The following is a 125,250-nucleotide window of genomic DNA, read 5'->3' as shown; positions in this document are numbered from 1 at the left end:
CTCACAGAGATCTGCCTGCCTCTGCCTCCCCAGTGCTGGGATTAAAGGCGTGCGCCACCAACGCCCAGCTTACTCATGGGCATTTGAGAGTCCCCTTGGGGATAGAGTTTAGCTTAGTGGCAGTGGGTATGTCCAGCATGCACAAGGCCCTCAGGTCCAGTTCCTGGCACTGACAATAAAGGCTTCCCATCAGTGTTTGCAAGTCTGTGAACCCCGAGCACACGTCAGTTTTCCTCAGGATACATGGGATTTTCTTCTCTTTGCTGCTTTCAAGGCAAACCGATGGGTAAATTTATACTTGCATTAGCAACATGTGAAGGTGCTCGTCATGTTAGTGACATACGACATGACTGCATTAAGGAAGTACGCACCAGAAGACAGCAAACCACCGCCATTAATGGCAAAACCACAACTACAATCTGAATATAATGATAACAAAACCCCCCAAATACCACACTCTTAACAATTCATAGTGAGAGGAGGGTGCTGTGTAACAGGACCCCCCTGTGTACTGGCTGGTGGGAATCCCGATTCTAGAGATTCACCCCCAAAACTGAAAATGTGTCTACACAAAAAGATGTGTACATAATGACAGTGGCCTAATTCATTTACAAAGACTTGTCTTTGAAAAACATACGTTTTATTGCAGAGTAACTCTGGCAAGGGATGAAAGAGGACAACTCTGGAGGGCAGTTAACAGGTTAGTGAGAGGGCACCCCTCCACACAGCCAGAACTGAGTACACACACAGCCACCTCTCACAATGTAACAAGACAGGGCCCATTTGGGAATAGTGTACTTCTAAAAATCAGATGTGGCTTCCATACTGACTCATCCTTGGAAACCAAGAAAAACTTTAGTAATTTGCTTTTGTCCACGAGAGACCAAAAAGGGTCTCCTGGAGGTCAGTGACGTAGAGAAGAGGAACAAGACAGTTCACAGGGCACCTAACTAACTTTGAGTTTCAATGAGTAGCATGTTTTTTACACAGGGTCTATTTACCTTACGTAATTATTTGTCTGAAATTCAAATTTAACAGAGCATCTCCTGTTTTTACGTCTACTCTGGCAACTTAAAAAATTAATTACATTTATTCATTTTCAATTTATTATGTATGGAGGTCAGAAGTCAGAGAGTAGGTACTCTCTTTCCACCACGTGGGCTCCAGGCATTGAACTCGGGTCATCAGGCTTGGTGGCAAGCACCCATACCTGCCGAGCCGTCTCAGCAGCCCCCTCCTCTGGAGCCTCTTAGCAGACAGCACTCTTAACTCAGATTATCTTGTTGGATGTAATTTAAGAAGAAAGCCAATTACTTATACATACATTCATTTATTATATACATGAAGTTCCTTAAGCTTCACAACAGAGCTTTTCAAAATGAATTTTGCATGATACAGAGTACAAAATGAACATAGCTTCATAATTATGCTAACTACAAATATCAAAATTATACTGTTCTTAATTCTGTTTTAAAAGATGCATAACTGGTCTCTATGAATGAAGAGTATCTTGTGCTTTTCAACATGGAAAATACCATTAGAATTTGGTGGTGGTGGTGGGGGGGAGCAAGCTGAAGAACTGAGTAACAGGGTACATACCTGGAGTTCCCAAGCTCAGAGAATTATTTTGAACTCAAGGCCAGCCTGGAACTACCCATAAGGCCCAGTCTCAGGAGGAGTTAAGTGCTAGAACAAACTGTACTATGCTAAAGCACCAAACATTTATTTGTTGGAAATTTGTTATCAGCTCCAAACTCCATCCCGAGCTGTTCAACCCCATGACAAGTGCTATTAGATGCCATCTTCTTGTGATGGAGTAAAACCATGTCATTTTTACCATGCAGCCACATGGAAATGATGGGGGAGGGAAGGCTAGCCAGGGAGAGACGGGAAAGAATTCACTGGCGTAGGAATATTTTACGTGGCAATTAGGTCATTAAGCAAGTCTACTTTAGTTAATTCCATTGAGTTGCTTTTTCAACATTATCATGTTATAAAAGGAGCCCTAAGATCTTAAGAGTTTTCTATATACAGATCAACGATCTTTTAAAAGCAACTGAGTAATTTTTTCCTTTGATTTGATTTAACCAGTAACTTGGAGTACTCTGTGTTAGACACTGGGCTAGAACTGTGAGGCACACCTCTGACCCAGCAACACTGAGGGAGGAGACTGCCCAGGAGGGAAACACACATGCACAAGGTGAGCCGTGAGGTGAAACAGATTGGAACGCTATCAGGGATAAAAGAGGGTGATGGTCTGTGGGTTCGGAAGTCAACAAAAGCTTCCTGGCAAAGTGGCCGAGACAGCCCTGGACACTCACGGGAGACAGTGGGAAGGGAAAGCGGCGAGAAGCAACGTGAGAGGTGCAAGGCTGGACCAACGCCTGAGTGCCTGACCCACGTCCTGTCTCCGGCCTGGTGTGGCCGCGGCGCGGTTCTACAGCCGCCGTCGTACCTGCTTAGAACACTGCCCTACCTACCTACAGCGTTCTTCCCATCTCCTTGACCTCGTCACCTTCCTCAATGGGCCTCAGTTTAACTGATGTTCTCTCTTCAAAGCCTTCCCAGACCAGTCCAGCCTTCAAACAGTTGGTGACCTGATAACTGTTTATGCCGTGGATGTCAACCACTTTAACTGGGTAAAGGTGTGTTACATTTGTTTCTGCTGCATTGGTTTAACTATGTAAGGATGTGCTGCACTGGTTTCACCTTGCCTGCCTAAGGCAACTGACTGGTCTACTAAAAAGCTGAACAGCCAATAGCTAGGCAGGGAAAAGACAGGTGGAGCTGGCAGGGAGAGAGAAGGAGAGAGAAGAGACCACCCAGACCAGCCAGGCAGCCGCCAGCCAGCAGACACGAGAAGCAGCAGAAGTAAGACACACAGAAGGAAAAGTAAAAAGCCCCAAGGCAAAAGGAAGATACAGAGAAACAGGTTAATTTAAGTTAACAGAGCTAGCCAGAAATGAGCCTAAACTAGGCCAAGCACTCAAAATTAATAATAAGTCTTCAAGTCATGATTGGGAGCTGGTTAGTAGCCCAAAAGAAAAAGCCTGGTACAGAGGCTCAAGGTCATCCTGGGCTATATAATAAGTTCTAGAAATTAAATGGGTTTAGCCAGGTATAATAGTACATGCCTATTATCCTAGCATTTGATAGGTAAAAGCAGGAGCATCAGAAATTCAAAGCCAGCCTCAACTACAGTCAGCTCAAAATCAGCCTGGCCTGCATCTGACCCTGCCTCAAAAAGCCAAAGGAAAAAAAAAAAGTATTTTAATTCAAAAGGGTAATTGTTTGATGTCTACCCTACTTGATCTCACTTATTCCATGAAGATAGGAGCCTTAGTGTCTTGCTCACTCATGTGGCTGAGTCTTGGCATCATGATGTAATATCTGATACACAGCTGAGCGGTGGTGGCGCACACCTTTAATCTCAGCACTCGGGAGACTGAGCCAGGCAGATCTCTGTGAGTTCGAGGCCAGCCTGGTCTACAGAGCAAGACCCAGGACAGGCACCAAAAATACACAGAGAAACCCTGTCTCGAATGAAAAAAAAAAAAAAAATCTGATACACAGAAGATACTCCATAAATTGCTAATGAATCAGTTCTGCTAATAGTTTTTGCATGATGTTAAATATAGCATTGAATGTTTGGTAGGTATGTTAAATTATAGGGCCCATAAGGAAAGTAAATAAGCAAATCAATCATAGGGATTTCTATGATCTAAGCCAATTTTATAGCTGTTTTAATAGTCTTTTAAAATGTGCTTTCTGGGCTGGAGAGATGGCTCAGCAATTATGACTGCTCTTCCATAGGTCTTGAGTTCAATTCCCAGCAACCACATGGTAGCTCACAACCACTCATAATGAGATCTGGTGCCCTCTTCTGGCCTGCAAGTACACACGCAGGCAGAAAAACCGTATACATAATGAATAAATAAATCTTTAAAACAAAAAAATAAAAAATAAATAAAATGTGCTGTCTTAGTAAAAGACTGGAAATTTAATAATAATAAACAGTAAAAGTACACAGAAGAATACTAGCACAGAAAGCTGTATTTTGAATGTCTTGATTTATAGATAGTACATTCTTTTTTTTAATATATCTTTATACTTTTACTTTCTTAGTTACATGCAGTATGCAATAGTCTATTCAAAGCTTAGGCAAACTCAAAATAAGCCCAACATTTGACCTGTAATGCCTAATCAATAACAATTTCACATTTTTTCTAGCCCCCTAATAAGATGGTTTAGATAGTATCTACATATGTATTTAGTGAATATGTAATTTTTGCCTTCTGGAGCTACATCCCAATACTTTAGTACCAAATTTCTATCAGCTAAGAGGGACAATATTCAAACTAGTAAGTTATCTCAGATTCACCAAATTGCTACTCAATGAAATTACTAACATATCTAAAGTTGCTTCCTAGTTCCAATTAGTTTTGAATAACACTTTTTCATTTTTGTAATTAAGTACTACAAGTATTTTAAAAATTGAAGAATGTACTGAAAAGCTTCGTTTCATAGAATTTAATTTTCCAACTATAAGTTACTGGCATTTAGAAAAAAATCACTTAAAAGAAAACTAAAATTGTAAAGCCTATGTTTAAGACACGCCCACTGGGCTCTGTTTTTATTTTACATTGAAATACTTCTGCTTTGCAAAGAAAAGACAGGAAAGTTCATATTACAAGAGTACTTTTTTGTTTTAATTCTCTGAGAAAATGGAAGAAATCTGAATAACAGTTCACAACGTGGAGAAATGAAGCTGAGGAACAGTGATTTCGGTAATGCTCTGCCATCGCGGGTGGGTTGTACCTGTCTGCCGTCACAGTGTGGGGCGCCCAGGCTGGCTATCACCTTACAGCGTACGAAACACAGAAAAGGAGGCTTCGAAACAACCCCTTTTAATGTACAAACATGAATTTAAAAATTGTTTTTAAAAAATCACCTTTTTTACATAATGTATATGCAAAACTGCTTTAAATACATGATTTTGGAAGAATTATTTACAAATGTATCAGCCTGTGAAACAATTCACAGGCAAGGCATACATAGTGGCTTCATGTAATTGTTGCATCTCGACTTTGGGAGATATAAATTTATTCGGCAGTAGAGCAAACATAAAACTGTGAGACAAAGCATCTTAAGGGCAACCAAAAATTTGATCCTCCAAACAGTGTCAATACTAGGACTGCCAAAGTCTCTCCACAAGGACATCTGAGTGATCCAGATGCCCGCTTAGAGCTGTTCTGTTGGAAGGACTCACACAGACTGCCTTCAGCACGTGAGGCTGCGGGAAGCAGCCCCTGCCAAAGGGCAGCTGACAACCATTGCCATCCAAAGAGTGAAGTAACCTAGAATTTTCTTTTTTTCAATTTTATTAATATTTTAAAAAATACATAAAAATACAACCATCCAATGTCTGAATAAATATATTTAACAAGTTGCAAGATAATACCTTATTTTACACAAAAATTTTCAGCTTTAGAAATCTTGTTAAATAACTTCATTGTTGTTATATATTTCATTTTTGTATTTTTGTAACAAAATAAAAACTCTGAAATTACATAGAAAAAAGACAAAATATTTTTGTCAAGGGATAAGATAGTCCACTGAAAACTTATTCACAATTCCACTGTAAACATTAATAAACATTAAAATATTTGCATAATTGTGTGCTCCAAAGTCCTATAAAAAGTGGAAGACTTATTACAACTGCAGTTTTCAGCCAACTACACTTCCTTTCACAACTGATTTTGTCCCATTTACACTTGAAATCTGGGCACACTACTGAACACATACTTTGGCAGTTCTACATAGCAAGTGCTTCCACAAAAAATGAAATTAAAAAACAAACAAACAAACATAAAATAATCCCCCTACTCACCAAGTGTTCATGTTCAAATACAGCTCAGTGAAAGTGCAGCAGTCACTACTCAGCCAGGTAATATTCTGATGTTGATCATGTGCACTTGCTTGTCTATGACTCTAGAACACCTGAAAGCTTTATTATATAAATTCAAATTTGCTAAGTGCCCTTTTTTCTCTATCACAAAAAAAAAAAAAAGGAAAAAATAGAGAGGAAAAATTATGACTAATATGGCAGGTCACCTACCCTTCAATTATTAATAAGCTTATTTTTTGCAACAATAAAAAAGCAGAGGAGGATAGAGCTACAATCCTGGAAAAACATACAGGAGCTACCTAGCCAGCTGAGTGCTTTCTGTGGTTGTATTTCAGGGTTTGGAATTTCTGTCCATGGCAGCAATCTGCTGGAGGGTGGAGAAAACGTTCATCACCTGCACTCTACAGCAAGGACGTTTTGCGGGGGAGATGATGAAGAGGGACTCATTCCAGTGTCGGATGAAGCCGATGACATAGAAGCTCCTGCATGAGACACTGTGGAGTCAACACAGCCAGGTTAGACTAAGGAACGATACACAAAGACACCGAAAACCAAAGCTAAATTAGAAATAAGATTCGTTGTTTGTTTTTTGAGGCCATCTCACATAGCCCAGGCTGGCTCAAACTTGGTCTGTAGCCAAGGAGGACCTTCCATTCTGAGTCTCTAGCCTCTACCTCCCGAGTGCCGGATTACAGGCGTGCCCCACCACACCTGGCTAAAACTAGATCTGTAACATCATTCACTTCAATCACAGGCCAACTGAATGCTATCCAAAAGGGTAACAAGCTGTCAGCAAGTACTCTGTCTGACCCAGTTAAGTGACCCAGCATTTGACCAGTTAAGGGACTTAGTTCAGAAGAGATGCCACAGGCTGGCCGGGGTGAGGACACAGTATCCAGTGTGCTGAGCATGCACAGGACCTGGGTTCCATCCCAGCACTGTGAAACAAAAGGGATGACTAAACGGAACCAGACATCACAAGATGTAAAGAGTGAAGAGCCTGAAGTCTGGTGGGTAGGCGTAGGGTGGGGGATGACCTGGGCACAGAACCCACAGCCTTACTCTTGCTAGCTAAGCACTTTCCACTGAATTACACCACTAGCCCTTCCTCTCATGATTACAAATACTGTAAGGACGTCTAACTATTTACAGTCTTTACCTAAAATGGACCAATTCTAAAGTTTGATCTCTTTCCATTTGCTCCATGCTATTTTCAGTATTAAGAACAGCTGGACTGGTCAAGGCCACATATAACACAGGTCATCCCCAGAAGTTGTCAGAGGGAGTGCAATGCTCTCAACCAGGCTGAACCTATCATGTGTGCAGGTGTGTGTGAGCATGGGCGGGTTTATCTAGACACCTCCTGGAGCCAGCTGGACCCTAGCAGGTGTGCAGGTGTGTGTGAGCACAGGCGGGTTTATCTAGACACCTCCTGGAGCCAGCTGGACCCTAGCAGGTGTGCAGGTGTGTGTACATGGGTGGGTTTATCTAGACACCTCCTGGAGCCAGCTGTTCCACCTATTTCTGTTCGACCTGATCCTGGAGAAGTTGCTTGGCAAACGTGCTCTGCACTGGGCACCCCATGGCCTTTCACCATCACCCTAAGCTCTGCCCTAACTGTTTTCCTGTGGGGAATGGAGGAGGACCCGAGAATGTGCAGTCCTGAGTCAGTGTGTGTTGTTGGGCATGGCCATGTCAAGGGCCACAGTCTCAGACCCATGGGAAAACAGCAAAGTCTTCCCGACAGGGTGAAGCCCAGAGAAATGGCAGAGCCTTCCTCAAGGGCCCGAGCGTAGGTGCCACAGTGTGTGCAGAAGTGTCACCATAGCCTTCCCCCACTCATGTTCACAGCCCCTCCACTGCTTCCCTACAGACTGCGCCCTCGGGGGTTAGCTCCGGTCTCCTTGATCCAGCTGCGTACCATAAGCTGTGCTTCCTCGGTCACCTGTAGTAACCCCACAGCCTTGCCCAGCTGTATGCAATAACCTCTCTGTCCTTACTCTATAGCGTCCCTGGAACCATGCGAGGACGACTCAGCATTTTTCTATGTGGACTCCTTGTCTGCAGGATCCCACACACTCTTTCTTTGTCTGGCTTCCGGCTTAAGAAACAGGATGCTGTCCACCCACTTCTGTGGGTACCTTTTACATGTAAGCTTTTAGCATCTGAAATTGGACCTGTAATCCCAGCACTTGGTAGAGTGAGGAAGAAAATCACCATGCATACTGGCCAGCCTGGGCCAGAGAGTAAGACCCTGCCTCAGAAAACGAACCTCACCTCCCACTGAAAACAAAAAGATCTAAGGACTCACTCTTGCCCGTGGAGTGTAAGTTTTGTGGTGTGACTTTCCATAAAGGCATGTTAACCTTTCTGTCTTCTAACACAGACCTCCCTCTGGGAGTTCCCCAGCATTCTCTGAAGAGCTTTCCCCCATGTTCTCAGTGTTCTTTGTAGAAATCCATCAGTTAGAGTCCTCACCAGACTCTGTTACTTACTCTTCTCTACTCTCATCATCCCACCGGCCTGCCTTCCTGACCACCTACCCCATTTCTTTGAGCCAACATAGCTATATATAGCTTTGTTGAGATGGTGTCTCTATGTAGCCCAGGCTGTTCACCTTCCACTTCTTTGAGTCAGGGTACCTCTATGTAGCCCAGGCTGTTCACCCTCCACTTCTTTGAGTCAGGGTACCTCTATGTAGCCCACGCATGCCTAGTGGAATTTCCTGCCTTCACATCCCAAGTGCTGACGTTGCACGTATACACAAAACATCTGTCTTTTGTACTTTCTGATGGGATTTTTTTTCCAGCACAACACATATCCCTTTTACTATTTTTTGTTATAATCCCCCTGTCATATTTTCATAGATTCTTCTTTATCTCTGAAAACTTTCCATTTCTTGGACATAGGGTCTTATATAGCCCAGGCTAGTCTTGAACTAGCTACTACCTAGCCCAGACTGGCCTTGAACTCTTGATCCTCCTGCTTCCACCTCCCAAGTGCTAGGATTACAATCACAGGTATGATGAGCCTCCATGACCGGCTTTAAATTTTTAGTATATTTTTTGTGCTTTTTAAAAAATAACAGTTTTCTGGGACTTCCCCCCCTCCTATTTCAGCCTCTGTCTTTACACAAAGGATTTCTTCAAATATCTGGTCATGTGGCTTCCAGACACAGGAAAGGGCCATAATAAGCTGACTAGAAGCCATGTCTGAGCTTTGCAGCTTTCAATGTGGTCAAAACACATGTGATTTGCAAGGGTCTTGCTTTTAGGTTCAGAAGCATCCAAATGTTGGTTTCTAGGGTAGACCACTTGTCTAGGCATAGTTAGCTTCTTCAGAAGAATCTTCTGGCAGTTAGTTTCAATGGTCAACTTAATTACATCAAGAAATGCCAGGGAGATTAGTAAAGAACTCTTCTGGGTATGTGTGTAAGAAGGGCTTTCAGAAACAAAGCACTCTGACCTAATCAGTGGAGCAATCCCATGACAGATTCAAAGGATGGTCTTCTTGGACAAGAACCACTGGAGGAAAAAGATCATTGGGGCACCTCCTTGGGACTAAACTTTGTCCTGATTTCTTCTTACGTTCTTTTGGAGAGAGCGATGTGAAAGTAACTAATACAAGGGCCATCTCGATTTGTTCTGCACGAACAACACAGAGACACCCCCTTCCTGTTTTCCCCAGCAGGGGGCATTATCATCCTGGACACTATTCCTCCCTCCAGTCACACTGTGAGTGATCATTTCCCTGTGTTCTGATCTGATTACTAGCGAGGTAGGGCACAAACCTTCATCTCCTTTACTCATATCTTGGCAGAGCTTGGGTAGACTCCTTGTCCAGTGTTTGACTAGCTGGCAACTGTGCATTCTTAAGGTCTGGCACAGACAGCACACTCCTTAGGATTATTTAAAGTAACCTAACGGCCAGACTGGCAATATCACTCAGACGTTAGGATACTGAGATCAAAGTCTGTGTCTAATTTATCTTGGCCCTGCACCCCCTGCAGAGCCCCTGGCACGAGACACATGCTCAGTGTTGCTGAGCTGCATTAGATTGTAGATGTTTATGAATGATTTATGGGTCCAGATAGGTAATGCTGAGGATACCTAAGGCCTATTCATCTTGGTGAACTTCATAGTAACAACTATAGGGGCAGCCAGTAAACATTTGTTGAGCAGAGTATGCCCTCCTGGAAAACTCAACACGCTCAGTAAACCACAGACTGTTTGAAAGAGTTCGCACCCTTTCTAGAGTGTCCCTCTGGTTCATTCAGCTGCAGACACACCCGCTTCCTGCACCAGGAGAAAGCCCTAAACCTAAAAGCAGCATCTACTGCACATGAACTGAGAAAGAGAAACTCATAAAATGATCTGAGTGTATCCTAAAACAAGGGGAGAAACAAACAGCATTACCTTCTCTGTCTTTCTTTTTCAATCTTTTCCTCTTCCTGTCGATGGTTGCAACCTCAGATTTCAAAGACATGTAGTATTTTCTGATTTCCTGCAGTTTTTCTTGGAGAAAAGAGATTCTCTCTGTACTGTTCATATTATCTAATTCATCTAAAAGGAAAGAAAGTTAATCTGAATTTTAAAACAAAATAACTGTAAGACAAAAAGAATGCAATTCTATAAAGAGTCTAACTTGCAAATCAGTAAAAGCTTTAGTTTACTGTGACCTAACACAAGCTCTTTATGGAAGATATGATTAAATTAAATCTACGATTAGGAGTTCTTTAGCCCAATATTCTATATTAAACATGTATCACTCTGGGAGCTGGAGAGATGGCTCAATGGTTAAGAGCTCTGGCTGCTCTTCCAGAGGACCCAGGTTCAATTCCCAGCACCCACCTGACAGCTCAAAACTGTCTGTAACTCCAGTTCCAGGGGATCCAACACCCTCATACAGAGTATATACAGGCAAAACACTAGTGCATATCAAAGAAAGAAAGGAAAGAAAGGAAGAAAGAAAGAAAGAAAGAAAGAAAGACAAGAAACAGAGAGAGAGAGAGAAGAAACAGAAAAGAAATCTAAAAAAATAAAACAAACATGTATCACTCCAATAATCATAAAACATAAAAAAACATTAAAAGAAAGCAATTGACCTGTGATGTAACTAGTATTTTTAAGTGTCAGTGGCAGGTACTTTCTTTTCACTTATTTATATAACTCATATATCATACAAAGTCTGTGTAGCCCAGGTTGCCCTCGAACTTATGATCCTTCTGCTTCACCCTGGTGAGTGCTGGGTTACAGGGGCGAACCACACACTCAGCTCATGTTTGGTTTCTTTTTTTTTTTTTTTTTTTTTTTTTTGGCGCCCTTCCTGGAACTCACTTGGTAGCCCAGGCTGGCCTCGAACTCACAGAGATCGCCTGGCTCTGCCTCCCGAGTGCTGGGATTAAAGGCGTGCACCACCACCGCCTGGCTCATGTTTGGTTTCTTAACTGAAGATTTTGTCATACTTACCAAGTTAGCATTATCCAAATTAAAAAAAAAAAAGAAAAAAGAAAAAGAAAAGCAGATTTATGTACAAGTGATGACTACTGATTTGGAATGGCTACATAATTTGTTAATGATTATTAACACTATTCCAAATCGACATTTCAAGAAATGTTACACTTTACAATATACATTCAGGCTATCTGGGAGATTCTTACTGAGTTGGAAGCTCCACTTATACGTCCTAGGGGATGAATTTGGATGCTTTTCTCTGTGCTTCTCTTTGTCTCCGTCTTTGATGTGAGGTGAGATCCTTGCAGGGGAGCGAGCTAGCTTCTGCGGCTTCGCCAGGCTGAGATGCTTGACTGGCGTGCACTTGCTCGAACTGTCTATGGCAGGGAGGTCCTCACTGTCGCTGCTCTGTCCTGTAATGAGTGCACTCCAGTTACACATGACGGACAGCCTCAAGATCAAACTGCAGCAGCAGAAGCAATAACACTTCTTGGTATCACACAGGTAAACATATATATCAAGAGTTACAACAGAACAAAGGGAAAATAAACTCTTGGGCTCTGGCAGCAGAATCAAGACGACAAAGGAAGGTCATCTTTGGAAAGCGTCACAATAAGACGCACACGCTGTGCCACCGCTGTGGCTCTGCGGCTCACCCACCACCTTCAGAAGTCGACCTGTGGCAAATGTGGCCACCCTGCCAAGGCAAGAGAAAGTATAACTGGAGTGTCCAGGCTAAGAGACGAAACACTACCAGGACTGGATGGATGAGACACCTAAAATTGTCTATTGAAGATTCAGACATGGATTCTGTGAAGGGACAACACCTAAGCCCAAGAGGGCAGTTGTTGCAGCATCCGGTTCATCTTGAGGATTTCAATCCATCATAAAGTAAATACTCTAGTTAAAAAAAAACAAAAAACGGGGAGGGATATATAACCATAGGTAGAAAAAAATGTTTTCAAAGTGGTGTATTATTGAATGCTTACTTTTTTTTTTCACTGTTTGATTTCTACAGGGCCTGTGAAATGGTTCAGTGGGTAAAGACACTTGCTGCCAGTCCTGATGACGGGAGTTGGTGCTCAGGTACAAGATGAAAAGAGAGAACTGGCTCCCACAGGTGCCCTCTGACACACACAGACACACACACACACACACACACACACACACACAGACACACACAGACACAGACACACAGACACACAGACACACACACACACACAGACACACACACACACACACACTGAGAAGAAAGAATGAGCTACAGTTCACAAGAATGATAAAAGATCTATATATTACTAAATGGGAAAGGAGAGTTATAAAACAATATTCTGTAGTTCTGTAGTTCTATGGATGCTGAAATAAAACGTAAAAAACAATCTTAAAAAAAAAAACCACCCAGCTCAACTATGTATGAAGAACACAAACAGATCTTGTAAACGTGTCCAACATTTCTTTTTCTTTTCCTCTTTAACACTTATTTTTTAAAAATGGCCTTGATAGCCCAGAAAGTCAGTAACTAGCCCAAGCTATCCTGGAACTCATGATCCTCCTGCCTCAGCTGCCTGGGTGCTATGATTATAGGCATGGTGGTCTACACTCAATTTCTGATATGTGTTAACAAAACAATTCATTTCCAACTCTGCTTCCCTCCTCACCAATTCATCCTAAGAGATGTTCGGATTTTCCCATAAAAACAAGCTGGAATTTCATTTTACATTTTTTCAAGGCATATACCTTTTACCCCTACCCTGTCTTTACTCTGAAAGCCAAAGATTACACACCCGGTTTCCCAGCTGTCTCCTGTCCTGCATCTGCACCAGCTGTATGTCTTTACCACCCTTAAGAAAAACACTTGATTCCTGTGTGTAGGATGGAGGACATGCTGCATGCACATGCTGTGGGGGACATGTGACAGTCCTACCTTTATGGGTTCTGGGGACAGAACTCAGGGGTCGGGACTGTGTGGCAAATGCTTTACCCACTGAGCCATCTCACCGGCCCCTTACTGGGTCTTAATTATAAGGTTACATTAAGATTATTATTTGTCCTCAAAAGAAGCGTTTGCTTTGGAATGCTCTACTACCAGGTCCCCTGGAATGAAGACCCTTGTGTCAAGTACTCATGTTCTTTTAACTGTTGGATTCCTGTTTCCAGAGTCTAGAGCTGCCTCAACCTTAAGGGAGCGTGGGGACAGAGTAAGCTCTCGTTGGTGGGAGCTTTTTCACATCTCTGCAAATTTCTTGAAAAGGAAAAGTCTTGTCAGCCAGGCTGTGCTGGTGCACGCCTTTAATCCCAGCACTCGGCCAGCAGAAGCAGGCAGATCTCTGAGTTTGAGGCCAGCCTGGTTTATAGAGAGTTCCAGGACAGCCAGGGCTACACAGAGAAACCCTGTCTCTAAAAACAAAAGAGAGAAATGTCTTGTCACTCTGACTTCCTTCCTTCTAACTGTGCCTGGAACTCACTATGGACCAAATTCAACAGGTGAAGACAATCCACACAACCCCACTCCTGTTGATTTCACCTCCTAACTCTACTTTTGTTTTTTTCTTCGTGTGTGTGTGTGTGTGTGTGTGTGTGTGTGTGTGTGTGTGTGTGTACGTGCATATAGGCCAGGTCAACCTTAGGCATTATCCCTCAGGAGATGTCCACATTGTCTTCTGAAACAATCTCTCACTGGGAACTGGGGCTCACAGATTTGACGAGGCTGACTAGCCAGTGAACCCCACGACCTGCCTGTCCCCTTTCCCCAGCCTTGGGATTCAAAGTGTGCAAAAGCACACTTGGCATTTTACACGAGCTCTGTGGATCACACGTGAGTTCTCAGGCTTGCACGCACTTGACAGACTGAGCTACCGCCCTGCTGATTTCTCACTCTGATTCCTTTCCCACAGCAGTCTCATCCTCTTGTGAACACAGACCTCTGTACACAGACTTTCTTCTAAACACCACGTGATATCTATTTTCCTAATCCCGGGTAGCAACAACTCCATATTCCCCCAAACTCTTCCAACACTCTGCTGCTAGGTCCTATGTTCTGTATCTAAGTTAACTAAGTCCTTAGTTCAGTTAGTGATGGCACTAATCACAGTGAATCCTATTAACTTTACTGACTCCATCTCTTGTCACCGCCTTAATCCACAGACTCCCTCTAAAAGGAAAAGCCAATCATGCCCTCCCTTTACTCTTTACAAATTAGAAAACTGTATCTGTGAGTGGGTGTTAAGTGTGGGCACGCATGTGCCATGGCACAGCCGTCCAGGTTAGAGGACAATGCTCACGTGTCACTTGTCTCTGCCCCTGGTGTAGAGGCAGTCAGTCTGTCCTACTCCAGGACAGCTGCCAGAGCTCCTGAGAGTCCTCCTGTCTCCACCTTCCATTACTCGGCAGGAGTCCCGGGATCACACACACGCAGCCAGCATATTTAGCTTTTCCCATGGGTTCTAGGGACTGAACTCGGGAAGCCAGGCTAGTGGTACAGCTGGTACATTTACCTTCTGAGACACCTGTTTAGCCACTTCCTTTTATAAAATCTTTAAACTTTTCCTTGAAATAATTTATAAGCTTATAAAAATTATACAGAAAACCAGAAATGTTTTCCAACCCACTTGAGGGTAGTTGCCTCATTACATATCATCCAAATCCTTCAGCATGAAACATTTCTTACAATCAGAACCATTTTTCATATTAGTTATCTAGCCCTAACTCAACTGGTTTGAAACAACAAACATTTGGTATCTCACATGGTTTCTGAGGATCAGAACCTTGGAGCAGCTTGCCTGGCTGCCCCGCCCCGGGAACACTGGGAGGGTTCACTTTAACTTTAGCCCGGGCTTTGGTCTCGGAAGTCCTGACTGACTCACTGGCATGGCCACTGGTAGAGTTTTGGTTTTCTCCTGGCCCATCGCAGAATGCCTATAGCTCCTCACTGCAGACTTCTCCACAAACACGTGGATATCCTTATAATAGGCAGTGACTCTGTATCAGGGTAAGAAGGAATCTGTGGGGCCTTTTATGATCCATTCTCCAAAGTCACTGTCTCAGTTATTTCTCCTGTTGTTGTGATAAAGCAAAGACCCTGATAAAGGCAGCTTGACAGCTGAAGGGTACAGTCCACCCTGGCAGGGAAGCCACAGCAGTGAGTCCCTGGGGCAGCTGTCACCATGTAGGACTGTCAAGCAGAGAGAAATGAACGCTTGTGCTCAGCTCACTTTCACCTTTTTACAGACTCCAGGATTCCAGCCTCGGGAATGACGCTGCCCACTGTGGGTGAGTCTTCCAACTTCAATTAACCTCATCAAGACAATGTCCCACAGGCATGTCCAGAACTAAATCTAGATAATCTCTCATAGTTGTGCCCAGGTTTGTCTCATGTGATTCTAGATCTTGTCAAGTTGACAGTCAACGTTAACCATCACAGGCACATACCATCACTATGCTTTGTTAGACACTAATCACTAAGTTCATCTCAGTCAAGGGGAGGGAAGTTAGGTTTCACTTCTTAAAGGGAAAGATAAATGAATTTATAGACTTTAATTTTAGGCCAACATATTCCTATACAGCTAGCAACATCAGGAATTCACAGAGATTGTAATTTTCAGACATCCATTTGATGATCCAATTACTCTTTAAATCGAGAAGATCCAGGTGAGAAGCATGTATGCACTTAGTGGCCATGTCCCTGAAGTCTCTTTCAATCCGTAACATTTTCTCTTCTCATTACATTCAGGACCTTATGAGTCTGACTAGTAGAAGCCTGTTACTGTGAGGATATCCTCCAGGCCTGACTAGTAGAAGCCTGTTACTGTGAGGATATCCTCCAGGCCTGACTAGTAGAAGCCTGTTACTGTGCAGGATATCCTCCAGGCCTGACTAGTAGAAGCCTGTTACTGTGAGGATATCCTCCAGGCCTGACTAGTAGAAGCCTGTTACTGTGCAGGATATCCTCCAGGCCTGACTAGTAGAAGCCTGTTACTGTGCAGGATATCCTCCAGGCCTGACTAGTAGAAGCCTGTTACTGTGAGGATATCCTCCAGGCCTGACTAGTAGAAGCCTGTTACTGTGCAGCATATCCTCCAGGCCTGACTAGTAGAAGCCTGTTACTGTGCAGGATATCCTCCAGGCCTGACTAGTAGAAGCCTGTTACTGTGAGGATATCCTCCAGGCCTGACTAGTAGAAGCCTGTTACTGTGCAGGATATCCTCCAGGCCTGACTAGTAGAAGCCTGTTACTGTGCAGGATATCCTCCAGGCCTGACTAGTAGAAGCCTGTTACTGTGCAGGATATCCTCCAGGCCTGACTAGTAGAAGCCTGTTACTGTGCAGGATATCCTCCAGGCCTGACTAGTAGAAGCCTGTTACTGTGCAGGATATCCTCCAGGCCTGACTAGTAGAAGCCTGTTACTGTGCAGCATATCCTCCAGGCCTGACTAGTAGAAGCCTGTTACTGTGCAGGATATCCTCCAGGCCTGACTAGTAGAAGCCTGTTACTGTGCAGGATATCCTCCAGGCCTGACTAGTAGAAGCCTGTTACTGTGCAGGATATCCTCCAGGCCTGACTAGTAGAAGCCTGTTACTGTGCAGCATATCCTCCAGGCCTGACTAGTAGAAGCCTGTTACTGTGCAGGATATCCTCCAGGCCTGACTAGTAGAAGCCTGTTACTGTGCAGGATATCCTCCAGGCCTGACTAGTAGAAGCCTGTTACTGTGCAGGATATCCTCCAGGCCTGACTAGTAGAAGCCTGTTACTGTGCAGCATATCCTCCAGGCTGAGTTTGTTGTGGTCCTGAAGTACTGATTAGATTTACATTATGCATCTTGGATGGGACTATCTCAGATGTTGTTGTTACTCTTTTCTTACTGCATTCTGTCCAGTTGTATGTGATTTTAGTTTGTTCCATTGTTATGTAGCCAAGGCTGGCCTTAAGCTTACAATTTTCCTGCTCTAACCTTCCAAATGCTGGCATTAAAGCATATGCTACTGTGCCCAGCTGGGTGTTCACCTTGATTACACTAAGGTAGTATCTTCTGGATTTATAAACTATAAAATTATGCATATTCCCTTTGTCATTTCTAATCTAGTCTTCTCTCCATCACTCTTTTCCTTAGTCCTGAAGCAGGCAGCTGCAAGCCACTTCTGACTACTAAAAACCTGAAACACAGTTTCACATCCTTGGAGGTGTCTGTTCCTGTACGATCTCACTGTCCTTTTGTTAGGATAGGAGCTGTTTTACCTAAGACGGTGTCTAGCAGCAAACTTGTCAAAATCAATCATACTTATTTTGACTATTTAATTTTACTCATACCGAGTTTGCTTTCCATGTAATCTAATCCATTCATACTGATATATTATTTTCATTTCTTTTGATAAGAATTAACTATTCAGGAGGAAGAGATGGCTCAATGGTTAAGAGTACTTACTACTCTTGCAGAGGACTAGGTTCAGTTCCCAGCACCCACACGGTGGCTCATACCTGTCTGTAACTCCAGTTCCAGAGGATCTGGTGCCTCTTCTTAACTCCGTGGGCACCGAGCAGGTGCATGGTGCATGAACACACATGTAGTAAAACATTCATATACATAAAATAAATATTTCTATACTATTCATAAATCAGCTTTTCTGGCTGACGGAAAACATTATCAGTAGAAATGCAAGTTTTGCACACCACCACAACAAATGGTTATTTTTCTTTTCTTCAAGATCCTGAAATATCTTTCTAATAGTCAATTACTTTCCATGAAATAATTTTAGCTATGCCGGTTCTACGTAAAACTACTAGATATTTTCAGATTACAATGGACGGCTGGTGAGACGACTCAGTGAGGAAGAATTCCTGCCATGCCAGCGTGACGATCAGAGTATGATCCCTGGCACTCACATAAAGATGGAAGGAGAGGACTGACTGCACAAAGCTGTGCTCTGACCTCCACTGCACTTGGGGGCATGTCTATGCGCTCGTATGCATGCACACATGCGCGCATACACACACACCCCAGAAAAATGGAAAAATTACTTTCGGAACATAATAAACTCTCCTCATCCTAGGACTGCCTCAGGCAATGAAGCCACGCCTCTGCCGCGGTACCACCCCAGCCCTGGGACACACCGACCTGTTCCGTTCTTCTCACTCTTGGCTGCCGCACTGGGCCGCTTGGGGGTTCGCTTCTGCTTTTTCGCCATCAACCCACTACTTCCATCGCTTGGCCTCTTCTGACCTGAAATAAAGGAAAAGAAAAACCTTGAAAACAACCCAAAAGCTAGAAACAGGTCCGTGTACGCACCTGTCCACATCATTTCTCTATTTTTAAAAAAGACAACAGTACACGTCTGTCGTATCTAAAACCTGAGTTGTTGATTTAACACGGAAGCAGTCCCCCGGGAAGCCTTACCCTTCTCTCTGCTCTCTCTCTCTGGTACAATTACACTACAGGTACCAGCGGGAGCGCTGGCTTCACACCCGTTGGCTGGTCCCCTCTCACAGAGGCCTTCTTGCGACTCTTCGGCAATACTATCAACTTCAATTGTTACATCGCTCTCGCTCTTTACACTTCGGGACTCGTCTTGACTGAGAGTAAGTGGGGAGGCTACTGAAAAGTTAGGCTGTGCTAGAGGAGGTGGGGCAGGCGGCACGGAAACCAGGCAGTTAGACTCAGAGCTTTCAACTAGCACATCCTCAATACTGGGCTTATCCTTCTCATCCAAATCATCCAAGTCTACCTCATGGCAAACCAAGGTTTCGGGCCCGATCAGAGGCATGCCGTCCTCCTCCTCCTTGAGTGGCGTGGGGACAGGTTCTTCAGCTGGACTGTCCAGTTTCTCACTGGTCACTTCTTGGATGCCCTGGTTCGGCTCCGCTGTCAGGGATGGCATTCCTTCATTTTCTGTCTCAAAGTGCTGCTCCAAACGTGAGCCCTTCCTGCCCTCCGCTCCCACGCCATCGCTGGTCCTCTCTTGGGAGCCGCCAGCTGTCGCTTCGGTCCCATTCTCAAGCCTTAGTTTTTTCTCTGGTGATGAGTGTCCCAGTATTTTCCGTTTCAACTTTTTCTCTTTCTCATATTGGTCCACCTCATCTTCAGTAGAAGAAAAGTTTTTACATTCTAGTGAAGAAAACTCCAGGCTGTGAGTGTCCGCATGAGCTTCTCCGCCTGCTTCTTCCTGGCTGAAGGATGACATCTTTATCATTTCTAAAGAAAGGTCTTTCGTCTTACTTCGCCTTCCCTTCCCTTTAGGGGACTTTTCCACCTGTTTCTTAACTTCTTCCGCTTGTTCCGCTTTGTTTCCAAAAACATGTACTATGTGATCGCTGTCCGTGACCTCTACCTTCAGGGGTTCCAAGGGCTGCATCTGAGTCCTGTCATTTTCTTTTAATAGATGTACAATCTTTGGGTTTTCCTCATCTAGTTTATCATCGTTTACATTTTCACTTTTTTCTAATTCTTCTTTGATATCAGGAGAAAGCTCTTCATTTACCAAGCTCTTCTCCAAAGGGTCTTCTGCTTCACTATCAGATGAACAGGAGTCTGTAAGGAGACAGTACATTGTACAGATAGTTAAATTAAACACCAATATAATAATTAAAATCTTACTAAGTATGAACAAGATCCTTTATAGACTTCTGAATCTCTATATAGAAATTTCGTATATAAAATAAATCATAGCATTTGTGTGTGCTGAAATGTAAGGAGAAAGACTAAATGAAAACGTGATGACAGAGGGCATGGTGGTGTAGGCATTTAATCCCAGTGCTCAAGAGGCAGAGGCAGGCAGATCTCTGAGTTAAGGGCCAGCCTGGTCTACAGAACAAGTTCCGGGACAACCAGAGATACACGGAAAAACCCTGTCTCAAAAACAAACAAACAAAAAACAGAACAAAACAAACAAAAACTCCTCCCAAAAAACCAACAAACAAAAAAAGGGAAGAAAGGACAAGGAAGCCAGCTCAGCTGGTAAAATGTGCTGTGTGAGCATGACCTCAGTTCAAGCCCCAGAATCCACACAAAAAAGCTGAGCCTGGCTCTCCCGTGTAATTCCAGGTCTGGGAGGCAGAGACAGGGCTCTCCCAACGGCCAGACAACACAGCTCAATCACTGAGCCCCAGAGCAATGAGAGACCATGTCTCAAAAAAACCAAGTCAGGGCTAGAAGGAAGGCTCTGAGGATAAAAGTGCCTGCCACCAAGACCGATGATCTGAGTTCAATCCTGAGGACCACACGGTGGCAGGAGAGGACCAGTTCTAACCTCCAAATGTGCCTGTCTCCCCCAAATCAACACACACATGTGCTAACACGGTAACGAAGTTAACAGCTCCTAAGGAAGCTGCTCAAGATTGTCCCCTGGAATGTGAACACATGTGCGTGTGCTCCCTCCACAAACATGTGTGCATGTGTGCACATACAAACAATAAAAACACACTGTAGAAACACAATGCACAGCACGCTACCAAGTCAGTTCTGTATGAAGAGGTCTTCAGTAGCCATCACACTTAGGTACAGCACCATTTGAAAAAACAAAGAGCTGAGTGTGGTGGCACACACCTTTAATCCCAGCACTGGACGCACAGACAGGCAAATCCCTGAGGCCAGCCTGGGCTACAGAGCGAGTTCCAGGACAACCAAAACTACACAGAGAAACCCTGTCTCAAAACAACAAAAAAGAAAGAGAGAGAGAAAGAGAGAGAGAAAGAGAGAGAGAGAGAGAGAGAGAGAGAGAGAATGAACTATATTACGACAATGCTATGCTGGACAGTGGTGGCGCACGCCTTTAATCCCAGCACTCGGGAGGCAGAGGCAGGTGGATCTCTGTGAGTTCTAGGCCAGCCTGGTCTACAAAGTGAGATCCAGGACAGCCAGGGCTACCCAGAGAAACCCTGTCAAAAAAACAAACAAAAGACAAAAAAAAAAAAAAAAAAAAAAAAAAAGCAAAACAAAACAATAAAAAGATACAAGCTAGTATGTTAAATGAGTTGACCTGACGTAATACAAAAGCTTACCACTTTGTACCCTAAGAAGGAAATACGACATTCCACCTAAAATTATTCTGGAAAGAAGAGATGTTTAAAACGAGCAATGTGAATTCCCCAAACTTCAAATGTTCTTATTAACACACAAGAAAGTACAGGCAAGCCACCTGCTTGCAAGGCAAAATTACTCATTTTATATCAGAAAAATTTTCAAATAATAAGGCAGCATTCTAGAATTGTATAAAATTATATAATGTAAAAATTTATGAACTTACAACACTTACACCCTCCCAAAAGAATTTTAAAAAGGGAAACCCTGAATGTGTTCATCTTTTTAAAAGACAAGGTTCTTAGTGTGTAGCCCTGGCCTGCCTCAATATAGAGAGACCAGGCCGCTCTCGAACTCACAGAGAACTACCTGTGTCTGCCTCCCAAGTACCAGGATTAAAGGTGTGTGCCACTATACTTGACAAAGTTTTATGTTTTCTGCTTGTTGGTTTTTCTTTTTTAGGATTCACTTTTATTTTATGAATAGGAATGTTTGCATGTATGTACTATGTTCATGCCTGGTACCTGTGGAGGCCAAAAGAGGGTGTTGGATACCCGGGAGCAGGAGTTACAGGCTTTACGAACAGTACGTGGGTGTTGAGAACTGAACCCCAGTCTTCTGTAATAGCAGCAAGTGCTCTTAACTACTGAGCCATCTCTCCACGCCCCTGATTATGAAAACAGGTGTATAAATTTTTTGTGGTTTTAGTAAAAGTAAAACGTAGCATTCCATTTTCTCGTGTCCAAACACTCTTCAGTTCTGCAGTTCAGTGTCAATGACATTGGTTGTGTAGGCCGGTTGTGTAGGCCGTACGTACACTGCACCAGGAAATGCCTCCTGAGGAATGCAAGCTCACAGGGCCCAGAAACCTTGCCTTTGTGAATCATGCTAACCAGCCAGCAGGGGGCAGGGAAGAGAAAAGACACGCTTTCAGGGCCAGCACATGGCAGCTAATGGTGAACCTGACCTTCAGGAGAGTATTTCTCTCCGAGGAGGGTAATTTCAGAATATCACCATTTCAAATCTCTTAAATTGCATAGATAAAATAAATAAGGACAGAAAAGTGAAGGGCACAGTAAAATGTGCTCACCTATGCTCATCACAAGTACTCCTACAGACTTAGTTTCTGCTCTCAGGTCTCCGCTCTGCTAACAGGCTGCAGGTCACAAACTACAGGAGACACGGGTGCATCATGGTTTGATGCTGAGCACAGCACACACGAGGACTCAAGGATGGTTTAACTTCCCTACGATTAAACTAGTTGTGTCTAAAATCCTTATGACAGACTGGTATCCATGGTTAATATCAGTAGAGTTTAAATTAAAATATACAACAAAATAAGTATTAGCTGTCAATTAAATTGTGTAGTTTTAATCATGTTAGGTTAAAATCAAGATAACCTGCTATGATTCTCACCAAGTGGCCGTTTTATTTATCATGGGCAACATAGCTATGTTTTGGTCAATCTGGCTGTGTATAATTGTGGTTCCATGACCTCGGGACTGCCCTTAGTTTGGTAAGCATCCTTTCTGACATTTGTACAACGATGAGACCCTCTTACAATGAGTCCCCACTGTTAAGTGACGCAGATGAATATATAGTGTTTTCAAAGTTAAGTCTTCAGAACTCCAGCCCCTCAGTCTCACCAGGCAGGGGGGAGCTGCCACGGGCATTTCTGGTACCTGATTTTCCTTCACTGTTGGACGTCTTAGATAAACTGTACGGCATGTTTGGCGAAAAGGTAGATTTTAAAGGAGGTCTTCCCCGTTTTGACTTCTGTCTCTCTTCATCCCTCTTTTCGTCCTTTTCACTGTCTTCTTTATTCTGGGCAACAACAACAAAATGCATGAGAAGGGCCAAGACCTTCAAAAATGAACATTCTAATTCTCCAAGAAAAACTATTAACTCCAAAATAAAAGGTCAGTTACTTTAAATGTCAACTCCTACTATGTGCTTATAGAGAAATCCAGAACAGTTTTCTATCCGATTCACATGAGTACAACCACTCCCCCTGGTTCCTCATTTCCTGCTGAGGGAATGAAAGGCATCAGAAACAGTCAGAACACTAGGCAGATCTCCACAGCAGGAACTGTGGCTGGAAGGTGTGGGCAAGTGTACCGTGGGCCAGCAGACCGCTTTGACATGGTGGAGGTAAGAGGAGAACAGTGGATTTCCAGAGTAATGGGGTCCTCTGTGTAGCTCTAATGATGAGAACAGCACTGCACATCTGTCCAAACCTTCTGAAGGCACAAAGACCCAGAGCTGTCTGACACCTCGGCTGTACACACCACCCCAATGTAAACTGTGGCCTTTACCAACTAGAACAAATGGTCTCCTCTGGTGAGGGTAGGGGCCGACAGTGCGGAAGACCATACCTACCTAGGGCAAAGAGCACACTGGAAATCCTGTACCTTCTCATTCTTGCTATGAATGTAAAACTACTCTACAACAGTATCTTACAGAAAAGATACACCTTCAATAATCCCTCTATCGTAAGTGATATGAATGTATGAACATACCTTAACTTTCTTCTTCTGTTTTTTCTTTGGTCCACCTTTGTCCAAGGGCCAGATTATCCTGTCAGCCTTTACCCATTCATCATATCTTAAAGAAAAAGGTTTAGCTTTCACAATGATATCCTATTTGAAATATATTCACACACACACACACACACACACACACACACACACACACACACACACACACACCCTAGCCACTAGTGAAAGAGCCATAATTAAAGAGAAAAAAACCAAACCCGGTGGTGGCACATGCCTGGGATCCCAGCACTTGGGAGGCAGAGGCAAGTAGGTCTCTGTGAGTTCGAGAGCAGCCTGGTCTACAAAGGGAGTTCCAGGACATTACACAGAGAACCCCTGTCTTGAAAAATTAAAGAGAGAAGGGGCTGGAGAGATGGCTCAGACGTTAAGAGCACTGGCTGCTCTTGCAGAGGTCCTGAGTTCAATTCCCAGCCACCACATGGAGGCTCACAACCATCTATAATTTGATCTGGTGCCCTCTTCTGGCATGTAGGCAGAACATTGTGTACATAATAAATAAATTTAAAAAAAAAATTAAAGAGAGAGAGAGAGAGAGAGAGAGAGAGAGAGAGAGAGAGATTCTCAGAATTAAGAGATTCAGAGGTCTGGGTTAGCAAACTCTTGATTCTAAACTATCCGAACTGCTTTGTTTCCCAAAACTCTCACAACTTGAACTTATCAGCAGCTTTTTGTACTAGAATTCATTCTGTGGATAATATAAAGATGTCAATCTGCACACAATCAGCTCCCAATCGTTTATCAAGTCCCTTTCTTGTCCTCCCCAGAGGCCAAGTATCTGTTATTCCTAATAAAACTTTATTATGAAATACGTCACTATTAAGACTGAAGTTAGAGATATGTGTATTTAATTTAATTTCCTTTATCTACATTTGTTTTCTTTAGCCCAAGATGAAGACTCATATCCCTTGACCCTTCTTCAAAACACTGTCAACACTTGAATTTCAACATAATCTTTCCCATTACTAGGAAGAGATAAATAGATTAAATTATTCAGAACTAAAAACACTTCTTGCATTACACAAATGCAGTTATTTATAGTATTCAGTAACATTGTAAACTAGTTGCCATGGAGACATGCAAAGCACATGGCCCAAGTATGTACAGGTTTTAGCTGCCCTGGTACCATGATGCCTATACTATAGCCGAAAAACCATTTCCTAGTAGATTACCAGACATCTAAAACTTTTGGAACAGAGATGGCTATTAAAATCTTATTTATAAACTTTTTTTTTTAATTGGTTTTTCAAGAAAGGGTTTCTCTATGTAGTCCTGGCTGTCCTGGAACTCACTCTGTAGTCCAGGCTGGCTTCGAACTCATAGAGATCTGCCTGACTCTGCCTTCTGAGTGCTGGGAGTAAATGTGTGTGCCACCACTGCCCTGCCTATAAATATTTCTGAATTTGGTCATTTCCTGGGGTCCTACTAAAATACCAGGCATTATAAAACATTCAGAGAATAGATGGAACAAGGCCTTGCTTCTAGGTCTGATATAAAAACAGAGATACTGTATAATTGAGCACAGCCTAGTAAATACAGTGAAAAAGATATATACCCAACCTAGGGCTAAAAAGAAGAAAATATCTTGCTCATAAGTTTCCCAGAACACATCGGACCAAACAAAGCCCAGGCTCTGTGCTGTCTGGAGGAACTCGGTGTGGCCCACCCTGGCCTGGTCGGAGCGGTGTGTCGGGTAGGTACTTCTAGCAGCTACATTAGGCTCCTCTCACACTTGCAGATTCTCCCATGTTAGAAACATGACTAAATTATCGAGAAACTATAAGGATTCTTTGAAAGCCAGAATTATACTAGCTCTCAGGAAGATTTATGGACAGCCAAAGACGCATGAGTCATCAGTGGGTGACTAATGAGGACAATGACAGAACCTGAGCACATGACAAAAGACTACTGGTTAGAGTCAGAAAGGAAAGCCTTAAGAAAACGAGAAGGGTGACAGGAAAGAGATAGTCTAGCACAACAGGGCTGCACACAGGGTGGACGGCTGTGAACAAACTTGAATCTGAGGAGAAATGTGATCAAACATGCTGCTGCCGCTGCCCGAGTTGGGAAGTCGTCCCTCTCCGAATTTATAAGACACAGAGACTCTGCCTCGTTATTAAGACCCTGTAAGGTTGTGCTCACAGCTGACACGGAGCACTCACTATGTGCTAGGCACCGTTCTATGCACTTTATGTGCTAGTTAACATGGGTATTATAATTCTACAACTTATTTATACAGTAAGAACCCTGAATTCCCCAATCTGGAGAGGAGGGAACTGAGTCAGAACAGAGCACACACCCAGTGTGTAGCAAAGGTGTGTGGCAATGTGTCAACCCAGAGCAGTCTGCATCCACACAGACACACACTTTCCAAAGGCTTAAGAGAAAAGCAGAACTTGGAATAGCTGGGCCTCAGGGCTGCTTTAGCTGCTCTGACTCTCGAGGCCAGACTGAGCTGTCTTCCCTTGAACGGGACCAATTTCACAGACCATCACACCAGACAAGTCGGCTCCACGCCCATGGACGATCAAAACAAATCAGACAACTCCCTACTCGTGTCTGAACACAGAAAAAACAGGGAACATTGTCCAAGCCACAAAAATGACAAAATATCCCCTCTCCCTAACTAATGAGTCACTTCCGCTTCTGTACCAATCACAGGATTAACTTGGATCTAGCCCTCCCTCTTTCTAGGTAAGATTTACTAAGAGAACCAATCACAGACCTACATCAGCTTCCTGACTGTGTGCACACACAAAGATTTTCTTAAACCGATCACACAACAAACGCTCAAATCTAAGTCCTACCCAGTACAGATTTAATTACTTAGCCAACTCAAAATTCTCACAGTGCCTGACACTGCTTGACTTCTCACAAAGGAAACAAAGATGTGCATGGCCACGAGGTGTGGGCCTCACCCCAGATTCTGGACTACCGCCAGCTCCTGAGGGGGGCCCCAAGCTGTCACAGACTTAGCCATTACCCTGGGACAGTGATGCCCCATGGCTTCCCCTCAAGTGTTCTGCCACCCTATATAACAAAAGGAATAAACTCAGTTGTCCCAATGGCAGAATGTTCTGCTGGTCTCTGGTGGAAGGCACTGACAGTTTATAAAACAGTGCAAAAATCAAAATCCTCAACAATGTGGAACCAAAGTGTGCCTTACAAACACACTCCAGAGTTTCCTACAACACTGCTCCTTTTTAAACACTTAAAAGAACATGCTTCATTGCTCACCTGACATTCCATCCATAATAATGCACCAAGTATAAAACCTCCCCGTCATCGATCTCGGTGCCTTTGATGCTGGCTTCATAAATTTTCTGAGTCTTTCCTCGGCCATACTTCACTTTGACTTTGGTTCCGGTCAGGCAGGGTTCTGTGTCGTCTCCCTCTTCATCCTCTTCCGAGTCACATTTGCTTTCGGTTTCTTCCCTGCAGCGAATTACAACATTGATAATGCTACTAAGCACTTCGGGGAGAACCAAACACAAGTGAAAGAGAATCCAGCATGGAGGGGCTGTACAACCTACGTTCCCTTAGGAACATGTCAGTGGAGGAGGAGGAGGAGAAGGAGGAGGAGAAGGAGGAGGAGAAGGAGAAGATTTCATGGACTACTTACTAAGGAATTTATTATGTAGAGGTGCACTGTACAAAGGTAAACCCATACTTCTTAAAGGCCAATCAATAATCACAATTAATGATGATGCAGTCAATAAATCACTTTAAACAAACAAACAAACAAATTAAAACCATATGCCCTGGAATGGCCTTTGGGATTCATACTCAAGTGCCACCTTACTTGTGAGAATGTTCTAAAGCTATTTTGTAACTTCTTGCAACTAACTGTCCTAAATCTCCTTTAGCAGTACTGTGTCCTCACTTCAGAGTGGTTCTTAGCAAGACCCACTGTTTGGTGTGTAAAATAACGCACAAGGGCTGCCTCCCTTAGCAACCCTGCCTCTTAAACTGGTCCAGGTTTGACATGAGGCTCCTTGTTGAAATTATAGGAAAGTGATGGAGGAACAAAGCTTTCTAGGTTTTGTTGGTTTCCAGTTCCATTTCTAACTCCTTCACCAGCAGCTTTTCTTTGTTTTAATAACTACACAGAGGGAATTCATATGAGAAGTCCGACAGTATTTGGAAACTGTAACCATAAAGTGTATTGCCTATTAACCTGGCAAGGATTCAGAAGACATGCATGAGGTGTTCTAAGAATGTCAAAAGCTCCAGGAGCAGTCTTAAGGTCTCGTGTACAGGGCGTCACTGCAGTGGCCCCTCAGCACACGACTGAAGCCTTGATAACTCGTTTGCATCGGGGATATCTGCTCTCCAGGAACATTTCTCATGAATATCCTGAAGAAATCATTCCAAAACACATATAGACATCTCCAGGATTCCTGATACAGACTAAGAATATGCCCCGTTTGTTATCTGTACACTCAACTTTTATTTAATAAAATAGAATATTATCCTTCACATTGAAGATTGAATTCTGTGTTCTAAAATATTTGCTCCATTTATGTATCAAGTATTTTAGCCATATATTTATTTATATAGACTCATTATTATAATTAGACCCTACTTTTTAAGTAGCTCACCTTTGTTTAGTGTTTTAAATATTTAAATGCTGTACTCATTATTCTCAGCTCCCAATTATTTTCTGCTACTTTTTAAATCCTAATTCTACTTTATTTACAACTTTGTAGAACTAAACTACTTCACAGACAACCGCATTAGCTCATGTGTCTATTTACCAAGCATCAAGTCCCTCTCCTGGTCACCACTTACTACTTTCCCTGACACTCATTCTCTCAATGGTTTATTCGAAAACGGTGTTAGCTACCATTCGGACACAGCAGGCCGCTTTTCCCACATCTGGCTTAAGATCTCAAACTTCTAGAAGATTTAGCATTATGTAATAAAATAACTGAAAAAAAACTGGAGAAGAGCTTCTGTTTTCAAGTAAGTGCGTTATGCTGTTGTTCTAAAACTTCCTTTTTATTACTATCTAAAAAATGAGTAAATCCATTTGATCCCATGACAAAACGGCCCACGACACGGCCCAGTGAGACATCACTTTGATCTAGCTCAACTGCCTAATTTTGGGCTTTTTAAGTCGCTTCAATCCATGCAAGTCTAATACATGGAAAACAAAATACAGTTTTCACTCAACAGCAAACAGAATGAATGTTAAAAAGGTGGACTTATTATGAGATGTGGGGCAAGAATGTCTTTACAAACTGGAATCGGGGTGCATGCCACTTACTCTAGGACAATTGAGAGAGACAAATGTCTTCCATAAAGCTAACACACAGAACCATCTGCTAGTACTGTGCACCCATGTGTCTGTTAGCTTTCCCACGTTGTACCTTTTTTAAAATGGAAATTTTGCTGTCGCTGTTTCCTCTTGTCCACTTCCTCCATTTTTCTCCAGCTCCCTTCCTTCCCTGCTGTCAACTGCAGGACCTTTCTTTTGACTGGGTGGCGCAGCCTTCTTTGAGGCCACTGTTTAGGGCACAAGTGCTATTAAAATGGTGCGACCAGTATATTCTCCAATTCCGAAAGGCGACACACATCATCTTCACAATGTGTCTCACCTTCATCAGACAAGAGGAACGGAAGTCCCAATAAGAAGACATTCCCTCACACCTGAATCTCTAAGCAGGAACAGAGTGCTGCTGGACCCCAGACAGGTGCCTCTGGAGAACAGACATAAGACAATGTACCTCTCTTGGCTTTTCTCTTCCTCTTCCTCTGAGTCTTTCTCAGAATCCTCTTGCTTTTTAAGTTTCCTCTCTTTGGGCTTTGGTGTGGTTTTTCTCCCCAGCAGCAGCTCATTGTCCTTTTTCTCGGCTGTTTCATAGTCCTCATCGACATCCTTATTTTCTGTATCGTTTTTGATGAATTTTTCTTCGATTTTCTCTTCTTCTATTTCTTTTTTAATAGAATTTGCATCTCGAACAATTTTCCTCCGCCCCTAATAGAGGGGATAAAAGCTTTTAGAGAGCTAACACTACAAAGGAAGAAAAGGCAGAGAAAGACATCTTTGCAGCTTTCTCTGAAGCCTCTACAGCAGTGACTCTGCTGCATCCTGGCTTGGGAGCAGAAGCTGAACAACAATTAACTCATAGGTATTATTCCTTTGGAAGTAAAAGAGGCCGGGTGGTGGTGGCGCACGCCTTTAACCCCAGCACTCGGGAGGCAGAGCCAGGCGGATCTCTGTGAGTTCGAGGCCAGCCTGGGCTACCAAGTGAGTTCCAGGAAAAGGCACAAAGCTACACAGAGAAACCCTGTCTCGAAAAAAACAAAAACAAAAACAAAAACAAACAAACAAAAAAAAGATGACTCACTATGAATCTCTTAATTATGTCCAACACTACCATGATCCCTGGACACATTATTATGTATATTCATAAGGAAACTCTTTTCTCCTAGGCCCTGGAGTGCAGCTCAGTGGGAACTCTACAATACCTGCTAACCATGGTTAAGAAATGTGAGATGAATTAGCTACACGCTAAGGACAGAATTTCCTACTAGTTCTGCTGTGCTGGTGAGATGGGCCAGAGAATAAAGGCACACACTTGCCACCAAGCCTGATGACATGAGTTCAGGACCTACGTGGACTCACATGGTGCAAGGAGAGAGCAACTCCCACAAATTATCCTCTGACCTTCACATATGTATGTACGTACACACACACACACACACACACACACACACACACACACACGCACACACAGAGTAAATGTTTTTAAATAAAACGTTTAAGTTACTAATGATAATCTTCATAAACCCACCCTCTAACTTATGACCTCTTTGAAAGTTCTGTGATCTCCAATCTCATTGCTTATTAAAATAAAAATCAAATAGCAATATATTTTCTTACAATAAAAATCAAATATCAGTATATATATGTGTTATTATGTTTTAAGGACCTAATGGCACCAATGTCTAAAAAGTGAGATTGTGGACTGGAGAGATGGCTCAGTGGTTAAGAGCACTGGCTGCTCTTCCAGAGGGCCTGAGTTCGGTTCCCAGCACTCTTATCAAGTGCTCACTGCTGCTTAGAACTCCAGCTCCAGGAGATCCATCTTCAGGACTTTGAGGGTATCCACACACAAGTGAAACATATACATACATATAAAAACGAACGAACAAACGAACTAAAGAGGGAGATTTCTTTGAGTGAGGACCCCGAGCATTCACGGGGTCCCAGGAGGCACTTGTCCTGTCTCCTGCAGCCTCTACCAAACCTCCAGCATGCCAACTGACTATGAAACTCATGAGCCTCTTCAAGACCTTCTAAATTTTCCTGCAAGTCAGCCTACTATGACAGCGGAACACAGGAGGGATTTAAAAAAAAAAAAAAAGAAAAAAATAAAGAAGGAGCTGGGGAGGTGGCTCAGCATGTAGGAGTGTTCACTGTGCAAGCCTGAGGACCTGGGTTCAAATCCCTTGCACCCACCTCAAAAAAAAAAAAAAAAAAAAAAAAAAGCCACACATGCACCAATAACCCCAGTGTTGGGGTGGGGGAAGGGCCAGACAGCGGGTCACTAGGGTTGCTGGCCACAGCCTACTTCCGGGTAGTGAGAGGACAAGTTTCAAGGGACCGCGGCAGAGAGGGGCACACTCCCACACCCCAAAACAAACACTGAACAGTTGAATAAGGTAAAGTATAGTTCACCCCGGTAATCTTGAAAAATGGATGCTGGAGGATCAGAAGTTCAAAGTTATCCACAGCTATACAGTGAGTTGAGTCTAGCCTGAGCTATTATGAGTCCCTCTCTAAAATTAAAATAAATAACAAAACTTTAAAATAAAGAACTTAGATTTACATATTTCATGAAATTCACTAAAAGATTTCACTTATTAGATGACAGAATGGTCAGTTTAAAAGCAGGATTTCTGGATGCTGGAGAGATGGCTCAGTGGTTAAGAGCACTGATTCTCTCGCATGGTGGCTCACAACCACCTGTAACTCCAGTTCCAGGGGGTCTGGTGCCCTTTCCTGGCCTCTGAGGGCTCCAGGCATGCATGTGACACACAGACATACATGTAGGTAAGCACTAATACACACAAAATAAAAATGAACAAACCTTTTTAAAAAGAGAGAAAAACAGTGCCTCTCCTCCGCAAAAAAAAAAAAAAAAAAAAAAAAAATTCTGAACAACTACAAGACAAGGTAACTTCACTTTTCCCTTCCATTAAATATGGCTTCAACAACAAATAAGATACATTAAGAACTGAAAACCAGGCATGATGGTGCACGCTTTGAATCCCAGCTCTTGGGAGGCAGAAGTAAGCAGATCTCTGTGAGTTTGAGGACAGCACGGTCCAGGACAGTGAGAGATACATAACAGAGAGAGCCTGTCTCAAAAAACAAAAACAAAAAAAGGAACCAAAATTTGAGCATATGGCAGCCCATAAAATGATAAATCATGCTATGTAGCTACCACTGGGCATGGATCAGAATAGTGAATGGTAATCCTTTATAAATCTTTAGTCAATGGAGAGAAATACAGGGGGCAGTGTGTGTGTGTGACAGAGAGAGAGAGAGAGAGAGAGAGAGAGAGAGAGAGAGAGAGAGAGAGAGAGAGAGAGAGAGAGAATGTGTGTGTATGAGAGAGTGTGAGTGTGTGTGTGTGTGTGTGTGTGTGTGTGTGAAAGAGAGAGAAGATAAAATCAACATGTGCACAAATCAAGCCGTACAGTGTGCACACAGATTTACAGTTGTGGCACAGGAATTATCAAGAGGCAATTCACTCAACTAGTTAATGAGCACTTCCTATGTGCTGTGCTTCTTTTTCTAGAAGCCTGGGGTCTCGTTAATGAGCAAAATCAACACTCATCCTTGCCTTCAAGGAATGCAGCTCTGGTACAGAGGGAGGAAAAGAGAGAAAACCAACCCAGACATTCCAGACAAGAGTGAGAAAGGAGGAAGGCAGCAATGATAAAGACAGTGCAGGTTTCCCTGACATGACATTTTAGCAAGAAACTTAAGGAGAGAGAGGACATGGGACTGAGCCAGAAGACAGAGACCCGAGCAGACTGAATTCTGTAGGTGTGTGTTGCTTTCGTCCATCTGGTTAGGTGGTTTCGTGCTGTGGCTCAGGCTGGCCTGGACCACACTGTGCAGCCCAGGTCGAACACATGACAAGCCCCTTGCCTCGGGATCCTGAGTGCTGAGGCATGAGGCACCCACCATGCCTGGTGAGGAGGAGCTTTCCAAGTAGAGGAAGTAAAACGTGTTGTCCGGGAAAGGTCGCTACGATAACCTTGTTACAACCTTACTAAATACTGCAACAGAAACTAGGAGGACTATACAAACGTGTGTGTGTGTGTGTGTGTGTGTGTGTGTGTGTGTGTGTGTGTGTGTATGTGTGTGTGTGTATGTGTGTGTGTATGTGTGTGTGTGTGTGTGTATGTGTGTGTGTATGTGTGTGTGTGTATGTGTGTGTGTATGTGTGTGTATGTGTGTGTGTGTGTATGTGTGTGTGTGTCCGTGTCCACAGTAAAACTTTCAAACTAATGCATGAAGCAGATGACACTAAACACTCACTCTTGGAGACTTCGGGTCTGTGTCTTCTCTGTCGCTGTCGCTGTTGGAATCGGTATTCTCCTCGGGCTCACTCTTCACGTCCATTAAAGGCATTTCCTGGTCCACTTTTAGAGCCTCTTCCATTGAGTCTTCCAAGTCTTTTGTTTCCACTTTTACTTTTGGTTCATGGTGGTGAATAGTTCGGAACTGAATATTTGCAGAACGGCAGTACTCCTCAAAACCGTAGAGATATCTAAACACACACAAGGCTCATCTTAAGAAATCTTAGTCTTTGCATTGATCATGAATATAAGGTGCACAAAGAGCAAAACCCAAGGCTTTAAAAAGCACTCTTTGTATGTTAGTAATCTCTGAATGCTGTGGGATGTATGGCAAATGTGTTGCTAATTAATCAATAAAACACTGATTGGCCGTTGGCTAGGCAGGAAGTATAGGCGGGGCAAGGAGGAGAATAAAGCTGGGAAGTGGAAGGCTGAGTCAGAGAGACACTGCCAGCCACCACGATGAGAAACAGCTTGTGAAGATGCCGGTAAGCCACGAGCCACATGGCAAGGTATAGATTTATAGAAATGGATTAATTTAAGCTGTAAGAACAGTTAGCAAGAAGCCTGCCACGGCCATACAGTTTGTAAGCAATATAAGTCTCTGTGTTTACTTGGTCGGGTCTGAGAGGCTGTGGGACTGGCAGGTGAAAGAGATTTGCCCTGACTGTGGGCCAGGCAGGAAAACTCTAGCTACATCTGAATGCCTTTGATACACAGGTACCAAAAACTAAAACATTGTCCTGAGAACCTGACACTGTTACAATTTAACAGAGCCATCTCGGAACACTGCTCTAGAACAGAGGTTCTCAACCTGTGGGTCATGACTCCTTTAAGGGTTGAATGACCCTTTCACAGGGGTCACCTAAGATCACCAGAAAACATAGATATTTACATTACGAATCATATATGAAGTAGCCACAAAAATAATTTTATGGCCGGGGGCCACCACATGAGGAACTGTATTAAAGGGCTGCAGCATTAGGAAGATTGAGAACTGCTGCTCTAGAACATGTATGTAACGAAAACTATAGCCTATGAGCTGGAACTGCAGATGATGAGCACCCCACATCCCTGACTTTAAAGAGGAAATCAGCATCGCATGGGAAATAGAATACCTTTCACTCACAAGTGTCCCCCAGTCCACACGTGAACATTTGCGTTCTTTGTTTGGAGTGCTAATGCCTTAAAAGGAGGCTGTTCCCTGCAGATGTTTGTTTTATTTTTCATTTTTTTTTTTCAAGACAGGGTTTCTGTGTGTAGCCCTGGCTGTCCTGGAACCCTCTGTAGACCAGGCTGGCCTTGAGCTCAGAGATCCACCTGCCTCTGCCTCCCAAGTGCTAGTTAGGATTAAAGGTCTGTACCACCACACCCGGCTGACATTTATTCCTTAATGAAGCCAGACTACTTACTTTCTATAAGCAGTTTTTACATTGTAGGACGCAGCTGAGTTCAAAATTGGAATGCCAAGGTCCATATAAATCTGCTTCCACACAGCACCACTATCAATCTGGAAAGTTAAGGTTTTGTTAACAATTGTCAAAGGAAAAAATCATTACACTAGCATTCTGTGTCCTTTAAAAAATGCATACATCAATGCAACATCAAACGATCAAACTCCTCATCACACAAACACATATTTCCCAAGCAATGTTATACTTACATTGTCACATCCCCCCTGATGATAGACCAGTCTAAAGAGCTTGAAGAGATTGAGATCTTTATAGCCCAAAACAGGTGGTTTGTTGATTGGAGTACCTTTTTTAATGTCAGAGGGAAAAATAAAGCATTTAGTCAAACAAAAAATACTAATTTGAAAGTAAAGATAGTGACTTCTAGTTTGGCAAAATCCATTAATTGGAGGTATACATTTAAAGGTCCTTAAATCACACGGGACAATCTCCTCTGTGTTCTTGATACACTTGTGTGGGCTCTCTGTATTTCAGAAGCCGCACACTTCTATTATCAATCAAGTTACCTCTCTACCAAGGAATGGCTAACCAAGTTAAAAACTGAGACTGCTACATGTGGCTGCCATTGCTGGTTCACTACAGCTGAAGCAAAGGAAGCAGGAAGGTTATGGCTCCACTCTGGCTCTTAAACACATGGAAAGCTGTGTGCGGGTCTCTGCAGGATTACTTCTCAAAGCCCCAGAATGGCTAGGGCCAAATTACCTGCGGATTTTCTAGGACTAAAATGTCAGAGTGTGATGATTTATAATGGTTCTATTTCTTCTATTGCTACGGAAATCCTGTCCCACTCAGAAAGAGACCGTGGTCTATTATCTTCAGCTTGTGGAGACCAAGGATCAGGTGGATTTACTTGCCTGAGTACAGCATTACCACTGTAATAAATGACTACACAGAGTAACGTTATGATTGGTCACTTTCTACTTCTATTTTAATCTTTTCATAAATACAAGGGAGACCAAATTTAATTATGTAAATACTGATTTCCTATGTTTTTATTGCAAACATTTAACTACCATCAGGTATAACTGATTGATTGTGGGCTTTCAGTGGGATACAAGGCATTCCTAAGACAGCAGAAACAATGCCTATACCTCAAACACAGAGCCATAAAAATGACATACCTCTGTCTTCCATAAACTTATAAAGCTGTTGGAGGAAGTTGTCCCTCTCTTCAGGGTCAAGTTCTTCCTCAGGCTGTAAAGGCAAGCACAGTGAACAGAAAGAGATACAATGTTATCTTGGTGTCCAGGAACCCCTGGGAGTCACATTTTAATGCTTTGGCTTTTTTGCTGTTGCCGGGCTCAAACTCTAGGCCTCCCAAATGGTAGGAAAAGTGCTCCACCACTGAGTCTGTTCTCTACCCTTAAGTCACATTCTGATAACAAAGACCTGCTTCAACTGTAGACCAGGCTATCCCTTTCATCCCATCTTCCACTCTGACCCTGCCTTGAGTATCATCAAAAGACTAATAAGAGTCAAGAGGAAAATACTCCAGAATGCAGCAAGACGACTATTTTTACTTCATTTGACGTTATTTGGGGAAAAAAAAAACAAAAAACAAACAAACAAACAAAAAATGATTATCATATGGTCCATACAAATACATTGGGAGATAAGCACAATAATGACAAAAAATTTTTTGTTTGTTTTTCTTTTTGTTTTTCAAGACAGGGATTCCCTGTGTAGCTTTGGAGCCTGTCCTGGAACTCACTCTGTAGACCAGGCTGGCCTCGAACTCACAGAGATCCGCCTGGCTCTGCCTCCCCTGGGTTAAAGGCATGCGACACCACCGCCCCAGCTCAAAAATGATTTTATATAAAACAGTATCTATTTAAGTGTTCCTATTTACTAATTATATAAGTCTAATAGTATTTTCCTATAGTAGTATTATAGATTAAATAAAATATCCTTGGGCTGTCAAGAAGGCTCAGGAGGTAGAGGCACTACCACCATGCTTGACCACTGGACCTCAATCCCTGTGTCCCACATGGAGGAAAGAATGAGTCCATTGCACGTGTCACAGGGCGCGCGCGCACACACACACACACACACACACACACATACACACACATAAGTAAGTGTTCCAAAAGTAAAACATCTGTTGATAGATTACCCATCAGCAAATATTTACAGTTTTTCTGGTTTTGTTTTGACACCGTGGCCCAGGCAGGGCAAGCTAACCTCGACTCTTCCTGAACCTCCCACATCACCTCCCACATGCTGAGACTGTAAGAATACATCACATCTGATTACAGACATCACTGAAAAGTCAGCAGTACTATGGAGAAATTAATAAAACACTAATGTTTCTTCCATATAAAGGATCATGACTTTAGAGGATGACTTTACTGTGTTCTAAGAGAATAATTCAGACTATTTGCATTTTAAAAATGATGTTCAGATAAAAGCAATGTTCAAGCAATAAATATCGATTGTTCAGTGCCTAGACAGCAGCGGGCACTTTAAAATCGTGTTAGCCTTTAAGAATTTTAATAGCTAATACTAGAGCCAGGATCAATGAACATGTAGTCGATTAAAATATATAATAAAATCTAGGAGGCAGGAAGAGCTCTGTGATTCCAAGGCCAACCTGGTCTACATAGTGAGTGCTACCACAGCCAGAGCTACATAGTAAGACCCTGCCTTGATAACAAATAAACGAACAAATAAACAAAAAGTTGTTCTTCAATACAAAGAAACAAAATCAACCCACTGACTATAAATGGGGCACAAATAAGGTTCTAGCAAGCTACGCTAAATTTTTCATGATTGAGTATAATTTTTACAGATTAAAAAGTGATAGCTTAAAGGCATCGAGTTAGTGAATAATAAAGAGTATTTTAGACTCTGTGAGGAACCATGTCACAAAACTTAAGTACAGTTTTAAGATACAGAAACAAAATCAATAAAAAATTCAATTTACATATACCTACTTTTTTGAAAGGAAATTTCCACCAAAAAATAAATCATCTCCTAAGGAATGCCTCACCATCATTTTAAGGAGCTGTGTTACATACACTAGAAGATGCCTCCCTGTCCTAAAAGCTGCCTCTGTCTGGGATTCAGATCTGCTACTGGGTTGCTGTCGCTGTCCACGCGTCCGTCTCACCCTGCAGGCACCTCTTTCCTGACTGGGAGCCAGGCGGCTGCATTGTTCAAGGACGTAGGTGTGGGAAAGAGCAGGAAGAAGGAGGAAGGGAGAGGACTCTCTGAACTATCAGCCTCCCTCCCTTCGTGATATCAAGCACTGGAAGAGTAACTACACACTCAGTCAAAACACCAGCTCAAGGAAGAGGATTTTAAGGATACAGACAATACATGTATACGATTATAATGCTAAGAAATGTCTAATGTTATGGGCACCCTATATTCTACTTAGTATTACAAGTAGCTGTTTGTCTACACTATCAGATTTTGACTTTTCTGACAAGAGGCATTATGTCTTTAAGTTCCAGTATTTCTTAACCATTAAAGCATAACTCAGGAGTTGTACAAAAGCACTGTGGATGAAAATCAGAGCACATGGCACCTTCTATTTTTGCTGCTTTGATTTTGGAAAGTGATGTAGACAGGCAGAAGAGGCCAACACCACATAATGTGTAAGTGCAGAGTGCGGGAACAGGGATGGAATGACCAGTTCTGCTGGGGTGGAGCTGCTGTCTAACACTGAAGAAAGCCTTTCAGTGTGGCTGGTAGTCCCCGTACAGCAAGCAGCAGGAGATGGGTCTGAGGGACGCTGTGATCAGAAAAGGACAATGTGATAAAGAACTGAACTTGCCCGGAGCACACGCCTGTAATCTCAGCATCTGGGAACAGAGGCAGGAGGATCCAGGACAGCCAGGGCTACACAGAGAACCATAGGAGATATGAAGTTTCCAAAGAATTAGGTGCGTGTTTTACAGTTCTCAGCCATGAATGGGACTGACACATTGAAGAGGAAGAGGAAGCCATCACAGCAGTCCACAAGGAAGAGGAGGAGGATGCTGTAAATCTTGCCTTCGGTGAAGGAGAAGGGGAAAGAGAGAGTTAAGGGTGAGAGGTTCTGTTGGTTGCTTTCTTTTGTCTTTCGTTCTTATCCATGCTGGCTGTGCTCAGGAGGCCTGTGAGCTTTGGGGCGTGGTTACTGTATTCACGGCGTTCATCTCTGATGACTGCATGTAGTTAGACAGTCACTGTGTGATGAAAAGACATTTTTGCAACTGAGTTGAGAAGACTTTCCTTCTGTGATTCACACTGGCTGCTAACAACCAACGCTCAGCAACAACGCCATGAAAGCAGGGAAGGGGAAGGATGGCTCCAGATGTCTTCAGACACAGGTGACTGGCAAGACCGCTCCCCTGTACCTTCCTCACACACCTCTGGGAATGAATGCTCATTCAGAAATGGCATAGATTCTAGTGACAAATGGATTTTTTCCACTTTATGGGAAGATAAATACAATTTGTTACTTTTTTTTTTTTTTTGAGTGTTTTCTTCTGCAATCTAGGCTAGCCTGGAAACAGCAGCAATCCTCCTGTCCAAGTGCTGAGATTACAGGCATGTGCTACAAATGAAGTAACACACCTCATGTTTGCTGTTAAGGTTCCTGGCTAGAAAATCTACTCTACTGACTGTAAATCAGGAATTATTCAAACTGTCAAAATACACATGGAGGCTGGCCTGGAACTTGTAGCTGTCCTCCTGCCTCTGCCCCTGACTAGAGTGCTGCAATTACAAGTGAGCATCACCACTAGTTTAATTTCACTGTATTTACCCTGTGACAGTCAGCAGTGAGAAGAGAAACAGGAACACAAGGCCAGCATTTAACTCAGACGCCCAAGGCTGCAACTGGAGCTTCCGAGCAGCATCTGAGCGGCAGCAGGGAGACATGGGAAGGTGAAAATAAGAACGTGAACAGGAGTCAACCCGTGAACGCCAGACTTCCAAAGGACAGTGATGAAAAGCCATAAAGCAGCAAAACTGACACCAAAATCTAGTGTTCATCTGATAGGGGCTGAAAGCTATTAAAGGTTTCCAGTGGGCCGATTACAAACAAGTATTGTTAGAGAAGAACTCTTTGACAAGGTCCAGAAAATCTCAAATTGGTCAAAGGAAAAAGTTATTTAAAAACCACAAGAGTATGAGAGAGATTACTTAGAGTATACTGTCTAAGAAGAGACATTTTGAAGAAAAGAGAAGTCGTGTCAAAGACTGTTCTAATTAACCTTCAAACAACAGTCCGACACCTTGTTTCAAACAGTAATTTCGCAAGATTTTATATAATCCACACTTCTTCATTTATTCAGAAACTAGGTGATGAGGGTTTAATATGGGCCAGACTCTCAGTGCTGCCTGTCTGGGTCCCCTGGGGAGGAAGGGTGGAAAACAAAGTCCCTGGCATGCCTTGGGTTCATTTACAGCATAGGAAAGAAGAGACCCAAACCCTGAAGGGCTTGTGGAACCTCAGCCTAAGTGTTCTCCTAAGAAAAAATTAGAAAACAGAGAAGGTACTGCTAGTGTCTAAGTTCCCTCCATAATCTCTCTCTCTCTCTCTCTCTCTCTCTCTCTCTCTCTCTCTCTCTGAAATATACATACATATAACTGGTAAGAGGGTTATGCCGCTTTCATTTAAAAACCAACAAGTCAGCCGGGCGGTGGTGGCACACTCCTTTAATCCCAGCACTCAGGAGGCAGAGCCAGGCGGATCTCTGTGAGTTCGAGGCCAGCCTGGGCTACCAAGTGAGTTCCAGGAAAGGCGCAAAGCTACACAGAGAAACCCTGTCTCGAAAAACCAAAAAAAAAAACCAAAACAAACAAACAAAAAAAACCCAACAAGTCTGTAAAATAAGCAGGACATTATTCGGGTTAGTCATCTTCACTTGTTCAAATACAGAGTTGCCTATTTTAACAAAGATAAGAAAAGATGCATCTTCCTGGTGGCTGATGTTTTGATATAACAGATCACAACACCTCAGTGAAACAGTTACGAAAGACTTCAATTTAAAAAGAAAGTCCTTAAAATTTTTAAATGGTTAGAGAGAGAGTTCAGCAGTTAAGAGCACTTGCTGCTCTTGCAGGAAAAGGATTTGGTTCCCAGTACCCACAGTGTTTCGCAATCATCTGTAACTCCCGTCCAGGGGATCTGATGCCTTATTTTGACTTCTGTGGACACCAAGCACGCGCATAGTGTACAAACATACATTCAAACAAAACTCATACACATAAAATAAAATAAAAAAAATCTAAAAAAAAAAATGTAAGAAGAAAAAGCGTGGCACAGTGGGTGACCTGCGCCGCCGCAGTCTTGGGCACTCTGAGGCAGGAGACCTGCGTGAGCACAGGGGCAGCCTGGGTACATGGCAACACCCATCTCCCAAAAACGAGAGAGGGAGATGGAAAGGGAGGGAGGGAGGGAGGGAGAGTGTAAAATCTTGATCTTCGATGGACAGAGTTTCAAGTACAAAAGCTGACAGCTGAGCGCGAACCGGTGGGCTAGAGCTGTAATCCCAGCACTTGGGAGGTACAGGGAGGAGGAGGAGGAGCAGCAGTTCAAGGTCATCGGCAGCTACAGAGCAAGTCTGAAGACATCCCAGGTTCCAGAGCTCCTGCCTTAAATCAGAGGTGAGATGGCTCAGTCGGGAAGGGTGGCTGCTACTAAGCCTTAAGCAAAAGTAGCAGGACCCACATGGTAGGAGAGAATCCACTTCTAAAAGTTGTCCTCTAGCCTTGAGACAGACCCTATGGCATATACCTGCCTCCTCCACCCAAATAAATGTACGCATACACAAATAAGTCAATACAAAACAAGAAAAATAAGTTTACAAAATTAAGTGGGCAATATTTGTGTAAGGTCCAAGAGCTCTGACAACAGTGAATTACCTGTATAAATAGACCTGGAATAAATGTGACATTAAGTAATGCTTAGCACACTGCTTTGAAAGAGAGATGGCATTACATAACATGCTTTAGAAATATTTCAATTCAAAAAGGTAAAAACCACAACCTCTTTTGTGCCCTAAAATTATTTTATTCCCCAAGGGATCACATGTAGTTTCTGTTTTTAAAAAACTGACTTCAGATCTAGTGCAGAGACGGGCATGGAGGAGGGTAAGTGTGAACACACCAGCAGGGAGGTGCCACCGCATTAGTCTAGGGGAAGACAGTGGCTGGCAGAGTATTTACTGAAAGAAGTGGGCAGACTAAGGAACTACTCAAGTTGGTAGAAGACAAAGGATTTGTGTGCCTAAATGGATTGGGTGGGGAGGACCAAGAAAAGAATCCAGATGCCGTCCGTGTATTCCGTGTATCTAGCTTTGGCAACTGGGTATGGTGCTTCTACTAAAATAAATTAGGAATGGCCGGGGAAGGAGAAAAGAAGGTAAGTGAGGCTGTGTGCATAGTGAGTTTGAATACTTCCAAATAAAAAGAAATTCCCATGAACAGTTTAATCTAAGAGTCTGTCGCTAAGAGACAGCTGAGATGTGCATATAGATTCAGAGTTATTCTATCATTTGGTTGGGAAGTAACCCAGAAACCAAATGTCACATCATGAGAGCTGAATGCTGCTAAGGAGTAAGATGAGCTAGGACACACTTCTGCTTGGCTGAAGGTTTCTGGTGACTGTCAGCAAAGTTGCTCTGGCTGTGATGACACAGTCATGAGGAGTCAGGGACGCCGCGTGTAACCGAGCAGCCTGGCTGGAGGGCAAGCATGGGCAGCAGGTGGGGGACGCCAGGACCAGAAGTACAAACAGAATGGGAAGGGTTCGAGGAGCAAAGACTTCCTGATCCAGGGCAGAACCCCAGGGACCCGGCTCTCAGACATGCCACACTGGCGACTGGGCCCAAGGGCGGCCCGCTGTGGGCTCTAAAGCTACTCCCGTGTAGTGTATAAGGCTTAAAGGAAAAGGCTGCTCCCATTGGAACTTAGGAGTTTCTTTCCAGGGGTGGAGACACGGTGACATTCAAAGAAGATGACCTGATCCCAGACACCGAACTGACCCGCGATAGTTGGAGACCCAAGGCCACCTGATCCTAAAATTTACAGGCGTACCATCCCTCACTGTTACACACATGTAGAGCACTTCCAGGGGCCCAAAGGATGTGATACAGTCACAGTAAGACACTGTTTCACAACTTAACAACGTCTCCTTAAAACAACGATATGACTCGTAAACTACTGCCGTTAACGGTTTTCCATTTGAAATGGTGCATACGGTGTATGTAACCATCAGGATACGATATTGGGGCTATAAGTTTTTCATATCACTCAAACCTCTTAGATGACACAGATATAAAGTATCATTACATAAAAAGTGTTAAAAAAAAATAGAGCTGTATGAGAGGGCTGGAGAGATGGCGCCACCATTAAGAGCACTGGCTGTTCGTCTGGAGGACCCAGGTTCAACTCCCAGCACCCACACAGTGATTCACAACCATCTGTAATTCCAGTTCCAGGGGATCTGACACCCTCTTCTGGCCTCCATAGGCACCAGGCATGAAAGCAGTGCATAGACACACATGCAGATATAATACCTATACACAGTAATTATTTTGAAAATGTAGCTGTATTTGTGTGAACAAATGTATAAACCTCATCGGTCTCATTAGGTGAATTAGTGTGGTTCAAGCTTTAAGCTAAAACAGTGAAGATTCTTCAAAACTCATTAAGACTTTTCAAAAGAGATTTATTTATTTATTTTATGTGTATGCGTGTTTTGCCTGCAGGTACACAAGTGTATCATATGCATGCAGTACCTGAGGAGACCAAAAGGTGGCACTGGATCCCCTGGAGCTGGAGTTAGAGGTGGTTGTAAACTGCCATGTGGGTGCTAAGTACCAAACAGAGGGCCTTCATGATCAGCAGTGCTCTGGACCCCTGAGCCATCTCTCCAGCCTACAGTTAGGACATTTTTTATTTCCTTGTTTAGTAGTCTAAATTTAAGCAAGTTGTTATATTTGAATGTAAGTGAGTATCTAAGTTATTCATTGAAGGTTGGTGTTTCAGATTTACTTAAAGCTTAGTTTAATTGAAGTTATTTGATATAGCTATAATATTTTTTATTACATTTAAGAACCTTTAGCTTTTACTGACAGTTTTCCTGAGTTATCAGGTATTTACTGTGGATCTATATACAAAGTGATTTTGAACAATCATCAGCAAATGTCTTTAATCTACTCGGTCATAGATTGGCACAGGTGACATTTGATTTAAATACCAAAAAATTAATATTCATATTTCTAGGAATTAAAAAACTCAAGCACTTATGACTTTTACAATAATGGAAAATTATCTTGGGTACCAAATGTAATGGTAACTCCTAGAAAATTCTCAAGATTGGAGAAATGCGTGTATCAATACATTAGACTAAAAAGAGCAGTTCTTATAAAAACTTCACTCCGTTTAATTTTCATTGCTAAACATGAAATCTGAAACACAAAGCCATTAAATCAATGATGATTTAAGCTAAAACTAGTTAAATTCCTCTTGATAATTAATCTTCTAACTTCTTACCTTTAGAAAATTCTCCTATATTTATCCAATATAATCATAAGTCAAGAAAAGTGAATAACAGTTATCATTATTTATATTACTCTGGACTTTCCAATAAATTTCCAAGCTCAAAAAAATTTAGCAATGTCTTTTCTAATATAAAATTTTCTTAAAATTTTTTCTCTTAACAAAGACATTTAAATAACACCCACAAGATAATCTCTAGGTTTTCTCCAGCATAACTGTCTATTTGTTGCAGTTACCAATACAGACAGGAACTACTTTCTGTCAGATTCTCTTCCCAAGCACAGTATGAGACATACTGCTTATTCTCAAATCCTGCAGTAGCATATGAGCAGGAAATAAAGTATTAAATAAAAAAGCTACTGCTCCATTATACAGCTGTAGACTCTCAAATCTTCCTGCTCCCACTTATGTTTCAACATCTGACATGCGATGGGTAAACAGAGGCTACTGCTCATTCTCACTGCAGAGGTGGCCAACACTTGTAGGATTCTGCTGCAGACGCTTGCCTGCTAGTCTACACTGGGTGACAATCTACTGTGCAGTTTAACGGCTTACAAAACGTTACAAAGGATCTTTGGATTCTTGTAAAGCATCGTCCAGTCCTCCTAAGAAGTACACTATGGATACATCTTAGGTAGAATCATGATCTGTAATGCAATACAACAGCTTAGCCTCACTGGTGTGGGAAAGGCCCAGAATGACTAAGCCAGGTAGGCCCTGGCTTATCAGATTATCCACTATACACCATACTCATGTTTCTCCCTTTGCTATGTATAGTTTAAAGCATTTCTTAGGTGATCAGTATATTAAATGTTTTACAATTATTCTTCAAGACAAGTTAGAATGATTCAGCAACTAAATCTCACTCAAAAGCAAGAGCAAGGAAAATGCAGCTCATTTTTTCCCCTATAACAACCTAAATCTCACTCAAGAAAACCCACCAAGGTGGCCAGAGAACTAGTTTACAACAAGTATGTATCAATAAAGCAAATGCTATGAAAATGAGCATCTGAAAAATAATTTAAAAGAAACTGTAAGAATCATGCCTGCATTTTGTGATTTTTTTTTTGCTGTTATTTTTTAGACTAAAGCAACCATGCTCATAAATTTTAGCAAGTTCATAAGTAACATATAGTAAAAAGATACTATTTTTCTAAGTGTCCTTATCTTTTAATTTTTCTTTACTATTACATTCAAATAATAGCCTCTGCTCTATTCATTTTTACTAACATTTATCACTCCCAGCTTGAATGAAACATTACAATATTATAAAATTAATCACTGTAACATGAGCACTATTTACTATTTTATAGGTACCCTCTGCAACTTCTTACAAAGCTCTTTTTAGCCTCTTTGTTTAAAATTTCAAGGTATTTTTGAAGGGTAGGTAAAATGCATTCTGGAAGGAACACCTATTAAAAGTATTAGCAAAAATAAAGAGACTAACCCTTTTTCGGCATTTGGCAATATGAGATCCTAATTGATGTTAAATAAAAATCCAGAAGCTAAACCACAAACTGTTAACAGTTCACACCCTGAAAATGTGGCCTATTTACCCTGAAACACACAACCTAAACCTAAATTCAGATAAAATACAGCTACCACATCCAATATTCAGTCTTTAAATCCTGGATTTTACAAATGTCTCCTGACTGTCATTCCTAAAGCTATCTTATGGTTGAGAAAAATACCCTTTACCCTCTAATCCTCTAAAAATAGATTCCTCCTGTCTTTTTTTACAAGAAACAATTACGCTTGGTTATAAGCTCCACCACATCAGCCACATAATCAACACCTAAATTTTTAACCTAATCCCATTTTTGGCAATCCAAACAATAACTAAATATTTAAAAAAAAAAAAAAAATCTTACCTATGTGCTGCATTTCCTTTCAAATGCAAAATGGTTAGCTTCCACTTCTACTTAGTCAGTGCAGGGTCTGGACATGCCAGGCTGATTGGCAAATCTCTGCTGTCCCTCTTAGGGCACAGCGTCCGCAGGGTTATACAGCACTACTTACATTCTCCTCCACATAAAAATCAGACATTACATGAAAGGGAAAGAAAGGCAGCCCATTTCAAAGCGGCTGGCAAACCTCCATTGGCAACCTGCCAAGCCTCTGCTAAACCTTCCTGTCTTTCTGAGCATGCTCACTTAAAACCAACAGCATGTTACTATGGCAACTCTGTAGGCAGCCTGGAAGTATGAACCGCCATTCTGATTCCAGAGTGTAAAAAGCCAAATGCTGTAGGGGAGTCAAAGGAGAGAGCTAGCATGTACTCTTCCTCACACACAAGTCCACTCCCGGCATTCCAGAAGTGCACATTTGTGCATTTCAACAAACAAAAGCAGCCCACATTTCCAGGGCTAATTTTTTTCATGCTCAAATAGATCTTCTTTTTCAGTAAACTCATGCTCTTTGTTTTGCCTCTCAACAACCCAAATCACACTAGAATATTTATCCCAGTTAACAAAACACTGGTGAATAAACAGACAAACACCATGTGAGCAACCATGGTAACTCATGGATGATTTCTATAATCAGCCTATGAACAACACAGCAACATTACAAAGAAAACCACTCCTGATAAAAATACAACCTAAATCTCTTCTATGATTTGCCAAGACTCCAGAAGAATTTTTCTTTAGGTGTAATTAAGATTTCCTAGAAGGTTTCCAAGTTAGGAGAATCGAGCCCTGGGTTCAAATCCCTCAGCTCCGGTTTAGCTGTACCAGCTCTGGACAGCACCTTTCTGACTCTCTCAGCACCCTGAGAGCGGGGTGACAATCACTTCACACACTGACAGTGAACACACAGAAACACCTAGCGCCCCGCCCCCATACCCCTAATCTTGTTGATTGTCCCTAAAAAGCACTTTTTGGTAACTTCACCCTAAGAACCGGTGCGGATTCCTACACTGCACTATGAGCTGAACAGCCACAACACTCCTCAACCAAATTAAGCTAAGAAAAGTTTCAAACAAAAACCAACAACAGAAAATCTAGACGGAGAACAAACACATGGAGGTACTATTTTCACTAGAAAGCAAAAAAAAAAAAAAGTCTCCACGTTGCATGGAATCGAACCTACCGGTTCTTCTTCCTCCTTTTTGGGCTCTTCCTTCTTCTCCTCTTCATTCTCCTCAGCTGGGCAGTCTTCATCATCACTGCTGGATGACTCGAGGATTTCACTTATATCCATTTTCCAATTATCAGGAACGATTCTAGCTTTTAAGAAGACACTTGCTCTCCGGAGCCCTGAAAGGAAACATGGACTTCAGCTGTTCCCACAGGATGAAGAGCATGGAATTAAGGGAGATGCATGGCATTCAGGGTCAGAAAGCTCAGTCCATACCCAGCCATCGTTCACAAAATAGTACAGGGCATCTGAGTGTGTCAGGAGTTACAAGATTATGTAGCCTTTCTGACAGTCCGCTGGAATTTTTGTTTATTTATTGTTGTGACACAGGGTCTCAACCATCACTGTGTAGCCCAATCTAGCCCGGATCTTGTGCCCCACAGGCCTCTACCTCCCAAGTGAAACCATGTCTGGCAGAGATTAGAAACAGTCTTTTAGAAAAAAGATTTCTAGTTATTTTATGTGAGTGTTCTACCTGTAGATATCCACTGGCATTAAATCCCCTGGAACTGATTACAGATGACTGTGAACTGCCATGTGGGTGCCGGGAACCAAACCTGGGTCCTCTGCAAGAGTAGTAAGCGCTCTTAACCACTGAGCCATCTCTCCAGCCCCACTATTAGATAATAATGGTCAGCCAGGTGGGCAAGTGCACGATTTTAACCCCAGCCCTCGGGAGGCAAAGGTAGGTGGAGCTCTGTGAGTTCAAGGACACTGGTCTAAATAGTGAGTTCCAGGACAACCAGGGCTATGTAGAAAGACACTCTCCCGTACCCTTCAAAAAGAAGAAATATTGCTAGGTGGTGGTGACACACAGCTTTAATCCCAGCACTCAGGCAGAGGCAGGGAGCTCTCTGTGAGTTCAAGGCCAGCATGGTCTACAGAGTGAGTTCAAGGACAGCCAAGGCCACACAGAGAAATCATGACTCAAAAACCAAAAAAGAAATATTACTGACCACACATGCAAAGTTAAATTTGTAAAATTTACAAACCGAGTATTTTATCGAGACATGACAAAAATGCCATTAAGTAAGGGTGTGTTCAACACATTATCTGTGAGGTTCACACTCAGGAACCACGCAACCCAGCATCAAGAGAAGGAAGAAGCCCAACGACTCATTGTTTTAAGTTAATGATTTTGTACTGGACCACATGAGTCCACGGACCACAGGCTGGACAAAGAATTCCAAAGAGTTAATGTGGTAATAACAGAGACTAGTCAGTACTGTTCCATATGTGAGTCTCCGGACACAGTCACAGCATGAAATGATACGCTGACTCAGCTTCTTTTACCTGGCTTAGCACAGAGCTCAGATTCTGGTAGACTGAGAATGTCTAGTTCCTTAATGTCCTTTCTTGCTATAGAGTAACTATGAAAAAGAACAAAGCGGGGAGAACTACTTATTAAGTAAAAAACACCATTTAAACAGTCCACATTAATACATACATAAGACCTCAAGAATCAAAATTATTTTGTAAATAGTGTTTTAAAAGTTGTAGGCTATGAATATCCCAATCCTTAATAAAGTATTGGAGATAATATAAACAAAGCTAGTATTTTTTAAGTTTTATGACCTCAAAGTACTCTTATTTGAGAGCAACAAATTCACAATAGTTCCGAATATACAACCTTCCTATAGACAACAGTTTCTATGAACATAGTTATTTCAGTTAACACCTATTTTGTTCAGTATTTCCTAATTTTTGTTAATTTGTTAAAATATTCTTATGATTGTTATATATTATATATTTTTCACAGAGAATAACAAATATATACTTAATTTTACTGTTTTAGTTGAAAAAACCATGAAATTAAGGGAAAGTTTCTAAAAGTCTGTTTCTTAAAATAAAACATGGAAGTAATTATTCTACTAATAAAATGTCTATTAAGAAGTTTCATAATTCATAATATGAAATAGCACATGATAAAAATCCAGAATTTTTCAATTAAAAAACTATACACACTTTATTAACAAATAAATGTCTTTAATATACTGTTCTCACTTATTGTTTAATTTTTATATAAAATGTATCAGCTAAAAGTACCCTATATAAAAACTTAAACCCTATATAAAAACTTAAATAACTTCTCAATTCCATCTGGAGTGACTCGCCTTTACAGTGGGTGGCCAATCACCATGTCCCATTCCCATGAATCATTACCGGGTGTTTCATTACTCACAATTTAGAATCAATAAATGATCGAACTAAACACTGATCCTTTTTCACTGTGACATCATCATTGCAGCTGGGAGAGATGACCTGGAATACAAATTCAGAATCTACTGACTCCCCTTGCTCAGAAAAAAAACAAAGACAAAAAAACCACATTTATTTACTTATTTACTAAAAAAAAAAAAAAATTTTTTTGAAGTTCTAAGTAATTAAACCCAAAGCCTTTCGTATGTTAGAGAAACACCCAATCACTGAGTTATATCCCTAACTTAGACTATGTTTAACCTTTCTACTATGCCTATTCATTTGTGTGCAGGGCAGGGAGAGTTCAAGTATGCTATGGCGCTCATGTAGGTTAATGTACAACTTGTAAGACGTGGTTCTCTCCTTTCACCACATGGGTCTCCAAGGGAGCCAACTCACGCTGTCAGAGTTAGTGGCAAGCATCTTTAGCTACTGAGCCAACTCGCCAGTATGTGATTTTAAAAATAACCTAGGGGACAGGGGGACTGGAGAGAAAGCTCAGCAGTTGAGAGGACCCAGAAGACCCAGGTTCTGTTCCCAGCACCCACATGATGGCCACACTTGTCTGTCACTTGAGTTCAGGGAATCTGACACCCTCTTCTGGCCTCCACGGGTACCACCACCCTGAGGTACACAGACATACATGCAGGCAAAACACCCCATACATAAAGAAATAGAATTTAAAATATTAATAAAAAAAAAGATTTCATTAGCTTTCTAGATACTTAACATAGTCATTAGATAAAATAAAATAAATAACAAAATATAAATTAAAATATTATTGCTTTAAAAATTCTTAGCTAAATGAAAATTTTTTATTACGTTTACTTACTTGTGTGGGAGGGCACACATGTGTCACAGCATTCTGTGAGGGTTAGTACTTGTTATAATACTTTCTTTCCTTCCCCCATGGGGGTCCTGGGGATCAAGATCAGGCTACAGGCTTGGTGTGAGCTCCTTACCTTGGAAGGATCTCCTGGCCCAAGACTATTTTGTATCCAAAGCAGTAACATTTATGGATAGGTGAGCTGTTCTCTATTTTTTTTTCAGATACAGACTTCTACAGCCCACCCAGGCTGGCCTCAATATACAATGTAGCAAGGATGACTGACCCCGGAACTCCTCCCTCTTTACCAATGGCAGACTGCAGGTGGGAGGTACCATGGCTGGCATGAATGTGTGATCTGCACTAGTTTTGTTTGTTTTTTTTTTAATTGGTGGAAGTGGTAAGGATTTTTGTTTCTTTTGAAACAGGGTTTCGCTATGTAGCCTGGAAATTGCTATGTAGATCAGACTGGCCTCAAGCTCACACACAGAGCTCTGCCTGTCTCCATCTCCCGAGTTATTTTTAATTGTGTGTGCACAGGCATGCACTCAGAGACCAGTGGTGTCGGACCCCGGTGGATGCTGGGAGCCTCCCCATGTGGTGTTCTGCATTTGGGTCCTCTGCAAGAGCAGTATATGCTCTTAATCACTGAAGCATCTCATCTCTCTCGAGGGTCAGTTTAAAAAATATACCTGAAGCTGGGTGGTGGTGGCAGCGCACGCCTTTAATTCCAACATTCGGGAGGCACAGCCAGGAGGATCTCTATGAGTTCGAGGCCAGCCTGGTCTACAGAGTGAGATTCAGGACAGGCACCAAAACTATACAGAAAAACCCTGTCTGGAAAAGCCAAAAAGAACTGAATATGCATCTATTTTAAAATCCGTCTATTAAAAATCATGCAAAATCTTCTTTATCAGGGTATGAACAGTTTTCAATTCGTCATTAAAGAAAGACCTAACAAAAGCTTTTTTAAATCTAGCTTTTGAAAGTAAACAAACACCTTACGAGTGTCATTAGTAAATAATTTCTGTGCTAGGATTACAGGCATGGTCACACCTTAACACCAGATAGAAATGCATGCCCAGTAGGTGCTAGTAACTGCCAGACTAGTAGAGTGGTTGTGCTTATCCTCAAGAGTCAGCAGTGTGATGGAGGGTCAACCTAACACACACACATATGCACGCATGTGTGCACACTTGTGAGCGTGCACACGCACACATCTCACAATGGGAGGATGGTGCAGTGGTACACCAGGTTCAGCACACTAGTGAAGGACAGAGTTGGCCCCAGCAGGCCAGAACAGGAGGAGCAGCAAAGCCTCGGAGGACGAATAAACAACCCTAAGCCTCATTCCATCGCCTGTGAACTAACGGCTTCTATAGTGACTCCTGTCACTTCCGGTCTGTCTAACCACGGGGCAAGCAAACTCTTATGAACATCCCCAAACGTGCAGCGCTAATGCCGTTCTTATCTCCTGCTGTTCCGGGGACCAGGTGAAGACCCTTCTGTCTCAGGGGTCAGTTATATTTACGGTTGTAGTCTCGTCTCCCCAGCTCTCACTTGACAGTCAGTCAAAGAGGACCCTCTGGGAGATAAATACCACTAAGAGGTCTTCTTCCTCTCATAAAATATCCTCTATTGTTCAAAGACTATCATTTCTAAAACTTAAAAAAAATCTAAGTGCATCTTTCCTCTCTATTATGTCCTTATTCTAGTTTATGTCCCAGTACTAAAAAAATTACTATATACCTTCTCTTTGGTTGTTTTTGGGTTTTTTTTTTTTTTTTTTTTTTTTTTTTGAGACAGGTTTCTCTGTGTAGCCCTGGTTGTCCTGGAACTCACTCTGTAGACCAGGCTGGCCTTGAACTCACAGAGATCCACCTCCTCTGCCTCCTGAGTGCTGGGATTAAAGGTGTGCAACATCACCGCTAGACAAGCTCTAGTTATACCAAGTTAGCGTCCAGCTGCTAGGCCGGAGCAAACGTCTTGTTGGACTCCTGAGTTCTGGGATTACGGCCGTGCAGCACCACGTGCAGAATGGAAATTGTGTGAGGTTATCACTGATTTGAAATGATTTCTCCTCATAACTTGGATCTAGATATGTAGTCTGAATGTAGTAAAGATTAAGAGGCTAGGTATGGTGGCTCATACCATAGTCTACAACTTTAGAGACTGGAACAGGGGGATAGCTATGAATTTGGGGCCAGCCTGGGCTACACAGTAAGTTCCTGGCCAGCTTAACCTACAGAGTGAGACAAACAATAAAAAGGGTTAGGGATCAACCTAGAAGCACTGAAGATGTAAAACGGTAAAGGGACAGAATGAAGAACACATCAGAGGAAACACACCTGAGAGATGTCAATAAATGATAACCGAGAATGGGTAATCAAAGACAATGGCCAGTTTCTGTAGACCTGACTTTTAATTTCTAAACACATAACAAAATCTTCATTAAATTTGTAATATTTCCAATATATGTCCAATAAGTTTTTCAAAGCCATTTTCAACAAGAAACACAGCTGACTAATTTGCAATGACACTTCACTTACCAAAGCAGGGTACCACTCAGTCCTCTCGGCCGTGGGCGCCACCCGGACAACCTTTCCTAGTAACTCATCGCTGAGACGCCGCTTGTCTTCCTCTTCCTCCTCACTGCTCTCCTCCTCCTTTTCGTCTTCAGTGCTGAGAGTCAGAACAACCTGGTCGTTACGCTGACACAGCCATCACCGGTCCCATCAGTGCGGACTGCTGCATGCTCAGCCTGGCTCCCAAGGCCGCCTCGCCATTCTAACCGGGGCTGAGGAGATGGGCACTCTCTGGCCTCACACAAGGAACTGAGCGACCTGAGTAACTCCTGAGTTCACGTCACTGAATACCTGGACTCAGGTTCCCCGCCAGGACAGAGAAGCCTAACTATATCACCAATGCACTTTTGGGTTTTTTTGTTTGTTTGTTTTTGTCAAGACAGGATTTCTTTATGTAGTCCTGGCTGTCCCAGAACTCGCTCTGTAGACCAGGCTGGCCTTGAACTCACAGAGATCCACCTGCCTCTGCCTCCCAAGTGCTGAGATTAAAGGCAAGAGCCACCAACTCCCTGCTTACCAAATGCACTTTTAAAACAGATTACCTTTCTGTTTTTTAATGCCAGAGGCCAAATAATGTAAGTTTAATTTTCTAGTGGGTTTTGAAAATAGTCATTTACTCTTAAGTGTCCATAATATTCATTAATTATAAGTCTATACTTTTAAATAAAAATGAGTGTGCACTCTCATTTAAAATCTTGATGACTATACACTGACATCTGTCATTGACTATGGTATACCATGCTGTTAACTATTAAAAGATCTGGAGGTATTCGGTTCCTTGTCTTTTTGTATTTTCCTTTCTTCCTCTCTCAGATTCATTGCCTAGGAACCACCACGTCTCCCTTTCTGCAGTGACTAATTTTCCTGTTAGTTCTAATGCCTCTACTTGCTTTTGAGTGTCCTGTGCTAAAATATCAGTTTACTCGACTTATTAAAAATTATAATTACTAAAGACTACAGTGCTATTTTAGGAATAAAAGTATCACAGAACATTAATGATTTATTAAATCACTATCGTATGCTGAGCACTTGCTACACTATGAAAAAACGTACATAGCACTATATAATCCTCTCCCAACTAGCGGACATTATCAACCCCATAGTCCTCAGCTATGAACTAGCACCAGGATTTTGTAGCATTTGTTTGTGTGTGTGAGGACTAGAATTAGATAATGTAAACATGGTCACTGTAATAAGGAGACACAACCACTAAGTGGCTGGACTGAGATTTCCAGTCAGGGGCCTCAAAGATCTCTGGCTGCTTTTTGGTTTGTCACGTGTATGCCTGACTTGGCCTTTTTTACATCTTTGTTATATATGCTTCCGTCAGGAATGCACAAAGCCAGTACCTGGATCTGGGTTCCTAAATATTTCTTTCCTATCGAAAGGAACAAAGGCAAACGTCAAGGTTTGAGGCTGGAAATAAAGATCATGAACTCATGACACTGCACAGTGCCAGGAAATGGCCATGTACTCAAGAAGTGGAGACATGTATAAAAAGGATGCAAACCAGCCTGGAGAGGTGCCCACTGGCTGGATCTGGAATAACTTGAATAGCAAAATAAAAAATTTTAAACAATGAATCACAACCCATTAAGTAAAATTATAATCTATGAATACATACTGATAAGGAAGATTTTCTTTAAAAAAGTTTATTTTTACATTTAACCATTCAGTGTGTGTGTGTGTGTGTGTGTGTATGTGTGTGTGTGCATGTGTGTGTGTGTGTGTGTATGTATGTGTGCATGTGTGTGTGTACTTGCTTGCTTGCACATGTGCTACAGCACATACATGGAGGTCCAAAGACAACTCCCACTGAGTTGGTCCTCTTCTCCCATCCTGTGACATTCAGGGATCAAACTCAGATAGTCAGACCCGGTCCCAAGTGCCTTCAGCCCTGAGCCACCCTACTGGCCCAGGAAAATGGTAACTAAATGTAACTAAAAATGAGGCAGGAACCAAACAATTACAAAATCACCATGTTGCTATCATAACGGTACTGCTATACCAAAGGAGCCTCAGTGAGTGATAAAGCCACTGAAGGAATGACGGCTGGAGAAAGAGCAGCCTATCTACTAGCAAAGCAGCTCCACATAGATTATTATTTAATTATCCAGGCAGAAAAGGGAACTAAGAGAACTCTAGGTTCAGAAGTTAGGCAGGAACCACATTTAACTCGGTGATCAAAGGTAATGTCACCGGTTATGGGACAAATGACAGTATGTATTTATGATGTACTTACACTGAGAAGAACACTTAATACTGTCAAAAATGTATAATCTTACACTATAAATAAAAAACACATGAAACCTCTGCATTGAAGACCAGTCTACAAAACAACTTGCCTGGCCGGGCAATGGTAGCACACACCTTTTATCCCAGCACTCAGGAGGCCAAGGCCGACAGATCTCAGTGAGTTCCAGGACAGCCAGGGCTACACAGAGAAACCCTGTCTCCATAAACAAAACAAAACAAAAAAAACCCCAAAACTAAAAGAAACCAATAAGCCCACACAACTTGCCTGTACTCTTAAATGACAGTATTATGAAAACCAACCAACAAAAAGCTAACCAATGTTTCCAGATTAAAGGGAACTCACAAACCAAATCACAGAAATGAAGCACATGAACGTGACCTTGGTTTGGATCCTGAAAGGATGCTCTGAAGGCATCTAGGAGGACAGATGGACCTTGAAAAGCTGACAGCAGGAGGTAAAATTCTCCTTAAGGTAAACTTTGTAAGCCAGGTAGTGCAGGCATGCAGGCCCAGTACTTTAGACCAGGAGGCAAGATGATCCTGAATTTGGCTGTGGGTTACACATTGTACACATGTGAAATTGAATTTTCTGATTATGATATCAGTATTTTACTTAAAGGCAAAGGATTGTTATGCTCTCTGCTTCCTTTCACATTGCTCAGTAAAATAAAATTATAAAACTCGTCAGGCGGTGATGGCGCACGCCTTTAACCCAGCTCTCAGGAGGCAGAGGCAGGAGCAGCTGTCAGTTCAAGGACAGCCTGGTCTATAGCCAGGGCCACACAAAAAAATTACAAAACTGAAAACTAATTATAATAAGTATAACAAAGAGATGGAAAGAGAAGACAACAGGCCAGAAATATTAAAAACTGGGTAATCTAGTCAAAGGACACAAAGAACCCCTTTGTGTTATTATTTTAAGTTCAAAATTGTTTTTAAATAAAAAGATAAAAACTACAAATAATTACTTAGTAATGGAAACTCATACCAGTTAATGATGTTGTCAAACAAGTTGAAAGAGTCTTTTGGAAAATGGAGTTTTGGTAATGTCTGGGCAAAGGAAAGGGAGTAATTAAGAACAAAGCCTACCCTGGGTACAATGTCCTCCTTACAATATGCTATGGAAATGTTACCCAACAGAACATGGCCATTCTGGGAAAGTCAACTGTGGAAGGCTTTAACGCATCAATACATGAACCAAACGTGAAAAACTCACATAGGAAGTGAGGACCTCCTCCCTCTGTTCGTCTTCTTGGCAATGACTGGTGTTCCAAAATGCTCTGGGTTTGTTAAAGGCAGCTGGTCAAGCGTCTGCAGAAGAGACAGATGAATTCAATTCCCACTTCACGTCCCCATCAGCCGCTGCAGCTCACAAATCAACCCTACCACCTTACCTCACTCTCGGCAAAATGTCTCTCCCCTTTCAGGCAAAGAGAGGTGCGCCTCAGAGTTCTCTCGTCACCATCATCAAATACTGCAACAAGAAAAGGTGTCTGAGAACTTGTGCACGTCAGTTCAATTAAAAACTAATTAGGTGTAAACAATGCCATTACTGCTATTTCAGAGCTGAATACTCATTATCTATCTCTTAGCTATTTTTCAAAACTTTCTAAAATGCATACACCACAGATGTCATTTTATACATGTCAAACAATCACAGGTTAGGTGGCTGTCCCCATAAGTCAACTAATTAAGTATCCCCACTTGCTCCGCTGCAGAATCACCCTCCTTTTTAAAAAAATAATTTATTTAAATTTATCTTATGTGCATTGGTGTGAAGGTGTCAGATCCCCTAGAACTGGAGTTACAGACAGTTTGAACTGCCATATGGGTGCTGGGAATTGAACCCAGGTCCTCTGGAAGAGCAGCCAGTGTTCTTAACCGCTGAGCCACCTCTCTAGCCCTAGGATCACCCTCTTAACATGGTCTCAGTCAGAGAACAAATGTAAAATTACCTTCAACCCTAGACTGAATAAAACCAGGTCTCTAAAAAACAAAGCGGCAGGAATTTTTCTGCACAGTTCTCAATGGAATACCTCTACTTTCCACAAATGTCTGATTTCTTCTTCTTTTTTTTCCCCCTTTTTTCACATTTTTTGAAACAGGGTCTCTCTACATAGCCCTGGCTGTCCTGGAACTCACTATGTCCTGGAACTCAGTATGTAAACCAGGCTGTCCTAGAACTCACTATGTAGACCAGGCTGGCCTTGAACTCACAGAGATCCTCCTTGTTCTTCCTCTGTGTCTGATTTCTGATAATGGTGATAGATTATGTTATTTCTACTTACTTGCCTAATAAATAACTTCTTATACTAGAAGTCCTGGCTGCCCAAATCTAAAATTTCCATAATGCAAATTTTTTCTTTTACTAGAAAAAGCTATAAGTAATTAAAAAGGAAATATCAAAAAGATATTATTGTCCAAAATATGTGTGTCAAAATTACAATATACGGGCTGCCACAGTGATAGAATGCTTACGCAGTAGGCACAAGACCCTGAGTTTGATCCCCAGTGTGTGAGGGGGTATGGGTAAGGGTTATGTATGCAGCACTATCAAGCATAACAAAGGAACCACTATTCTTTGAAAAATTCCAATCCCTGGCCTCACAAACCAAACTTAGTATCATTCTGCATGTATTTGTGTCAATATACAAATTTTAAAGAATATTTAAAAGAATAAATATTTTAAAGAATAAAATATTCTATATTAGCCAGGCGGTGGTGGCACACACCTTTGATCCCAGCACTCAAGAGGCAGAGCCAAGTGGATCTCTGTGAGTTCGAGGCCAGCCTGGTCTACAGAGCGAGATCCAGGACAGGCACCAAAGCTACACAGAGAAACCCTGTCTCGAAAAACCAAAAAAGAAAAAAAGAAAGAAAAAAAAATTCTACATTTTAAAGAATAAAATCAAGCCAGGATGGTGGAGCACACCTTTAATTCCAGCACTCAGGAGGCAGAGGCAGGCGGATCTCTGTGAGTCTCAAGTCAGCTTGATCTACTTAGGAAGTTCCAGGACGACCAGTTACAGAGTGAAACCTGTCTTTCAACACACACACACACTCCAGTTTTCCTTCCTGCCTCTAATGGCAATGGACACACATCTGAATGAAGTATGAGGAGGTGAAGTGAAACTATACCAGTATGGGATGTGGGGATTAGGATCACTGGCTGCTCTTACGGTGGACCCAGGTTCAGTTCTCAGCACCCACATGGTGGCTGACTCAGGTCCAGGAGATCCATTGCCTTCAGATTACCACAGGTCCAGACATGTACATGGTGCACACACATACATGTAGACAAGACACTAGTGCACATAAAATAAATCTAAGAAAAAAATTTAAAGACCAATTGGCACTGTCAAATTTATATAAGAAAATATGCTCCACAGGGTTTTATTATTATCAGTGGAAACTCTAGAATGTTCCAATGCGGGAACCTCAACAATGTTTTCTGTAATTCTTGTTTTATAAATATCACTTTGAAATAAAATTGTAATTTTGATGAGAAAAAATATATTTTGTTTCAACATCCATTATTATAGGTAGAAATACTGTTAAAAATTTTTTTCTTTCTTTTTAGGTTTTTCAAGACAGGGTTTCTCTGTGTAGCTCTGGCTGTCCTGGAACTTGCTCTGTAGACTAGGCTGTCCTCAAACTCACAGAGATCCATCGGCTTCTGTCTGCCTGGGATTAAAGGCATTTTCCAGCCACGACACCTGGAGGGATTTCTTACTTTTAATTTTTAAAAACTTTTATGTATTTTCTGTGTATAGGTGTTTTCCCTGCATGGGTATGTCTGTCCACTGCATTTATGCCTGGTGCCCATGGAAGCCATGGGACTGGGCTGACAAACAGTTGTGAGCTGCCATGTGGGTGCTGGAACTCAAACCCCTGTCCTCTGGAAGAACAGCCAGTGAGTGCTCTTAACCACAGAGCACCTCTCTAGCCTCAAAATGGATTTCTTGAAAGGGGACTGTGGTATAAATAGCTACTTTGTCATCTTACACAAGAACCTTCTAGTAAACAAAGAGAAACAGTTTAAGATTTTAATTCAGCACTCATGAGATAGAGGCAGGCTGAGCTTCCTGAGTACAAGATCAGATCAGCCTGGTCTACACAGTACATTCTAGGCCAGCCAGGGCTACATAATGAGAGCCTGTCTTAATTCAAACTATACAAATGTAGATATTTGAGTACTTTTTACACTTGTTAGTAAATTTTGCACTTTTTCTGAAAGCCACGGAGACACAATATCACAGTGGGTTTACCAATCCTGACATCTCCATTATCAAAACCACAAGAGACGCTCCAGTTATCACAGTGACATGAAAGCCAAGTATGAGTTAGTCCCAGCACTTGGGAAGCCGAGGAAAAGACTGCCCCGACTTCCAGGCCAGCCTGGGCTACACAGCAAGAATGTCTCAAACAACAACACATGAAATAAACTGTTCCCTCTAAATAGCTGCTTTTTAGCTCTGACTTACAGTATAGCATATCAAGTGAAAACTACGAAGATGTATGTAATCATTTCTCAATCATTTGATACTGCTAAAAACATCATTTGTATAGATAATTCGTTGAACATCTTATCACAGCCCAAAATTACTAAATCTGATTATTATACAAAAATAAATACTAAAGCTTATTTACAGAAAAATGGCAAAGCTGAGACTTAAGGCAATATTAATCATTCTTTTTTTTTCCAAGACAGGGTAGTTTTGATGCCTGTCCTGGATCTCGCTCTGTAGACCAGGCTGGCCTCAAACTCACAGAGATCCGCCTGGCTCTGCCTCTCGAGTGCTGGGATTAAAGGTGTGCATCACCATCGCCCAGCAATATTAATAATTCTAAATAGACAAAATGATGTAAACACAAACAGGTATAAGCCCTAGACCCAATCTTCTAGAATTCAAAGAAACAGATAATCAATGGGAATGTAATATGATATGCTACTAAGCATAGAAGACCTGTCTACCTGTTAGCATAAAACTGATTGATACTGTAAGATAATAAAATATCTAAAGTAAGTCATCTACCCAAAGATATTATAATTGACCATCATTTACTAAACTTCAACCACATCCTAATCCACAAAACAGCATTTGAATGCTTGAAGTCGCAATTTTCTCTTATAGGTAAATTTAGAATAAGAAGGTTAAGTAATGAGCTACAATCTAATTAACCAAAGACACAGTTGGTAGGTATGAGGAAGAAGTAAAGAAAGAATGTGCACCACCCTAGGTGGCCTATTACACACTAGGTTATTGCTCCTAGGCTTGTTATAAGGAAGGAGGAGGAAGTCAAAGGTTTAGAAAAATCAAATTATTGGTATATATGTATACAGCAGTTATGACGGAACAAAGTATTTCACATATTGAAATAAAAACTGTAAATATGCCTATGTTAGGTAGAACCAATTGTCCTTTAAATATCATTTACTTTTACTTACTTAGCTGACAAATAAACTATGAACATTTACAGCATACAACACGTTTTGAAATACGTGTGTACACGTTAACATGTTAGCACATGTATCACCTCACATTTTTTTGTGGTGAGAACATTTCAAATCTATCTCGGTGCTGGTACTCACTAGCCAACGCCTCTTTAATTGGCCCCCTCCTCAGCCCTTCTGTTTTACTCTGGCACAGACTCTCGCCATGGAGCCCAAGCTCGCCTGACTTGCAACCCTCCTATCTCTGCCTGGAGTGCTAGGATTACACAGCTCACCACATCCCATTCAGCTTACCAGAAATCCGTACCATTTGACAAACACCCCCAGTCCCTCAGCCCTCCTTCCCCTGTTCCCTTCATTCTGCTTTCTGTGAGTCTGACCCTTTCAGAGTCTACATATAAAGGAGATGGTGGAGCATTTGATTGTCTGTGTTGAGTTTATTTCTGTTAGCACAATGTCCCCAGGTTCATCTATGCAGCTGCAAGTAGAAGACTTTCTAGTCTTATTAAGACTGAGCAGTAGTCCATGGCAACAGACCACATTCCATCTAGTCACCCAGTGATGGACACTTAGGTAATTCCATACCATCACTGGGCAGGGGGGTCACAGTGAACATGGGAATACAAAAGTTCTCTGATGGACTGGTTTCATGTTTCCTTAGATATAAAAGCAGAAATGGGATTTCTGGATGCATAGTAGGTCTGTCTATTTTGCAGTCACGTGCTGTCGGTAGCATCCCAAGAACTCAGATGGCGGAGGCAGAAGGATTGTGAGTTAGAGCCAGCCTGGGTCACATAGAGACCTTGTCTTGAAAACCCAAAGTTCAAGTTTTAGCTTTTTGAGGACCCTCCATACTGTTTTCCATAGCGGTTTTACTGATTTATACTCTTACCAACAGGAAAGAAAGGCTCCCTTTGCTCCACGTTCTTAGCCGTATGTCTTGTCTTTATGCTAACAGCTATTCTAGTAAGTATGAGACGGTATCTCATGATGGTTCTGAATTCCTTCACGATCAATATGCAGTCACGCATCCTTGGCAGTGGGAGTCTATCCCGAGAAAGACACGGCTAGGTGATTGCAGGACTGTGAGATCATCACAACCCTAGATGGCGGAGCGCCACACCTAGGTGACGCCACACCTAGGTGAACAACGTATATGTCACTGCCCTCAGGCTACACACCAAGCATACTACTGTACTGTACTGTACTGTAGGTCTCAACAACATGATCATAACTATCTAGTAACTGAAACATTTAGACACAGAACATGAACAGCAAACACACAGTTCAAATGATAAAATAGGGACTAGAGAGACGGCTTAGTGTGTAAGAGCACTGGCTGCTCCTCTAAAGGACTTGGGTTTGAGTCTTAGTACCCACATGGGCTTACAATCTTAACTCCAATCCCAAGGGATCTGACACCCTCTTCTGGCCTCCTTGGACATCAGGCACACGCAGTACACAGACAGTCAGGCAAAATACCCACATACGTAAGCTTTAAATGGTGACCCGTAAAGGCCACTTACTGTAAAAGAAACATACAGAACTAAAGTCAGGTAGAAAAGAGTGAGTGTGAAGGGCTGGAATACCACTCCACACCACCACTCTTCATAAATACAGTACGATGGACATTATGTTGTTCTGCAATAATAAATGTTAGATTACCCTAAGTTTATTTATCAAGCTATCTTTAAACTTGTTTTTAAGACAGATCTAGCAATCACTACGAAGACCAGGCTGGCCTCAAACTTAAAAGGGATCCGCCTGCCTCTGCCTCCCAAATGTTGGAATTAAAGGCATGTACTACCACGCCTGGCATCTTTTAACTTGTTTCATGTAATAATACTCAGCTTAAAACACAAACCTGTTTGTACAACTATACAAAATTACTTTTTTCCTTCCTGTATTTATTCTAGTCTATAAGCTCACGTTTCTCTTAAAGCTCTGTTGCTAAAAGCTCAGATTCAAACACATAGTCGTCTAGGCCAACACAGAACTAGGATCACCAACAGCACTGTCTTCTAACTCTACATCTGGTCCCACGGAAGGTGTTCAGGGACAATAACATGCAAAGTGGGATCATCTCCTACGATAACTTGGAAGAGTGTCTGAAGGGCTTGTCTCAGGCTGAACTCTGACATATGAATAATAAACAAGCCACAGACACCAGGGGCTGGAGAGACGGCTCAGCAGGTAAGAGGCACCAGCTATTCCTGCAGAGGACCCAGGTTCAGTTCCCAGCATCCATGGAGTTCACAATCATCTATAACTCCAGCTTCCAGGGGATCTGATACTCTGTCCTGGCCCCTATGGGCACCTGCATGTACAAGATGCATACAAACTCACAAACATACACACATAAAAATAAAAATTTTAAAAATGCATTCAGTATAACTAAAATGTCATTTAGAGCAGTAGTTCTTAACCTTCCTAGTGCTTTGACCCTACCCTATAAGACAGTTCTTCATGTTGTGGTGACCCCCTCCCAACAATAAAATTATTTTTGTTGCTACTTCATAACTGTAATTTTGCTACTGTATGAGGGCTGGAGAGATGGCTCAGAGGTTAAGAGCACTGACTGCTCTTCCAGAGGTCCTGAGTTCAATTCCCAGCAACCACATGGTGGCTCACAACCATCTGTAATGAGATCTGGTGCCCTTTTCTGGCCTGCAGTCATACATGCTATATCATGCTGTATACATAATAAATAAATAAATCTTAAAAAAAAAATCTCAATGATTGTAATTTAGTAGATCAGGTAGGTAATGAAGGGCAGGCAAGGTTGCTCAGAGATTTAAATCAACTGTCACCAAGCTGATATGAGTGGGATTACTGGGGATCCACATGGTAAGAAAGAACTGAGTTTTAAAAGTTGTCCTTTGACTTCCACATGCGCACTGTGACATGTACATGCCCACATGTGTTGTGGAATATTAGTTGAAGATGTGTTACATTTGTTTATGTTGAGGAATATTTGTTTAATGATGAAAAATGTGTTGGATTCTTTTATGCTGCATTTGTTTAACTCTGTGAAGCTGTGTTACTGTGCCTGTCTAAAACACCTGATGGTCTAATAAAGAGCTAAATGGCTAATAACAAGGCAGGAGAAAGGATAGGTGGGGCTGGTAGGCAGAGAGAGTAAGTAGAAGGAGAAAAAGAGGAGGAGGAGGAGGAGGAGGGAAAAAAAGGAGGAGAGAGGTCACCAGGGGCTAATCACTCAGCTACACAGCAGATATGGAGTAAGAAGTAAACAAAGGTATATAGAATAGAGAAAGGTAAAAGCCCAGAGGCAAAAAAAGTAGACGAGATAATTTAAGTTAAGAAAAGCTGACTAGAAACAAGCCAAGCTAAGGCCGGGCATCCATAAGTAAGAGTAAGTCTTCATGTGATTATTTGGGAGCTGGGTGGCGGGCACCCCACAAAGCAAAGAGTAAAAAAATCCAACAACACACATAGCTGGCACACATTCTAAATAAATAAATGAATAAACAAACTGAAATTAGTAATGTCTTGAAGCTTGTTCTCCAGAACTGCTTTAAACTTATCACTTAAAGACTCTAAATATGCCACCAGAACTCTTAGACCTGATAAATACCTCAGCATAGCAGCCAGATACCAAATCAAAACACGGAAGTCATTGGCTTTTCTGTATACCAATAATGAACTGAGAATGAGATCAGGAAAAATCTGACTAAAACAGCATGCAACACCAAAGAAGCCTAACCAAAGAGGTGGGAGACCTCTACAATGAAAGTCTCAGAACGCTGACAGAAGAGACTGAAGGTAAGGAGAAGGTATGAAGACCTCCCAAACTCATGGATTGGCAGAAGGTTGTAAACATGCCTTTACTGTTGAAAGTAACTATCCACACAATCCCCCATCAAAATTACAGTAATACTTGGGGCTAGAGAAGTGGCTCAGAGATTAAGAGCACTGACTGTTCTTCCAGAGGACCCAGGTTCAATTCCCAGCAACCATATGGCAGCTCACAACTGTTTGTAATTCCAAGACCTGATACCCTCACACAGACATACATGCAGGCAAATACACCAATACACATAAAATAAAAATAATAAATTGTTTTTTTTAACTACTATAGTATTCTGCACAGAACCATGAAAAGAACTCTGAAATTGATATGGAAGCACAAAAGACCTCAAATATCCAAAACAATCTTAAGCAAAAAGAACAATGCCAGAGGCATGTGTCACAGTACCTGACCCCAGACTGTACTCCAGAGCCAGGGTGATAAAACCAGACATGAGCAGGAAAAGACAGGTAGATGAGAGGATGAGAACAGAGGACCCAGAAATAACTCCACAGACAATGAATTTTTGACAAACGTGTCAAACCTTGAAAAAAAGACACCTTCTTCAACAAATGGTGCTCATAGAACTTCATATCCCCACATCAAAGAATAAAAATGGGCTCTCGGGCGGTGGTGGCACACGCCTTTAATCCCAGCACTCGGGAGGCAGAGGCAGGAGGATCTCTGTGAGTTCCAGGCCAGCCTGGTCTATAAAGTGAGTTCCAGGAAAGGCACAAAACTACACAGAGAAACCCTGTCTCAAAAAACCAAAAAAAAAAAAAAAAAAAAAAAAAAAGAAAAGAAAAATGGACTCCTCATCTTTCACTGTACACAGAAATCAATATAAGCCTGGAAGTTGGAAAGTGCTAGAGGAAGATCCAGGCAAAACACTTCAATTCACAGGTCCAGAACTCCAACAGGACAGGAGATAAGCCCAAGAACTATCAGGATGCTTTACATAAAATTAAGCTTCTACACAGCCAAGGATACAACTACTACAGTGAAGACAGCCTAGAAATGAAAGCAAGTCTCTGTCAACTATATACCAGACAGGAGATTAATATCTAGAATATATAAAGAACTGCAAAAATTAAACTAAAACAAAAAACAACGAATGAGCTAATGAACTGAGTAGAATGTTCTGAAAAAAAACTACGAACAGCCAAGAAATATTTGGAAAAGTTTTCAATATCCTTAGCCCTCAGGGAAATGTGGATTAAATCTGCTTTGCGACTATCTCACCCCAGTCAGAATGGCTGTCATCAAAAACAAACTGGAACCAATTCTGACAAGCACACAGGGAAAGAAGAACACTTAGACACTGGGAGAAGAGCAAACTAGTTCAGCCACGAAAGAGAACTACCAAATGATCCAGCTGTACCACTCTTGGACCTGAAGGGATTTAAGCCAACATACCAGACAGACACTTGACACATCCATCTTCACTGCTGAACAATCGCTTACGCCAGGAAATCAGACAGCCCAGGTGTACAAAAATGTGGTCCACAGACAACAGAATTTCATACAGTCATAAAGAAAACTGAAATTATGACATCCACAGGTAAATGAATGGAATTAGAAGTCATTGTGTTAAGGGAAATAAGCCAGACTCAGAAAGACAAATACTGTAATTTTTCTCTTCTATATGAAAGAAACCTACACTCCAAATGTGTGTGTGTGTGTGTGTGTGTGTGTGTGTGTGTGTGATGAAACTATAAAGGGAACCATGAGAGGGGAAGAGGGAACTTAAAGAAAGGCAGGAAGAGATGGTAATGGACTCCGGATGATGAGGAAGCAGAAGAAAACGATCTGAGGGAAGGAAGAGAATCTCACACTTCATCTTCCCAAGTACTACACATGAGCTATCATACCTGGTGAGAAATATTTCTAATGTTCCCCAGAAACAAACAAACAAAACCCCAAGATTGCTGCTACTGGGGATGCTGAGGCACAAGGACTGTTTGAGGCCAGCTTGCCCTACACAATTGAGACTCTGGTTTTAAAACAAAACACCCCATGAGCTGAGATTACATATAGTTCAATATTAGAAAGCAATGTGCTATCAGACTAAACAACAAACAAAACAAAAACAAAAACAAAAAATTCCTTCATATACAGAATCCCCCAGCAGAGAGGTAATATTGGGGTTCAAACCCAGGGCTTGTTAAGCATCTGCTCTCCACTGAGCCACATCCAGCCCCATATTCTCTTTCAAACTTGTTATTCAGCTACGACAAAAGAGAACTGTCTATATTACATTAAAGATTTACTCTCATTGATTATGATGGTAACTTCTTCACATCATGACTGATCCTAACCCCTATGTGGGCCACACCAGAAAGCCTGGGTCCTCTTCTGTTTCACTTTCAATAGTTCTATGTAACTTCAGATATCTTTGGAGGTCAAACGAGGTCAAAGACTATATGAGCCAGTGTGTGTGTGTGTGTGTGTGTGTGTGTGTGTGTGTGTGCATACACACATGAGTATTTTGAAGGGTTAGTTTTCTTCTACTACTACTACTACTGACAATCATCCCAATTCAGTCGTCAGGCTTTTATGGACCACTTCTGCCCATGGAGCCATCACACTGTCTCATATACTTTATTTTCTATACATGTACTATGTGCATCAGAATCATCCAGTGTGTTAACAAAAAAAAAAAAAAGGCTGGCATCGCCATCCCTAGACCTACTGAATTTAAGAGGGTAGGGGTCCTCATTTTATATTCTTTAGGTAAGAACCAGTTGTTCTTACATATACTTAGACATGCTTTTGTATCTCAATCAAGTTAGCTTTTAAGTGGTTTGAGTGTAAGTCACAAATGTATACTTTCATCTCTAATCATCCAGCCTCTGAATACTGGGAACAAAGGTATTAGCCACCACTCCATTTTAGCCACATTTCTTTTTAAGCCAACACAAGTTTACACATAGACAGGTAAGAATGAACTCACATTAACAGTCTATAGGTCGTTCCTGAAAGCGCCTAAGACAAGAATCCACTGTATAGATCCTCAAACCTGAAGCTACAAGCACCTAGGCTTGAATCTAGTCTGGCAGAGCTTGTTCCGTCTTTATGTTCTGCTGTAACATCTACATTATCCTTAGTGCAACAAGTGGCAGTAACTCCTGTACAATCCTAACTGCAATTACAGAAATCACATTAAAACACTGTCTTATGAAAAGAAAAAAAAAAATTGGACTTTCTTGAAGACAAAATGTCCAAGTAAGCCACAACAGAAGTACTCTTAGATAAAAGATAAAAATGGCCAAGTTATCTGAACGATACTTGCTTTTGTCCCAACTGAATGTCACTACAATTTTAGCTAGCTATATGCAGTAAGTTCACAGGAAAGAATTCATGTTCTCTGCCAACACACACATCAGTGTATTTATAAGGTAGAGGTATACACGCCTCCAATCAAAGCCATGTGTAAAGTTACTACTTACCCACGGTATACCAACTAGCATCTGTCAACTTGCTGATAATAGCTTCCTGGAAGGATCCATCAGATGTCCTTGTTTCAACAATAGCTCCGACCTAAAACATGAAACTCAAATTGTCTTAAAGATTTAAACACACAGACCGAACCATTCCCATTAACTACATGAGTAGGAAACTTTTGATAAATGCACAAGCTGGAATAAGGGAGAATTCTCAGTTGGGATGCTCATATCTTCATTATGTACTCTGAGCCCCAAAGTTCTTCAGCGTAAGTAAGGGACTTGATGCTTGTATTTTACAAACTGAAAAGATAATTTGCAGAGTCTAGGATTCAAATCCTGACTAAAAATCTTACCTCAGTGTTTGTTCACTACATTGTATTATCTCCAATAAGCTTAGCTGTAACAAATGTCAAACCATAAGACAACAAAAAATACTTTGTTTTCTTTCACCAAAATATTGAGTATGGAATTCAGTACTTATATTTATATAACTATATTTAGAAACCTTTTAGATAAAGGTAGAGAGAGGTAAAGAGAGGTAGAGAGGTAGAGAGAGAGAGAGAGAGAGAGAGAGAGAGAGAAATGTACCAGTTAGCTTTCTTCCAATTTCCAAACCATTGTGTATCAGATATGAACCAAAGAGGTACTTGGACATAACAAAGGTTTACTACATAAACAAATGGTCAGAAACGGATGGAAAACACAACATAGCTATTCATTAAATTGAATAATAAAACAAATACGCCAGGCAGTGGTGGCGCATGCATTTAATCCCAGCACTTGGGAGGCAGAGCCAGGCAGATCTCTGAGTTCAGGGCCAGCCTGGTCTACAGAGTGAGTTCCAGGAAAGGTGCAAAGCTACACAGAGAAACCCTGTCTCGAAAAACCAAAAAAATAAAATAAAATAAAATAATAATAATAATATAGTTTATCTGATAAGTCAGAAGAAAAGTTTATGATATTTGGCACGACGTTGCAGGCATCATCTTAAATACTGCAACAATGTAAAAAAATAACAAGGAATATTTTCAAGCTGAGTAGGCAGCACACAACCACAGGTAGATCTCTGTAAGTTCAAGTCCAGCCTGGTCTACATACTGAGCACCAGGCTAGCCAGGGCTAAATAGTGAGACGCTGTCTCAAAACAAACAACAAGCAAGCAAGCTATATATACATATGCATGTATATATTCAGTCCATGAACTCAAACCTGCAAAAGGCAAGTGAAGCCAGGCGGTGGTGGTGCATACCTTTAATCCCAGCACTTGGGAGGCAGAGCCAGGCGGATCTCTATGCGTTCGAGGCCAGCCTGGTCTACAGATTCAGGACAGGCACCAAAACTACACAGAGAAACCCTATCTTGAAAAACAAAAACAAAAACAAAAACAAAAAGGCAAGTGAAAGCACATCCTAAAATATGTATGAAACCACTCTGTCCGCCAAGCACAGTGGTGTACAACTGTAATCCCAGCATTTAGGAGGCAGAGGTCTGTGCTACAGAGTGTTAGGGCAGCCTGGGCTCCGAGACCATCTGAAAAACCAAACCAGAAACAAAACAAAACAAAACAAAATAAAGAAATAAATTATCCAGCAACGTTTGATGTTCTTTAAAGATACAATCATTGCAATATCTGAATTTACACTATAGTATCATTTGTATTTTGTTTTCTGATTCAACGTTTCTATAAAAGCGTAAGTGTGTATGTACAAATGAAAAGTCTGATCGATTATGGCATTTGCCTGTGGTTCACTAGTTTCGATTCCGAACTGTTGGACATACGTACTCGTAAAGGCCCTTTTACTTGGTCATCTTGCACCAACTGTGTTGTGTTATCCTGTTTCAGCAATACCTGGAAAACAAAACAATCTGCAAGTTACTTTTTAAGCAATGCCTCTGTAGTAACACTGCAGATGCCTCCTTAATACCCTGTAGTTACCTCTGGCCTAACAGTTATTACAGTGTCTTGTATTTATGTTTATTTCCTTTCTCATTAACTATGAGCTCCTTGAGGGCTGGAGCCCTTGTTCATTACTATTCCCCTTGTAGTTAGCAAGTCAGTGCATATTATAGCCATTTAATAACTGCTTGCCAAATGAACAAACCATAGATTTATAATCCCGTGATACTATAAAAATGTAAAACTGCTTCTAGTGCATTTTACCAAGTCATAAAAGGTTTTGATTGTCACAAAATATTTTTAAAACCCTTCAATTTTTATTGCCTACTTAAAAACAGAGCTCTCATAGTCCTTAAGCCTTATGAGGCTGGGCCTGGTGTTGCATGCCTTTAATTACAGTACTTGGGAGGCAGAGAGAGGCAGGCAGATCTCTGTGAATTTGAAGCTAGCCTTGTCTACATAGCGAGTTCTGGGACAGCCAAAGTTACACAGAAAGACCATGTCTCAAAAAACAAACAAACAAACAAACAAACAAACCTCTTACGATATTAGAAGGGATTCAGTTATGAACAAGCATCCCTTTCCAATGTTCTTGGCTCTTCATGTCTACCAAATGTACAGGGAAACGTCACAGCAGAGCAATTCCCCAAGTAATTCAAATTCTGGGTAGCAAGTGTGTTATGTGTTGTCCTAAACAACCACTGTATTATTTTAGATCAACAACTGGGAGCCACAATAATTTTTTTAAAGGTTAAAACTGTCAAAGATTCTCAAATATTCAGTGGTGCAATTTTATAGTTTACACAGTAAAAAGCTGTATGAAATGAAGAAGAAACGAAGGTCAAATGGCATCCTAACAATTAAGTATCCCTAGCAGATCTACAGCTGGGCCTGTGACTGCATGAGTCACATTCCCTGCGACCAAGGACTCCTAAATCGTAATCGTATTTGAAAAGTTAGGCTTGGTAAAACTACTCTTAGAGGTTTTCACTAAGGAGCTGTAAAATATAGTCCTGAGAATCTCCATCTTGAGCAAGTCCCTATAAGAGGAGCTAATGCTCCTGATCTGGGAACCACAATTGGAGAATCAATGTTCTAGCTAATTCATTTGTTCATTCATTCATTCACTCACACATTTAACAGACTCCGAGTGGCCACAAGATATGAAGCACTACTGTAAGAATCAAGAGTAGAAACTCTAAAATGTCTTCTCCTTCCCATGGTATTTAACTCTGGTAAGAAAACAGATATGGAACTGAATAAGGCATATAACAAGCTATAATACATGATACAATAATAGTAAAAATAATGCTATGACAGTTACAACAAAATATGGAAGCCAATAGAAAATATTTGGGGGCTGGAGAGATGGCTCAGAGGTTATCAGCACCAGCTGCTCTTCCAGGGGTCCTGAGTTCAACTCCCAGCAACCATATGGTGGCTTACAACCATCTTCTAATAATGAAATTTGGTGTCCTCCTCTAGCACGCAGTCAAACACTGTATACATAGTAAATAAATCAATCTTTAAAAAAGAAAATACTTGGAATGTTAGCAAGGACTTCCTTCAATAATATTTTATGATTCTATACTGTTAAAAAACATTTATATACACAAAGCTATTCTTGTATTTCCATTAGAAGGGTGTTCAAATCAACAGACTTAAGATGTGGCTCAGGTGGTAAAGGTATCTTGGCATGAGTAAGGCTGTGAGTTCTAGTCTTAGCATCATAAAAACCAGGCGTGGTAGCTTATGCCTCTAATTCTTTAGGGTGGAAGCAAGAAGATCAAGTTCAAAGTCATTCTCAGATACTTAGAGCATTTGAAGTCATTTGGGGCTACATGAGACCCCATCTCAAAAAATAGAAAAAAAAAGGAACTATAGATTGGAAAATTTTCTACAGAAAAACAAACTATGTTAACCGATTTCTGAAAAGTTGTAGATATTTATCCACCTGTCCTTTTCTGTATTTCCTTCTATATTCCATACAGAAATACACTAACTTTCTTTGTCTGGTCTTAAAAATGAAACTCTTGGCCAGGTATAGTAGAGGCCAAGGCAAGATGATCACCAGAAACTGTCTGAAAAAGCCACAGACAGACACACAGCCACACAGCCACACAGCCACACACACACACACACACACACACACACACACACACCCTCAACTCCCGGAATCATTTTTAGTGTAATCTTGAAAACATAATCTGACTGCATTGTTCCTTCTAATCACTGAAACTGCCACTATCTGATGCAGAAAAGGGAGCGACCAAATAATAACAGCACGAGCACATTTCCACCGACAGGACCAAGCCACGTCACACAAGCATCACACCTTGGTGTTTGGATATTCTGGAATCATTTCTCAGGTTGAGTTCTTTATTTTTCAATTCTTAATATACCTTATAAGTTTAGTAAACAATGGTGATTGCTCATAGCACTGATTCACTAGAAAGACCGATAAAGCACAATCTCTTCAATGTCCTCAAAGAGACTGCTGCATGACAGGAGTGACCCTGGTTACTGCCTAGCTTTCTGTCACGTGCAGCCCACCAAATAAACCTGTTTGTGTTCTGCGGGACAAACAGCCTCAGAAGCCCCGTGGTCTGACAGTCTGCAGCACCTTACCTTGACTTTCACCAGCCTCTTCACAGTCTTGATCTTCGCCTCACAGAAGGCCCCTCGGTACTTGGCACTGACGTCAGTTCCCACTGTCAGGTAGGCAGGCTCGTCCGCCGCCTGAGGAAAGAAGGTGAACGCTGCACATCACTGCTGTTCTCCCCGACCCCAACCTCCAACCTCATCAGAAGGGGCTACATTTCAAGTCATCGGAACATTAAAATTACTGGCCTAATAGCAGTGATAATATGGGAAATACTCCTAAAGCAAACACCTTATTAACACTACTTCATTTTATAACTCATTTCCTGATGCTGTAAAATGTTTTAAACTTGCCACTGGAAACTAACAGTAGGAAAAAATGATTTTTTTTTTCAGATACAACAAGTTTAAGAAATTCTACAATTTAATATATAGGAAACAGAAAGATAAGAAAAAACAGCAAGAATGCATTTATATTAAAAGTCTCATAAATTTTATTAATTTTGGGCCTCCAGGTAATTCTGTTTCCTAGTTTAAAACGAAATATTGCTATAAAATTAATATTAACAAATACATAATTAAACATTTAATGAGACAGCTTTATAAAGGCAACATCTTTTGCTTGCTTTGGGCTTTTGAGACAAGGTGCAGGCTGTCTCAGTCTCCTAAACTCTAGGACAGGCCAGGGCTACCACGCCTGGCTGAGGCAGTCTCTTTTGATACAGTGTATCTCTACAAACAAGAGAGCAAGCAAACTCGTTGAGAAAATGCATTGGCCGGAGGTTGCATCTGAAAGGCTTAAGTCTATTCAACTGATGAAAGCAATTATAAACTGATCGCTAAAGACTATAGCCATATCTAGTCTGCAACATTAATCTTCTCGGTATACTTAAAAGGAAATTTTATTAAGAAATGCCCACTTACAAAAAAACTGGTCATGATCAGAATTATACACTGAAATATGTGAGGAATTTCCACTTACAATTCATATTAATCTTGACAGTAAGAGATGATTGCTATCTCAGGCTGTCATTTTACCTATTTCAAAAGCTGTATGCATTCATACAATTCAATTCAACACTACAAGTGCAAAGATCTCAATGTATACTTTAGCTAAATATTTTTAAGAAACAATTTTTCATTTTCTGAAGTAATATTAAAGGAGGTTCCGCCACTCCAAAATAAGAGAACAAGAGAAAGTTTGAGAATTTCATTAAGAAATAAACTTAAACAGAGTCAGGTATGTGGTGCATGACTGTCAACACAGCACTTGAGGAGAGGCAGGAGGATCTTGAGTTCCTGGCCAATCCGAGCTACAGGATACTGTCGCGAATAACCAAAACAAACACTACATATTTACTATGTTATATACATATACACGCACATACCAAAACAGTCAGTGCAACATAGATCGTGTACTTTGAAACGTCAGTCCACTTAGAAAGAATAGAAACTGAAGAGGAATACTTTTTGGCAAGTAAGTATCTGATCAGAAATACATAGAATCCTAATGCTAGGAAAGCTTCCTTTCCCTTTAAAAGGCAGACATTGACGTTTGTAAGACTAGGAAGCTTCAAAAAAACTATACACGGAATGCATGCTTGAAGGTATATACTATGAAGCCTGAACTAATCAACCTAAACACTGCCATCACCTTAGTTTACTTGATCCCAAGAAGAAATACCCAGAACTATCTCCCTTACTCAAGCTACGCGTCATTTCTGTTAGAAAATGGCACTGGCAGTGGAAAGGGGGAAGTGTGTTTGCTTGTTTTTTTAAAGAAAACAAGAGCAAAACAAAAAGCCTCCAAAAAACCAAGGCAGGTCAAAAGCTTTACTAGCTTTACTTCTAGAAGGTACTGCCAACACAGGAAGTGTTTGAAAATCGAAAGGCTGCACCGACCTTTCCAAAGTGCTAACTGCTAAAGAGAGAACTGAACTGCCTGCATTTTTTACACACACACACACACACACACACACACACACACACACACACAAACACATAACCCATTCACACGTCATTTTCCTGAAAGTGCTGCTTAGTAGAGAAATCAATTTGGAGTAACAAAAAAAGCTGCCATTCCACGACAGCCACTTCGCGACTGGCATCGTCCAGGGCACCAGGCTGGGCAGAGTTGGCTCCGCTTACCTTCATCTTGACTGGTGACCTGTGGGGTTCCAGCTTCCACGAGTTCTCTCCCCGGGCGCTGGAGCCAAACCAGGGGAAAGAGAGGCAGAGGATCAGTCCAAGGCGGGGTGCGACCGGGAAAGAAAGTAAACAAATGCGGGTGGGGAGGGGCTGAGCACGGCGGCCCCGGAGCAGACCCCCGTCGGGCGACCAGAGCGCAGCGGGCAGTGAGCAGAACCCCAGGCGCGCCAAAGGGCAGCGCGTCCCGCCCCTGCACCACCGGACAGCCCACCGCGCCCCCGCCTCGCCGGCTACTGGGAGCCCTGCGCCCCGGCCTCGCGGGTCCGCGCCCCGCCGGGCCCCGACTCTAGCGCGCGCCCCGCCTCCGCCGCTCGGCCCCCCTTGGCCCGCCCCGGCCCGGCCCGCGGCGGCGGCGGCGGCGGCGGCAACGGAGTGTCACGGCGCCATTGCTCTCCTGCCTCCGCTCTGCACCATGTCAGGAAGGAGAAGCGCTCCTTCACCCGGGGGGCAGAGGCGGCGGCCTGCGGCGGCGGCCGGGCGCGGGGGGACCCGGCGGGGGAGGCGCGGGGCGGGGAGGCGGCCGGACAGGGTGTGGGAGGGGAGCGAGCCGCACCGCCGCAGCGGCCGCCTCCTCCCGCGCCCGCCTCAACTTTTTGTAGAGCCCGGAGAGGCGCGGGTCCCCGCCGAGGACACGCAGCGGAGTTGGGGGCCGGCTCCCCCCCGGCAGCCCGCTCCTCCTGAGCAAACTTAGCGGCGCGGTCAGCCCCACAGCCATTTTCCCGGGGAGGCGACCGAGGCGGTCGTGCCCGCAGTTGCCGCCTCGGCTCCCGATCCCGATCGCTGCCCGGCACCCCCGGGCACGGCCCGCTCTGCATCCCCCTCCCCGCCTGCGGAGCTCCCAACTGCACCGGGACCCCATCGTCGCAGCAGCTGCTCCCGCCGCTTCGCCCATTCAGCGGCCCCCGCTGCCCCGCTGCCTACCCACCTACTGCGGGTGCAGCGCGCTGTCAGCTCTCCAGTCTGCCGCCTTACTGACCGCCGTGGGCCCCCGTCCGGGAAGCACCGCTCCCGGCCGCAGCGGCAGTTCCTGCGCCGGGTTCCCCACTCGCCCCGATTTACTGCCACAATCCACCAAATAACAAGCTGTTGAGCAGACTCGCTTCTACACGAACTCCTATTGGCTGCTCATGACGCCGAACAGCTTCGGATTGGAGCTCGCTGTCTGCCTTTCTCATTGGATGTAGCCGTGAAACTTCCATGATTGGTGCGGAAAACAGCAGGTAGGACATCGCCCACTTCTGATTGGCTGGGTCCGGAAACTCACGTTATTGGAGGACAGGGGCTTGAGTAAGAGAGCCCAGAAATGTGATTGGAAGAGGAGACTCCGGATGTGCTTGACTGAGCACTGATTGGAGAACGGAGGGGTCAGGAAGAGCAGTTCCGCACGAGGATTGGGCGGCGGCGTGTCCCATGGAAACGGAATCCAGAACTGCAGCCAGGGTTTTGCACGGGGGCGGAGCCGGGTCTTCCCCGGGCGCCTGCGCCTAACCGGTTTCCCGGCGCCATTTTGTCCCGGCAGCAGCGGCCACGGCGCTATCCCATTTTCTGCGTCTGGGGGGCGAGGACGCGGACTCTCTCCGGTAGGTGTGCTTCTGTGCGGCGCCGGCTTACCATCCGCTCCCAGACCACGCCTGGCGAAGGGTGGCGGAGCCGCGAAGTCGTCCGAGAGGTCCGCGGGAGGCTGCCGGTGTCCGGTGGCCTCGGGGGTGGCGCAGCTCCGGGAGCACCGGAAGCCAGGGCAGTCATGGGAGCAGCTGTCCGGCGGCGGAGCGGGGACGGGGGCGGGGGGTGGAGGGAGGGGGCGAGGCCGGGGGGGCACACGTGTAGTTTTCTCGGGCGATCCTTGGCGCCCCTCTTCTCCGGGGGGCGACATTGACTGACGTCGTCCCGCGGAACAGCCTCGCCTCCCTCCGAAATGCGTTTCGGGGACTGACATGCCGGCTTTTTTAGACACCGGGGGCCCCAAGGGCAGCCTCCTCGGTTCAGACGGAGGAGGTGTGGTTTCTAGAAACGTACTGCGGGGGTTGAGGGGAAGGTGTTTCCTCCCACGGTGAAACTATGAGGAAGCGTGGAAGCTCTGGCTTTCGGAATGCTGAGGAATGTACCTGCCGGGACGGACGCTGCAGCCACTATGACCTTAGACAAGCGCCTCTTGTCACTGCATGAGGCGTATGCCATAGTTTCTGTTCAAAGAAAGTAGTAGTGATGCCGGAAGGACCGAAGTGTTCTTAGATGAGAGGATGCTCCCGACCGGACAGACGTGGATTTATTCGTCAGCACCTTGTCTTGTTAAGTGAGACAAAAACTCTTTAACCATTGGATTGCTACTGATAGCTTGTACACTAAATTAAGGTGGGAAATACTCACCACACTAAATTTGCCCAGTAGAGGACATCTTAACGAAAGCCAAATCAACTTTTTATTTGTAACTTATTTTTCTCAAATGTATCATTAAGGTTGTGAAGTGTGTTTTGGTAGTTTTCCCAAGTGCCCTAGTGGTAACTGTGTTTCAAATCTTACTGCTTGTTTTCGGTGATGTTCAAAGCTAGAAAATAGTTGAGGGAGTAAATGATTCATTGAGGATTTTTGTCTTTCTAGAATGGTGCTGAAGACAAGACAGCCCAGTGACAACTCAATCGCAGGTGAGTGTATATTGAACTCTTGTGAATTGTGGAAGGAGGGTGTGCAGAGGTTTTCTGTAGACTCCAACTAAATACTAGAATGTGAGTGGTTATTGAAAGGTTTTGTTCAAGCTTTCAAGTGAGTCGGTTTAATTAGCTTCCTGATGTTAAACCAGAGTGAAATCCACAGCTAAAGCCACCCTCGGTATTTGCCTTCACCTATTCTTGGTGGTTTCCTTTGGACTTTGGTTTTTTGAGACAGGATTTCGGTAGTCCAAGCTGGTCTGGACCTTGCCGTGACCTTGAAGTAGCCAAGGATGACCTTCACCTGATCTCAAGGTGCCACTGTGCCTGGTTTTTATTTCTGGACTTTTAAACACTCAATGTTTTAAGTCAGAATCTGAATATTTTCGTGATTTCGACCTCCCACTCTGATTTAAAAGTCTCTTAAAAAGGTCCTATGAGTGAGAGTTTAGGAGTGAAGGTTTTTTTGTTTTCTGTTGTAGTCATTTTGTTTTTTTAAGAAAAGTACACTTCTGATCGTCCCTGGTGGTAATCATTCACACATAATTTTACTATCCAGTATTAAATATAAATAATTTACACCAGTGTGCCTTTGAAAATCAGTGAAAAATAAAATAAAAATCTCTAGCAGTCTTTCCTACAAAATTATGTTTATTCTGTACACATAGGACTTGGAATGTCTTTTAAAATGATTTTATTTTTAAGGATACAGTTGTGTTCATTTTGTTACTAGTTTTTTACTAAGGAAAAACGTAGGATCCTCAGAAGTAGTTTGCCTATAAAACACATTCCGTGGATACCTGGGATAGATGAATCATGATTTACATTTTTGGTTGTGCTGTGATTGAATGCAGGCCCTTGGGCAGCATGGCAGCCAGGTGACCTCCAGTGAACTGTTCAGGCGACATGATATCCTTAATTTGTCATAGTTTTCCTGATTTTTTTTTTGTAATAGCTGTAATAGCCACGATAAGCCTTGAGTTTCAGAAAATGTTATACTTGAAAACTAATATCAATGGCTAAAATTTCGAGGCTTTTTAGTTTTCTTTAACAGCTCTGGCTCTTCTTTGGTATAGATTTTCAGAAATGAGACTACAAAAGTTTTCTGCAACTTTTTGTTTATTCAACTACAGTTACTTTTCCCTCTCCCCGCTTAGACCATGTTTCTCTTTGTTGCCTGTGCTATCCCAGAACTCCTAGACCCAGAGTTCTTTCCTGAAAGCCTCAGCTTCCCGGCTAGCTAGGTCTGCAAGTGTTCTCCCTACCGCACCTGACAGAAGTGGCATCATCTTCAAGCTACACAGACAGTAAACTGGAAATTTTTTCTTGGACTTTAAGAATAATTCTCAAAAGTTTTTATTTTTTTATTTCAGAGTACATGAGGTATTTCTACATTGAAACATTTTCCACACAGAAAATGGCATCTAGGGTATACTAAGAACAGGTTGTTTCCTTAGAGTCTTCTTCCTAAAGTTCCCTCGGGGCTTTAGTAGTCTTACAGGACCCTTAACATACTTCTCACCCCACTTTCTTGACAATCAGTTGGCTGTTTGCTAAAGGCAAAGCTGTTTTGAATCACTCTTGATCATTTTACACCTAGTACATGTGTATATAAACATGAATTGTGTGTATATTTGTAAATAAAATATATAGAACAGTAAGATAATACACTACAGCTAACAGTAATTCTTTTCTAAAAATGTTGTAACATCCTGTCTTGATCTTCAAATTTTTAGTATTACAATTGAACCGAGTTTTGATTGTTAATTGTTAATATGGATTGAGGGCTGGGAAAATGGCTTAGTGGATAGAAGTCACGCTGCACGAGCATGAGGATCTTAGTTCAGATCCCCAGTGTGCACACACAGAGGTGTGTGTTGGGCATGCCTGTAACTCCATTGCTCAGTGAATAGAGGCAGGAAGATAGATCCCTGAGGCCTGGATGGCCAGCCAGTGGAGCCAGTTGTGAGCTTATAGTTTTAGTAAGGAAAAATAGTAGAAAGTGAACAGGAAGACACCCGACATCATCAGCCTTTTGGCCTCGGTACCTCAGGAGCTCGGATTCCTCCACTGCACGCACAATATGAAGATTGAAAAAACCCATTAAGGATATATCAGCTGGGCCTGGTAATGCAAGCCTGTAGTTCCAGCACTTTGGAGAGTGGGGCCATGAGGCCATTCAGGGCTACCTAATGAGATCTTGTCTCAGAAACAAAAAAAAAAGAATGTATCAACATACTTACCCCTAGACCTTTTACTGGATTATTGTGTCAGGTGTAAATGAAAGAATGAACTAGCTTTTACAGATTCCAGTGAGAATGTAATTAGCTGCCATATGTGGTATTTCTTACTGAAATATTAGGTCAGGACATTTTAATGCTTTTTTCCCCATTTTTTATACATTTATTTCAGGGTATGGTGTGCACATGGCACCATCTGGGTGGAGGTCAGAGGACAGCTTTGGGAGAATTGGTTCTCTCCATCTCCCATGTAGGTTCCAACACTCAATCTCAAGTCACCAGGCTTAGCAGCACTCTTCCGCTTCTGTGTTCCAATGTCTGGATTCTTTTTTTTTTTTTTTTTTTTTTCTTTGAGATAGGCTTTCACTTTTACCTGAAGCCAGACTCCAAATTCTGGGGCTCAGGACCTTCTGCTTCAGTGTCCAGAGTAGTGGGAACTACTTCCTGTGCATACCCCGTGATTCCTTGCTTCTACTTTGTATTTATTAGTACGTGATGTTTTTATCACAGAACATGGTGTGTGTGTGCTTGGCTTCATCCTTTTACTATTCATAAAAGCCTGATGTAGGAAGTTCGTATTGGTGAAGGCAGTTCAGAGGCAAAATCATTTTTAAAATAACAGTGTGTTCTGGTCTAAGGTGAAACATGCTCATAATGGACTCTTTGTCTTTCAGAATAACACTGGCTTTTGTGGGGATAACCGAGGTGCTCTGGCTCTGGAAGACCTAGGATCTGCTACTTGTTTTAAAAGCCTGGTTCTGGTTTGTAATTTTACTTCATCCTTAAGTGAACGATGGCCGTGTTATATGTGTATGCATGTGTGTACTTGTGTAACCCTTTGGAAAACAGTTTATTTGTAGAAGCATTGGGATATGTTGAGAAATAGAATGGATTCAGCTGGGTTGACTATAGTTGCTCCCCCAAAAGATTGAGTTTGGGGGGGATTACATAATTCTAATCAGACTTTTTATTTTGGGCACCAGGGATGTTGATCTTGCTTGTAAGTGTGTTACCTGCCATACACAGGGCTCTAAGCTCAAAAGCCAGAACGGGTGCTGTTGTTATTATTTTTAAGGCATACTTTCATACATGGATGATCTTCTGCCGTGTTGAACTTCGTTGTTGGTTTTATGACCACATGAACGGTGGTTTTCATTCACAAGTAATTAAACTAGAATGACAGCACATTTCAGCATAGGGATTACAGCAGACCTGGATTACTTAATGACATTCCTCCAAAGACCTTTGCCTAGGGAGTGTAGTGTGAATAAAATAAATAACATGATTAAACATGCAAAGTTAATCTAAATACTTCAAAAGACTTAAACAATTTGGGCTTTTTGTTTTGTTCTTGTTTTTTGAGACATTGTTTGTCTGTTTAGCGCTGACTGTCCCGGAACTCCCTCTGTAGACCAGGTTAGCCTCAAACTAGGAGATCTTCCTGCTGCTGCCTCCCGAGTGCTGGGATGAATGGCGGTGCGGTATCGTGCCCAGCTGGTTATTTTTGAAGATTTAAATAGTGGTTCCTGGTGAAAGGTCAGTGAAGGTTCCGTATTGTAGAACCATTCCTTCTGCAAGCAGAACCCAGGGCTAGTAAATGGAAAGTTGTGAGCAAGAGTTCTTGAGAAAAGCTGTTTCAGATAGTAAAACAATTGGGAAAGGATGCCTGGCAAAAGACGAGGGCAGAAGAGTTAGGTCTGTGTTGGCAGAGGTTCTAGAACCAGCTGCACGCCAGAACCCTGTGGAGCATTTGCCCTCTCAGGTTTCAGAGGACTTGGAGACTGGGGAATGAACATCAATTAAAGATGATTTTTAGTTTTTGTTGTTGCCTCTTGAGATAGGGTCAAATCTTGGATGGCCTGAAACTCACTATTGTAGACTAAGCTGGCCACAAATTCACAGAAATCCTCCTGCCTCTGCCTCCTAAATGCTGGGATTAAAGGCATTGGCCATCACACTCACCTTAAGATTCGTTTTTTTCAAGACAGGGTTTCTCTGTGTAGCCTTAGCTTTCCTGGAACTCACTCTGTAGACCAGGCTAGCCTTGAACTCAAGAGATTGCCTACCTCTGCCTCCCAAGTGCCAGGATCAAAGGCATGTGTGACCACTGCCCAACAAGATATTTTTATTTGGTTTGTTTCTTAGTTTTCTAAGCCATACACTTCCTTTTTTTGAACCTTAACTAGTCTGCTTTTGTCTGTTTGGTTTTTTGTTTGTTTTTGAGACAGGCTCCCATCTTAAAGCCGGGAATGGCATGTTGCCTTAGTCTCCCTAGGGCCCAATGCTGGAGTTACAAGTGTGCACCATTGTGCCTGGTGTCTTTATTACTTTCTTTTTAATGTTTGTACTCATCTACTCCCACTGATCTCCACTGGCACTTGGATGTGTTCTATTGTCTGTCCCCATGTCCAGGGTTTTTCCTCTCCCGTCCAGTAAGTCTCTTGGCTTTGCTTACAAGTGTATGGGCACCCTATCAGTGACTACACACTCCTGAAGAAAACATTTCTCCCTCTATCAAGCAAGCTGTGTAACTACTCAGGGAGGAGTGAGGCCCCACGAGACCCTCTCCCTTCCTAACAAGATGTTAGCAGGCCCAATCCTGTTCAGATCTTGAGTGGAGGTAATCATGAGTACCATGAGTTCAAGGGTGCAATAGTCAGGTCAGGGTTGTGTACCTCTTGGCTTCCTCTGGCTCTTACATTCTTTCTGCCTCTTCTGTGATGTCCCCTGAGCCTTGAAGTGGGTTATATAAATGTCCTATTTAGAGCTGAGCACTCAGCAGTCACATACTCTCAGCACTTGGTAGCAGACCTTCCCGTAGACCTTGGAGGAACAAGGAGACCACCATGAGCTCCAGGCTCTGCCAGAATGCTTATGTGTGACCTTGTACATTACCCACGCAGCCCTTGCTTCCACTGCATTCTAGCACTTCCAGAATCCCCCCCCTGTGGTTAAAATAGCCAAGGAAATTCTATGTTGCCATGTATGGGAGGCAGAGAAACAAAAATCATGTCAAAGGCTGTAAACAGTTCAGTCTAGTCTGTGCTACCATAAATAAACTGTTTTCCTCCAGAAGCCTTGGTGTCCCGTCTCTTTGTTCTTGATGGTTCTGTCTGGGATTTGGTGATGGTGATTTCGCCTGCCTTTTCGCCAGGGCAGAGACCCCTGAAGCACATCAGAACCTACTAAGTCCTGGGAGCCAGAAGAGGGGCCTGACCACTTCCTGGAACCCCAGGACTAGCCCAAGTAGTTGATACGGGTTGGACTTCTACAGTGGCTCAAGGTAGCATGGAGAGCTGGAAATGTATGAGTATCTTTAAATGTCAGACAAGGGACTTGACCACACAGGCCAAAGCAGTAGTTGAGTCCGCTCTGGTTCCTGGTGATCCTCAGCCCAGGGTGCCCTTACTGGGTTCCCGATACTGAGATTTCTAGCTCTGACCCACTAAGACTAAAGAACATGAAATGTCCCCAAGGAGGTGTGGCTAGTAATGGACGGAGCAGAAGCTCATCCTCGTTCCCTCCCTGCCCTTGGGTGTTGAGAGTTGTCACAGGGATTCAGTACCCATTCCCTGTCTGCTAGATATATGCACTTCTTCCCTGCCCACAGTGGCTGCAAGCCTGATTAGAGGAAAATTGTAAAAAGCATGCTAGCAGAGATTTTTACAACAGCTCAAAATGTGGACCAGAACCTGAGAAGCCCGTTGGGGAGAATTGTGCCCCTTATCAACACGCCGTCCGTCACCACCTCTGCCATATGCTGCAGCTCCATCTCCATCTGAGGCCGTATAGTCCCCTGAGGCTACTAAGTCTAACGGAAACCACCCCAGAGCTGCCGTTCTTAACTTCATAGACTCAGGTTTGAAAGCACCAGGAGTCCAACCAATACTACTACTCTCTGCAAAGACCTTCCAGGTACTTAGCCTGTTGTGAGGAAAATCAACCAGGAGCCTTTAAAGAGATCCAACAGGCCCTTACTAAATAAAGTGCCCAGCTTGGACTCCCAGACAGTGTAGCCTTTCATTCTGTATGTGCTTGAACACACTGGTGCCACAGCAGCCTTCTTAACTTCGATGCTGGGGTCCTGACAGCTAGACTCTTGTCTTTCAGGCCTGGCCACCATACCTTCAAGCAGTCACAGCACTTATACTGCTGGTGTCAGAGGCTACCAAACTTGACTGTGCCCCAGGATTTAACCTGGGTGCTCAGGAGGGAATGACTTCAGTGAATAGAAGGGTCAGTATTAGCTCACCACCGCCAGGATGATGATCAGATGCCAGAGAAGGCCTTCACTTGGAGGTGTTAGGTGATGATGATCAGATGCCAGGGAAGGCCTTCACTTGGAGGTGTTAGAAAACTTAAACCCCTCAAGTTTGCTGCCTGTTGGGCCAGATCAACCAGATCAGGACTGTTGAGGTCATGGACGAGGTGTTTGCCAGCTAGCCAGGCCTAATAGACCAGCCTCGTTTTGTTTCGTTTTGTTAAAGATTTACTTATTTGTTATGTGTAGATAGGTGCTCTATCTGCATGCATGTCTTTAAGCCAGAAGAGGGCATCAGATCCTACTAGAGATGGTTGTGAACCACCTGTGTGGTTGCTGGGAATTGAACTCAGGACCTCTGGAAGAGCAGTGCTCTTAAGCACTGAGCCATCTCTCTAGCCCAATCAGCCTTTTTTTAAAGAGACCAGTGTAGACTTTCATTGATGGCAGAAACTTTGTCAAGGAAGGTGAACCCTTTGCTGGTTATTCTGTAGTGACACTTAATTCTACCACTGTGGCTAAACCTGCCCAAGGGGACTTGAGCACAGAGGGCAGTCCTTAGCCCTCTCGCAGGCTACTGGGATAAGCATCAACATACATACAGACTGTGCCTCCTTCTAACTCTGTACACAGGGCCCAATGTAATGAAAGGGGCCTGATAGTTCTGGAGGAAAAAAAAATACCATGTGCCAGGGAAATCATAGAACTTTTAGAGGCTGTACCAATCCTGAAAAGATTGGCCATTCTGCACTATTAGGAATACCAGAAGGTTCTGCAGTTTACCAGGAAATTATAAAGTGGTCCAGGAGGCAAAGTTGGTAGCTTCCCAAGGAATAAAAGTCAAATGTCTCATCTTGGGTAGGCTTGGGACTGTACAGCTGACAATGGAATGGCAAGTTCCCGTGGACTACATTGGACATGAGAGGACAGCTTACGGAGTGCTTCACCCAAATTGGTTGGGGTTTTGTGTGCTGGGTTCCTTTCAACTAGGTCATTCTGCTGCTGCCCCTTGCTAGAGAGGTGAACAGTAAGGAATACAGGCACATGAGGACTGGGAACACGAAGCAACAATCTTTACAGATTAGGACTTGGAAGGTTAATTAGTGGGCCCCAGAACGTATCGTTCAGTATTATGGCCTGGCCACAAGGATGGATGGAAGGGATCTTGGGACTATCATACTCCCATTACATGTTAAATCACATCATCGGATTACAGGAAGTTTTTGAGATTATAACCAATGAAATTGCAAGGGTTCTTGTTTTAGCCAGACAGCAAACAAAAATGCAGTGCCATTTACCAAAATTATGCTTGGCTTTAGACTATTTACTCACCTCTGAGGGAGTTGTTCATGGAACATTCAACCTAAGCTACTACTGCTTAGAAATAGATGGTGAAGGAAAAGTCATTGAAGGGATGAGAGATGGAATGAGGAAAGTTGCTTATATCCCACACAGATTTGCATGCACTTGAAATCCTCCACTGGGGAAGTGGAAAGAGGTGCTGAGGTTCAGTAGCCAGCCATTCCAGCGGAATTGGTGAGCTCCAGGCCAGTGCAGAACCTTGTCTGAAAGGAAGTGGCTGATATTCCTAAGGGTAACACTTCAGTTTCAAACCTCTGACCTCCACATGCACCCCCATGTGATCCTACACACCCCACCTATGCATTTAAAACGACAAAAACACACCACCGGTAAATCACCTAAAAATGAAACCACTTGAAGGATGAAGTCATACTCAAGAACAGTCAGGGAGAACACTCAAGACTGTCCACATGATGTTAGGAATTTTTATTAGACTTCCTTGGTTTTTAAAAGTTACTATACTATGTTTAATTAGCTCTCAAAGGGATTTTTTGATGATAGCTGATATTTTGCAGATCTTTATTACTGCTAGCAAATTGTGAGAAAAATTTGGTGAAGACTTAAGGTTTTTTTGTAATTTATGTGTCTTGATAAATTACTGAACTCAGAATCTCTCTGTGTACTGGTTAGTTTTTATTATCAGCTTGACACAACCTAGAGTCTCCTACAACCTAGAATAAACTTAGAGTCGCCTAGGAAGAAAAAAACCTTAACTCCAAAAGAACTGCCTCCATCAGGATGGCCTGTGGGCATGCCTGTGAGATTTTTCTGATTGGTAATTGCCGTCGATGGGCCCAGTCCACTGTAGGCATTACCATCTCGGCAGTATTTTTAAAAAGCCATCTAGTTATAAACCAGTGAGCCAGCGTTCCTCCCTGGTTTCTGCTTCATTTCCTGTTTGAATCCTGCCTGACTTTCTTTAGTGATGGACTATGTCTTGGAAGTAGAAACTGAAATAACTGCTTTTGCATGGTGTTTATCACAGAAACAGAAAGCAAACTAGGACACCACCTAAATTTTTTAATTTTCTTTTTTTTTTTTTTTTTAATCTTAGTGCCATAATGCTTCTAGGCATGAAACCAGGAACTGAATGGGACTTTCTCTTAGGAGGCTATTTGCTTGGTCCCTGGGTGCTGTGAAATTGGTCAGGGTTTGGAAAATTGAGACTGCCAGGAATGGAGCAGTAAGTTAAAACATCAGGTTTATAGTTGGAATTCATATATCTAAAGAGGCAAGTTATAAACTTAGATGAGAAACCCCCAGAATTGGGGCCAGTGAGATGGCTCAGGAGGTAACATTTGATGACATTTGATCCTAGTCTGGCCCACATGGTGGGAAGAAGGAACAGACTTCTGTTGGTTGTCCTCTCACCTGACATGCGCACACACAACACACACACACACACACACACACACACACACACACACACACACACAAGTAAATCTGTTGATACTTAATTCCCAGAATTTTCACAATGATTCCACAAGACAGTGTCTTGACTATGCATCCTAATACAGAGAGCTTGGACTTGAAAAACACGTTCCATGTTCTAGTCATAAGCTTATACTCTTTGGCTGTGACCTCAGATACATCACAGAATTAAATTTTACTTCAAGAGCGTTTCATAGGCTTAGTATTTACAGCTATTTTAAGGTTCTAGTCCAGCACTGTATTTTTCAGATAGGAATTTATAAGTATGCTTCTTATGTCCATCCATCCCTAAAAAATTTAAGAACCCTTGAGAATCAGAATTCTAGACTCCGACAGTAATTTTAGCAATTGTGAAGTTGCTGGTGGTGTTTACTACAGAGGAACAAATTCTCAGGTGTTTTATTTCACACCTACCTTGGTTTTATCAAGGGAGGGAGGGAGATTGGCAGTGTGTGGGGTAGAGCCATTACCACTTATGCATAGGAAAGTGTCTGAGTCAGATGTTCTGATTCTTATTAGCTAGCACTAGAGACGTCCAAGCGAGGGTAAAACAAGAGTGTATTGGAAGGCAGAAGTGGGCAGATCTCTGCGAGTTTGAGGCCAGCCTGGTCTACATACTGAGTTCCAGGCAGGCCAGGGCTCTGTAGAGAGATGCTGATTTGAAAGACAAACCCAAGAAATTACTTCCTCCATACATTCCAGTCAGCTTCTTTATTTATATTTATTTATTTTTATTGAATGCTCACCAGGGATTGTATTGCTATGCCATTGATTTATTTTGTTACTATTTTGGTTTTGGTTTTTCGAGATAGGGTTTCTCTGTGTTGTCCTGGCTGTCCTGGAACTTCTTCTGTAGAGCAGGCTGGCCTCTGCCTCCCAAGTGCTGGGATTAAAGGTGTACACTACCACTACGCAGTTATGCTGTTTCAAGTTTATAGCTTAAAAATTGAAATACAAATCAGTTGCACCTAGAAAGGCCTTTGTTTATACAGCAGTAGGAAAAGAAGTCACAAGAGTTAGTCTCTTTGTTAGTTTGTAGTATGTTTGATAATATGTTACTGAATCAGCAGTGCTAACAGCTACTTAGGATTTATAGTTATCTCAGATACTTTAATAATCACCAAGAAAAAAAATCCCCAATTTCCCTCAAACCAAATATAGTTAACTTTTTAAAAAGCTTTACTTTCTATGATATTATAAGGTGCTTCCAGTGTCTGTATGCTTTTGATTGCTCTTGGTATTGTATTGGTGAGAGGGTGCAGGGAGAGGATTTTATGTAATGAAGCAGTCTTCCTGTTTTTTACTTCTTCATGTGTCATGATACTGAAACCAACTTTGCTGGTTTTCTCCCAAGTTTGAAGTTCTGCATTTTATCACAGTCGGAAAGAACGAGAGACTGTTCCCAGTGAATACTTCAGCCACAAATTTTGCTTCTCTTTGCCACTGTGTACTTCCTGTTTGGTCAATTTCCATTTAGGGAAAAGAATGGATTTTAGGGTAAGCTAGCTTGAGCTTCACATTTAAAACTTGTCAAGCTCCCTTGGAAGCCATCCAAATAGCTGGGGGATGGAGGAGAACAGCACTTTATATCTACAACATCAAGTTGTTTCAGAAGCTTCATTTGGCTTTATCAGGAGACCACCAGCAGGGTCTGTCCTCAGTTTCCAGTGTACAGCTCGCCAGCCCTTTAGGCTTTCCACGTTAAAGGTATTAGAGTTTGTGAACGAATTACTGTTTCCTGTGAAGGATCTGTGTTGTTTCTAGACTTCCATAAACTTGTAAGAAATGCATTCAGCTGCATTTGCTCCACTCACAGCAGGTGCAAGTCAAAGTTCCTAGGTTAATTAGAATGCAGATGGCTACATTTTCCATCTGGGATATCTTTTGACTGTGAGTCTCAGGCAAGCCATCGTGAGTTCATTTGCAACTGACACAGTGAGCTGCAAACCAGTTATCTGTCACTCTTTAACCCTGAGGTCGCCTAGCAAGCTATTTGTTAATAGACTGTAGCAGAGCCTATTTTTGCTGCGAACCAAACCCTACTTACCTTGCTGTCCCGAGACCTGCAAGGCCATTCTACAGTGGTGGACCCAAGCTCCTTAAAAAAGTTTCTTAGATCAACTTACACTGGTCTGCTTTATGTCAAAACTTTTTCTCCTTGGCCTATCAATAAAAAAAGTACTTTACTCCCTACCCATTAATGAACAGTAATGTGATTTCCTCCTCACAGTTCTCTGGCCTCCTGCACACCTTCATGTTGAGATGGTTCCTAACTCCCTTGGAGGCCTAGGTTGAATCAAAGTAGTTGAACTATTTTGCTATTTTCTAGATCCTTCTCCCTTTCTTCTAGTTACTTATATGCTCTTACTTGTGAAATATATTTCTCATAAAATTACATAAAGGTGGTTTTCCTGAATATCGACCGTCCCCTACTGTTTTAGCAAGTTTTGCTTTTTCTGGTAACATCTGTGGCCCTTTTCTAATGGGATTCTGAGCTCCTCTGTAATGTAGTCATCCCACCACTAAAGAGGCTGAAGCAGGAGTACCCCTACTTCCTGGAACACTGCTTCAGCAGCATCGATGAAAAGGCCAATCACATATGCTAATGATTTAATGAGGACTCTGTAAGTTGTTATCTGAGCTCTTCTCGCTCCTCCTAGTACCTTTTTTTTTTTAATTTTTATTTATTATGTATACAGTGTTCTGCCTACACATATGCCTATAGGCCAGAAGAGGGCACCAGATCTCATTACAGATGGTTGTGATCCACCATGTGGTTGCTGGGAATTGAACTCAGGACCTCTGGAAGAACAGCCAGTGCTCTTAACCCCTGAGCCATCTCTCCAGCCCTCCTCCTAGTACTTAAGCCTGTACTAAAATACTTTCTATTAAACCCAAACTCATCAGACAGAAAGAGAGATCAGTGATTCTCAAATATTAGTGTGTGTTCAAAAGAATTATATCAAGTATTTATTCAAAATAAAGATTGCCAAGGCCTGTAACTGGTGAATTCAGGTCTTGAAGTTAGTGGACTCAGAACCAGTTTGGAAAGCATACATTCCTATCATCTCTGTTTTGTCTTTGTGTTTGTGTGTGCGCACGCGCGCACATGCTAACACCTTTAGGAGCCTGTCAGCACTGGGAGGGTACCCTCTCCCAAAGAAAGATCATTTAGTCTCCTTTGTTTCAGTATCATCTCAGAAGGCTTTTGTCATTCATCATTTGAATGCTCTGTGTTTACTCTGAATTCACTCACTGGAACGCTCATCCAACAAGTGTCCAGGAAACTCCTAGATTCCTTTCGTGTTTGTTAGAATTTATGTCCTCCAGTTCTCAAAGCACACATTTGTCCTTGACAGTAACACACATCTTTGTGATAGTCCTCGGTAGTGGTTATCTATGTTACCTGCTATTTTCCCTGAGCAAAGACGGGGTAAGTTTTAAAATTTAGTTGGCAGTGGTGTATACACTGTAGACTTCCAAATATTCTCTTAAAATTTTTACTGTTTTTTTTTTTTTAACTATTTTACTATTGATGGTCAAAAATGTTGTACCTACTAAGGATATAACATTACTATCCTAGACATTTAGTAATTTATTATATGTGAGTGTTTTGCCTGCATGTGTATCTCTGCATGCCTGGTACCCAAGAAAGCCAGAAGAGGGCATTGGATCCCTTGGAGCTGGGTTTACAGGTGGTTGGGAACCATCCGAGGTAGGTGTTGGGAACTGAACTCTAGTCCTCTGCAAAAGTAGCGCACTCTGAACTGCTAAGCCATCTCTAGTTCCCATATCTACTCTTTAAGAAAAATGTTCTGTGTGAGCCAGAAAGATACACGTAGTAATTTACCCTTGAAGGGGTGAGATGACCAAGAAAAGAACACTACTTTCACAAGGTTTTTATGTTTAAATACATGAAATACAAGAAACACACAGGTGCCTATTGTATACAGCACTTAGTTCAAGTTGAATAAACAGTGGGTACAAACAGAATCAAAGACAGTAAAATCGCTTGGGTTATGAGACGCTATGTTTGATTTTCTCTCTAACTTTTAAAACTAGCCTAGTAGGGAGCAGGATGGCGACTAGTGGTCTCACTGGTATAAGGCTTCTCCGAGTATTTTATAAAGGTAAAAATTAGTCTATTTTTTCTGTCTTTTGAGCTTTTCAGTTCTTAGGCAAGTGAAGCTGAATTAGAGGCAGATTTTTATTTTTAAATCTAGCCACATGTGGTGGCATACCACATGTCTTTTTTTTGGAGACAGGGTTTCTCTGTGTAACTGCTCTGGCTATCCTTGAACTCAGAGGTCCGCCTGCCTTTGCCTCCTGACTGCTGGGAATAAAGGCGTGCACCACCACTGCCCAGCTACAGCACACTTTTAATCCTGGTACTCCACTCCAAAGGCAAAGGCAAGCATCTCTGGTAAGTTCAAGGCCAGCAGGGAAGCATAGCGAGAACTTCTCCAAAACAAAGAGAAGAAAGCTACATCCTGTCTACCTTTGTATAAAGTATAAATAAGGTTTACTAATTTAAAGAACAGATTATCCACTGTACCTAGGATTACAATACAATGGATCCCAGGTGAAACACAGGCTGGTGATGCCCAAGTACCTAGTTGATTTGAAAGAACACTAACTTTCATTTCCTTAATTCCTTAAGTCTTTTAAGTCTAGCTTATTGTGGTGTGGTAAAATACGGCAAAACCTTGATGAACTCCCCAGACTTATCCTTTGACTAAATAATGAAGATACAGGATATTTCCAACACTCTGTAAAAGTGACTTAGCTTGCTTTTGTCATTCCATCCCAAGAATCACTTATTTGTGATTCTAGTTTTGCTTTCTGTGAAATCATGAAATCGCACTGCAATGATGTATATGAATCATGCCGCTTGAGAGCCTGCATATGTATACACCTGGAGGTCAGAGGACAACTGTCAGGAATCTGCTGTCCCCTCCAAGGGTTTCAGGGACCAAAATCAGACTGTCAGGTTTGCACAGCAAACCTTTACCATCTGGCTGGCCCTGCATTCAATTTGTAGGAGCACTGAGTTATGTGCTCTGTTACACTGTGAGAAAACTGCCAAATTATTCCTTTAACGTTCCTGTTAATCATGCATCATTGCCAATGCTAAGTATGCTCAGTTGTATTGAAAAAAAAATTTTTTTTTTTAAAAGAGGTATCACGTTAACTCAGTTCCTTACCAAGAAATTCCATAGTGGAATTACAAGTGTGTGGTGACCATGCCTTGCCGGATTTCAACAAACAACCCACTCTCTGTTGAACGAACAGGTGCTCCAGCTGACTAGTTACAACAGGGAAAGACATTTAATTCATAAAGGTGTAAAGAAAGACACACTCGAAGGGCGTTTAGTGGAAAGAAACCTTGGTGCTTTTGAGATCTTCTGATGTCTTCCTCTTGAGGAATGGCCTGAGCATGGGGAACACAGTATGCATACAGTGGAGTTTTGCCAGAGTGAGAAATGCGGGTCAGCTCTGGACTGCATCTCAAAAGATAAGTACAAACGTATTACACATTCTGGCTTTTCTTCTGGTATCTTAACCAGAATTGTGATATGTGTTTTATTTTATACAATCGTTTTTTAAAAAATGTAATTTTGCCACTTATCTTACAAAGAAAACTGATTCAGAGATGTTGATGGTCTAAACTTCATTTTGATTTTTAGGTCCTTTTAAGAACAACAGAAACAGGGCCAGGTGTGGTGGAGATGGAGGCAGGTGGATCTCTGAGAGTTTGAGGCCAAGCCTGGTCTACACTATTCATGTAGAATAGTGAGTTCAAGGATGACCAGAACTTAGGTAGAGAGACTGAACCTGTCTACAAAAAAAAAAAAAAAAAAAAAAAAAAACCACCAAGAAGCAAACCGAATGAACTCTTTAACAGATAAGTAATATAAATATATTTTATTATATGTTAAAATTTAAGCCCAAATTTGTTATTTTTTGTTATTTCAGGTGCCAATATTAAGGTGATTTCTGACTTATTTATCGGAAAATAAATGCTGTTTGTATTCATGTGAAATTAGAATGTGCCATCTTTCCCACAAAAGGCTGGTTAATCCTCAGTAGCAGTTACAGAATGTCCCTACATTAAATCTAGACTTTCTGTACTATATTGGAAAAGTTATGATTTGCTTTCGTAACAGCTGTAGTAGATACATCTGCTGATCTTAAAATTGATCTAATATGGTATTTATAGTAGCTTATAATTAGTTAATATAAAGGTTTGTTTAGAACCACTTCAGATGGTTATTCGTTGTACTTAGTGAATTTAAGAAGTTATAGCAACAACACAGCAAAACTCATGTGTCAGTAGTGTGGTGGCACACATCTTTAACCCCAGCACTCAGGAGGCAGAGGCAGGCGGATCTCTGAGTTCAAGGCAAGCCTGGTCTGCAGAGGGAGTTTCAGGACAGGACAGCTGGCTACACAAACCCTGCCTCAAAAAACGAAAAAGAACACACAGACTAGACATATTTTATATACTGACTTAGATATAGTCAGTTTCTCTATCTGAAAATAGATCCAAAGCCAACCAACACTTCTGTCAATTTGGGCTAAATGCATTGATTGTAAAATGTAGCACATAGAAGTTATGATGATGAAATACTTTTTAAACTGTTTTGAGTTGATTGCATAGTAGTTAAGATATTCAGATAAAATGATGTGACATTTAATCCACATATGTGTTCTAAGTCCAACAATACCACATATCTCAACTCAATGAACAGATTAGTTTCTTTGAAAAGCCAGCCCAGGAGTTGATCTGGGCACTGTTAGCCTAAACTGGTACTCCTAGCCTGAATTCACATTCTTTCTACTCTAGTTATGACACTTGCTGTTTTCATCACAATATTATACAGTGCACTGCTAGCTAGGAATCAGCCCCACTGCTACATGGTCTTACTAACAGTGTGGAAGGATTGGGTTCTGGTTCAAGCAACTGTTGGGATGATTGACTAGAAACTGTTAATCCATAAAGTCCACTCTTTATCACTATAAAGAAAAGAAAAAGCAAAAATGTTTACCGTAATTATAAACATAGCTTTTATCTACTAAACTGAATTTTTTTAAATACAAAAACCACAGTAGAATAGGATCATTCTAGTTAAAGAGAGCTAAAGAGATGGCTCAGTGGTTAAGAGAACTTGTAGATTTAGTGCCCAGCACCTATAAAGTGGTTCACAGCCATCCAGTACTCCAGTTCAGGAAATTTAGAGCCCTATTCTGACCTCCATTGGCACCAGGCACAGACATGGTTCATATACATACACATATACAAAAACACAATTCAAAATCAATCTAAAACTTTAAATTCTAGATAAGACAGAATGTATTTTTTTTTTTATTGTTTTGAGACATGGTTTCTTGGTATAACTATGGCTATCTTACAGCTTGATTTGTAAACCCGTCTGCCACCACATACTAAGAATACGAATACGCACGCACGCACGAGCATGCACAAAAATGTGTATTTTTATTTTATGTTTATTGGTGCTTTGCCTGTGTGTATGTCTGTGTGATGTGTCAGAAACCCTGGAACTGGAGTTACAAGTGGGAGCTGCCATGTGGTTGCTGGGAATTGAACCCAGCCCTCTAGAATTGCTCTTTAACCTCTGAGCCATCTCCCGAGCCCCACTACTAACAATTTTTAATCAAATATGAATCTACATTTTAATAGAAAGCAGATATCCTCAATTACCCAACAACATTTATAAGACAAAAATTTAATGAAAATTGGTCAGTGGGTATATATGATCCATGGTGCTAGTCATATGAAACTGTCACAGAAATGTTAAACAGAAGAGATAGTGAAGAAAATGTTACATATTGTCATCATCTGATTCATCTTCTTCCTTCAAAGATTCCTGTTAAAAGAAAAAAAGTATTTTAAGTTTTTCATCTTGTTGCATTCTGTGGAACCCTCATATTAAACTTTTGTGACTACAAACTGTTACTTATACTTTAAAAATACTACCTTAACGAGCTAGAGAGATGGCTCAGTGGTTAAGAGCACTGGCTGCTCTTCCAAAGGACCTGGGTTCAATTCCCAGCAACCACCTGGCAGCTCACTACTGTCTGTAACTCCAGTTCCAGGGAATCTTGACACCCTCACACAAACATACTGCATGCAGACCAAATACCATATTCATATAAAATAAAAATAAAATTAAAAAAAAAAAAACTATCTTAAAGATAACCCAGTGATAAGTCTATTGTCCTGTGATAATTCAATATAAAAACATTAAACATTCAGGGGTGGGAGGACCTTAGAATTTTGTTTTGTTTTTGTTTTTAGAGACAGGGTTTCTCTATGTAGCCCTGCCTGACCTGGAACTTGATTTGTAGGCCAGGCTGGCCTTTTACTCAGAGATCCTCCTGCCTCTGCCTCCCATGCACCACCACACTTGGCCCATATTGGAATTCTCAAGCAGAGAATTTTTTTTTTAAATTAGGACAACTCTATCCCCCCAGAAGTAACCTAAAAATCTGTTATCCTTAGTTCACACATCAACCAAGTTACCTTATGACTCAGTCCATGGGACTATTTACAAGAGTGTTTTTGCTGTTGCTTACCTTGGCATATTTCTCTGCTTCCTCTCTTATATCTTTTGGAACAATTTCATGTCTTCCTTTAGTTACTGTAAAGTCAAGCAATATATTAAAAATGAGGATTGTGATTTGTAATACCATTCACTCTGCCTAATCTACAAATAGGTAGGGTTCATTTTTTGTTGTTTCCTCCCCCAATACTCAATGTTCCCAAGTTGAGCTTACTTGAAAATAAGTTTGACTTATAAATCTTGACAAGGACATAAAACATCATGTAGATGTTTCAATGAGAACTATTCACAACATCAGTTATTGCATTGAACTGTTTCATTAACTCATCTTAAAGTACAAATGAATTCTAGAATACATAAATGTCCAGATGTAACTTACATTCACCAACCCAGCTGAGCTCTAGTTCAAAAGCTTTATCCTTAACTTCATCATGTACTATATAAATTCTACAAGAGAAAAGAAATGAACATTAACACAAGTTCTGTGAACAGAGTATAATCTAGACATTTCATGCCTGGTGTTATTTATAAAATGATACACTCTCCAGTCTAGTTTGAAAATGAGAAAAGACAAATTAGGGGCTGGCAAGACAGCTCAGTACTAAGAGCACTTGGGTTTGGTTCTCAGCACCCACATGATATAGACTTACAACCATCTATAACTCTTTCCAGGGTATCCAACACTCTCTCTGGCCTCTTGGGTACTACATACGTATACACATGGTGCATGTAAGCAAAATACTTACAGAAAATAAAACTATTCTTTTCTTAAAATGGCAAATCTCTACAGATATTGACATACTTCTATTACTCAAATTCAGTTTATTTTGATAGTGTTTTAAAGCTTCAAATAAAAAAAAGACATCTCAGAAAGAAAACAGGCTCAAGTTGGAAAGGTCATCATGAACTGTGTGCTTTTTTCAAGATACCCATTTTTTTTTCTATTAAATACTTCAAAAACTAACCAATAATTTAAGCCCCCTCTCCCACTAAAACTTGTTTTTTAAGTTGTAAACACATTACAAACTTACAATAAGGCACATAACCAGTTACGACAGTAGTAGAAACAGCTGAGTATCAACTGACAGCAATACCTTATCTATACCTATAGTCCTGGAGGCTAAGGCAGGAGGATCCTGGGGGATGCCGACTTCAAATTAACAACCCCGCCCCAACACACAGAAACTAAAAATACCCAAAACAAAGCTTTCCTTCTCCTTAAACTTACTTTGGAGGCTCTGGGAAAGCCTTGCTATAATAGGAGAGGACCTTAGCTACACTAGGAGACGATGGCTTCCTGAGAGGGAGCAAACTGCTACCTACCAATTATAGAAAATATGAAAGGTGCCAAGGGCTGACTTCCACCAGGAACTTCAAAGACTGCGTCAGTGAAAGAACTGGATTGTGTGAGATTCACACTAGGGTAAGAACTTACTTCCACTTTCTAATGTAAGACAGTTCTTAACTGACAAAAGGAGAATGCCTTGCCATGAACACCTGCAAATAAAGAGGTATGGACTAAAGGGCTCACTGTCAGTCACTGTGACACCTCAGCTCTCATGACAATTTCTTCCCCTTTTCAATTCTATTTTGGGGAGGAGGTTGCAAGGGCAGAGGATGAATATGAAGAGATGGGATCAGGATGCATAATGTGAATTCCACAAAGAATCAATAAAAAGTTTAAAAAAAAAGAGAATTTTGTTTGCTACCATTCCTGCTTCACAGTGGAAGGTGAATGAGTTGGGGGGTGAGTTTTGGCAAGAACAGGAACAGCAGCAAACAAAATCCCTTTGTAAGACATTATAAGCACCATCTTTTTTTATTATGCTAGAACCCAGAGTTTTCCTTCTATTATAAAATACAAAAACTGAAAAACACTACTGCATAAAGAACCAACTCAGTACATTTGTTCATAGAGTTTGCCTGAAAAGATATCTACAAGATGTTTTAATAGAAAAGCCTGCATTCTTTAATCTAAATTTTTTTTGAAGGAGAAGGCTTTTTGAGACAGGGTTTCTCTGTGTAACCCTGGCTATCTTAGAACTCTCACTGTAGACCAGGCTGGCCTCACACTCAGAGATCCACTTGGCCCTGCCTCCTGAGTGAGTAGGCAACACCACGCCCTGCAAATTAATTTATCTTTTTGAATTACTACCCACCAGGTGTTCTGACTTTATTGCTTAGTATTTCAAAACTTGTTAAGCTGAACTCACTCTATACCTGTAATGTAAATCCTGTTTTCTTACAAAAGTTTTTTTTATAGAACTTATATGATAAATATGATAAACCTGAAAAGATTCTAAGAGCAGCTGGTATTAATAAGCCAGCTTCTTAAATCACATGCAGAGATAACTATGAACCTACAAAAGAAAGTTAGTGAAGCCACGTGTGTGGCTCCATGTCAGAACATGTATTCAGTATGTGAGACACATGTTCTATTCTAGCAACACACAAACCTACAGTGTTTAAGCACTGTTTTATTTTTTAAAAATGTAGACTTATTTACTTTATGTGTATGAAGGTTTCGTCTATGTGTATGTATGTGTGCTTTGTTAACTGTGGAGGTCAGAAGAGGGCCAATCCCAAGCCTCTTCTAACTGGAATTATATATGGTTACCATGTGGGTGCTGGGAATCAAACCCAAGTCCCATGCAAGAACAAGTGTTCTTAACTGCCAAGCCATTTCTCCAGTACCTGTAAGCATTCAAAAGTAGAATTTCTAAATGTCTACTATGTCCTTTTCCTATCTTTGAATCCTACTGCATATATACAGGTTTCTTTGTCACAAACTATATTTCTCAATCCCATTTATTACTTTTTAAAATATACCAAAGCATTTCATTAAAATGCCTTTAAAAAAATATGATCTCCAGGGGCTGGAGAGATGACTCAGCAGCACTGGCTGCTCTTCCAGAGGACCATCTCACACTTTTGAACTTTGACAAAGCTCCACCCCCTAATGCTTACACCATGATCCCAGAAACACAGCTGCTAAAATAAATCAAGGCCTTGAGACTCTGTCCCTACCTCAACTTTCAGAGCCAACAAGCAGACAGTACAGGCTACCACTCCCCGGGAGGAGTGCCCAGGGTGGCAGGTCTCCTATGCCCCTTAAATTAGCCAAGTTCTTCCTCCCAGAGCACATTGGCTGGGGATGTATTAAAGATGCATGAACTAGAATGGGGTCTGTGGACTGCACAGTCATCTTCAATTCCTGTACACCCCCAGGAGCCTGGAGGAGGTGGGCTAGTTGGAAGAAGTAACAACAAAACAATAGCTCTGACAGGGTAGGGAGGCCCTCCAGGGTTGGTACACATAAGAGACCCTGGCACTCCTACGTTTCGTGCCTGGAATGCCAGATGGGCAGCAGTGGCCCAGCTGTTACACTGCCTGTGCAGAGACATGCCCAGACAAACACTAGGAGACTGGAGGGTTGGAGGTGGGTATCCTAAGGGTGGTCCACGTCAGACACATTTGGTCAGGAAGGCTGCCTCCCAGATGGAACAGCAAGGGTCTCTGGTTTGTCATAAACTTTATTTCTCGACCCCATTCATTACTTAAAGATGTGACTTTCCAGGCACAGTGGCACATGCTTTTAATCCCAGGAGAGGTAGAAGCTGGTGGATTCTCTTTTGATTTCGAGGGCACCCAGGGCTATGTTGTAAAACTTTCGTTTCTAAATAAAGATGTAACTTGAATATATGCAGGCTAGGGGTTTACCTTAGTAGTACAGCACATTCTTAGCATGATAAAGGCCTGAGTTCAGTTCCCAGTACATTTTCAAACATAAGAGCTACTTAAGAATTAACATATATAGAGATGAGGTCAAGTAGGGTTTTGGGTTGTTGTGTGGGTGGCAGATCAAGTTTCAAACACTTACATCTTTGCAACTTCTTTAACTACATCACGGCAAGTCATTTCTTTCATCTACAAGAAAAGCACACTAATTAATTCTGTATAAAACCAGGAATAGTGATGCACACCTTTATCTTGGGAGAGAGACAGGCAGATCTCTGAGAATTCGAGGCCAGCCTGGTCAATATAGCAAGCTCCAGGACAGCCAGGGGTACACATAGACCTTGTCTCCAAAAACAAAGAGAGAGAAAGGAAGAAATGTGTAAACTATTTGCTTAACTATTTTCATGACTTAGTATTAATTACCAGTTGCTCTTTTTCTTTAGAGTTGGACAATAGCTTAATTCAATTAATTATATAGGTGGTTATGAACGGACAGGTGGCTGTTGAGAACTGGTTGGTCCTCTACAAGAGCAGTAAGTGCCCTTGACCACTGAGCCATCTCTACAGCTCCAGGGACAAGTTCTAAGATACCAAAAATGAGCCAGGTGGTGGTGGTGGTGCACAGCTTTAATCTCAGCACTCAAGAGGCAGAGGTAGGAAGATCTCTGAGTTCAAGCCAACCTGATCTACAGAGTGAGCTCCATGACAGCCAGGGCTGTAACACAGAGAAACCCTGTCCCGAAAAACAAGATTTAATTAAGCAGGTTATTAAAGGAATTTTATTTTATATATAACATAAATATATTGAAAGGATTGTATTTCCTTTGATTTCACGGAAGATCAAAGTAGAGGAAAAGCAGGAAGAAGGAAAAACGGTGAAGTGAGAAACCAAAGGCAGGCTGAGGCGGCTCAATGGTAATGGCATACACCACCAACCCTGGGACTGGCAATAGCACACCATGGGACATGGGCTCATAAATAGGAACACACCAAGTTAAACAATGCCATTAACAAATAAACACATGGAAACAAAAGCTTCTGTACCAACCAGGGCTACAACAATTAACTCAAAAAGACAAAGTTGTTTACACTGGAAATCACTCATTGTTCCTTCAGTAAACAATTGGGAATCCGGAGAAAAATCTAGGCGAGTGTCCAGCTGAGGAGTCTGAATACTGTAAGCATTAGAACTGGCTATGGCTAGTGTGATGGCATCCACGTGTGATCACAGCACTGGAGAGGCTGAGGTACACGGGTATAGAGTTGGTCTGCAGTAACAGGTATACAAAAGTGCTTGGGCAAACCAGTTTCCATTTTTCAGATACTAGGGTGATGAAATATTCTAGTACAGTGGTTTGAGCTGTCAGGCAGCTAACCACCACCACCTGCAATTCCAGCTCCAGGGAGGTGACACTTCCTTCTGCCTCAGTAGGCACAAGTGTACATTCCCGTACATACAATTAAAAGTAAAATTTTTGAAGCTTCACATAACCAAAGCAGACAACAGCCAGAGTATTTGGTAATGTAAAGAAAATGCTCTATACTAACAGCTGAACATAGTTCAGTTAGCAAAAAGTGGGTAGTTTTAATGTGAGACAAGGTCTCAGTGTATGGCCCAGCCTGGCCTCTGAACATGCAGCACTCCTGCAATCGTCTCGAGTCCCAGGTTACAGGGGTGTACCACTAAGCCACATGTGAAGGGGTAGTTTTAAACTTCATGCTTTCTTTAGGCACAAAGTAGGGAAAAGCACTTGAGCAGACACTAATACTTTTAAGATAAAAGCTAAGTCCAAAGACAAGATGTAGGAGGAAAATACAAAACAAAAAATCTTTTCTTATTGCAGTTGACCTAAGAATGGACTTTAAGGATGTATGTAGCAATATATATAAAGTAGTTTTGGGGGCTGGAAAGATGGTTCAAAGGTTAAGAGCACTTGATGCTCTTGCAGAGGGACCCAGGTTCAGTTCCAAACACCCACATGGTGGCTTACAACCATCTCTAACCCAAGTTCCAGGGAACCTGATGCTTTCCTCAGGCCTCCTTGGGTATAGACACACATGCACTACACAGACATGCACACAGGCACAACCCTCAAACACAAGAAATAAATCTTGAAAAAGTTTTAATTTTTTCCTTCTTGAGTCTTTACAGAAGCAATCAAAATCATGCAGGGATACATGATACAAGTCATAGATAATGTGTTTCCAGGTTTCCTATTTAATTAGTTAACTTCACAAAGACTCTAAAATCAAGTGGCATGATATTGTTGGACTAAGAGGTTTGTAAATCCCACTTCTAGTAAAACCCAGCATTCAATATACTTTACCTGAAGCTTTTCTATTTCGGTCTTTGCAGCTTGCCTGGCTTTGCCAATGGCACAGCCCCAATAACCCTATGTAAAAGGAGGGAAAGAAGAAAAAAGCCAATTAGGATACATGATTTGATATCATTAACAGTTACTACTTAGTGGTGGTACACACCTTTAATTCTAGCACTTGGGTCTTTGATTAGGAGACCAGCCAAGACTACATGGTGAGGCCCTTGTCTCCAAAAAACAAAACAAGTAAAAGAAATATCCAAATACATTCACATGAATGTCAAGGAGCTTGAAATATCAAACCTAATTCTAGAAGAATCTAGGTTGGGGCTGGAGAGACGGCTCAGTGTTTTAAGAGGACTTGCTGCTCTTGCAGAGGACCACGTTCAATTCTCAGCAGCCATGATTGTTTACAAACATCCTTAACTCCAGTTCCAGAGGGAGTCTCTGCCCTCTCCTGACCTTTGCAGGTCCTAAGCACACACAAGATACACATACATGCCAGCAAAACAGGCAAAAAATAAAATGAATAAATCTAATTTAAAAATTTGGGTTGGTTCCCCCCATGCTAGATTTCCCACCCAAAGCCTTGAAACTGCAGGCGACTACTCTACCCCAGCAGTTATCCTGCCCTATATCCAGTCTTAAGACACAGTACAGTGATGGGACAAGTACATACACACTCACAATACTATTTTTCACCAGGTAGTTCTCATCAAGAGCATCCTGAAAGCCAGTCACAAACTCTATGTCATATGTTCATTAATATAAAAAAACAGCACTTTCCTTAAATGAATTTTGGGTATTTATTCTTAAAATGCTGTGGAATGAAGCCAAGGCCTCACACATGGTAGGCAAGCATTCAACTATTATGCTACACCCAGGTGTTTCTTTTACTCTGAGACTTTGAGTCTTTGGTAAGCTGTCAAGATCCTTTTGAGAAGGCTCACGCTGGCCTTGAATTTGGAATTCTCCTTCTTCACCTCCACGTATCTGGGAATGCTGGTCACCACCACTACGCCCAGCACTAACTGAGTCTAAACAGTATTTTACGTAATGCACATGAGATAAATGATAAAGAAATGCCATTTAACGACAAGAGAATTTTAAATCACTTAACATGTACTCACGTATGAAACACCAGATGGATCAATCATGTAGAGCTGTGCACCGTCATTCGCACTGTAAGACCCTAACATGAAACTGCATGAGAACGAACAGTTTACAACATGCTTCTCAATACCATATATATTATTATCTATAGAGATGAAACTGTAAATAGATTTTCTTTGATAAAGTGCTAAGAAACAGATAACTTAGAGTTAAGTTCTTTGGTAAGACGGCTTCAATAAAAACTAGTACTAAACTACAGTATTTAAAATCCATGTGATTTGTTTAGTCAACCTTTCTTATGGAGCTTTTTATTCTGCAATATCAGAATGTAGCAAAAGGAGTAAGGACAGGTACAGACAAAACAACTCCAGGGCCTGAGCAAAGTTCCTGCACATTCACAGTTAAGGGGATAATGTGTGGTGAAAAGCACCCTTCATTTTATCCCCGGTGGTCCACTAGTCATTCCTCTGCAATGGTCAGAAATGGCTCAATATTTTTATATGCTCAACAAATTAAAATTAGGTTGTTAAGTGATCATGAATTACCAATTTTCTGAAACTATTTCCTTTAGAGAAATCAGCCTTAAGTTTGCCTATCTATCACATCCTGTGTAACATCCTAAGAGCCAACCATCCCGATCTGTGCCCAGCTTTTCCCCATCCAAACTGATGCAATTCCTCTTTCAGAATAGAAATCTGATCATCATTTAAAAACTCACCATGTCCTCTCCTGAAACCCTTTATTTTGGAGCTCTTATACACTGGCCTCACTGCACATCTGTAGTATCATTTCTACTACCTTTTTACTACCTCTGCACTCCCCAAAATGCCCATGTTTCACACCAGCACATAAGACAATCTTCACCCACTACCCCAGTATTTCGTGTATGTTTCCTTGTCACCTCTCTGGAACAGACCACTCCTTAATTGCTGCTCCACTATATTCAGTACCAATGCTGAGATCCTGTCATTTCATCTCTAAGGGCTATTTCATCAATGCGACATCTATGTCCCCACATTAATGACTAATTCATGGTATATGCTCAAGAAACCACTATTCCTAGAAAGGAGCTGACAAACATGGAACTCAGTTACAATGAAAGGCATTCTATACAGTCAAAAGAGAGGTTTCATAAGCAATTTGAATGAAACCCACAACAAATGCTCTACTGGGGTCTAACATTGCTAATGAATAAAACTCAGGTTTTCAACAGATCTCTCATTTCTGTATTGAAACATGGCCGATAGGCAACTTAAAGGCAAGATTACAGCTATATTAATAAGACATTGGCTTGTGCTAAAGCATAGCCAACTAGGTTTTGTTCTCTTAATTAAGACAGTCTCTTGTATTCCAGGTTGGTCTTAACTATGTAGCTAACAATAAATTCTGACCTTCCCCCTTACCTGCCAAGCACTGAGATTACAGACTACACTACCATGACTGTAGTCATGAGTTGTCAGAAACCAGACAGAAGGCTTTGCGGGTGATACACAAGTACTCTGAGTTACACCTCCAACCAATAAACTAAATGTCTTCATTTTAAATACTGTTACAACAGTTCTTCCAAGCCCCTATTACAAATGTTAACACCTATTCCATTTCTTGCTACAAGTGAATCCTCTTTCTCCAGCAAACACTTCATCTTAACAACAGAAACTGTGGCTATTCTAAATTATGAAATGTAATTTTGTATGGAATCACTGCTGACTGCTATTAAAAACAACAACAACAAAACGCACAGCCAGGTGGTGGCGCATGCCTTTAATCCCAGTACTTGGGGGAGGGGGGCACAAGAAGGTCTCTGTGAGTTCGAGGCCAGGCTGGTCTACGGGGGAGTTTTTAAAAAAAATTTTAAGAACGCCACTTAGAACCATTTTACTTATTAACTATTTAAACAGTTGTACCCCATGTCAAGATAGAATATACTGAGTATCAGGGACTTAATGGCAGAGAATTTATTATGATTAGATTAAAATCATAATGACAAGTTTTCTCATCACTTCAGGACTATGATTCCTTTCACTATTCCAACATTTTTAGGATTTTTTTAGAGACAGGCTCTCTAGATAGCAAGCCTTGAAGTCACTATGTAGCCTAAGCTGACCCTGAACTTGAAGGTCTTGCCTCAGCCTCTGAGGACTGGGATCACAAACATGTACAGTCACATCCAGCTTATAAGTATACTTTTAATGGTGCCTACTACTTTACGGCGAGAATTTGTCCTTCTGTGGGGCTAATCTGGGGGACTAGGAAGGTGTCTCAGTGAGCAGAGTACTTGCTGCCCAAGCATGATGACCTGAGTTTGATCCCCAGCATCCACAGAGAAGTGTGGTGGTGCATGTCTGTAACCCCAGCACACTGGTGGAACAGATATTAATAAAAGTCTAATTTGTGGAGAAAAAGAACTACTGTATAAATACGACTTAAAGGTCTCACAAAATTCCATACCTGCAGCCAAAAGGTCTAACAGCACTGTAGAGTGTATAAGCGTGTACGTACATGGCCACTCTGTCTGCAAGATGCTGTAATTATGGGGGGAAAAGACCTTATTAATACATTTCCATTACTGTTCAAAAGGTTCCTCGACGTATCATCAACTTACTTTGAGAGGAATGTTGTAGCCAAAGTTAGATCTAAAGTTGGACGCTTCCTCTCTTGCTATGTCTGCTAAGGAACGAGCATCAGCCAACAGACCTGCGACTGCCTGGAGAAAAAAATACCAATTTAATAGACATTCTTGTAGCAAACCAAAAGGCAAATCATCTACTATTGGCTTATCTAATAGTTTTTTTTTTTTTTTTTTTTTTTTTTTTAAATGAATATCATTTAAATACTATCTTTGCTTAAAGGTCTTCAAAGGGCATTCTGATGTTTTAATGTAAGATCATAGCTAATTTACAACTCAAATGTCCAATGTTCAGAAGAAACATTTCTATCAGAGTTCACTTTCCCAAATCACCACTTCATTGTAAAGAATAAAAAACAAAAACATTGCCTTTAATCCCAGCACTTGGGAGGCAGAGGCAGGTGGATCTTTGTGAGTTCGAGGCCAGCCTGGTCTACAGAGCGAGATCCAGGAAAGGCGCAAAGCTACACAGAGAAACCCTGTCTCGGGGGGGGGGGGGGGGGAAAAAAAAAAAAAAAAAAAAAGATCTTGGTCAAGGTTGGTTTTTATTTTAAAGCTGTACATTCAAAAAGTTATTTAAGCTTTTGTCTAAAAGCCCCAAAGGCTAATAACCAAAATTTTGCAGCCAACTGGCTAGCAAACTGCAAGGAGAAACTAAAATACAACATACCATTATCTTACAAGGTTGATGGCTTAAAACTACAGGGGCAGATGAATCTCTAAGTTTGAGGCCAGCCTGATCTACAGATGGAGTTCCAAGCTGGCCAAGGCTACAGAAAGAAACCCTGACTTGAAAACCCAAATAAATAAGTACAAACAAACAATCCAAAAAAACTACAGTTCCTGCCAATTCGTTAAGACATGTTGAGGCACTGAAGTCAATACCTAAGTAGCAGTGCAGAAAATTTCAAATTTGAAGAGACATAGTTAAACGTCACACTAGAGTATCTTATTCAAATAAGCCTGTTCAAACAAAAAAGCCTCTCTGCTTTCGTGAAAAGTTTTTGTGACGTCTAATAATTATCAAGTCACTATGAAGATGACAATTGCAGAGAGAGGAAATTTAGCCTTAACTTTCTCTGTCTCTTTCAGTACCTAGCAGTTTGCAGGTTTCTGTGTAGCTTAGGCAGGCCTTGAACTTGGGATGCTCATGCCTCAACCTCTTTAGTAACTGGAATTACAGGCCCCAGGCCCAACCAAATTTCTAATAATGCCATCAGCCTGATGACTTTATGTAACAAATAGGATAAATTTGGAAATTCTAGAATAAAATGTTTTTCAGCACTAAAGGGCCTACTGAAAGGAGAACTACTTAAGCACCCGCTTCTAGCTTTCTTTTAACCTGACAGGTTTCCTCAGAACATCACAAACACTAGCAATAATAAATCTGTCAAGGAGAGAAAATGGTGGGAAAAATCCTTCAGAAGGAAAGAAAAAGCTTAAGGCTTACGGGCTACTATCAATTCTTTTCTAGGTGTAGCATCATGTCTCTTTTAGAAATAAAGCCACCACTGAATACTACTGTGTAGCAGGCTCTGGAGTAACAATGAAACTCAAGTTTGAATCCAATTTTTTCTTTAGTAGGTGAGCACCTGTTAGCTCATCTGTAAAAGTGAGATGGTCAGGATTTGTGGTGGTATTGTGTTCCCCAAAATATTGTGCACCCTAATAAACTTATCTGGGGTCAGAGACAGAACAGCCACTAGATACAAAGGCTAGAAAATGGTGGCACTCACACCTTTAATCCTAGCACTCCAGAGGTAGAAATCCCTCTGGATCTCTGTGAGTTCAAGGCCACACTGGAAACGGCCAGGCATGGTGACACACGCCTTTAATCCCAGAAAGCGAGCCTTTAATCCCAGGGAGTGGTGGTAGAAAGCAGAAAGGTATATAAGGCGTGAGGACCAGAAACTAGAAGCATTTGGCTGGTTAAGCTTTCAGGCTTCTAGCAGCACAGTTCAGCTGAGACCCATTCTGGATGAGGACTCAGAGGCCTCCAGTCTGAGGAAACAAGACCGGCTGAGGATCCGGCAAGGTGAGGTAGTTGTGGCTTGTTCTGGTTCTCTGATCTTCCAGTTCACCCCAATACCTGACTCGGGTTTGATTTTATTAATAAGACTCTCTAAGATTCATCCTACAAGGATTAAATAATATAAATTATGTGACGAGCCCATACCCTAACACCTACCACACAGGTTGTTCTCTTCCCATTCAGGTAGCATAGTTACGACTACTTAGTTAAGCTGGGTGATGGTGGTGCACACCTTTAATCCCAGCACTTGGGAGGCAGAGGTAGATGGATCTCTGTGAGTTGGAGGCCAGCCTGGTCTACAGAGCAAATTCCAGGGCAGGCAGAGCTACACAGATAAACACTGGAAGACTAGTTCATTATGATTTTATTTATGAAAGTTCTTATGGAATGAAGCCTATCATCTACATATGACTTCAGCACCTACCTGTAATGTATTTATGGCTTGGCTTACACTCAGATGGTTTAGCTATCAAACTATGATCTAAGAGATGCCTAAGGAGCTATTAATGTCCTTCTCCTTGCACTTTACATAATTTCCTCTTTCTATACCTTACTATAAAGTGTTCTGATAACATTTAGTAATAATCCCCAAATAGATAAGAAAGGCTTAACATTTTTTGCCTCTCACATATTTATCTCCCTGGTGATCTATGCTGTTAAGATCTCATTTCTGCATACTCTGAATCATGTTCTCTCTCTCTCATCCTTAAGGCAACTTGAGTTTTCTTGTCACCAGTAAGGTTATAAAATTATTTCCTTTGTTTTAGATATTGAATGATCAAACCCAATAATAAATTTATTATCTCTTAAAAACAGAATTTAATGTACTTTGATTACATAAAAGAAATTAGTGAAAACAGGATGAACATTTTAAAGTGTGATCTTACCATTCCAACATGTCGATCAACATTAAAAAGTCGTTTATTGGAGCCTTCTTCATAAAGTTTAGAAAGGACTAATTTTTCTACCCCAAACACAACACCATCTTTACATCTGATCCCAATAGCTGTACTGAAACAAAAAGAAATTTTTCTTAGCTGAAATAGAAGAAATTTATATATAAAAATCAATAAATAAAAAGAAAATCAAAGGGCTGGATATAGTTCAGATGATAGAGCCATGGCCTAGCTTGTGAAAAGCCCTGGATTCAATCCCCAGCATCATATTTAAAACAAACAAAAAAAGCCGGGAGGTGGTGGCGCATGCCTTTAATCCCAGCACTCAGGAGGCAGAGGCAGGCGGATCTTTGTGAGTTCGAGGCCAGCCTGGTTTACAGAGCGAGATCCAGGAAAGGCGCAAAGCTACACAGAGAAACCCTGTCTCGAAAAACCAAAAAAAAAAAAAAAAAAAAAAAGTGTGCATATACTTGCAATCCCAGTACTTGGGAGATGGAGGAGGCAAGAGGATCCAAAGTTCAAGTTTATGATGTTTTTATTTATGGTAAGTTTATAGAGAGAGAGCACTTAGAGTTTGAGGCCAGCCTGGGCACAAGAGACCTTGTCTCAAAGCTAACTTTGGGCTGGGATGACAGTTTAATTAGTAGAGTCTTTGCCTACCAGGAATGAAGCCCTTGGTTCAATCCCCAGCAGCACACAGAAGCCAGGCACAATGGTGCACACCTGCTATCCCAGCACTAGTAAATAGAAAGGTCAGAATTTCAAGGTCATTCTCTGCTACACAGTGAGGTGAAGGACACCCTAAGACACAAAGGACCCTATCTTAACAATACACAAATAAACTGTAATATTTAAAACACAGAAAACTTTTAAACGTGTATTTTTTGTTAAACATGGCAGCACCTGATTGTATTTATTTTCTGTGTGTGCCTGCATGTGTGTGCGCTCCTGTTCATATGCACAGAGGTCAGAGGACAACCAAGGGAGTATTCTCCTGCCTCCATGTCAATCTCAGGGATCAAATTCAGGGCTGGTATTCTCCTGCCTCCATGTCAATCTCAGGGATCAAATTCAGGGCTGGTGGCAGGTGCCTTTGTCCACAGATAGACTCATCTTATTGGCCCACTTTAAAATGTTTAAAACTATCACCAGGCGGTGGTGGCGTACACCTTTAATCCCAGCACTCGGGAGGCAGAAGCAAGCGGATCTCTCTGAGTTCAAGGCCAACCTGGCCTACAGAGCGAGATCCAGGACAGCCTGAACTATTACACAGAGAAATCTATCTCGAAAAAGAAAAAAAAAAAAAAAAAAAAAAAAAAACCCACCAAAACAAACCCTGCCCCCAAAAAACTAGAGGCTAGGTGTAGTAGCACCCTGTCTCAAACAACAACAAAAAGACAATCCTACTGTGTAGCTCTTGGCTGGTCTAGAACTCACCATAACCTGCCTCTGCCTCTCAAGTGCTGGGATTAAAGATATGTGCCATGTCACACCAGGCTCAGTAAGCCCTGTCTTTAAAAAAAAAAAAAAAAAAAAAAGTGCATAACATACACAAAAAAGACACACTACATACAAACTAAAAGCAATGACTAAACTATTTTTCTTCTCACATTTCTTCCAATTATTCTGCAGTAAGTGTGTACTGCTTCTACTAAATATGTAAGTCAATAAAATATATGTCCTGTTACAACTCAGATCCTCTTTTTAGTTTTTTGAGACAGGGTTCTTTGTGTAGCCCTGGCTGTCCTTGAATTCAGAGATCCTCCTGCCTCTGCCTCAGGACTAAAGGCATGCACCACTACCTCCTGGCACAACTCAGATCTTAACCTCAAGTAAAATATAAAAATATTTATAAATTTAAAAAAATTTATAAAAATATAAAAATACAGGATAAACTGTATGATGTTCTTTCCAGATTAAAGTATGTTACTTACTTTATTTCCCTCTCTTTTAGTGGTGGGGAGGGTACAGGAGATCCAGCCAGGCTCTGCACATATGCTAGGCAGACACTCTACCACTGCACCACAGCCCTGGTCCTCTTTGTTTTTTCATTAACACTGTTATTAATGCTAACATGTAACTGTATTATTGTTTTACAAAACTTACAACTTATTCTTTGAGTGCTAGGCACTGCACTCTGCTCACACACACACTAAGCATGCAGCACGAAGGCAAATCTCCAGCCCTGTAGGGATCTGTCCTGCTTGTCTTTGTTTTGTGTGTGGTGCCAGGGATCAAACCCAGGGCCTTGTGCATGCTAGGCAAGCACAGTACCAGTAAGCTACACTCTGGGCCCTAAGTTTTGGGGTTTTCTGGGGGGTAGGGGAGGTGTTTTGTTTTTTTAATCTGTTTTATGAGACATGTGTTCTGTGTAGCCCTGGGTGTTTTGTGACTCCCTCTGTAGACCAGGCTGGCTCAAACTCAGAGATCCACCTGCCTCTGCCTCCTTTAAATCTAGCTGGTTGAATCTGAATGTGCAGAACTTATGTGTAAAGTGAGCTAACTATATTTACAACTATAAGCCATTTTAGGAAATATTAAATAATATTAGTACTAGTAAATAGGTCAGCAGTTTATCATTAGATATTTGTTGTTACATCCAATAAATTTTCCTGTCAATTTGTGCTTTTTTCTTTGTGTGGTGCTGAGAGTGGAACCCAAGAACCATACGTGGTAGGCAGTACTCTACCACTGAACTACATTACCAACTAGCAGGCCCCATACACTGGCTAATTTATTCAAGAACTTTGACAAACAGTATTATCATCCCTATTTTACAAATGAAGACGCTGAGGCAAAAAGACTGTATGCCCATCATTAGCAGTTAATGCACCAATGGTCAAACTCAGGTGTTAAGACCTCTCTTCTGTGGGTCACTGCCCTTGGGTTTCTGCCAGCTCCTGTCTGCCCAAGTGTCTAGTTAACACTCCCTCAAAGTGTACAGCAGCAAAGTGTACACCTTTAAACCCAGCAGTTGGGAGGCAGATGCAGATTAATAAATCTCCTTAGGTTACCCTGGCCAAGGTTCCAGACCAGCCAGCACTACATGGTGAGACTGTTTTTTAAAAAATAAAGGGTTTGGAGAGCTGGCTCAGTGGTTAAAAATACTGGCTTCTCTTGCAGAGAACCCAGGTTCAATTCCCAGCACCCACATGGCAGCTCACAACTGTCTTTAACTCCAGGTCCAGGAGATCCAAAATCCTCAACACAGACACACACGCAGGCCAAACACCAATGCACATGGAATAAAAATAAAGCAAAAAAAAAAAAAAAAAATTTTTTTTTCCAAAACGATAAAAAAGCAGGTGAGAGGAGGGAGGACAGGAGAATCTGTGGTTGATATGTAAAACCAATAGAAATCTCTTAATAAAAAGAAAAGAATTAAAAAAGATAAAAAAGCTAACAAGCTGGCTCAGTGGGTAAAAGTGTGCTATGCAAATTTGATTGCATGTTTGAACCCTGGAGCCTAAGTAAAGGAAGAAGATCTGTACAAGAAAGAACTCTGGAGAGGACTAAGAAGTTAAGATCACGCTGAGTGCGGTGGTGGCACATGCCTTTAATCCCAGCACTCAGGAGGCAGAGACAGGCCAGCATGGTCTGCAAATTGAGTTCTAGGACAGCTAGGGCTGTTACAAAGAAAAACCCTGTCTCAAAAAACAAAAATAAATTAGTCAAAATAAAATAAAGAAGTTGAGATTACTTCAAGTTATTATATTTGTTTGTGCTAAAGCAATATACAAAGCCTAGTTATCAAAACATACAAGGTACAGGATAATTCGTGGTTAAAACATTGACTTCAGCAGCAGAAGAGGGCTTCTTACCTACTGTTTTCCACAGCCTTCATAGCATACTCAACTTGAAAGACTCTTCCATCAGGAGAAAACGTGGAGGCTGACAGGTCATACTAACAACAAAGGAGGAGCAACAGTAAGTTTACAGCACATGTCTCTGCCAGCAACAGTCAGCAGACACTTGTTCTTTCTCAACACCAGCAATGTGTCATATCCTAAAGGAGAATGCTTTGAAAAGAAAGAAGCGTTCAGCTGTTGCTCAGGGAAAACTACACACCTTAGATTTCTCCTACTGAAAAGTAATGGGTCCAAGGAACAAGAGAGACGGCTCAGATGTTGCAGAGGACAGGGTTAGGTTCCCAGAACTCACATGGTGGTTGAGAACCATCTGTAACTCCAGTTCCAGGGGTCCAAAGCCCTCCTCTGACCTCCACTGGGCATGTACAGGTGTGCGCGCACACACGCGCGCGCACACACACATATACAAGCAGACAAAACACTCACACACATAAAACACTCAGTGACAAGGGAAGAGTCATCTATGACATGAGGGAGAATTTCCCTGGCACGTGACTTCAAGCCTTAAAGTGGAGATAAGCCTAGCCTGAGTCAAGGAATGTGTCCTGAAAAGGGGAGGAAGGAGCAGTGGTGAGAAATCCAAAACCTGAAGGAGAGTCAAACTAAGTTGGGGAGGTAGTTTCCACTTTATCCTTGATGGATGAGGTGTTGATGTGAGGAGGTGGGATGACCTAATCCACACTGTTGGTTTGTTTTACATTTATCTACAGTGCACATGCCATGGGGACAACTTTCCAGTCAGTTTTCTCTTCCTACCATGTGGGATCTGGGAATATAGAGCTCAGCATTTCAGGGACTGAACTCAGGTGTTAAGTCTTGGTGGCAAGCACCTTTACCCAGTGAGGCATTTCACAGGCCCAAATTCAAGCATTTAAAGAAATCATTCTGGCTGGAGACACCCAGCAGTTAAGAACACTTGCTGCTCTCCCAAAGGACTTGGGTTCAATTCTCAGCACACACACAATGGCTCACAACCATCTGTAGCTTCAGTTCCAGAAGACCTGACACCCTCCCTGGCTTCGGACAGACAACAGGCACACGTGTGGTGCAACATGCATACACATAAAACTAAACCGACAACACGCCGGCCTTGGGCTGAAACAAATTTAGAGCCAAGAGGTGTTGAGTGTGGAGCTCAGACATTCCAAACAATAGTGGCTCTGCTATACAAGAGAGAAGGAAATCTTTTGAGGACACAATTAAACATAAACAACAAACAAGCACTGTGGAGCTGGGATGGAGCTCACCTAGCATGCACAAAGTCTGGGTTTAGTCCCTTGGCATGTGAGTGCACATATGGGCACACACACACACACACACACACACACACACACACACACACACACACGGTGGGGGGCACACCTTAATAACAGTTCTCAGTGTAAAATAAAAAAGCAATCAAAGACAAATGATTTTCATTTGACCATGAGAACTGGACCATTCACTGAGCTGAAGGCTACAGCTGACTGTCCAAAAAGAGAATTCGTAATTCTACCTTCATAATCATTTCTTGCTTCGTGTCTAAATAATAAGGGTGGATCACCAGCACTCAAGGCTGACAGAGGAAGCTGCAGAGATCTAGCCGAGTCTTCATAGTATGGCCCTGTCTCAAACCCCTCCCACAATAGCTTTTTTTTTTTCTTTAAAAAAAAAAAGAGTATGGTTAGGATTTGGAACTCAGTGGCTTGCCTCTCGAGGCCCTAGGTTGGCCCTTCCATCTGCCCAGCGATACGGGTTAAAAAACAAAGCCAAATGGATAGAAATGACCAACAAATACTGGTATTTACAACTCTTGGGAGAAGTACGGCCGGGAAACAAGTCCTCAACAGGGAAACTTCCTAAGGCTCAGGGTTATTATTAGTTTCATGCTAAAATATTCCACATGGTTCTATCAGTTGACTATTGATGGGAAATAACAACACAACTGCACAGCGAATTTGCTGTGAGATATATTACTGAGCACTAATTCCAAAAAAAAAGTATTACATGACATTAGTGCCTCGTAACCAATTAAATCATTCCAAACATCAGCAAGTGGATTTAATTCTGAGCATCACAACCTTTGTTTTGTTTTTTTGTTTTTGAGACAGGGTCTCTTTATGTTGTCCTGAAATTCATTATGTAGACCGGGTTGGCCTCGAACTCACAGAGATCCTCCTGTCTCTGCCTCCCAAGGGCTGGGATTATAAAGGTGTGCACCACCCCACCAGGCGAGCATCAAAATCTTGGAGGAAACAAGGATAACCAAGAAACACAGTATTCATTACCTTTACTGCATACAATCAATAGATATTCGTTAAGTAGTTTATATATGGAGACAAAGGAAAGGTGGAGTAAATCTCTGCACACGGGGTGTATTTAGCCGCCAACAAATTAGGTCCAACTTGCAAATCCTCAAGACTCTACAAAAACCTGGGGCACTGAGGTTTGTTCGGGAAAAGCAGAACGGAGGAGAAAGGCAAAGAACTCATGACTCGAGCCTTCTTCGAGGCTCTGTCGCGACAGGTTTCCAGGGACTGTCCAGCGACAGTGACGGGGAGCCAGAGGAGGCCCGTGAGTCAGCAGCCCCGCAGCACCTGCCCAGGCGGGCCACACGACGCGCTCGAGGCTCAACCCGGGGCACTGCAAGCAGCGAGGGCTCGCAGGGGCTTCCCGAGGGTCGAACCCGGGCCCGAAGGACCACACCAGGGCAGGCCACCCGAGCCTTCACTTTCGGTTTCCACAAGCAGCGGAACAAAGTGACTCAGCAAGCCGGGTTGTGGCTGCGCGGAGGCGGCCGCAGCGGGCCCGAAACGCCGCCGGAGCCGGGGTCACGGAGACCAGGGCCCGGGCCGCGGGTCCCCAGGCCTCGGGCAGCGCCCGGGGTCCAGCGGCCCGGCGCCCAGCACGGCCTGCAACGCCGACCTGGAGAGGACGGCGCGGAGAGACTCACCCCGGTCCCAATGGAGCTCATGGTGCCGACCCCGGAGGCCGCCGAGCGCTGCCAGGCCTCAAGTGCCGCTCCTACGCCGCTCGCTGGGCCGCCGAGTAACGGGCTCGCCCATTGGCTGCGCGCTCCACCAATAGCCTGTCCTCTTGCGGGCGTCCCGAGGGCGGGGGAGCAGGGGGCGCGCGTGCGCAGAAGCCGTGGAGGCGGTTCCCGGGGGAAGCTGGAGGAGCTGTAACTCGTTGTTACTGGACGCGCTAAGGTCTGGTCCCTAATGGTCCGGACGAGCTAGGCTTGGGCACCTGTCCTCAGGAGTCCGGTTACACAGACGAGAGCACTCGAAAGCCGGGAAGGAGATTTATTCCAATGTGGCCACTTGAGAAACAAAAAGGCCCAGTGACCCCACCGCCGCCACCACCGTCCGGCTCGTGGAATCTTATTAAAGGGGGGCGCGCACGTGTTTCTTTAGAATATCTTCATCCCTGCCAGGAAGATTACAAAACTACATTCGAAAAGGCTAAAGAGCCGGGTGATGGTGTCCTAAGCCTTTAATCCCAGCACTCGGGAGGCAGAGGCAGGCGGATCTCTGTGAGTTCGAGGTCAGCCTGGGCTACAGAGTGAGATCCAGGACAGGCACCAAAACTACACAGAGAAACCCTGTCTCGAAAAAGAAAAAGGGCTAAAGAGCCTTGGGAACTCCAAGTGCCAGGCTCCTTCTAGGTACTGTCAGCTCTATCTTAAGAATTAAGGGGTAGAGGGGCAACAGATAAATCAGAGAAGTGGACAGTGGGGCCTGACTTTGTAGTGGTTGGATTTTTAAATCCGTTTGTAATAAAATGGAAGAAGCATGTTTTAAAATCCTGGAGACTTTTATTTTATATAGCCAGGAAACATTTTCCAGCATGGTGATTGATGCAAGTCTATAATCCTGATACACAGAAGGCTGCGACAAGAGGATCTGCAGTCCATGGCCGGCTTGGAATACAAGAGCCCCTGTCTAAAATCAAAACAAAAAATCACCACCACTACCACCACCACCAACAACAACAACAAAAAGCACATTTAAAAAAAAAGAAAAGAAAAGAATGCACTACCAGTCCGCTTTTGTTGAAGTAGTCTCAGGTATCTGAGGCTGGCCGAATATGACCTTGAACTCCTGATCCTTTCTGCCACTGCCCGAAGCTGGAATCCCAGCCCTGTCCATCACTCTAAGCCTCCTCGGTAGTGCTTTTCATAGGGAAAAAGAAGACAGCCCAACAGTACACACTGCTTTCAGCCGAGTTTCAGTCTCCTGAAGTGTGGACAGTGTTGCTGAGTTGTTGTTAAGTTTCCATGGCATTAACGTCTTTTTGTTTTGTTTTGTTTTTTGTTTGTTTGTTTTTCGAGAGAGGGTTTCTCAGTGTAGCCACCACGGCCGGAGTTTTTTATTTTGTTTTGTTTTCCGAGACAGGGTTTCTCTGTGTAGCCCTGGCTGTCCTGGAACTCGCTCTGTAGACCAGGCTGGCCTTGAACTCCAGAGATTCGCCTGGCTCTGTCTCCCAAGTGCTGGGATGAAAAGCGTGGGCCACTACCACCCAGCTTTTGGTGGTTTTTTATTTATTTTCGTGTGTGTATGTGGGGGGAGGGTTGTTTTGCATTAACATCTTTTTGAAAAGTATTTGTTTTTCGCCAGGCGGTGGTGGTGCACGCCTTTAATCCCCGCACTCGGGAGGCAGAGGCAGGTGGATCTCTGTGAGTTCGAGGCCAGCCTGGGCTTCCAAGTGAGTTCCAGGAAAGGCGCAAAGCTACACAGAGAAACCCTGTCTCGAAAAACCGAAAAAGAAAAAAAAAAGTATTTGTTTTTATTATTTTTAATTACGTGTATGGGGTGGGAATGGGGGTTGAGAGCGGAGAAGGGCTTTGGAGCGTGAGTTACAAGTGATTATGAGCCACTCTACTTAGGTGCTGGGAACAAAACTCGGTTTCTTTGGTTTAATTTTTTAAATTATCTCCTTTCTGTGTGAGAGATAAATGGAAGGATAAAGGCAGGCACAAGTGGAAAGCTGTTGTAGCTTTGTGGACAATTAGTGCTGAAGAGTCCTTTGAACTAGAGTAGTAGCAATAGACATGAAATGCTTGAAAAGACTTCAGGTATGTAGAGTGTGTTGGATAACTGGACGCAGAAAGTAAGGAGACCGAGGAAATCCAGTTGTTCTTCTGGCTAACAAAACATTGTGAATAACAGCTCGGCTTTGTTCTAATTCTGATTAAAGCGTTCTAATTGCAGTTTAGTGTGGTGGCATGGGTCTATAATCTCAGAATTTGGGAGGCTGAGGCATGAAGATCTCTTTGAATTTCAGGCCAGCCTAGACTATAGAACAAAATTTTGTCTAAAAAAAAAAAAAGGGTAAAAATCAACAACGATAAAAAAGCATTCTAGTTCCAGTTCTTTCATGAAGGATCCTAATTTAGAACACAGTGGATCAATAAAGTGTTTAAGGAAAGCAAAACGGGCCAACCTAGTCTACATAGCCAGAACTGCTTAGTAAGACCCTACTTAAAAAAAAAAAAAAAAAAAAAAAAGGGACAAGCCCCAGGCAGTGGTAGGCAGTGGTAGAGCATACCCTTAATCCCAGCACTGGGGAGGCAGAGGTAGGCAGATCTGTGAGTTTGTTTGAGGTTAGCCTAGTCTGCAGAGTGAGTTCCAGGAGAGCCAGGCTGTTACACAGAGAAAGTCTGGAAAAGGCTATATTCACAGGAGGGTTCCCCTTGAAGATAAACTGTAAGTAAGTACTACAGATTTCAAGTATGTGGCTAAACTTTCCCATCACTCACTTCTTTTGTGCAATACATGGTATTTGAGTGCCTAATGCATTGGTAACTGAGAATCTGGGGCTTCTTCCTGCTAACTAACCCGCTTGAAAGCCTGTTTGTTGATTAACCTTGTATCTTAGAGAAAGTCGATGATCTGAAATCTTAGGTCCTTGAGTGTTTACCTGATTCCTAACAAGAATTAAATGGATTTGTAAGTTATTTGAAATTACTTCTAGAAGTACTACATATGGAATTGGTAAGCATTTTTTGTTATAGGGTAATGAACTTTTGAGGCTGAGTACCTAACAGTACTTTGTAAATAGTAGATATTTAATATGATTTTAACAAATCACAATAATGATGGTTTTTATAATAATCACTAACATTTATCAAAATAGTTAATGTTATATGTCATATAAATTATCATTAAAGTAGTAATTTTTCTTTTGAAACAGGGTCTCAATGTGCAACCCTGGCTGGCCTGAAATTTACATTTAGACCAAGCTGGTTTTTAACCATCAGTAACTGAAAATTTATGCGTTCTGGTGCCCTCTCCTGGTGTGCAGATGTAAATGCAGACAAAATACCCATATAAATACATAAATTACATCTTTGGGAAAACTAAATCTTTTAAGGCACATCTTATTTTTTAAATTAACCCATGAACCTTGTCCTGTATATTATTTGTGTGTTTTATGGATAGAGTAATAGGGATTGTTAGTCCCACATTTATGATATCTTAAAAAAGAAAGAAAGACTATTTGGGCACTCCTTAATTTAAGTTTACCCACTTTTGTTTTTGTTGTTTTGTTTTTCAATTAGGCTTTAACTTGAATTCCGAGAAATAGGATTAGCCACTAGCCCCATACAGACACACTCATCACAGAAATGTGCACATTCCTTGCCTAGAGAAATTCACCAGTAGCTCAGAATGTGTGTACGTCCATAGATGGCTATTTCATCATCTTGGAGTGTCATAATGAGATTAGGAACGTCTTCTCATTTACTCTTAGAATTTAACAGCTTCCCTTCTCCTCTCTTCTATTCCGTTTTTTTGCTGTTTGGTTGTTTTGTCTTTTTTTTATCCTTTTTTTTTTTTCCTCTGCGAGAATTTGCACTCTTACCTTTAAGAGTATAATTCTTTAAAAAAAAAGTATAATTATTTCATATTAGTTTATTATCAATCTATTGGTTATATTTTCTTTTTAGAAACACAATAGTGAATAACTAAAAAGCAAATGTAGCTGTACACTTCTCAAAGGGCAGAAAAACAGAGCCAATGTGTATCTGCCCGGCTAGCTCAGTCGGTAGAGCATGGGACTCTTAATCCCAGGGTCGTGGGTTCGAGCCCCACGTTGGGCGGCAGTCTCCTTTTGTCTGACGGAGGAGCTCAATTTACTCTCAAAGATTCGCGTGTCATTAGAGAACACTTTTAACTAGGCTGGATTCCTAAACACGGCTAATTAAAATGTTTTTAATATTCATCGTCTCTGCGGCAATACCGTTCTCAAACTGCGCTTGCGCACTCAAAAGCCCAGGTTCACGCCCACGGCTGGGGTCTAAACCAGAAGCAGAAACTTAAGACATTTTTAAGACTGCTTTTTCTGTGTTAGCTTTCAGCTACCAGCAGCAGGAAACTTCTTTTTTCCTAATAAAACTGTGAGCCCTGATTTTGTCTTTTTTTTTTTTTTTTTTTTCAAAACACAAGCGATCTGGTGTCAAAACAGACGTAGTGCGGCAGGGCACGGAAAGAACTAACTTCCTGATTTGCAGCGGTTCCCCAGTCACTCCGGCTCTCCTCCCGTCAACGCAGGGCTTCCTCGGGGGATACGGGAGGGAGATTCCCCCCCCCCCCCCCCCGCCCAGCGCTGTCTTCCCCGCGGTCCGATGTGCACCGGCAGCCAGCGCGCAGCGTTTCTGGGGAAGTGCGGGACCTTCAGCGCTGCCCTCAGAGACTCACCCGGGGAACTGACGTGAGCATGGCAGCCCGATGTGTGAGAGAAGCCTAAGTAGCTTCTCCCCTGCCCGAGGACAGCGTGGGCTCCCGAGAAAGGCGCCCCGGGCCCTGGAGACTCCTGGGCAAGCCAGGTCCCCCCCCTCCCCACCGTCCCTCGGAGAACTCTGTGTAGACCAGGCTAGCCTCGCACTCACAGAAGTGCCCCTGTGTCTGTGCCCCACGCGTCCCGGCCCCGGGTGCGGCGGCACACCCCGTAATCCCAGCCCAAGGGAGGCTGAGTGAGGCACAAGGCTCGCTCGCTCGCTCCAAGTTGGAAGTCAGCCTGGGCTGAGACTCAAAAAAGAAAGTGGGTGGGGTAGTTTGCGATGTTGACCTTGTTTCTACGACGGGCAGCCGAAAGGCGGGACAAAACTACGGTTGATAAACAGGCAGTTGGCAAGAAAGGGGTATTTGGTGCCTTGGGATGGACAGTGACCAGCTTGCTCTGTAAGAAAGGGGCAAAAGAGTTCAGACCGTTCATGCTCTGGGGCTTGATCTCTCACCACTTTCCGGTGCCGGGTCTACGTTTTCCTTTTCCCGGCCAACTCTAGCCAGGCTTCCACGTCCTTCTCCTGCTCCTCACCAGTCATCAAACTGCTCGTTAAAATGCCATCATCGCCACTTCACCAAACCCAACAGTTAATTGCCGTGCCTAATCCATTGGCCTATCAGAAACACTACAAACTTGGTCACTTCATCCTGGCTCCACCTCCCGCCAACTTCCAGCACTCCAGACCCCTCCTTAGTCCTTCTTTTCTGTCCTATCTCCTAACTTGCGAGTGCCCCAGGGATGAGTTCACTTTCTTGCTATATTGGCACAGCCCCACTTCTGTAAATTCTGGTAGAGTACGTCCCGGGCCCCTCAGAGCACGCAGGTGGGTTCTGCGGAAGACACTTTTTATATAGCCTTGTTGGGCTGCTGTGTACAGTATTCGTAATAAACTGGGCACTATTTCTGACCAGGTTTAAACCAAACAGCAAATGCCCAGCCCACCGGCCTGCTCCTGACTGTCTCCCCATACTCCCTGGGTGGGCTCAAGCTTATAGCTTTTTATTTAACATTCCTCACTTGATATTGATAAGCCAGTTCTCCTTCTTAAATATGGAAGAAAAAAATCGAGACAGGGTCTCACGGTGTCACCCTGGCTGGCCTGGAATGCGGTACTTGGATCAGTCCTTGAACTCACAGACCCGCCTGTCTCTGTCTCCTGAGCTGCTGGGATAGAGGTGTGCTGCGCCACGCCTGGCAGGAAATTATTTTGCGAGTTAGGGTTTCTCTGTATAGCTCAGGCTTGCTTGTGGCAATCCTCATGCCTCAGTCTCCCAGGGGCCTGAATTACAACTCCGAATGTCAAACCTGAATAGCCATTTGGATATCTGGCTAGCCTCAGACTCACTGTGTTGCCCAGGCTGGCCTCAAACTCATGATCCTCCTGCCTCAGCTTCCCTATTGCTGGAGTTATACATGTACTATTACGTCCAGCTGAAACTTGTGTGCAGACTTGTTTCTCTGGCAGTTTTCCCGATCTGTGGTAATTCTACTCTTCTAGTTATGTGGGCCCACAACCTTGGCGCCATCATTGATAAGTCTCTCCAACTCCATAATGAAAGAGCCCTTCAGTAACTCAGGCAGGCCCTTCTGCACTACCTCCCCACACCCCATCCCTGACTGAGGCCATGGCCACGGGGAGGGGGAGATCCCCGCAGAGCATGGCAGCTGCCTTGATTCTGGAGTGTCAGCACCTGTGCCTTTGATGGTCCCTTTGTGAAGCGTTACTTTTTGTGTTCCCTACCTTCTGTTTAAAGCATGTAAATCTTACCTGAATGCTTCTTTGAAGGTTCAAAGCCTATGCAAAATTTGGTTGTAATCCCAGCACTCAGGAGGCAGAGCCAGGCGAATCTCTGTGAGTTCGAGACCAGCCTGGTCTACAGAGTGAGTTCCAGGAAAGGTTCAAAAGCTACACAGAGAAACCCTGTCTCGGGGGAAGGAAAAACAAACAAACAAGCAAAAAACCCTTGGTTGTGGAAGGACTCAGAAAAGTGTCCTGTGACTGGGGATTGCTTTGGCATTTGTCTCTTTAGGGAGCTTCAGGTAAGAGGTTTTGTTATGTGGAAATTGACTTGCTAAAGTGTAAATTGTATTACAATAAAAAGCCTTTTGCAAAGTTACAGTCAGTCAGTTCATCAGAAGCTTACTCCTCTGTGGCGCAAAGGCTAAATATTATCCTAGAGTGACCCTGTCTCTTCCACGGACCTGTGTGAAACTGAGCACTACAGCCATGTGACTAACCTTGGCTAATAAGACACTGGAAAGCATGATACATTATCAGTGAGTACTTACACTGTGGAGCTTGGAAGACACAAAATGAGTAGGTAGTCTGAGTTCTCTAAACCTACCATACACCCCTGGGGAAGCTATGTGAGTTAGACCATGTGGGGGAGAGAGAAGTCATGAAGGTCATTGGGCATCCACATTTACAACCAGCCCCATATCTTCCACTTCAGAACATGAAGTAAACAGTGACTATTCTCAGCTAGATATGGGTAAATAGAACTTCTAAGTTTATCTGAATTTCTAACTCGCAGAATCACAAGCAAATAAAATTCTGACTTAAACCATGAGGTTTGGGCCAGGAAGTGATGGAGCACACCTTTAATCCCAGCACTCAGCAGACACTAAATGTTAAGACTTCAACTTGTCTTTTGGGGGACAGAATTCAGCCTAAGAGTAGTCAATCCTTAACCTGTCACTCAGAATTTGCTACTTTATAGTAGTTATATAAAGCCCTAGCACAATCATATTTTGTTTTATATATTAAATGATGAAAATTTTGATTCTTTTAAAAATTAATAATCCAGCCGGGCGGCAGTGATGAATGCCTTTAATCCCAGCACTCGGGAGGCAGAGCCAGGCGGATCTCTGTGAGTTTGAGGCCAGCCTGGTCTACAGAGCGAGATCCAGGACAGGCACCAAAACTACACAGAGAAATCCTGTCTCGACAAACCAAAAAAATAAATAAATAAATAAAAAATACAAACCCAACAAGACAAAGTCAGTACGCAAGCAGAATGAAGGGTTTTTTGGGTATGGGGGCAGTGCTAGAATCTCACTATACAACCTAAGTTGGTCTTGAACTCCTCGGCTCAGGTGATCCTACCTCTGGAGGATCAGGTGTGTGTCAGCATGTACAAATGAGGTTTTAAAAAATATTTCCTGCAAAAAGAGATGTTAGTGAAATAGAGAATTCATGTAATTGAGTATTAATGGTATACCCACTTCTGACAATCCTTAGAATGCTTGAAGGTAAAGACATGGGAGCCTTGTCCTTATGGCGCTGACATTCCAGATGACAAGATCACAGTGTCTGTTACAGATAATGTGCTCAGGGACAGACATCAGCTTTAGGACACAGCATATTAGGAAACTGTGATCAAGCTGAGGCTCCAGTTTCATTACAAGCTGAACATGAAATTCAGATTAACTACTCCTTCAATTGTAATTATGGAGGTCTTATCTTAATGTCACCCTGGGCTTCAGCCTTGAGTGTTTAGTACAGAAGTCAGCTGACATGGCCTTTTTTTTAAAATTTATAAATGCTCGGCCAGTAGCTCAGGCTTATTATTAACTAGCTCTTACACTTAAATCAACCCATAATTTTTATCTATGCTTTGTCATGTAGTTCGTGGCTTGTTACCTCATTTTCTACATGTCTTGCTTCCTCAGTGGCTGGCTGGCAACTGACATGGCCTGTTCTTTAGGTTAAAGTCCTACATGGTTTTCCTCTAGGGTCAAAAATTAATTCCAGCACTTGGGAAGCAGAGGCAAGTAGATCTGAGTTTGAGGCCAGCCTGGTCTACAGAGCAAGTTCCAGGACAGGCAGGGCTGTTACACAGAGAAATCCTGTTTTGAAAATCCAAAAAAACAAACAAACAAACAAAAAATGAATGAATTCATTAGTTGGAAAAACAAAAACAACCCTGTGCTAAAATATAAAGCACAAAAGCAAAGATTAGTATCATTATGGCTATGTGAAGCATTTACCTATATTCTTCTAGTATTAATAAAAACTTGGGAGTCATATTGGGGTAAAAACCTGATAGATATGTGGGGCATTTACCCACCAACCCTACAGTTCCCCAGAGTTTTCTTCAGTGCGAGCAGCAGGAAATATTAGAAGGATTTAGATTGTGGAGATAAATAGATAGCAAATAAAGGATAGCCTCCAGAGGGCCTAGAACCTATTCCAACGGGCCCAACTGTCTCTGCCCCAGGGTATTTATAGAGACATCAAGGGGTGGAGCAAAAGACCTCCCCCCAGCACAGCCAAGTGCAGACCATTTCAGACACCTGCACTCATGCCCATGGTCCTAATCATCCTCTCTATTCGGACCTGCTGGGTAAGCCACATGAACCTGAAAACCGGCTCTCAGAGGTCCCCCTTTCTTAATATATAAAAAATAACTCGTTATTAATGGCTTACAGCAATCTCCATAGCTGTTATACCTCCCAGTATGGGAGTAGAGGATGATAAAGATGGCATTTCTCTTTTGGATTAGGTCCAAGGTAACTACAGCAGTCTTTAGCTGCATCAAGCCCTCTCTAAACCAAAAACTCTTAATGCAATAGCAAACTAAGAGTTCCTTAGCTTCAACATTATCATTAACAGGTTAATATAAATATTGCTATGCATAGTCACAATTCTCCCAATCTTACAACTCAAAGCAAACTCTTAACAGAACCATTTGAATGAACATAAATGGTGCTATATGTAGTTAATTTTCTCAGTCTTACAATTTTAACTCTTAATAGAATCATTTGAATTTTCTTGCTAACAGAACATAGGAAAAACTTCTAATGTTTTTACATCAAACTTAATATTTCCTTAACTCCACAAAATCAGGGTGAATTAATATCATTAGGTTAACAATTTCTGCAAACATACATTCAACCTTAATTCACTCATAACTCCTCCTTTTCTTTATAATTTTTTAAACAATCTCAAACCTAGTTAGAAGAAAACTCAAACTTACACAATTCCTACAAACCCATATTGAAAAGCAATATTCTCAATCTAACCATTAACACTTTGAAAACTTTTAGCAAAACATCCAAAAGCAGTTTCTTAATAAAACTCTTTACACTTTAAAAGTAGTCTTAATATACCCCATTTGCATTTCTTACTAACAAAACATGACATTAATCCACTCAAACAACAAGAAAATATTTTTTAAATTAAATAGACCAAAGAATTAACTCTCCCTTTTCTTTATAATTTTTTAAGCAACCTCAAACCTAGTTAGAAAACCCAAACTCTTCTGTTTAAACAGTACCATTTGTAACACAAAGCCAGTTCCATAAGTAATTCCATTTTTACATAAACTGTTCCACAAAACAATTGCATTTTTAACACAGAACAATTCATGAGTCACCAGCATATATGCATACAGAAAACTGCATCTTTAGTCTAGAAACAATAAATTTCTTCATTTAAACAGTTCCATTT

The 125,250-nt window shown here is 42.2% G+C and overlaps 2 protein-coding genes, 1 long non-coding RNA gene, 1 other non-coding gene and 1 pseudogene across 7 annotated transcripts; 3 read left to right on the top strand and 2 right to left on the bottom strand.

The window, feature by feature from the left end:
- Positions 1–4,687: 4,687 nt before the first annotated feature.
- On the bottom strand, positions 4,688–76,612 carry Arid4a (AT-rich interaction domain 4A). The gene is made up of 24 exons (XM_059279864.1): positions 75,841–76,612; positions 74,856–74,913; positions 72,735–72,845; positions 69,993–70,058; positions 68,213–68,303; positions 56,895–56,974; positions 56,717–56,811; positions 53,209–53,341; positions 49,817–49,896; positions 48,928–49,004; positions 47,587–47,753; positions 36,120–36,192; positions 35,190–35,284; positions 34,939–35,036; positions 33,486–33,717; positions 29,653–29,903; positions 27,161–27,358; positions 23,888–23,972; positions 23,051–23,192; positions 18,750–19,880; positions 18,471–18,575; positions 11,568–11,774; positions 10,324–10,470; positions 4,688–6,402 (listed from the first exon to the last, which is right to left on the bottom strand). The coding sequence occupies exons 2-24, from the start codon at positions 74,859–74,861 to the stop codon at positions 6,299–6,301; spliced, it is 3,774 nt and encodes a 1,257-aa protein (XP_059135847.1). The 5' UTR covers positions 74,862–74,913; positions 75,841–76,612; the 3' UTR covers positions 4,688–6,298.
- Positions 11,801–12,232, top strand: LOC131924541 (large ribosomal subunit protein eL37-like; annotated as a pseudogene).
- Positions 76,613–76,916: 304 nt separating the features above from the next.
- Positions 76,917–82,875, top strand: LOC131924568 (uncharacterized). The gene is made up of 3 exons (XR_009382939.1): positions 76,917–77,267; positions 77,514–78,867; positions 80,475–82,875. It is a non-coding gene; the product is annotated as an uncharacterized LOC131924568 (long non-coding RNA).
- An 11,707-nt stretch (positions 82,876–94,582) lies between these two features.
- Positions 94,583–120,420, bottom strand: Psma3 (proteasome 20S subunit alpha 3). 4 transcript variants are annotated; one of them, XM_059278966.1, is made up of 11 exons: positions 120,250–120,420; positions 111,984–112,066; positions 108,154–108,277; positions 105,211–105,312; positions 105,057–105,130; positions 102,626–102,698; positions 101,505–101,570; positions 99,320–99,366; positions 95,819–95,886; positions 95,453–95,517; positions 94,583–94,743 (listed from the first exon to the last, which is right to left on the bottom strand). In XM_059278966.1, exons 2-11 carry the CDS (start codon positions 112,004–112,006, stop codon positions 94,699–94,701), a joined length of 687 nt encoding a protein of 228 aa, XP_059134949.1. In that variant the 5' UTR covers positions 112,007–112,066; positions 120,250–120,420; the 3' UTR covers positions 94,583–94,698. The 4 variants fall into 4 exon arrangements, with proteins under 4 accessions (XP_059134949.1, XP_059134950.1, XP_059134948.1 ...); XM_059278967.1 differs by lacking the exon at positions 120,250–120,420 and adding an exon at positions 119,510–119,594; XM_059278965.1 differs by lacking the exon at positions 120,250–120,420 and adding an exon at positions 114,964–115,422.
- Positions 119,040–119,112, top strand: Trnak-cuu (transfer RNA lysine (anticodon CUU)). Its single transcript has one exon. It is a non-coding gene; the product is annotated as a tRNA-Lys (tRNA).
- Positions 120,421–125,250: the final 4,830 nt, after the last annotated feature.

Source organism: Peromyscus eremicus, chromosome 14, assembly GCF_949786415.1.
Source record: "Peromyscus eremicus chromosome 14, PerEre_H2_v1, whole genome shotgun sequence".
Taxonomy (NCBI): domain Eukaryota; kingdom Metazoa; phylum Chordata; class Mammalia; order Rodentia; family Cricetidae; genus Peromyscus; species Peromyscus eremicus.
This window is presented reverse-complemented; position numbering and strand designations above follow the sequence as displayed.

Bases quoted from the DNA above. Each gene is read 5' to 3' on its own strand.
- Arid4a (XM_059279864.1), bottom strand. The intron at 23,193-23,887 runs GTATGTTCATAC...GTTGTTGCCCAG, and splicing joins AACAGAAGAAGAAAGTTAAG to AATAAAGAAGACAGTGAAAA. The intron at 6,403-10,323 runs GTAATGCTGTTT...TTGACTCCACAG, and splicing joins GAAAAAGAAAGACAGAGAAG to TGTCTCATGCAGGAGCTTCT.
- Psma3 (XM_059278965.1), bottom strand. From the start codon at position 114,984: ATGAGCTCCATTGGGACCGGG. The intron at 108,278-111,983 runs GTAAGAAGCCCT...TTTTTGTTTCAG, and splicing joins AAGGCTGTGGAAAACAGTAG to TACAGCTATTGGGATCAGAT. The intron at 101,571-102,625 runs GTGAGTACATGT...CCTTTTACATAG, and splicing joins ATCCATCTGGTGTTTCATAC to GGTTATTGGGGCTGTGCCAT.